At 41.8% G+C, this 126,611-nt stretch overlaps 1 protein-coding gene across 4 annotated transcripts; it reads left to right on the forward strand.

The window, feature by feature from the left end:
• Positions 1-28,169: 28,169 nt before the first annotated feature.
• On the forward strand, positions 28,170-121,349 carry LOC310861069 (neural cell adhesion molecule L1-like protein). 4 transcript variants are annotated; one of them, XM_083768361.1, is made up of 25 exons: positions 28,170-28,269; positions 41,736-41,928; positions 43,602-43,710; positions 43,953-44,140; positions 45,891-46,013; positions 49,538-49,708; positions 50,445-50,556; positions 50,648-50,829; positions 51,079-51,213; positions 52,773-52,913; positions 53,965-54,076; positions 61,865-62,019; positions 64,788-64,953; positions 65,871-65,995; positions 66,191-66,292; positions 66,986-67,183; positions 67,566-67,636; positions 68,096-68,318; positions 70,239-70,360; positions 70,777-70,981; positions 76,273-76,395; positions 82,819-83,001; positions 89,847-90,029; positions 92,247-92,319; positions 120,346-121,349. In XM_083768361.1, exons 2-25 carry the CDS (start codon positions 41,853-41,855, stop codon positions 120,557-120,559), a joined length of 3,492 nt encoding a protein of 1,163 aa, XP_083624487.1. In that variant the 5' UTR covers positions 28,170-28,269; positions 41,736-41,852; the 3' UTR covers positions 120,560-121,349. The 4 variants fall into 4 exon arrangements, with proteins under 4 accessions (XP_083624487.1, XP_083624486.1, XP_083624485.1 ...); XM_083768360.1 differs by lacking the exon at positions 28,170-28,269 and adding an exon at positions 32,324-32,419; XM_083768359.1 differs by lacking the exon at positions 28,170-28,269 and adding an exon at positions 39,266-39,408.
• Positions 121,350-126,611: the final 5,262 nt, after the last annotated feature.

The following is a 126,611-nucleotide window of genomic DNA, read 5'->3' on the forward strand; positions in this document are numbered from 1 at the left end:
CCCGGCCTCCCCCAGAGTTACTGTCAAAGTGTCCTTGAGCAAGACACTGAACCCCTAATTGCTCCCGATGTGCTAGTTGGTGCCTTGCATGGTTTCCGCTGCCATCGGTGTATGAATGTGTGTGTGAATGGGTGAATGTAATGCACAATCTCTGTAAAGCGCCTTGGATAAAGGCGCTATATAAATGCACCATTTACCATTTACCATTTACACCATGATGCACTGTAGACTAATGTAGAGCGTGACCAGTTTAGAGGCTCAGAAAGCACATAACTGAGGACTTTTCATGGACATTGCACACAACACTGTGGTAGACTAAGGAAGGCTATGCAGCCTCTTTACCACCTCAGACACTTGAGAAAATTCAAGGTCTTACAAAACGTCCTGAAATCCTTCTACTCAGCTACCACTCAGCATTCTGACAGGGGCCATCACCGTCTGGTACAGGAATAGCTCCTCACAGGGCCAGCGAGCCCTGCAGAGGGTAGTGTGCTTGGCTGCATGAGCAGACCCCTCTCCCCTCCATGCAGGTCGCATTCACTGTCAGGCGTTTGAGCAGAGCTGAAAGATTTCTGAAGAACAATTACCACACCATCCCAATGGACTGCCTGTGCCAAGATCTGGTCATCCAAAAAACAGTGCTACAAAGTAAAAAAAAAGTTTTCCACTGCCTCTATGCCGTGAGACAAAGCGCAAGGCAACCAGAAGCGTGCTGTGATCTGAAATAGGCATGTACACAAATCTGATGTGGCTGTTTGAGACGTTTTGTACGCAGATATACCAGCCATAGCAGAAAAGCGGTTTGAGGAAAATTGCTACTGCTGCTAGTGGGAATTCGGCATGAGCGTTTCTTCCCTCAGGCAATCAGGGCCATGAACAAGGACCTAGCTGCCAGGGAAAATGTTCAACCTTCATCTCTTGCTCACAATTAAGAGTACAAGGAGCTCCTTTTCCTTCTTTTTATTTTTTGGGTCAAACTTGCACATGGACTTTGCACATTGTACATTGCACTAGTTTCAATGTACAGAATGCTATTTACATATTAACATGTTGTTATGTTACACAAACCTGTCACTCTTAGGATGTGTGGGAGTGGTGGAGCAGAAGATACAAGTCTTTCTCTGTCACTGTGTTGAACTTGAGCTTCAGAAAGATGTATTATTGTACCAATTCGACTTTAAAGAAGAGGAAAAAACATCCGCACACTAGTTTCTAGAGAAGTGCCTTCAATAAAGTAAGTCTCATGGAGCTCTAGAAACAAGTGTGTGGATGTTTTTTCCTCTTCTTTGATGTTTGCCGTGATGCCTGACATCCAACACCTGGCCTAAATATAGGCATTGAGATGTGCATACAATCCTCTCTGTGAACCAATTCTACTTTACCATAGGCTACAGCCCCTGGCTGTAATGTGAAAAAGACGTGCTTGATATAGGCAGGCCAAAGCGGAGGTGACCATAGGTGACCACCCCAATTGGTTTGTTGGCCTCATCATACAGGGAGTGTATATTGATTTTTATTTAGAACTATGGGAGTGACTTCAACAGACATGTTAGTAGTATTATAATGGATAACAAATTGAACTGGAAACCATACATAAATAACATAAGAACAAAAGTATCCAAAACAATTGCTATACTGTATAAAATGAATTTTAGACCAGAATAACTCACTCTACACTTTATTGCTCTCTCGTACTCCCACACATCAGTTATTGTGGTGGATTCGGAACAATATCAAATGTCAATCCAACATTTCTACTCCAGAAGAAAGCTATCAGAATTGTCAACCAACCATGCAGACTACTACGCACCAACAAATCCACCTGTCATTCAATTCAACACCCTAAAACTGCATTATCTTGTTGACCTTAATCTTCTTCTTCTTGTTCGTCCATCAGAGTTGATGACCATGGCATGTCTCAATTTGTTGACTTTTGGTGAGTGCGCAAATGACTGAAAAGACCAATTTGAGCCTGGAATACTCTGTAGCTTCTTATAGCTTCTTCTACGCAACGGTGGAGTCTGTTCTCCTACCATACAGCTGGAGTAGACAAGTTTATAGAATGGTGTGATCTACATCACCTGAAAATAAATGTAAACAAAACAGACAAGGTCATAGTTGACCCCAGGTCCATAGGAGACCACAGTATGATTAGTGTTCACGACCATAACATCAAACAGGTCTCCTCCTCCTATAAATACCTGGGAGTGCAGATCGATGAGGACCCGGGCTGGCACACGCATGTTACAACACTGTGTTCAAAGATACACCAGCGTCTACACTTTTCGGAGTCAGTGTAAATATTATGTTAACCTTTTACAGGGCTAGTATAGAATCTATCTTGAGATATGGTATATGTCCAGCTGGTTTGGCAATCTAAATGTAAAATACAAATCTCAAATTAATAGGCTAGCGAATGTGGCTGGGAAGATCATGGGCATGTCCAGACCGTCCAGCCCCCCCCCCATCACTCCCCATGCCATTTTTGAACAAGCAGTAATAAGACAAGCTCGGAATATTGTATCTGACCCTTTGCACGTATTGAACCGAGAGTACGAGCTAATGCCATCCGGTAGGAGATATTGAACGTGTATATTCATATATTGTGTGTATAATAGATTTAAACACTCATTTGTTCCTCTGTCAATCAAAATGCTCAATCAGAGATTGCTAACTGGCAGCAACCATAACTGACTAGATGCACTGTATTGACTAGTTGCACTTTATCAAGGGAATGTGTGCAATATCTCTGTTTTTTATGTTGGTGTGTTTCATGGTGTTTTTATTTTTATTTTCCTTCTGTGAATGTTTATTTGTATGCAGCTGTGACTCTGTCTCCAATATAAATTTCTCCTAAGGGAGACAAATAAATACAACCTTGAACCTATACGGCAGTGAATGCTGGACCCTTAATCCAACCCTGCAGAAGTACCTTGACGGGTGCTACATCAGAATGCTGCGTGCAGTACTTTTAACATCAGCAAGAGTGTACATGTTAATAACAAGACTCTGTATGGGGAATACCAAGGGAATACCAAGGGTGAGCCAGAAAATAGCAGCCAGGAGAATGAGACTAGCAGGACACTGCCAAAGACATCAAGAACTGCCAGCCAGCATACTGGTCCCCTGGGAACCAACCCACGGACCTCGATCACGAGGACGTCCCACACTAACATACATGGATGTACTGAAGAACGATGCAGGAGCGCAAAGTACCAACGAACTGGCCAGATGTATGGAGAACCGGGATGACTGGAAGCGATGATGGAGGGCTCGTCTGAGGACGACCTAGAGAGAGAGAGAGAGAGAGAATACTCTGTGGCACATGGGACAGGCCAGAGAGGATGTAGAGCCCTGAGGGGAAGGCATAGTTTCTTCCTTGGCTTTGCGTTGTTGTCTCTTCGACATGGCACAGGATCTTCTGCTGTTCTCACAGAGAACGGCACCCTCCTGGACCTTTCTTCTCCAGGACGGTTCGTCCTTGGGTACTAGTGCTCCCACTGGTTCAGGTCCATCAGTTTTAACTAGAACTAAGATGAGAGAACATATTACCCCAGTTTTGGCATCACTGCACTGGCTTCCGGTTGTTTTTAGGATTGATTTTTTTTTTTTTTTACTTGTCTATAAAGCTCTCAATGGTCTCGCACCTTCCTACCTACATGACTGCCTGCCTAAATATGTCCCAAACCGGCCCCTAAGGTCTTCCACTGCTGGCCTGCTCGCTTTGCCTAAAAAAATGGCAACTAAAAAATACGGGGAAGCAGCTTTTTGCTTCTACGGGCCGTCGGCATGGAACAAGCTCCCACTGTACCTTCGTCAGGCAGCCTCTGTAGACATTTTTAAAGCTCAGCTCAAGACCCACATACAACATTGCTTTTAAGTGATCTTTTATTTATTTTTTATTATTCATGTTCTCACTGTATTTTATTACTGCTTGTTTCTTTTAATGTCGTTGCCTTGCTTTATCTGTTCTTATCTTTGTACCACTGCCTTCTCCTGATTTGACACTGCGCTATTGTATTTTAACTGCATGCCTGTTTTAACGTTGTTTTGTTTTGCTTTTGTTTTTATTATCTTTTCTGCCCTGTAAAGCACTTTGAGCTACATTTATGTATGAAAGGTGCTATATAAATAAAGTTTATTATTATTATTATATTATTATTATTATCTTAAAGCTCTTCAAGGCCTCATTTCAGAGTGTCCTTGTAGAGCTTTTTGGGGCCATCTTGTGCTCGTTTGCCACTTCCCAGTTCACTAAAGAAGACTTTTGGCAATCTTGTGCAGGGCATTCTGGTCACATGGCCAGTCCATCTCAGCTGGGCTGCTGCAAGGTGGGGATGCTGGGCAAATTCAAATTGGCCTTGACTGCATGTCAAGACTCATGTACAGTATATGGTACAACTATCTGCTTCCATGTTGCTCTTGTCCATTATCCACCAAAAAAACCTACATACTGTATTATGATTCATTACAGAGTGAGTGTGGTGTGGGAACGGATTTTATAAGCTCCCTCACAGCTCTGGTTCATATAGTAAAAAGAGAACTAGGACAGGACATTCCCAAGACAACACTATGCAGCCCATGACTGTAGGCTTTTCTCTCTGTCTCGATGCATAGACTATTATGCTGCAGCAATCTCCACAGTGACATTGCCCTCGGTATCAACCCCTCTCCCCCTACCCCCCCACATTCTCTCACACACACACACACACACACACACACACACACACACACACACACACACACACACACACACACACACACACATAAACATACTCTGACACACAGGTCAATATCTATGTGTGGTACCTGCAGGTAAAACCCAGGTCTGTTACCAGCAGTGCTGTAGTCCTTCAGTCTACCCAGCACCCCATTAATCCCACATTGATCATCCTCACTTCAGGCCCAGGATCCTTTAACATGGCTGGAGCGTCGTTAATAATGCTCCATACAGAAGCCATTTGACATTTCCTTTAATTATGCCCTTCATTTATTCATGCACTTGATCCCAGGAGCTTGTTGTGAAAAGCTGCCTTCAGGAATATTTTATTCCACCCCTTGGGGCCTACGGATTAACCATCTTAATAGCAAGCCCCGGAAGGTATTACATCCTCTGGTGTGTGTACAATATGTGGGTATGTGTATGTGTATGTGTGTGTGCGTGCGTGTGTGTGTGTGCCGTGTGTGTGTGTGTGTGCGCGCACGTGCGTGCGTGAGTACGTGTTTGCGCATGCATATGGCATGTGTCCGTGAGAGTGACTGCATTGGTATTGTGCCTATGTATGTGTTAAGCTTTAGAAGCTATCAGGTCTTATTTCTCAAGCATTCGCAATCGCAGGACTATAGTGTAATATGAATTCTCCTGTATGACTGGCTTGTCTCATTCGAGGGAGGCACAAAGAAAAGTGCAAATGGTTGCAAGATCTGCACTTATCACACAAAGCAGCGAGCGACCCCCATATTTCCCAGTTTTACAGAGGAAAACATCCCTGTTTAATTTGCTCACTCTGCATGTCGTTTCCAAGCCAGACAGCAAAGCAGCACTTTTTTTACACAAAATATGAGAAATAACATCTGTGCACACCTGAAAAGGGATTTGAGATCTTAATTATGATGATGCTTGATCATGGAATACAACTCAAAATCCTGGCTTCCCATCTCAAATAATTTCTACAGGTTGTGTGAAGAAAAATGCACCAATTCAAAGATTGAGATCAGGAAGCTTGAGTAAAAATTACGCGCACGCACACACGTGCATATGCGCGCACACGCGCACGCACACACGCACACACACACACACACACACACACACACACACACACACACACACACACACACACACACACACACACACACACACACACACACACACACACACACACACACACACACACACACACACACACACACACACACACACACACACACACACACACACACACACACACACACACACACACACACACACACAGGTAATTCATCATAAATGGAAAGTCATTTGTCAATTTGTCAATTTGTCAGAACTGGAGGAAGCAATATGTAGTCTACCATATTATTCTATAAAAAATTTAACAAGAATTGCACATGTAAAGCCACAACATTTTCCTTCATTATAATCACATTCCACAAACACAATAAATCCCTGGCAATTCTTCCATAACCTTTTGCCCTGTTATACAATAATACACTGAAGCGCGCCAACATGGTTTTTAATCTAAAAAGCTCTTGGTGTTGTTTGCAGTTTGCTCATTTAAGAATAATACAGAGACTATACTCTTGGGGGTATGCAGTCTCACCCTCTGCTATTCCTCTCTCTCTCTCTCGTACTTTCTTCTGTTGTTTCTTACTCCAATTTATACTTAGTTGTATGTGGGTGTCACGCACTGAAAATAACAGATCTATAAACTCACAATGCAGCACACTGCAACATGCGGTGAGCTTGTATATCTGCTATTTTAGGTGCACGACACCCATGTGCAACCAAATATAACTCAGCCTTCAGTAGCTTTAGTTCATTAGCCAGACTGCTTTCAACATCTTGCATAGAAGACTAATGGGCCAGCATACCTTTTATTGCACACTGCAGCTCCATGGCAGTGGAGCTCCATTTGGAGGATGTAGAATTTACTCTCTTGCTGATAGCAAGTCCATGGTAGGGGCTAATGAATGTAGAGATCCAGTTTGAGATAAATCCTCCTGTAGGTCAATAAAAATTCACTTGGTGAAAAAAAAGGGAAGACCTGCAATTAGAAACCTGCTTGTGAGGGCTGGCCTGGGGCGAGTCCAGTAAATTCTGTAGAGAGATGTATTCAATCAAGCCTGGCAGCCCATGTGTCCTGGGACTGTCAGTTGAGAATTGATAACGCCCATTAACGGCGGTCTGTTGCTGCTGATAAATGTGTGATATCTATATACTGTATGTAAGAGAGGAAAATGCATGTGACAATAATGGTCTTTTATCAATCTCGTAAGCTTACAGATTCATTATGGTTGATCATATCTGCCTTCTTAACAATTTCATAATTTACTTCAAATGAGCTCAGTAAGCATGTGTGATATGATATCAGATCATATTGTGCCTTGCACAGGTTAAATTGTTTAAAGCATTAAGGTTACTTTCTTTTTTTGTCTTGTTCCACAATGTAAATGTTTTTTTCTGCATATGCCCCTGGCTTAGATACACACATGCATCTAATTCTGCACAATATTTCTGCAGATGTCAGAGCATCCCTGAAGCTATTTGGTGTTTAGTGCCCTTTGTTTTCTTTTTTTTTTACTTCGGCTCAATCTCACAGGTGGAACACACTTTTACTGTATATCATTACCAGTGATTGAACCACATAACGTATAGCTAAGACTCCCTCGAGTAGAGGTATGATAAACTCTAAAATTTATATATTCATTTTCTCCATTTCATTCACTTCCTATCATGTTAGAAAAGGTTCCTTACTCCTAAAACCAAATGAGATTGTCTGCACCTCCTGCTCTTGTGCAGAAACAGAGAACAGGTGGCCGCGAGCACCATGCACTGCCCACGTACGTCCTCATGCCAATCAGAACTGACATTTTCAGCACCATCCTTTTGGCTGCAATAAATTCTGGTAATGGAGTTGCATAAAGCAATAATCAAATAAGAAATGTGTCTCCATTTCAGCTAGGAGACAGAGGACGTCACTATTAGGATATTGATAAATGTTATGTGCAGAAATAACAACCCAATGTGGGTCATGGCTTTTGAGACAAACATTTTAATATTTAAACAACATTGGGGATACTGGATAGGCGTTGCACTTTCAAATCAAAGTACAAAATCACATTCTCAGATAACAACCAATTATGCAGCTCATCCTAGGACTAGTGGAAGTGAAACTGTAATTCATATTGCCTTGGGAGGCGACTATGTTCTGATATCTTATTGTAGTTCACGTTACCCAACCAGACATCCCTTGTGGTTAAGGTGCAATGCTTTTTCTATTTATTTAAGCTGTGATAAATATTTAAACTGCAAAAGTGTTGCAGAAGATGATACAAAAGTACCAACTGAATATGCATTAGGCCTACCTATAAATATTTTAATTCTCATCTCACCAGTAGCCTTCCATTGGCTTGCGTGTGTATGTGCGTGTGTGTGTGTGTGTGTGTGTGTGTGTGTGTGTGTGTGTGTGTGTGTGTGTGTGTGTGTGTGTGTGTGTGTGTGTGTGTGTGTGTGTTTTCCCCGATGTTCAATTTTACTGCCCAGTATTAGGTACTCAGACATCTGCGATCAATAAAGCCAGTGAACAGCGAAGGTCAGCCTATACTTTATGTGGGATCGTGCACTTTTGCTCTGGTTCTAAAAAACAGAATGAAAGTATAGTACACGTATGATCTTATATTGGCTATATGAAGTTATTTTCACATTTATCATGTCAGACTCAAGCACTTAGAGAAATCTTCAATATCTTCCCATGATAATACCTCTCATGATCACTGATCAGATGGAAACATCTGAGCCAATTTATTTGGTGTATGTTTCATTGTTCTTAGTTTTCCTCAACAGTGAACAGAAATTAACCTCAAGACCAAATTTCAATAGAAATGCATGAGTGCAATCATATGATGGGAAAATAGACTCCATTAACTAATTTGGTAGAAAAGGCATATTTCAAGTAGGCTACAACCTCTGGAAGTATTTTATTCACCAGGTTGTTTAACTGAATAAATGCTGTCTTGGTCCTTTAGTAGCAATCTTTAAATGAAATGTTTACCTCCTCCATGAGAACATGATGAAGCCTGGCCTGTGTTTACTTTCATTTTGAGAGCATTAGAGTCTTATTCTTGAGGGCACCATGTGGCATTATGGAACAAATAATGAGAATACCATCCAAGTTGGTTATCTGCCATGGCTTTCTTCTCCAAAGAAACACATTCTGCAAAAACACACCCATATGTTTGATATAGGGTTTTCAAACATTCTTCTAAAATAGCTCAGTGAAAAAAGATCTATCCCTCGATTCCGCTTGATAGTGTGTTGTCTGCAAAGTGCAGACAATTGTATAGATTATCAATAGTCTTGTCCTAATGATTGTTTTCACTTTCCAGTTGTCAATTTCTCTTTGCATATATTAAAAGCTGCGGTTAACATATGATCAGCACTGAGTGGTTTGCAAGCAGATGTTGACTTCTTGAATACTGGTTCAAGTTCGCCAACAGACAACCAACATATAGGCCTATAAGTAGCAACACAACACAATAACACGCTCAGCAGCAGCATAAATACAATCATCCAAGGCTCCCAAAAATAGCTTGAACCAAATGGATACTCTGCATTTATCTAAATATGATTTCTTGAGTATGAGTTTTTTTGTGAACAAAATGATGCAGGAATAATGTGGAAAAAGCAGGCTTTTCTCATTAAGGTCACCAAGGTCTGTGGCAGACCTCCGATTCCATGAATGATGATTAGCTAGTTAAGAGCTAGCACATCTGTTTCCCAACGCCTCTGTGACTAGCATAGCAGTTGTGGTGTGGAAATCATGAATTATTCACTGTTTTTAATTAACATAAAGTGTGCCGTATGTATTGGTCGACTCAACATGCTGACTTTTGATTGCACATGAAACAGAAAATACATACAGAAGATACATGCTTTGCTGGTACACTGCAGAGAAGCTTTAATGGACATTGGGATGTAAGTTTCTCGCAATTCTCTGCAAGTAGTAGTGATTGAAAAACTAATTTTCATTTTAAGAGAATACTTTGACATTTACAGCATTAACCATAAATGCACATTTGGTACTCCAGTTTAGCCTTCACTTTGAACAATATAGAGTGCATAGGCTATTAGGCAAAGAAAGCTGGATGATGAGATTTCAAACCACCAATTCCAGCTGTCTGGTATGGGAATATCTTGTAATTAAAAGTGAATGAAAGCTTTTAATTTAAAATAACTCTGAAATTTAAAGAGCACATGAAAGCAATTCCAGCTGATGCAGACACACCTTCACTGGCTGAGTGTCACACTGGTCAACTATCACTTTTAATTTGCTTCTCCAGCACAAAGATTTACTGAATTTGCTTTTACGTGGTTGTTTTCTGTATCACTGTGGAGCAAAAGATGTCAAGACTCACACAAACGCATGCATATGCAGCAAGAAAGTATATATGGACTCAGATTCTGTGTGCATGCAGATTTGCACGAGCACACACACACACACACACACACACACACACACACACACACACACACACACACACACACACACACACACACACACACACACACACACACGCACAGTCACACACAGTCACACAGACACACATACAGAAGTCAGACAGAACACATAGAGAACACACATGTATTCAGAAACCAGTTGTGTATTAAGAACATTTAACATTTTGAACTTTGTAATTTCTCCCTTGGGCACAGCAAGTCTTGTGAGACGCTTGTAATACGTTAAGTGGTGATGATGTAACCATCTGTACTACGCTGCAACAGTGAAATTACACACACAATGTGCACTCACACATTCACACCCCATAGGTCTTGAGAGACGAAATCAAGACCACTAGCTTTGATTGCTCTCATCGGTCAAGGTTTACTCCCAATCCATCTCCATTTACTGCCAATTGTAATGTTGACATCTCTCTTGGGCAGCAGATATGAAATAATCAATAGTTCCTGGATGCTTTGCGTGGGGGGTTTCATAGTCAAAGAGTAAAGTATTTATGCGATGCGCTTTCATCATTGAAAAAATAACCCACAGTAGATCCACCTGTCCTCCTTGCATAGGAGGCAGCCAGTGATACTGTATTCTCAAAGGATTTTATCTGCAGGAAGGGGAATACTTTGGACAGGATTGACTCCTTTCGAATATTGCAAGGTAAAGGCAACACCTGGGTACTTCAATTAGTCTGCCTGGAAGGGAGATATTGGAGATTTGACAAAGAGAATGGATGCAGGGAAAGAGCTCCGACAGGATCAGGTCAATGTGTCAACACCCTCGGCTTCAATACAAAGAAACTAATAATTGGAAGAACCATTACAAGCAAGCAATGGCTCATTGTAGAGCTGGGGTTAATATTAACAGTCCCCAAAATAGCCACTGAACTGACAAAAAGTACAATGTGTCACTGCTGTCAAAACTCTCAGACAAAAACAAGGCATTGATAATATTGCTGCTTGTTTGGCTTTATTAAAGATCCAGCCGATAACTTTATAATCTATAGCCTATGTTGTAATATTCAGATTTCACATGGAAACCACTGAAATGATCACATTTTGCATTTCAGAGATAACATCTAGTGTCATTACCCCCTTTCAAATCCCTGTAATGATTACTGAAGAAGGTTGAAACTAAAATATTTTAATAATCTGGATGTAGTATACAGTGTTCATTGCATGCAGGTTGAAAATAATAATGTCAGCTGAAAGACACAAACAACAAAAGATCAAATGGTATGGTAGGTCTAGATCTATTATAGTGAAATGAGATACCACATTTAGCTCTCTGTTCTTTTAGAGAAAATGACAGCAAGAAAGGCCTTTTCTTTGCACATTCAAACCGATTCCGGCCAATCACTTTTGGCGTCTTTACATTTCTGCCCTCACATTTATCTTTAATATGTACTTTGCTCAGCCAATCAAATCATCGCTATGGTATGGGGTGATCAGCCAATCGCAAGCCAATGTTTGTGTTCACACAGATCCACAAAGCTGGGCATAGGAGGGGCTAGCACCCCTAAAAACATTAATCAATATAGAGGCCAAAGAAGGTGGATGTAATTTGCTTCAAAGTGTAATATGAAACTGCTTTTATTTCAACCGTAGAAATAGTCAATCATGATATATTTAGTAACTCTTTCTCAAACCTTGAGTAGCCTATATGCAGGAGCAGGCAATCAAGTGATGTCACTAGGGGGCACAATACCACAGGAGAAGAGGCTCTTGTAGAAAACAATGATTATATGCTTCCATTACCATGGCAACCCTGTATTGTATATACTCTCTCCTTGTGCCAATAGGAAATACTCAATTGTAGCTATAGGACTGGGCAGAGGTCAAAATAAAAACCTATATGACTTGCACTGCTCATGTGACAGAATAAATTGCAAGAAAGTATTTGTCTCCACGCTTCAATTGAGTTTTCCATTTGGATTAAACAGACATTTTCCATACCACCATCTTCTTCTATCAACAAGGTATTTGTCACCTGACCCCATCTATTGCTTGCAAGTGCAAACCTGAAGTGTTTCATTCCACACAAAAAAACATAACCCAAGGTCAAGTTTACAGGTCACTGCAGAGCAGAGCTATGGTGTAAGGGTGACAATGAGCTTTCTCCTATAGTTCCAACCTGTCTCAGAGTGAGTTTTTTGGTCCATTGTTCACTGCTGGTTCTTGAGATGCTGCTGCTAGTGTTTACCATGTGTATCCAGCCTACTATTAAAATTATTGCCAATTATTTTCTTAGAATCTAATGGGTCCTGTGAACAAGCAAGGCAGTACAATTTGAGTGTGAAATTGTGTTTATAATACTAACTGTTACTGTTGACTGAGTAGCATTACTTCTGTATAGAATTGACTTATTAGCCATTGTGTCTGGCAAGTGCTATATAAAATCACACATCTGGGGGTTTTCAGACAGAAATGGTGCAATGAAGTTCTTGAAAGACCATGAATGTTTGAATATACAGCACAGCAGTGAGAGAACAGTCATATACTGTACACATAGTACAGTAGGAGGGACTTCAGTATAACTCGTCTGAAATTAATACATGTATAAGCACTTGAATCTAGAGTCTAGACATTGCACAGTTACTCTTCATAACAGACATTATGCAGTACATCCCCACTGTGCAGTATGTTAATGTAGTGGTTTTTAAAATGTCATTTAATTTCACTATAGAAAACTACAGTCTACAGATTACAACTGGAAGGCTTTCAGGCATTAGCTCCTTGAACTTCTACTTCTGCACTGAATTATAGTATATCCTCAAGCTCATCACCACACCTTCTCTGTCTTCATCAGTGGATCAGGATGGTCTGCTGCTTTCCAACGAGTACAACGTCTGTTGGGTGGGGATTGGGGTCAAAGACCCTGATTGAAATGATCACAGACTTGTTAAATGCCTTGCAGAGTCGAACGTAATCGACCGCAGTAGAAGCAGTAGTTTGTACAATGATTCAAAATCTGTCATAGCTGCCATCTAGTGGACGAGTAGATGCTTGCACATTAATAGTGATTATAAACCGACGCAAACCTACACTAGCGACGGAAGGACTATAAGATTATAAGGATTAAAATAAACTTTTGTGTGCTTTTGACTCCCCCACGCAAGGCATAAAATATACTCTGTCCAGGCCTTTATACTCTTCTGAGGCATCCATACTCATCAATGATGGATGCAGACAGTCATGCAGACCTTTGCAGGGACAGGTGTAACAGCCCAAAATATACCCCATGGCTAGCCTGCTTTATACGCGAGCCGGGGTATATTCCCAGTTTCCAGTTTTCCATTTACCTGTCCTTATTCATGAATAACACAAGGGGGGATTCAGTACTAGAGTAAAAATCCAGTACACTATTCATTATGGTTTTCTTATTAAAAATCACACCCGTGAAATGAGGGGCGCTCTTGTCATCGTACATCAATTTATGTTAGTGGACATTTGACATTGCTACAAGGTACATAAGGTACGGAGTAGAGTCGCTGCTTCTTCGCCTGGAAAGGAGCCAGCTTAGGTGGTTCGGGCATCAGGTTAGGATGCCTCTCGGGCGTCTCCCTAGGGAGGTCCTTGAGGCACGTCCCACTGGGAGGAGACCCCGGGGCAGACCAAGGCGCAGTTGGAGGAAACACATCGACTCACTGGCATTGGAACGTCTCGGGATTCCCCAGGAGGAAGTCACTAATGTTGCTCTGGAGAGGGGAGGCTGGAACACTCTGGTGGAGCTGTTGCCCTTGCGACCTGACTACGGATAAGCGGTTGAAGATGGATGGATGGACATAAGGTACATAAGGTGGTCTCACACACACACTCACACTCACACTCACACTCACACACACACACACACACACACACACACACACACACACACATTGAGGTGCCCAGGTGTCCCTATAGCTTCCAAAATTGGCTATTTTGTCCAAAATGAAAAAAATAAAAATAAAGTAAAGTAATGTAGGCTACGTATCTGATTAACATGCTTAAACATATTCGACAATTAAGGTTGTTTCTACAATTGCAACAATATAGGCTAGATATGTAAGTCTAGGAAGGAAACAATATTGAAGATTTTACGCACAGAAGAGTAGCCTAGGCTAGGACCGAAATCAATCAATCAATGTAGAGCTACATTATTGCTACAATCAATGTAGACTCATTTATATCAATGAAATGATGAATCTGTGATAGATGAATGAACACGGTCCCACTGACTGAACTATTTAGAATCGTCTTCGAGTTCAAAGTCGTCGCACTTGGATTGACCTCTGTTGACAGCTTATAAATACAGGGACGAACCCTCTCTCGAGACTTGACTTGCCATAGTTGTTAACGTGCAGTATTTGCTGTCAGTCAAAATAGTTTCAGGCATTTCTGCAGAGGCGCCGGGAGAACCGAGACACATGCCAGCATACTTAGTCACTGTGACTAGTCTGTAGTAGGCTAGCCTACAACTACGTTATCGCAATGTGCCATAGGGCCCATATGCTCAATTTATGACGCATCACAAATCAATAGTTTGGTCTGTGCAATAGGCCAACTTCAATTCAAGTTCCACACGGCGAACATCGAGAGAAAAGATAGAATAACTTTTGAATCGATGATACCTTTTTATGCCAACGGCTCTGTACGGTAAGAGAGACATTTAAACAAAATTATAAACAAAATAATTGAATTGTTGTTGTATTTTTAAAAGCAGACAATAGGCAAGAAAAGCAAAAAAACAATAGTCTACCATATTCCTTTTTTCCGGTGGAAACAAAATCCCCTTTTGTCCAAAAAGTACAGATACAATTGATTATTTGCATTGCAAAATGATTCGATTCTGATTATTTGCATTTCAAAACAATACGATCCAAAAACAAACGATATGATAGGTTGAGTTACCAGTATATTGCTGAACTAGAACTAGTTAGCCTTCCCCTAACCTTCCACCACATAAATGCTATAGTATAGGTCTATATCAATGCTATACCGTTAAATTAATTTACTTACATTTAATGAGTCTTTGAAAGGTCCACTATAAACTTGAACAAGACCATGGTGAAACCTAGATATGGCTGGACAAAATGGCAAAATAGTTGGGAATTTACTTGAAGGATTGTTGTTATAGGCCTAAATGTAAATTCCTGCATAATATATGAAATATTCATCTGCTATTTTCTTTAGTGGTCCTAGTAATTTGTTGTAGGCTAATTTTAGTTGTATACACATGACATGGCTAAACTAATCTAAATCTACACAGGTGTTTGGATTGCCTTTGTTGGGACAACTGGACAGTCAACCAGCGATGTAACATCTTCATCATGAGAGTGAGTGACTGACTCAAATGCTTTTTCCTTGGAGACTATAGTATCAGTATATTGCTGAACTAGAATAGTCACAATTTTGGAAAAATTACAAAGTGTGGTTGCCGTAATTGCTTATATAGGCCCCTCCCACTAATCTAATGTCACCCTTGTGACCATTTGTAAGTAATTTGGAGGGATTTATCCCCCCAAAAATATTTTTTCTGCAACAAACGGTTACATTTTTGAGTGATGTAACCATTCCTATAGAGTATACTGTAGTGTAGACAGCTATGTGTGTCCCTGGGTCTGTCCCTGCATGGCTGGGTCTGTCCGAGCACGAAAATAGCGTTATAGAGTTTATTCACCACCAAGTGTCACTGTTGCACAGCCTAACACACACACACACACACACACACACACACACACACACACACACACACACACACACACACACACACACACACACACACACACACACACACACACACACACACACACACAGGCCAGGGATTAGGGCTTTTACAGTACGTACATCACAAGTACAGTACAGCACCACTCACTTCAGACGGGTCTGATTTTTGCATTTGCAGCGCCCCCTATGGATGTAATTGCTTTTGGCTCTGTGTTGATGCCATCACCCATGACATGTGATTCAAATTTGGGGTGGATTGGACATTTGGTTCGTGATTTGTGGCATTCTTTGTATAATAGGCCCCTCCCACTAACTTCGGAAGACGATTACGGCCGAACGATACGCACAATAAAAATTCTGCCTATGGCGTTTTAATCGGATAGGTCCGGAGATCATGTGTACCGATTTGGACAAAATGTGTAGGAGGAGGAGCAAAAGTGTGTTTTGAAGAAAATTCTAAATGGCGGAAAATCTATCCTGACAGAAATGGCCGTAGCCTATATGGGGAGATGCGTCATCATGACCCACGAAATCAAGGATTTTTCTTTTTCATTTTACGACCTACGGTTCAAGAGTTATAAGCCATAAAGCGGACTGTTATAGCGCCACCATGAGGCCGACCGATATAATTATAAGTTCATTAATTTTGGAAATTATTATGAACCTCCCCTCTAAGTTTTGTAACTATAGCACTTACAGTCTCAGAGGAAAAAATACTTGAATGTGAGTTTTTGCATTTTCTAATTCATGTAATGCATAATTATATAATGAATAAATTAATATCAATTAAATTATACAACATTTCTCTTAGCAAAATACGAGCACACGATTCCCGATGAAGCCGGTCGATTTGACATATGGCTCAAAGTAAAATAAAGTGTTACATGTTCTAACTAGAGTCTGGTTAGGGCAGCCACACTAATAAGAAATGTACATTATTGCCAGCATAGGCATGGGGAGTGTCATTCCCACATTACCCTAATGGTTAAGTAGCCTACCATCACAGTAGATGAATGAAAGGGTTACTGTACTTAATGCTAATGCGAGAGGTGTCTATAAGCATTTGGGAACGATAAAATATGTATTTGGAACAAACGGATTGACTATCCATATGCAGGCTTGACAGACCGGCTAATTGAACTCTGCTCCGACACTTGTCAGTCACACTCATGAGGCGGGAAGACAGGTAATTTGGCATGGTATATTACAGGAGATTTGAGATTGATGGTACAAAAAAGACCTGCATTTTAGATCGGCATCTATTTCCACAGGATGCCAAAATGAAAAATACTAGTAAATGAAGTGTGAAGAGATTTCAATCAGGCAGTCAAGTCTGTCAGTCAATAATCAAGGAGGTTTTATTTTTCACTAATGTATGCAAGTACGAGCAGCAAAATGTTGTTGGGCAAGTCAAGAACATGCTCTTCTATAGGGCCGGTCCGCAGCCAAAAAGTATATATATATATATATATATATCTCTGTCTCTGTCTCTCTCTGTCTGTCTGTCTGTCTGTCTGTCTCTCTCTCTCTCTCTCTCTCTCTCTCTCTCTCTCTCTCTCTCTCTCTCTCTCTCTCTCTCTCTCTCTCTGCCACTCAGAGTGTGAGGGACTGGGCTGTTGCTGGTTGAGTAGCCCAGAGCAATTGACTATGGTTGGTTCTTTATTCTATAGAGCGGCGCAGTCCCTCCCCCTTTCAGAACAACGAATGGCCCAGGAAATGAAATGCAATGCATTCTGACCATAGGATTTCCTTTAAGTATTTATTTAAAGACGGTTACGCCGCAGACAAAGCCAACTCGGATCGTGACAAATCATGACAATGAACACAATGTTTTGGGCCGATCAAATAATTTATAAGAAGAAAAACAAAAAAAATAGTGTTGTCTCCTGCCTTTATTTTCTTCTTTCTAATGATTTGATCGGCCCAAAATATTGTGTTCATTGTCATGATTTGTCACGATCCGAGTTGGCTTTGTCCGCGGCGTAACCGTCTTTAAATAAATACTTTAAGAAAATCCTATGGTCAGAATGCATTGCATTTCATTTCCTGGGCCGTTCGTTGTTCTGAAAGGGGGAGGGACTGCGCCGCTCTATAGCCTCTGCAGTGTTAATACAGGGAAAGGGGTCGAACCTCTTTCATTGTACAGCTCAGCTTGACTGAGATGTAGTAGCTGGTGAATCCAGGGATATTCACTCCCCGTTGTGATGTTTCAGCCAAATACTCATTAAGCATTCATCGACAGCACCACAACTTCCTGCATGGAATAGAACAGGATTTCTTTTCTCCCAAATTTTGTGTACATTTTGGTGTGCTCAGGAAGCACATTTTGGTGTGCTTCCTGAAACCAGATCAGATTCCCGATCAGACTGGAAATAATATACAGCAAAGATCTAGATATTCAAGTGTGTATGTGAGCATGCAACATTGCAACAATCATGTCGTGATTACAATTTAGGCATTTAGCAGACGCTCTTAATCCAGAGCGATTTACAGTAAGCAAGAACAAAACATTGTAATACATCATAAAAAGTCATCATGAATCATACGTAAGCTAAGAACAGTGGAATATCTAGATAATGAAACTATGCATAGGTAGGCTACTATATAGTGCTATGTCTACATACCATGCTATCTAAGTTACATAAATTGAGCCTTTGCATTATGCCTGTAGGGACGTCGGGGCTATAGGGCAAGTGCTACGGGCTACGGCAAGTGCTACGAGGTGGGTTTTCAGACTACGGCGGAACATTGGGAGTGAGTCTGCAGTTCTGATTGCAATGGGAAGTGCATAAGTGCATTCTGCATTCCATAGTTTTGGAGCCAGAAGGGAGAAGAGTTTGGGACATGTGGAGCAAAATTGTCCCTGTGTTTTTAGTGAAGGTACTTCCAGCTTCCCTGTGTTGGCTCTGGCTGATCAGAGCGCGCGTTTGTAGGGTTCGATCAGACTTGCAAGATATGGGGGTGCCATACCTTTGGTTGCTTTGAATGCCAGGATCAGAGTTTTTGGCAGCAACCGGGAGCCAATGGAGGGAGCGGAGAAGCTCTAGCTGGCTGAGCTGCAGCATTTTGGATCAATTGGAGAGGCTTAAGTGTGCATGCTGGTAGGCCAGTAAGGAGGGTGTTACAATAGTCATGTTTTGACATGACTGACATTGTCTGGATAAGGAGCTGGGCTGACTCCTGGGTGAGGAAGGGTTGAATTCGTCAAATGTTATAGAAGAGTGTAAACCTACAGGATTGTGTGGGGTGGGAAATTTGGTATAGTCTTTTTCATTGGCAAGTGCATTCATGAATGTATGTATATAGACAATATTTTCAACCAATAAAAAAGACTATATACCAAATTTCCCACTTTAAACAAAAGAAGCCTGTCAGCTGCCGGACTATGACGGCTGTAATGTGTGTTTTGAACGAGAGCTGACAACACCAAGGGCTGTATTTTGCGTGTCTTAAGTACCACGTCTTATTACTTAACTTATGACCTGGTCAATGCTCTTTGGCCTCTCAGAATAGCCAAATGGCATTGATCACACCTCCAGGTCTTAAGTTAAGTAATAAGACCTGGTACTTAAGACACGCAAAATGCAGCCCTTGCAAGGGTCTTGGCTGTTGGGACAAAGGTTACCAAGGTGTTGTCTATGGAAAAAGTTAGCTCCCGCATGGACTTAGCTGGGAAGAAGAGAAGCTCAGTCTTGTCTGGGTGATAAGTTGGCCAGGACCAGTTCATGATTTAGACTTGAAAATGTTGGACCAGCAGACTGACCGACAGACCGACTGAGTGGCTAGTGTAGCAGAGTGGCTCAGAGCCTCAGCCTGATGGCCTCAAAAGTCAATGGTGCCGTGACCCGGATCGGGAGGAGGTCAAAATGGGGGTGAGTGTAGCAGAGTGGCTCAGACTAGATATTAAAACAAGAATTGATGAACATCAATTAATTACCAGCTGCGTTATTATATCTGCAGATATATCAGATGTGCTATGAAATGGAAATATCTGTGTTTATCTGTATTTGGGTGTGTGTGGAAATAACAACAGGATCTGTCCAGGTGGCTGCTGTACGACGTGTTGCGTGCTGAAAGTAGCTGATCTGCAAGCTCAGAACGTGTCGCTTCCGCAATACGTTGTGAGCTTGTAGATCGGCTATTTTCAGCACGTGGAAATATGCAGGCACACACACACACACACACACACGTGTCTGCTTCACATTACTTTACATGGGTTAGCTTGCGTGTTGTACTTGACATAAGAATCCCTTGGTGAAATAACATTGGCGTGCAACGTATTAAAAACTAGTGAGTTGTTGTTGCAACTTTCTGCCTGCAATGCAATACTATCCCATTGCAATACTATCCCGATAGGTAACTACGGCAGCAACTAAGTTGCCACTACCAACCTATAGAAAGTAGACCAGCCTGCTTCGCAGCTGGTAAAAATAAATATACATGTAGATTAGATGCCTCATTGGCCACTGCAGTTCGTTGGAGAGACCTGTCTCCAACCGGAGGAGGAAGTCAAGTGGAATCTTGAAGGCAAGTGCTGCTGGGAAAGAGGGAGTCGCACCTCTGATTGGCCTACCGAACATCCCAACGTCCCCTTCCGTTCTTCCGCTATGCTTCGCAAGGAAAAGCTTGCCAATGCAAGCACGCATCGGCATTGCCTCCCGTTGAGATACAGACGCCCCAGAGCCAGAACAGGCGTCTGTCTACCTTTATATGTCCATTGGCTCAGAGCCTGAGCCTGATGGCCTCAAAAGTCTAATATCATCCCCTGGTCATTATGGATATCCCTTTGGTCTAGTGTTTAAGATAATGGACTTTCACACGTGTTCGAATTCCAGGCATTACACTTATACTAGCTCTGTGGTCACAGCTGAAAATGGACTGTCACTTATAGCTGAATTAGCACTTTTACTGTGTATGAATGAATGCATTAACTTACACTTACACCATTGCACTCATTTAATCTCACTGATGATTGGTGCATCTGAGCCAGCATGAGCAGTGAGAACACACAACTCCACCCCCAAATACTAACACAACACATCCATGCGCACACACATTAACTGTAACACACAACAGTTTTCCCTCCCTTGCTGCTCATTTAGATGAGAGCACTCTCTTCACATGTGAATTTAACTTTTCACACCCACTGTTCAATGGCATTTTTGTTTTTCACAGGTTTATTCCAGATAAACTGAAGGCCAGATGGTGAGTGGTTTGTCTGCGTACAGCTCTTATGAAAATAGCCTGAAACCCATTAGCGGGAATCACTGTTGAAATGGCATAATGCCATTGCTTTGACACCGGTGGCGTGGGATGCACTTTTCAAGGAAAATGATTCCCTATTCAGATGAGAGACTAAATACATATCCTTTCTGTCCAGAGGAAACCTCATAACTCCAAAATGTTAATTTGTCAGGAAATGAAAAATATACATTTTTAAGGAAATTAAGAAATGCCATTAAATGTGAGTTCGTATATACTGATGCATGTCAAACTGGGGGTCCTTGAAATTAAATGGGTTGAGAATCATTGCTTAGAGCCGTAAAAATCTTCTCATATGGGGTCCCTGGCATGTATTTTCTAATGGGGGTCCGCAGGCTAATGAGTGTCAATTTGGGGGTCCTTGACATGAAAAGGTTTAGGGACCACTGTAGCCTACTAGCCCACATTTCACTGATCTGGACCTTTGTAGGCCTGACATTTAGACAAGTACACACTGTATACACACACATCTTTTGACTAAATGATAAACTGATTCAATTTATTCCACAACTTGAAATTCAAGGCCATAAATAATGTCCAGGCAATACATGACTAATCACGCATTGAGAGTATTTGAAATTGTGCCAAGCGTGTAGCGACACAGAAGTTAGAGAATGCATTTTGCTGCTGTCAGCACTTCAACCGTTCCACTCTTACCCATCAGGAACAGCCAGTACTGTACCTTGTAAATATTACTGTTGTTTAGGAGGGTGGGGTTGACAATGAATCAACCTGGGGACCATTGTTGTTTAATGGGTGACAATACGCACTAAGTTATTTAAAAAAGAATCCTGCACAGATTCTGTCTATTCTGGCTAGTGGTGGACAGGCTGCAGGCACAGAGTCTCATGTCATATTCTGGGCCCTGTATTGTATTCGTCAGGTATGCATGCCAGATTGCCAGTGTGGAATAAACACTTTCGCAGAGATACGCACTTGCAAAATGTACAACATACTTCATTGCTTTTACTGTAAGCTCTGGGAACTCATCCAGTACTTCACAAGGGAATGTCTTTCATACATGCAGAGTCTGTGGATCTTAATGAGCGGTTCCTTTTCTGTGGTAGTTGAGCTTGAAATACTTTTGGAATTGAAGCACTGAAGCATGAGGTACTACCAAGTAAACACTAAGTAAATTGAGAAATGTATTGCTTTCCCAGAGCAGTCCAACAATCACAGATTTTTACATATCAATACATTTAATAGTCCTAGAGAAAGCATTGAACCATATCAGCTATTCAGAAGTACTGTTTAAGCAGATAATCCAGATAATGCATAAATGCATAAATTAGGCAATCTCCATGGTGAGCATTGATGAATTTGCTCATGAAGGCCCATGCTAGACAAAATGAGAAATAATGTTCAATGGCAGTCTAGAGTTGTCAGTATTTAAACTTCAATGTGTTCTCAAGTTCTAAATTTACATTGGCTTAAGAGCTCCACTTTCCAAATTGACATCACTCCAGTGCGGCACAATACGTTCCATTCCTTGCACTCTTGCCCAGCACAAACAAACATAACACACATCAAGGAGACCCATTTTACAGTTAATTAAGCTGATTGATCAGCTAAGCTGTTTCAACAAACTTTGCTGCTGTGTGTGTGTGTGTGTGTGTGTGTGTGTGTGTGTGTGTGTGTGTGTGTGTGTGTGTGTGTGTGTGATTGTGTGTGTGTGTGTGTGTGTGTGTGTGTGTGTGTGTGTGTGTGTGTGTGTGTGTGTGTGTGTGTGTGTGTGTGTGTGTGTGTGTGTGTCAGTTTGCAGTCATGTACTGCCTGCTTCTATACAACAAGTGGCTGGACTTCTATTCACTGTAGTTCAAGTTCAAGCCATGCTTTGGGGTTTTTCCTGTTTCGAAAATGCATGGAAGAGAGAATCTGAACTGGTTGTGTGTGTGTGTGTGTGTGTGTGTGTGTGTGTGTGTGTGTGTGTGTGTGTGTGTGTGTGTGTGTGTGTGTGTGTGCGAGGGGGGGGGGGTAACTAGTTTTCTTGGAAGGCTTTTCCTCTTGTGAAATGCTTACTATCTCTGTCATAATCCGAAATAGAAGGCTCATTGTTAGAATTTCACTATCTTCTCTGGCTGTGTGGCATGTTTGCTGATACTGTAGCATCATAAATAATAAAACGGCACGTAGAGTACAACATTGTGCAGTTTCCACCAAACTTTCACCTGCCATTACATCAGCAAGGCTTCACTATTGCTAAAAAGGTATGCGTCTCCGTAAGCATCCTTGGTCTAACCTCTTGCTCAGACACCAGTTACCATGGTTTCGCGCTCTCTGCCTCTGAACCCTGCCAGCTCCTCGCAAACAAAGAGCAAAGGTCGTGACTGCTCCAGCCGTCAACTGTTTGGTGAAATCACCCCTTTACACATAACAGATAACTTTTCAACCCGTCTGAATTGGGGCAACCATTATTCTCTCCCACGACCACCTAGTGAAACAGGAACTATGGTAATCTAGAAGTAAGGAAGGACACACACTCACATACTGTCCTTAACGTCCTTACTGACCCTTTCCTTGAAAGCCCCATCATGCTGCACGTTCAGGGGTGTTAACACAAGCTTGATGGACAAAAGGCTGCATTCCTATATGCGCACGAGGAGCATGGTTTGCTGGCACTTGAAATCCTCTTCACTCCTTTCAGACTGAACTCTTTGCTTTTGAACAGTGCCCTCTCTGTTAGGAGCCACTCTTTTGGAGACAACTCCCATTTTGAGACAGAAATACAGAATTACTGTGTGGCACACAACCCAAAGGGACAATGTGCCATAGTCGTCATACTGAGAAGTAAACATCTCTTGTGGTCCCACTCCAGCAGATTTATTAATGAGTCATCATCGGAAACTCTCTCATAGTTTGGTCCCAGAGAGCCTGAAACCCAGAATGACTGGTTAGAAATAAGGCTGGGCGATATGGACAAAATCAAATACCACAATATTTTTGACAATATACCTCAATATCAATATTGTGATGATTGTGTGGGGATGACTATTGGGGCTTTCACAATGATATTTTCTTTGATTAAAAGAGTGTATATAACAAAGTGTTATTAAACATTGTAAGTCTAGTAAGTAATGCAGCTTACAAAAAACTACAACAAGACAACGTGTATGCCACATGCATATATATATATTTATCAGCTCTAGTTAGAAATAACAGCATACTACACAATCCAGCACAATTTAACAACACCACATCAGACAAATATCAGACTGAGGTGATGCCACACTTCCTTTTGTGGTTGCGTGGACTTTGAAGAATTATAACCGGTCCTCACCACCACTCAGAAATGTCATACCTGGCATGTAATTCAATAGTAATTCAATCTTGTTTTGTTTTGTATTTGTCTTTTCTTTCTTGCGTATCTCTTCATGCTCAATATGAGACATTGTGTGGCACTTTGTTTGTGAGCTCGAGTTGCGGAGCATTAAAATATGTGAGGTCACAAACTAGTATTAAAGTATTGGCAGGTAAATAATTTACATATAGTCATTGCTTCATAACAGTCATCAGACAACGTGAGCCCATTGTACCGGTTATTTTGAATTGATGCATTCTGCTATTGTTTGATCCATATTTCCCTCCATGGGCCTGTGTGAAATCCTTGGCTCCACTTTTGGAACACACCATGGGAGGATTAACTTTGACCCCTGCACACAGCATAATGATTCTGCTCATCTACCAGTGGCATTCGTAACAACAGGCCCTGCATTGAATGTCTGTCTTTTTCCTGCACTGCTGGAATCTGATTCAAATGTTAATGAGCTCCATTCCCATGGTTGGCTCTCCTGTGCTGTAGATATCACCACCACCACCCCCCAAATAACTCATCCTTCCCCCTAACGTCTCGGCCTCACATAAACTAATGGTTGCATATGCACATACACGAGCGTGCAAACACTTTCACACACATGCATGCAGCAGAGCACACATGCATGCATACACACAATTAAGTATAGCTATACACTGTGTAAAACTGTGTATACACTGTGTAAAACAAACGCATATGTATGTATGTACGTGTACTGTATGCATGCTACATAGTTATGTAAGAAATAAACGAATTTACACATAACACACACACACACACACACACACACACACCCTCACACACACACACACACACACACACACACACACACACACACACACACACACACACACACACACACACACACACACACACACACACACACACACACACACACACACACACACACACACACACACACACACATGCACACACACAGCTAGCTCAGGGGAATTTTTCACAGGATTCACAGCCGTCTTTGAGGCCGTGGTACCTTTTGCGCAGATTAAATCTGTCTAAGTACCATTTGGGAGCACCTTTTCTTTAAAGGTGTACTTTGAAAATATGGAAATAAAATCAATAAGGGTGCAAGTACAATATGATATAATCTACATTACCAGGAACACCTCATTCTAATGAAAGAGATTGATTTCAGGCAGATAGAAAATGCCCTCAGCTAAATGTTCCACAGACCTTGTGTGTTGCCAGGGGTTTAACTGTCATGTTACTTTACCTCAATACTGCAAAAAAACAAACTCTGGGCCTGTTCAGACTTGTCAGTAAAATCTGCACCGAAAAGACTCCAAAAAGTAATTTCACCCACAACGCTTGTCACCGTTCCAAATCTGGTGCTGACCATACATTTGTACATGAGAATCAGAATCATCTTTATTATCACATCACAGGTTTAACTTTACAGGTGTACAGCAGTGGGTGTCATTAATTTGTTGTGCTTGTTTCCAGAAAGAAAAATTGAATAAAAGAAGAGGGGGGAGGAGGGACAGCTAGGGGGAAAGAAAGAGTAAAAAACAAGCAAGGTATACGTGCGCATGTACGTGCACTGCCGATTATTTGATTGTACAATAGTGCACATGAATGCGGTGATTCCACACACCTCTATAATGACTTAATTCCGAACATTGCTGGTCCACAATAACCTACCTGGCCTACAGTATATCTTGTTTTGTTTTCACTATATATTGTCAACAGAGGGGTCTATCAAACATGGCACACCAGCATTTCACTGCACATACTTGTATGAGGGAGGTACAAATAAACCTTCTTGAATGTCACTCACAACAGTTGAAACCGCAAACCCGCAATTTAGCACAGTAGCAACTTGAATGTAGGCGTGTCTGTTGATTTACTGAATTTAATTATCATTGAGAATGCCTTATAGCCTTCTGTTGGCAGCCTTCTTTTTGTTGCACAAACAACAAAAATTGGCAAAAATGGACGTGCCAGACTTAACGACAACGATTCCGTTCTTTGTAAGACCAGTTCTTAGTAATGACAGCAATTATATATTCTTTTCAACATGCTGTCACTTGAACAGATACGCTTGAAACAATTCCTACGTATCCCATAATTACAAGTACCCACCCATATCCTTTAGGGCAGTGGTTCTCAACATGTGGGTCAGGACCCCCAGGGGATCCCTAGATGCTTTGCTTAATGTGCAACATTGTTTTCTAAACAAAACAACACACATTTCGAAGTTATGATTTCAGGACCTTTAAGACCTTTTCATACCAATAAAAAAAAAGACCATAACTGCATCAAAAGGAAACTATACTATAAAAACTGGTCAAACATTGGACAACAAATTATCAAATATTACTACCTGAGAAAGAGGCAAAAAATAAATAAAATAGCCGATCTACATGCGCATAAGTAACAAGCGTGTAGATCAGCTATTTTCACAATTTGCATCTGTGGAATCAAGTGAAACAAAATGTTTTGCACCAACTCCTACAATTCCAAGTTCTTGTGTCAGAGTAGGGGATCCCCAATTAAAATATCATTAATTTGGGGGGCACAACTGGTGGACGACTAAACAAGGTGTTTGAGTGATAATTGGCAGTCAGCAAAGTCAGTTGCCATAGGGCAGGGGCATAGGGGATGTAGTAGGCTAATCTCACTGAGGGTAAACAGGCTGGGAGTTAATACTTGGCTCTGAATACGGAACCAGCCTATGGCAGTTTAAATGCAACCTGCCACAGTGTTTCATGTCTCTGTTAACCCCTGTTTCATCTTGTCACATTTAATTCGATGCACCTGCTCGCAGGTTGAAAAACGCAGAGTAGGGTGACAGCTGTATATCAGCGTTATGATACGGGATGGAGGCGTTCTTTACAACCACTTTCTTTGCGGTGTCACTGCCTCACCCATCAACTCGCCCCAAACTTCCGACTGCACACTATAGAACTCGTAAAACACTCCGTAATGGACTCTTTGAACTGGGCGCGCAGAACAAACACATTCATTCATGGTGTTCCAAAATGCTAATGCAGCAAGTCTCTGACACTTTTTAAAGGGGAACTCCTGTCATGGGTGTAAGACAGCAGGGATCGAGGCCATCATTTGTAAAGGAGACACAAATAATTTGTCCCAAGATCTTCCAGGCCCTTAGGTGCAGTGAACTCAATCGTTAGTGGCACCGACCTCGACCTGTTCCATCACATTTATGTTAATACAGTAGGCTATGTGATAAGAACACACCAGGTTAAATTGACCTGATAGGTGAATGGAAAAAATAGTGAATTGATAAGGCTGCAGGAAAATACTGACCTGATAAAAGTGCCAAGCTGCATTTAGCAATGCCACATCATATTTTATCCACCATTAGTCACCTTACAGGAGGATGGTGATGCCATTTTGGAAGGAGTATCAATTGGTGACTTTTTTATGGTAGGCTATCGTGATAAATTGCAGTTACATTATTACCTCCAACGCCTTGTGTGTCAATAGTTGCTTGATTGTGTTGCATATCACAGACACGAAAGCCAGTGGAGACCTTATTTGTTTTAGTGCTGGTTTTTCGGGCAGCCCTTGTCACAGCTTGCATTAGATTTAATGATATTTGAGGAATGTGTGTGAGGTACACTTTAAAGTGGGGATGACTCATAAGCTCAGGTTGTTAGAGTATAGGTGGTTTGGAACTCAGCGGTGCCTCTCTCAGCTGCTTATGGGAGGGGAAGGTATAGGTGTCATCCACCTGATGAATTCAAAATGATATAGGACCGGTGGGCAATTTGTAACAATTTTACTGGAGGGCGATGGCTGCAAGGTAAATAGTTTTCCCTCACTTTCTTTCCACCTAAAATCTCTCTATTAATGTTGGAGGAGCATTGGGAGAAATATAGCCTAACATTCACCATGTATACTGTGTTATTGCGTATAAAACAGTACAGTGTTATAAAGAATTGCATTATGTAATGCTCAGGATCTTTCATTGCTGTCCCATATGTCAATCATTTAACCATTTAAGAGATACTTTGTCGAATGACAAATGGTGAAAATAGACCATCTACAGCACATGTAGTATGATGCGTTGTGGGCTTGTAGAGGAAAGTGGTAATTGTGACACTTGCTTTGGCAATGTAAACATATGTTTTCTCATGCCAATAATGCTCCTTTGAATTGAATTGAATATTGTGATTAGAAGATGTTGCACTGTGTTTTATATCTGCATGATTATGCATGACGATAGTGCCTTTTATGTCAAAAACATTTATAGGATTGTGATTTATTGGCTTAGGCCATTTTCATCAAGGTGAACAATTGTTAAAGTTGCGAAAATATAGTCTTTGCAAAGTATATTTTTACGCCATGTTTGAGAAGAAAGCAAGACTCCAGGTGTGTCCCTTTTGAAGAAAGAAACCAACGTGTCTTTTCAGAATGACAGGAAGATCACTCCATTATTTTCCCTCTTTTCTTTTAGTCCGCCTTAACTTTGATGAATGTCAACTCCAGAGCAAGACTCAGCCGTGTAAACACGGGGGTGGAGCGAACACGTGGAGGGGTTTAGAGTGAAAGCACAGTGTTTGTGTATGCCACAAGACTGGACAAGTCTCACTCCATAGACATGCTTGTCTTTTCAAATGGCTAATTTATGCTCTGTGCCTGTGGTCACGCACCGAAAATAGCAGATCTACAAGCTAACGTGAAATATCATCATCACTCTTTAGTGATGAATTTGAATCCACACGATAAGGGTATAGGTAGAGCAGACGCTGATTCTATACCTGATAAAGTGCAGTCTGCCACAACTTGTCACAAAATATGCCAGGATTTCTCTGGGACATTGAAGTGCATATCTCTATCATCTCTTTCCTTCCTACCCACAAGAGCAGATGAAAGCAGGTGCTGTCAGTGTGTCAACAGGTGTATTCATGCCAGGCAACAGTCACTCACCCCCCAACCCCCCGCCCCCTCCCAATGTTTCTCTGCTGGAGAAGACAAACAACAACTGTACATTTGACATTTTAGATATCTCTATACTTTTCTTTGTTGTTGTATTCACATGTAATGCTTCATATTTATAGTTTATCCAGCAGTACAATGTATATTTAGCCTACAGTTTAGTAATTTACCAGATACTCTTATACACAGAGCGACTTTACGAGTGCTAAATCAGAGTAAAGGTGCGGTCACACATATTCATCTCAATGGGAGTGGCCAACGCATGCCAAGGCATCGGACATGTCAATTACCCATGTTGTTTTGCAGTGCCGGAAATGAAGATCAATGGAAATCAAATTTTGACTTACATTGGAGAAGAAAATTACAAGCAAAAAGCCTGACACATAGGGTCAACCACGTGCTTCTTTCCTATTGGTTGTTGCCTGGTCAAGTGGATGGGACACATCTGTTTCAAACGAGTATGTGTGATCATGCCCAATGCTGTGTTCACAGTCACACAAGCGGTGACAAAGCAACAAGTAATTTTCAATGGAAAGCTGATGCCTGTCACTTGTCACTGTGTGTGAGTTGAGCCATGGCTTTTGATTCACCACTCGCCTCTCCCCACAATTCATGCTCCATTCTGTAAATGGAAGAAAAACGTTCTCTGTGCTATTTAACCCTACCCTTTTCAATTACGCAGTGTGGCTTGAGCAACATCTCAACAGCGACTCGGCACCATGGTCACACTTGGTAGTGGGAATGCCGCATGACGCCTGACACTTGTTTCTGCGTCACGTGTGTTACGTGCTACAAAAATACATAGTGCTCCAATGACGCAGTGAAGCGTCAATCAATCAATCAGATGTTTTTGTTTCACCATTTCCACTCCCTTCTCTTTTTCCACAATTCCTGCTCCGTTCTAGAGCAGGAATGAGAAAAACTCATTCTGTGTTATGTAACCCAATACCCATTTCATTTAGTGTGGCTTAAAGCAAGACTTCAATGGCCACTTAGCAGCAGTGTACTGTAAATGGCCACGCTTGGTTGTTTTATAGATTTGGTCGTCACTATAGTCCACTTGCCAGAATGTGAACCCAGGCATGTTGAGTACAAAGTTTTATGTTAGAAATGTTGTCCCTAGCATGTCCTGGGGGGGGGGGGGTGGAATCTAAATTTCATCATGCTTTAAGTATCATGTGATGTGTCAAACTAGGGGGTTTTCATGATGCTGAATCCATTCCAAGCATTAGTTTTGCACAAAACACTCCTTGGGATAAAAACAATAAGCCGTCATCACAAATGTGATGATGTCAGCACATGTCTGGGTTCACAATGGGGCTCTATGGGCTGGCAAGTAGACTAGCTAGTGTGTGAAGTGTGAACGTGGTATAAATGACATGTACCCTAGTCAACAAACAGGGCAAATCGACACATAGCTACGCATGCAAAAAATAACAATGTAAACATGTTATCTGGAAATATTCAAAGCAAACCAAATCTAAATAACAAACATATGTGAACAAGGAACCAACACCGTATATGCTCTCAAAATAAGAGCTCATTTATGCCAATTAACTTAGTCAATGAAAACATTAATGAATAACTAAATTAATATATATCACAATATAATATATCACATAATCTTGTTGTAATGTTTTATAACGTTTTATTATTGAGCTAATGCCACTTTAGATCTTCAAACTCTTTCCATAATATAATTTGACAACCGTATCTGTCTCTCTCACTCTCTGCAACACCAACGATGAAGTATGTGTCAGGGTCAACTAAGGCGTGAAGAGCTGGAGCCCTACTTGAAGAGAGGAAGCTGGGAGTTGTCTGTCTCTCTCTATGATGCCCCTTTGCTAAGCGGTGGCACACTGATTTAGCTCTTGAATGCCACGCATTGTCTCTCTTAAGTTGTGCCAAAGCATGTGCTTTTAAACAGGCCCACCAAGGAGCAGGCATGTTGTTTCTGTAGTTGTGTGTGCCAGTCTGTTAAGTTGTTGCAGGCCACAGGGTTTGGTTTTTGACGTATTGACATTATGAGAATCTTTGGTGTGGCTGCAGATCAGTAGGGCATACTGCAATTAGTGCCATGATTCTGTGGACAGGAAATATATATTGAGAGGTTAATGAGCGGTTGGTGATGGATATTTTCCCTTTCCCCAGGAAATACCTAATCCTCAGGGAGGGACTGTGTTTTAGTGTAGGGTAGTAAAATGTAATGGCTCACCAACTCGCCAGACTCTTATTTAGAGGCCTGCTTCTTCACAGGTCCTCACACAGTGTGCGTGCCAGTGCTCTAACGGTCTAACCACTTAACCCTTGACTGAGAAAGCTCGCCTGCACTCTAATGAATGACACTCCTTTTTAAAATAGAGTCTGCGTACGTGCAGTCGACAACAATAACATTCATATCGCGGGTCAGATTTAAGCAGTGGAAGCCTGTGAAATTCAGCCAATTCCCACTATGGCATAATTGTCAGCAGCATTATAGGCCAGGGTAATCCTCTGGTGAACAGTCACTGGGTTTTGATGACCTCAGAATCTTTCACGCTGTGGTGCGCATTCCGATCAAGTTGCCAAAACCAATCAGCTGTGAAGAATGGCCACATGCACCAACTTCAAGCAAATCAATACTTTCATCAACCGCAGGTCATGTCAACCCCTGGAACCTGGCCAAATGCATGGGGAAATGAAAAGTTTGAATATCTTTAGCCATGACTTTCCTTCCTTGCACCTACTTTTTTGCAATGCTTTTGCTGGAGCCCTTCAATGGTCTTTGAAAAATGCTTCGTCTCTGAACTTGCAGCCAAGTTAGTCACCTATGTCTTTTTTTTTTCTTTTTACATAATACTGGAAGTACAGGTTTGAAGTGTGATGCATTCGACGTGTGTGTTGGCTGTTTGTGTGAATTCCTGCCTCAGTTGATTACTACGTTCTGAAGGGGTGCTTAGGCAGCCTCATACAGAACAACAAGTTGACATGTTACAGCTGTGACTGACGACGAGCAATGAAACACTGTCCTGAAGGTAAGGAGAGGGCTTGTTTTACTACCTTACCTGGGCTTGCTTCTGAAACTGAAGGGATAATCAGCACAACAGCTGGACATTAAGGATGTTTGGGCTTCTGCCATTTCCTCACTTTCACATAACGGATACATTAAATATAGGGATTGTAATGCAACTTGGCATGCTACTTGTTTTTTTTGTTTTGTATTTTAACCGGTATTTGGTAGTATAATAAAGACATTTGTATGCTAAACTACAGGCAGAGATTGTTTAATATCAAAGGCAGTCACACATTTATTTGGCATGCTACTTGCTACATTACAGGCAGAAATCTTTTAATATGAAGGTAGACTAGGTAGACACACATTCGCTACACAATTCTCAGTGTTAATTTATCCATTTCTAACTGGTCCATTTGGGTGGTTAGACGTGTTGTCCATTTGGTTACACTTGTACACCCTCTGAGTTAAATTATCACGATTCACTGAGGATTTTACTAGTTAAAAACTAGTTAAAAATAAAGAGGGGTGGAATATGCAGTTCAAAAGGCAATCCGTTAACAACATATCTACATTGCATGAAGTGATGTCATGATACTGATCACAGCTGATTCACAGATTATGTTTTTTTCTTCCTTAAACATTGAATTGTGTTTACTTTGAGATACTCATCTACAGTTACTTTGAGATATTCATCTACATTTACACACAACAACTAGTATGCAGGCAGACAGTCATGCACACACAAACACATACCTGGCTACATTCATGCGAAACATCCATACGCTAATGTTTCCTCTAGAACCGTTTCTCAACCATTAGGTGAGTTATAGGGATGCAAAACACTAATTGAACTACTCGATTTAATATACTATAAACCAGTAAGACGCCTTAAAGCCAAGGCGAGAAGCGGCCGCAGGGCTGAGACACTCTACCGGAATAATGTCACTTCATTATGTCAGCACTACAGCGGAGCGGACAGACGGTGAAATCTCTACCGAAGTCCTGATGTCACTCGCTCATCCCCTGGTCCAGGGCCGTAGAAGTTTCATTTTAAACCAAGTCTTAGCCCTACAATAGGGCTAAGACTTTGTTGATCATGAGACTAATCGATTTAGTTTGTTATAAAAAATTTATACACATTTCTTTCCTATTGATAAGTTGAAAGTCAAAAAATAAATCAAAAGAATTATCACTAGTTGCAGCCCTAGTGAGTTATGGTGTTTGATAAAGTCATTAAAAAAGAACCTCTTGGGGCACGGTGGCACAGTTGGTAGTGCTGTCGCCTCACAGCTAGAAGGTCCTGGGTTTGATTCCCGCTGGGGACACTGTGGGCACTGGCGGCGTGTTCCCTCCTCCGCGTCATCAGTGCCCATACCCGAGGCGGGGGTTGGCGATAGGGCCTTTCTGTGTGGAGTTTGCATGTTCTCCCTGTGTCCCCTAGGGTAGATACCCTCACAAAAACATGCAGTAATCCTGGTCTCTAAAACTATCTCCCCCTGGCCAGCCGGGGCGCCTGATGGAGGGGAAAGGAACTGGTCAGAATAACGTGTCCCTTCCACGCGCTACGTCCGGCCGGGGAAATTCCCCTCTGTCAGGTGAAAAGAAGCAGCTTGGACTCCTCATGCATAGAAGGAGGCATGAGGTCAGTCCGCTGCCCCCCCAGGTTGGCAGAGGAAGTGTAGCGCCCAGGATTACATTAGATAATTGGCACTGGGTGAAAAGAAAACTGGGTTACAAAATCGTGGGATAAAAAAAGAAAAAAAAAGAACCTCTTGAATGAGAGGAATATCATTGTGAAATCAAACTATTCATTTGGCTACTACAATACTACTGCCTCCAAGTATGCCCCACACACACACACACACACACGCATGCACACACACACACACACACACACACACACACACACACACACACACACACGAGAGAGCAAAACATACAATAGAGGTACTGTAGCACTACTCATCCACGACTGGTTTTGATGAGCATTTCTTCACCTGACTCAGTCGACCAAACTAAAACCCTTTGGTTGGATTAGGAACTAGTTGTAAAGACCTGCCCAGCATCTCTCAGCAGGATGGAACTAATGCTTAAGAGCTTTACTTGAACACACCAAGAATTGGCTTAATTACAAATGTGCTCCTCATCATAATTTCCTTTAAGTTTTCAGAACTATTAAGTAGTTGGACGTATTTGACAGTGACACAGCGACATTGCTTGTGTACGTCTTATAAAGTAAACTAGGAAAGAGAAAGTGTTTGAGAAGATCCAGTCATGTTTGTTCAAGATTGGATTGTGTTTGTTGGCTTCATCTGTCAGCAGTGACATGTTTGAGGAACTATGAAACATCCTCCTCCTATCATTGTTGCATTAACTATGTGCACAATGTACTTTTTTGCCCTCTGAAAACATTTAGTAAATCATCCCTGTCATAGCTCTACACATACAGTAGATATAGATGACAATAGCCATCACTAGAACTTGCCTTGCTGTCTCTCTCGCCTTTCTTTCATTACATTTATTGTCCACAAGTATGTGCTTTTTAATCTATCTGATCCTATACGTTGCTGTATATCAAGTTTGTTAACAGGTTTGATCTGATGCATGCATGCATTTTGTAATTATGTAGTGCGTGACCTGTGCTCAAAGTCAAAGGTAACAGCCTAGTAATTACCAGAAAATGCCAAAGGCTACAACTGTGGTTATGGAGGAAATGCATCATAACAAAAGTCATAGGGAAGGGACAAGGGTTGTTATTTAGTTATTACAGCATGTCAAGATGTTGATGAGGCATCAAACAGGAATTCACATTGATGAACAGCACTGGCTCCCGCAGTAGAGTGGAATTAACAAGGACCTAATGTCGCGGCCGGGTCACAAGCTCTGACTATACAAAAAATACAGTCAAGCCAGCATAACGTTTCTGAATACATTTTGTGAGTATCTTGCTGGCATAATGATGGTAAACAGTTATCATACGCATAGAATAGAATTGCATTTACAATTTACATGGCATTATCCAGAGTGGCTTGCAAGTGTGAGATCCATGTAAATGTTATTAACGCTAGTCAACAAACAGGGTAAAAGGCTGGGTCACATAAATAAAACAATTTAGCCTACCAGGTAAACATCACATCCATCTGAACATTATATTTAAAAAAGATCCTTAGCATTTGTGGTCAAGCAAGAAAATAAGTAAACAGACTCACAGGAGCTAAAACATAATCCCTCGCCTTCGGCCGTTCCGGCCTCCAGGCAGGGATAAACGTAATTATGTGAACAGGTAACTTAATCATAAGCATAGTATAACTAGCATACCAGAACAAACTAGACAAAGTGCTCCTCTGAGCACAGTCCCTGCATGGTCAGGTAGGTTATTTTCGCTATAACAGGCCAATGTGTAAAGAGTGGCATTTCTTCCTCGGCCTAGTGGGAATGTGCGTGCAAAGTTTCACTGCAATCGCAGAAAGATCGGACAGATCCGTCTTGATCACATGACTATAGAGAGACTTTGTAGCGATGTGGGTGATGTTTGCACAAAATCTGTAGGAGTAACATCCAAAAATGTGTTTTGCAAAAGTCAGCCTATAATAGGCCGATCTGAAAAATAATAAATAAATAAACTGTGATTGTGTGTGCACAGTTTCACTGCGATCGGGCCAAAGGTATTAAAGATTAGCTGCTCACAGACACACACACACACACACACACACACACACACACACACACACACACACACGGACAGACGGACACGGTTGAAAACAGTCAGTCTGTCTCGGCCCGGTGGAGACAATAAAGTGGACATGAGAGTACTAACGGTTGTGGTACAGGCTGAAGAGGTGAGTTTTCAGACTGTAACAGAAAATGGGGAGTGAGTCGAGGGGGTAGGGGGGGCCGGGTGTTATTCCATAGCTTGGAAGCCAGGGATACCAGGTCAGTGGCCTTGTGGTTAGAGTGTCCGCCCTGAGTATGTGAGGTCAAGGTTCAGATCCCTGGCCTTGTCAATACCAAAGACTATAAATGATGCTTACCAATGTCTCCCCGCTTGGCTCTCACCATAAAGGGTTGGATAGGGGGTTACAGTACCCGCAACACACTGGTGTCATGTCCAGCAGGTGTACTTGTAAATCAAGCTGCCTAAAGGAAACAGGAGATAGGCTCCTGAAATATTGACCTCAAGGCCTTGGAAATCGTTGGTTCTCAAGGCTACTTTAGGCTACTTTATGCAGTGCTTACTTGAAATCCAGGAGGGTGAAGATTCTAGAATGCTATAGCGTTGACCAGGGTGTTTTATGGAAGGGATGAACATACTTCCATGTGTTTAGCTAAGTGAGCGGTAATGTGTGTGGGATTGGTAATGAAGGTGAGGGGATGCCATGCCCTTAATTACTTTGCAGGCCATCACCAGTGGTTTGTACTCTGTGTGACAGTAACCAGAGGTTTGTACTCGGTGTGACAGTAACCAGAGGTTTGTACTCTGTGTGACAGTAACCAGAGGTTTATACTCTGTGTGACAGTAACCAGAGGTTTGTACTCTGTGTGACAGTAACCAGAGGTTTGTACTCTGTGTGACAGTAACCAGAGGTTTGTACTCTGTGTGACAGTAACCACAGGTTTGTACTCTGTGTGACAGTAACCAGAGGTTTGTACTCTGTGTGACAGTAACCACAGGTTTGTACTCTGTGTGACAGTAACCAGAGGTTTATACTCTGTGTGACAGTAACCACAGGTTTGTACTCTGTGTGACAGTAACCAGAGGTTTGTACTCTGTGTGACAGTAACCACAGGTTTGTACTCTGTGTGACAGTAACCAGAGGTTTATACTCTGTGTGACAGTAACCACAGGTTTGTACTCTGTGTGACAGTAACCAGAGGTTTGTACTCTGTGTGACAGTAACCAGAGGTTTGTACTCTGTGTGACAGTAACCAGAGGTTTGTGAAGGGAATGCTAAAGAGCTGAGAAATGTTTCTGGGAGCTAGAAGACCTAGGTGTGTCGCAGTATGGAGGTCAGCATGCTTCTTAAAGATTAGGATGTATTCTGTTCAAACAAACAAACAAACATATTGTCTGACGTCTACTACAGTATATGAGGGTCTATATATGCTGTGTGGAATATGGGAATCAATAATTCTATACAATATCTCAGGTTTGAACAAATGTAAACTGTTGTAGCCTATTCAGTAGGTCTGTCTGGCTTCCAAGGCCTGCCTTTGTTATTCAAAGTCAGGGTGTCGTTGTTTTAGTTCAGATCCTGGGTCACACCTAAGGATTTTACATGCTAGAAGATGAACAATGGATCAAAGCTACAGTGATTTACCTTCCAGGGAGTGGCCAAATGCCAGTCTGGCTCAATGTGTATCGTGACTCTGTTTAAAGCAGTTCGATTTCAATGTAAACCTGGTCAGTTTGGCTGGTCACGACCTGTGGCCAGCTCGTTCCTGTGTGAGCCTATATGCTGTATGCTCTGCTGTGCTGTGTATACTTTGAATAAACAACATCGTGGAACTTCATCTCGTCTGTCTGCCGTGCAATATTTTCTCTCCTGTATGGTATTTTAATATACTACACTGCATTGTGATTGTCTAGTAAAAAGACAATCACATGCATCTCATTTAACTAATTTGTAAGCAGGTCTGCTTTCTGTCCTCAGCCTCAAAACTAAACATGGAGAAGCAGCCTTCAGTTTTTATGCACCGCATATCTGAGTCAAAATCCCATCAAATTGCAGGTCTGCTACAACCCTTTAAAATCCAAGACTGACGGATATTTTTTATGTTTTCTGTCCATTTTTATGAAATCATATTTATATTCTCATATTCATACTTCTATTGCACTTTGTCTTAATGCTTCTAATTATTTTGTGTAAGGCACTATGATTGATCTTGTTGTTGAAATTATACAGCTGTCATCCTTTTGTGTTTAGTTTTAGTTTTGTGTACATATGGTCTACACACCGCCTGTCAACCTTTGTGTGAATATATAAGTGCTCATTTGCTTAGGTGTGTCTGTGTGTGTGTGTGTGTGTCTAGACTTCACCTTTGAGCCTCTTTCTGTGGGTTTTTAAATGTGACTCTTCCTTAGCCATGGACACGATCCATTTGGAGTGATGACAGATGCCCTCTCTTAAATAGACGCCCTAATTAAGTTTAGTCTTCTAGGTTGACAGTGCCGTTTAGTCTTAAAGGCAAGCACTGAAATGTTAACAAACACATCTCAGTGAAAATAAATGATATGTGGCCTAAGTATTATTCACCTACAAAGATCATGTCTATTTCAGGCATCTGCTTCTCCAGTCTTACACTGCACAAAGTGCAGATAGTGAAATCCAGGGTGTTAATTTAACTCTTGACATGTATCAGTACCCTCAAGCCCCGTACTGTATACATTATGGTGGGGGTGAGGGTGGGCGATGACATTGTACCACCATGGTCTTGTGTGAAAGAATGATGACTCCCTTCCATTTTCAATGGGGCGCATTGAAGTCATTCAGATGGAACGGGGCCTGAATGGGTGTGCATGTTTAGTGGAGGAGGGGAAGGATGGAGGGATAGTGGAAAAAGTGGGAGATAGAGAGAGAGAAAAAGAGTAAGGGGGAGAAAGGCAGGCCTGTACTTCCTCCCTTCCTCTAATGTTCCCTGAATAGCCCCACGGCGTGGTGGAGGCTTTGTCTCTAGACATTGTCACAAGCTTAGAGGACCCTCCTCTTCCACGGGAGAATCTATGGCGACATATGTCACTTCAGTGAATCTCCCATCGCTCCGTTAGCCACTTGAGTGGAGGGGCGGTCGGAGAGGCGTTTCCCCGTACCAGAGGAGAGGCGCAATGTGAGCTCTCTGGGGGTTGAAAGACAGTCCCAAGAAGTCAGGGATGTCGGTCAGACAGAGTTTGTTGGAATGTTGCCCAGCCACTTCTGTCCTGAATGTTTTTATTTTATTTTCATGGATTTGCAGTGTGGCTGCTTGCTTGTGCTAGAGATGGACTAAAGATTTAGAATGATTCAGATGCCAGTAAGTATTGTATATTATTTAATAAATAATAAGTGTTCTTGTTAGCCCCGGGGGGGGGGGGGGGGGGGGCTGTGTGTCTGTGCACGTGTGTACGGGTGACTGTGTCAGCATGGATTGCGTGCCAAACACACGTACTGGAGATGTCGCACGTGTGTGGGACATTTGGGTATAATTCAGTGCATTCATCTGCAATCGTGCAGTCACACATGCACACAGTCTGTGGGAGTCAAGCTGTAATGTATACAGTGCATCCTGGCAAGGATTAGTGGTGTAGTTAGTAGACAGACAGTGCGTGTCCTGGCCAACGATCGGCTTAGCAGACACAATCCCTTGGGATTTATGGGTATGCCATACCATGTGTTCAGGTAATACATCCTTTTGGTTTCCCCAAACAATTGTTTTCTGTTTACACTGGCAATACACCCAGTTTTACACTCAAAGGATTTCACTTTCCAGGTATAATCTGAATGATTTATGATGTGTCAACTGTGATTGTTTGAAGTAACATAAAAGCCACAGGTTGCATGTTAACACACGTGTGTAAGGCAATACATGGCCTAATCCACAAGGTTCTTTGGGGGCGTGCACCGATACGACTTTTCTAGGGTTCAATCCAGCCATATGTTGTCTCCCAATTGTCAGGATCAACTCTGATCTGGATACTGACAGCAGTGTAGAGTACACTCCCTCCTGCTTGACTCTGTTGGCCTATCTGGGTTAAGTGGCTTTCTGCATTCAGAGAATGTTGATTTAAATCACAGCACTTTTCTATCATCAGCCCTCTTTTGTTACAATGGTAGAATGATTGTCCAAAGTGCTCTCTAGTGTCTCCTTCTGTGTGTGTGTGTGTGTGTGTGTGTGTGTGTGTGTGTGTGTGCAGTGTGTGTGTAACATATTTTGAGTTTCAAGCAGTTGATTACACAGTGTGTTGGCCACTTTGTATTTGTTTGGGTCTGTGGGAGTGTGTGAATGTGTGTGTGAATGTGTGTGTGCGTGCGTGCATGCGTGCATGCGTGCGTGCGTGCACGATCATAGAGATCGTGCTATGACTTCAATAATATAGACTTACTGTATAGAATATATAATTAGAGGTAAAGCAGCTCTGTAATTCATAAATACAAATGTATAATCTATAAACATACATATGTTTTGACTCCACTCCACTATCTAACCAGCTTGGCTGGAGATTCAGACCACCAAAAGATAATCACATAAATCATTGAGAAAAAGAAAACCTTGTTTTCATTTACTCTGATTTGGAGTAGCTTAATCCCAAATCTAGTGTAAAACAATTACCACATTAACCTCTATTACTACGGAAGGACAACACAGTGCCATATTATGTCCTCAGAGGGTAGTTTCATGTCATTGTGATGGTGGAATGTGATTGGTTTAGCACCCCCATTCTTTCTCTTGGTAGCAGGATTAGAATGGACCATTTACCACTACTAGCACTAATATACAACCTCAGTATGGGCAAACTGGGAGAACTAAGCTGTGGAATACCAACATATACCACCGCAGACCAACCACGGCACATCACCGCCAGCAGCTTAGCTGTTGTGCCAACGAGGGTTTATACTGCAAGCATGCCATTTGATGGCAGCAACAGCCAACCTATACGGTTCACAAGGAAATCCCAGTCTCTGTTGTGTGTTGTAATACAAGCCCAGAACAATGAGTAGACAGCCATCACCAGAGGATGGATTGGCCTGTCTGAATGAGGACTTTTCTACCATCTAAGGACACAGTCTACATACAAAGGGGGGGGAAAGAAATAAGCAAAAGCCAAAATGCTATTACATACCAAGTTGACATTGCAAAACCAAGCTCAAATGAAAAAGAACAAGTAAACATACAGTATGATATATGACAGACTTCAAGGGTTCAAGGACTCGACAACGTTGTCATTTCAGACATGTAGGTACATGACACGGACAGACTGTGATACTCGGTCACTGCTGCATACAATCTGATCTAAAAAATAAACACCAAATCTGTCTATGGTGTGCTTTCTTTTCTTTCTTTCTTTCCTTTTTTAGAGGTACACTATAGCCCCTGTCTGGCTTTTGGAATTAGGTCATATGGCAGCCAAGTCTATGGACTTTTAGAGCACTTTGAACAAACACTACCAGTCGCCCCTCACTTCACACAAGTGTGATTCCCCCCCCTTTTTTTCTGTAGCCTAGTAAACCACGGAAATGACATTTAAGGCCAATGAAGTACTGTATATGGGGTATAAAGTGTTTAAAACTGTGATAAAAATCAATCATGACTTTTTCCAAGATGATTGACTGACTCCTTTTGTTCCCGTTTGTCTTTGTCAGATGCTCTGTGCCTTGAGAGGCCTACGTGACACAAGCTGATCAGAAGCACCTCTAAGTCCCAAGCCCACCCGGACAGTATTATTCTCTCTGCTGTGTCCGTTCACCAGAGGAGGGGTCATGATGTCATTGTGGACGCTAGGCCTCGCCCTCGTGTTGACCTCAGGAGCCTCAACCCTGAACATTCCCATGGAAGGTATTACCGTACTTCTATCTATCCTGAAATGATAAATGAAGAGATACCATGGATTTGTTTGTGATGTCACAACTACTGTAACTATCATCTAGCTGCGCAGTGATTCTTAACTTGTGGGTCAGGTTCCCCAGGGGGGTCCCCAGATGACAGGGGAGGGGGGGTCCCCAGATGACAGGGGGGGGGGGTCCCCAGATGACAGGGGAGGGGGGTCCCCAGATGACAGGGGAGGGGGGTCCCCAGATGACAGGGGAGGGGGGGTCCCCAGATGACAGGGGAGGGGGGTCCCCAGATGACAGGGGAGGGGGGTCCCCAGATGACAGGGGAGGGGGGGTCCCCAGATGACAGGGGAGGGGGGTCCCCAGATGACAGGGGAGGGGGGGTCCCCAGATGACAGGGGAGGGGGGTCCCCAGATGACAGGGGAGGGGGGTCCCCAGATGACAGGGGGGTGGGGGGTCCCCAGATGACAGGGGAGGGGGGTCCCCAGATGACAGGGGAGGGGGGTCCCCAGATGACAGGGGGGTGGGGGGTCCCCAGATGACAGGGGAGGGGGGTCCCCAGATGACAGGGGGGTGGGGGGTCCCCAGATGACAGGGGAGGGGGGTCCCCAGATGACAGGGGAGGGGGGTCCCCAGATGACAGGGGGGTGGGGGGCAGCACAAGTGAGACTTCAAGGCAGCAACACATCACTCTCCCATAGGCTATAGATAGACCGTAAGGCTATGAAGCAATATAGAACTGAGCATAACGGGCAGTGGATAATCTCTTAAAGGCAATGGCATGTGGCCCGGTGATTGGTTTAATTATTGTAACGCCCAAACCACACCTATGCATAATGTAACGGATAACGGAGGTGTTTTAGGTATTTAGACCAAAATACAAACTTTAGTGGGGAAACACCCCTTCCCCACTGATAAATCCCCAAATTGTGTATTTAGAATGCTCGAACGAAAATGGAGCCCTCAGAGTATAAATATAAGTGATAGTAGCTCATTTGTGGAGTGGATTATTTTCATAGACCTGGTTGCTTATTTCTCTCACACACTCTGGCAACACCGTTTGTTACCGTTTGCTGCTTAGAGTATATATTAATAGAGACGGCACCCGGAGGAAACCCTGAGGCGAAATGGACATATTGGCCGAATATGGTATTGCAGCTCGAGCCAGCGCTGGTCCGTTGATTAACATTGCGCACGTTCACGTTATGGGGCAATGACACGTGAACGCTGTTTCATACGCGTGCAATGATAGTCAACGGCCAGCGCGTTCACGAATTGGCCCAATCCATCCCAGAATGCACTCTGTTCCTACCCGGAAAGGGGAGTGAAATCGCCTCATGCACTTTTGAGCAACTTAATGCAAGTGGATGGGAGGAGAAATCCGGTGCCGTCTCTATTAATATATACTCTAAGGTTTGCTGTGTATAACAGCTGGAGAGATGCTTCACAGAGGAAAAAGTCTGTCAGCCCAGGACATGGCAGCGTATATATACATATATTTGTGATCGTATTGAACTGTATTGTATTTTCACTGAGGTTCTATAAATGTATTTAATAGGTTGATTTGGCATAGTGACAAGGACTTAATCTTCCATAGTCTTTCATTTGTTATTCATGAAATATTTGTTTTGTTTTGTTGTTGTTGTAACATTTGCATGTGGGTGTTCATCATACAGTGGAGCAGCCTCCCACCATACTGTCTCACACATCCAGTCCTGTTATCGCCCTCCCCCTCGATGACAGCATTACTATGCAGTGTAAAGCCAAAGGCAACCCTCATCCAGAGTAAGTGAAATCCATCTACTGTGCTCTGTTCTGTCTCTGTTGCTCTCCTCAATCGGTTTCGGAGAAATCCTGGCCCACATTGATTTACACATTTTAAATATACCAAAGAATATCAGTGACTCGTTCCCATGGCAGCCTAAGCTATGTACTGTAGGCTAGGTGTAGCATATATAACATCATCCTGGATTGCTATAAACTGTGTTGTTTATTCAACAATTTTGATGAATAATTGCTTCCAACAGATATAGGTGGACAAGGGATGGCAAAGACTTTATCATTACCCACAACTCAGCGATGGATGCCGAGCACAACGTAGGCAGTTTTAGGCTGAACAACAGCCGCCTCTCGGAGTTCCAGGGGAAATATCGATGCTACGCCTCTAACAAACTGGGAACGGCAATGACACAGGAGATTGCAGTTCTTGTTCCCAGTGAGTAATAGTTTATTGAGTTTCATTGTGTTTTAAGTTGAAGTTAGATTTTAAGCTTGATCTGTGATCTTTTATATTCTGTCTATAATCCGTCTTCTTGCCCCAACTATAGGCCTCTGAGTAGCACCTGTGGAACAGCCTTAGCTCTAAAGGCCAGTGCTTGGCAGGAGAATGTCCTTAACATGAATGTCATTTTGTGCAGGAAGAAACCAGTGCAACTGTGAACACAGGCACTACGTGCAAAGTTTGCAAACTCAACTCAGTACGTCCGCAATTGGGCTCGAACCCAAGATAGAAGCCTATAGATATTCTTGATTGATTGATTTAAATGTAAATAGCACGAGATACAGTCAGACATATTAAGGCTAAAAGCATAACACAAAAATACTTGTTTCCATTGTGGTCTTATGTATTTCATTAATCAACATATAAACATAACTAAATCATCAACAAATAACGCTATGGGCCCTATCTTGCGTCAGAGCCATTAAATCCGTAATTTGGGGATTTAGCATTGCGTAATAGGCGTTCCCCCGTAAAAATTGCTATCTTGTACCCCAGCCTAAATCCTTAAAACACCTAACCGTTACATTATGCATAGGTGTGGTTTGTGCGTTACAATAATGAAACCAATCACCATGCCACATGCCATTACCCCAAGTGCAATGTTGCCTTACACTATGGCCCATGGAAGAGCCGCACGTCACATCCTTGGAATACATTTATATTTGATACAGAGGGTTGTTTTGTGTGTCCAGTAGCTGCTCTCATCACAGTCTCATTGTATTGTCTCTCTATGAAACGGTAAAAAGACAAAAAGCTAAGTTTGGATGAATTAAACTTATTAAACAGACTTGCACTAAGGCGAAATAGCATTGAAAGTGACACCCGTTGCTTCCTTACCATCTAGCCTTTAATTGCCTTTCAATAAAACCACATTTGGTTGACGCAAGTATCATCTACGTGTTACTGATTATGGGGAATTTTATATAATTGTAATCCATTAAATATTTGCTGCGTGCACAATGGAGTGATGAAACTGAACGAGCGAATGCAAGCACGCACAATGCACAGCACAATTAAAATAACTACTTTAAATAGACAATTATATAAACACAATCACAGAGATTTTATTTGTAGAAAATTAAGACAGAACGAGACCTCTGAGCTGTGAATGTTCTGCAACATTGTGTGTCGAGGCAGCTCCAAGTTAGGAGCGCCTTCTTCTATCTAACGGAATTCGCATTGTGGGTGGTTTGAGGAGGCGCTCTCCGCTGTCCTAAAACTGTGTGGGCAAGATAGCAATTTCAAGGAAAGCGCATCAACACTCCCACAAATACACCCCCACCCGCAAATATAGGAGTCGGCAAAATGTATAGTGGGTTGCGTGGCCGCAAGATACCGTTTACGGATAGTGGAAGGTTCTAAACCCGCTATATGCAGGTAAGGCATGGCATACGTTAGAGCCCTATATGTAAAAGGAGAAAACAATTCAGCAACTGCCGACGATGCAAATCGGGAAAGATGCCTGCCCCACTCAAAACTATAGTTGTACCCGTTGTACCCATCTATCCTGCCTGTATATGAGCGTATCATGTTTTTTTATGGTTATGTCTGAGTCAGAGTGACGTGGCCACCTTTAGCCAATTTTAATGACGACATTTTGGCCTTTTTCTTTCCTATTCTTTACTTATAATGGGAAGAAAGTCTATCAGATTATATATACCGGTACTATGTCCTTTTTTCACAGAGGTCCCCAAGTTTCCAAAGGAGAAGTCTAAGCCTATTGTTGTTGACGAGGGCCAGCCCATCGTATTACGCTGTAATCCACCAGAGGGTGTGCCCCCACGCTTGATCTACTGGATGAATATTGGTAAGTCAACTGAGACTCTACTGAGAATCATAATCGAGTTTGTACCATTAATGTTGGGGGCTTTTTTCCTTGGCATTATTTTAGATATACTGTATACAATACAAATACACACACTTTATAGTTTGGCCAAGTGTGTCAAGTGTCTCTATGTTTCCTTCCACCAACAGAGATTTTTTTTTTTTTTTTTTTTAATGGCCATCTTAACTCTGTCTGAAGTGACGTTTCAATAGGAATTGGGAGTTTTGCTGCCAGCCTTAACGACTGGTGATACTTCTTTTGTGTATAGCAGTTCTGATAGTTATTCCAATTCTAGTCTACAGTGAAGAGACTTTGAAGATTGCCACTCAGATGTAATATTTAAAAGACAATTTCCCAGTAAAATGTGAATCACAACGTCATTAAAGATGTATGAAGGAGAATATTCCCTAGGTACGGCTTGATTTATTTTCATTCTAATCTTATAACCCAAAATCAATTTCTATTTTCTACCTCACAAGACCTTTACAAATTCCATTTTAAGAGTTGTATTTGCAATTATATTTTTGGCATCCATTTCATGGCTTGGCACCGTTTAAATGACATAATTAGTTTGTTTGATTCCAGACAGTCAATGAAAGTGAAACGGCATGCGACAACATGCTAAACATGCAGGCCACTCTGTGTATTTGTGCATCCACATGCACAGCAGCGCGCGCACAATTTGTGAATTATTTTATTTGGTCCACACAAACAGTATGGGTGCAGTTATGTTACAATCACAAGCCTATGACACTGTATCATGATACAGCATGCAAGAATGTCACTCAGCAGCGTCTCTGATAGCCATATTCGTTCACACGACGGTGCTCAGGACTAGGCTTAGTCTCATATGGCATAGACAGTACAACAGGGACAGTACAACACCTCGCAAGTCGTTCTGCCTCATCCTATGGACACTCCAAGCTGTCGAGAGTTCGAAACTCTCCCACAAACGCTCCCACGCTGTGGGCATGTCCTAGCCCAAACATTTAGGGCGCGTTCGGAAATGCGCACCGGGAATGTGGTCAGTTTGTTGAGTGTGGTGGGCGGTGACGTCACAGAGTGCGTTCAGTGTGCCTTATTTACAAATGACCAGTTACAACACACCATTCACAATTTCACACTGAGCAACCCTACCCTGAGGGTAGGGTTGCTCAGTGTGTGCACTCGGCACACCCGGTGCGTAGCGCACTGGATTTTCGAACGACAACGCACTGAGTGCACTGAATAAACGAACGACAAGAGAGCACACCAGTGCGTTCAGGGTGCATTTCCGAACGCGCCCTTAGATTCTCATAGAGGTTTTTTTCGATTCTGACGAATCTCTCTACGAGAGTCTAAAAGATAACCCCGCCCCTAACGTCGAAAAGGAACGTTTGTGCCTCAAAATCACTCTTACCTTGTACAAATGCAAAATCTAAGCTGCTTTAAATGTTGCCCCACTTGTTTGTGATCTGTGCGCACCCATATTAAACACAGCACATGCTTATTTTTCAATAAAAAAGGTATTTTAATCCACTCTGTCTCGGAATCTGGCAGCCATCTTGGTTTTCTCTCCATTGTAGATGCGCAAGAGAACCCTGGCCGCTAGGGGCGCGGGCAATGTTCTGTTGCGCATTTACAATGGAGGATTCCGAAACAGAGTGGATTAAAATACCTTTTTTATTGAAAAATAAGCATGTGCAGTGTTTAATATGGTGCGCACAGATCACAAACAAGTGGGGCAACATTTAAAGCAGCTTAGATTTTGCATTTGTACAAGGTAAACTTTGAGGCACAAATGTTCCTTTTCGACGTTAGGGGCGGGGTTATCTTTTACTCTCGTAGAGAGATTCGTCAGAATCGAAAAAAACCTCTACGAGAATCTAAATGTTTGGGCTAGGCATGTCCCAGGCTGGACCATCAGAGAGAACGGAGCCGTCTCACACCGCCGCCCGGTGACAACACGCGGCGTCCGCTTGCCGTAGGGAAGTTGCCGACTCACCGGGTCTCTCCCGGTGACGCTGCACCCTCCATACTCCCTAGCCGCTCTCATGGGCCTGGAAGTCTAGCCTGGCTAATAAGCCAGACTCAAATCACACTGTCGTGTGGTATTTGAGTCTGGAGAGGCTGTGTATGGATCCCGCCCATATTGCATACCGTGTCCCGATTGGCCGCCCCATTTCTCTGGTGTAGGAAATGGGCGTACAATTGAGCCTCTCCAGACCGTAATCCGCCGGCAGGCAAATTGTTTTTGCCAACGGCTGATTCGGTCTGGTTTATTAACCAGGCTACTGGAAGTCCACACACCGCTGCCCCGATGGCGGACCGACACACCGCGGGGTAGTCACCGGGTCCACTGCCTCTCCTCCCGGCACCTGTTGTTCACGGGAGGGACCAACAGGCAGCGTGGCGCCGGTAGTAGACTACGTCGCTGGGTACATCTTGACGTGATATCCTGACACACAGCCACCGCCACAGGAGTTGCAAAATTTCCAAAAGCTGTACCCACTACATTAACGATCGTAGTTAGAACGGGTGCGGTTGTTAGATGTTAAAGAACAAGCAAAGTTGGCGTCCACCGGCGTTTCCACCGTGCCGCCATTGCTGCGCGTGCGCACACACACACACACACACACAATATATAATAATATATACATAGGTGCAGAAACCTTGTATCTTCTTTTCACAAATGAATGCCCTATATTTTATAGGGTGTTGTGCAAGTGTTGTGCAAGAGTATTGAAAATAGCCGATGACACCACAGTGCGCCATGATGCGATGTGTTACGAACTTAAGTGTTATATGTACGCTTTTAAAAAAAGAAAGAAAGAAAAAGTGGCAAATTCAGTTTTATAGGCCTACATACGAAAAGAAGACCTTACCATTTTCTCAAAAACAAGATGTTAAATACTGGCAATGGGTTGTCGAATGAATGGCACAGTCAGTGACCCGAGACTTGCATAATGGCTCTATCCATGTTATATATGGCTCCATACAGCTGAATACACTGCCATGGTGTGCTCATGGAGACCACTGGGGATCTATAAAGGAAAGCTCTCAAGGGCACATCTATTTGTGTCCTCTCTACTGTATATGAAGCTAAGCTGAATTGGAATACTGATGTCATGTAAATTCACCTGAGTGCCACCCACTTCTATTCGTCTGGCTACGCGAGGCTAACCCACTTCCTGACTGTCAACTGTCATTGAAATACAATGAACGTCTTTGTGTGCTTTGTCATGTTGGCGTATCAGGTGGGCTTTCATTTGGTGTCATATACAATCAATTAATCACAGAGAAGCTATCGATTTGACCCTTGAAGAGCAAGCGACCATGACTCCTGGTCCAGAGGTCACAATCATTCCATGCCATCAAATATTGTACCCTAATGAGAGATCAAACAGCATGTTGTCATTATTTCTCTGTTGCTTCTGTACAACTATACTTGTGGGACACAAGTTATTTTCTTCAGCATCCTTACACATGCCGTTACCCAGTATGACTGATGTCCTCTTATCTTCTAGGCCTCGAGCACATTGAGCAGGATGAGAGGGTATCTATGGGCAACGATGGCAACCTATACTTTTCCAATGCCTTAGAGATGGACAGTCGTCAAGACTATTGCTGCTTCGCCCATTTCGCCAAGATACGAACCATCGTTCAGAAGAGCCCCATGGCTGTGGTGGTCAACAACTGTAGGTTCTCAGAAATGAATCCATGTTGCTTTATCTAATACATGTGCTTCAAAATTTCTAAACAAACAAAAAACTAAGATCTCAACAGAAACTACGCTTAATAAACACGAAAGTGACTCATAGTAAATAAGCTGGATCCCAATTGTTCTCCTTACATGGAGCTCGTTGCATTACCACTTCTTCATGATGACTCAATGAAAACCACAGGACCTTGTAACATAGCCTACCTACTGTAGTAGTTGTATGTTCTTAATACTGTACTGTATACTGTAGCTGTTTTATCCAAACAGCTACTCTTTTCTCAAATTAGCAGATCAAGAAGATATTGCTATGTTTTGTCATAGATTGATAGGCTTAAAATGTTCCTTACAAATACCACATACCAAGGACTGATCGAGGCATGCCTTGTCATCCTTGAGTTTATTTCCATGTACAGTCATTCATGTAAGTCAGTTATGGCACATGGCAATGAACACAAGCCCTTGTTAGATCAGTTGAAATAAAACGCCTGACTTTCTCAGACTAGACCAGTATTAATCCTGCTGAACGCAAAGTGGATAACATCAAATATGAATGTTCAGATTTCATTCGAGCCAGAGATTACAGACAAAGCCTTTTGATATTTGTTCAAAGATATATCACAGTCTGCCTAATTTAACAGACATAAATGCCTGTGTTGATGAAATGTGCATTGATTAAGAAATACATCCAAGTGACCAAGCTTTTCTGTTGGCAGCCAGTGGCACCCCGGAGAGAATACCTAGCCTCTTGGTGCCCTCTGGTGTTCAGACAGAGGTAGTGCTTGTGAAGGGAGAGGAACTGAAGCTGGAGTGCATAGCAGAGGGATTGTAAGTTTATAATGATCATCTGAGGATCAATATTATATCCCCATTGTACTATGATATATCATCAAGATCATCAATACATTGTGTTATGCAGCCCGACTCCTACGCTGGATTGGATCAAAATGGGAGAGAAACTTCCTGGACGCACAAATATAAAGAATTTTGGGAAGCTGCTGACCATATCTAATGTAAACGAGAAGGACAATGGAAAGTACATGTGTAAGGCCAAGAACTCTGTTGGAGAAGATGCCCACTACTTTGATGTAATGGTGGAAGGTAAGTCAACACAAATGATAGGTATACAATATACATTAATAGATTGTATTATGATGAAAATACAATTAATCTATCTATATAGACACGGTAAAGTGTAGAGAAATGGATTTTAAGAAATTATTTAAGGTGTCATGTTTGGTCCCTGTATTTGACTTATCTTTTCAAACAGGAGTCAATTGATATTAAAAGTACCACATTCACAGCTGCCTAACTTCACACAAACACGTTCTTTTCATCGACACGTTTTAGAGCCCCCAAAATGGTTGTCAGAGCCTCCTGAGGACCAGCTGGCTCTGATCAAGACAGATGTTCACATCATGTGTGCAGTTGTCGGGAAACCACGGGTGGAGATCACATGGCGAAGGAATGGACAGATTTTAAATGGTAAGTGAGTCACCTCACCCCACTCATTTTGTCTTTCCCCCAAATTTGATTGTGTGTGTGTGTGTGTGTGTGTGTGTGTGTGCTTAATTTACTTAGAAAACCCTTTCCGTTTTGGTTATTATTATTAATTTTTTTAGTCTGCATGCCTGCAAAATATCCCTATGTTGATGTCCATTGCCAATAGGTTGCTGTGGAACTGTTCCCAGATACCACAGCTTCATTTATGACCCCATAAAACCACATTAGGCCTACTGTAGCCTATAGAGCGTCGCAGTCCCGCCTCCTACCAGGGCCCAGGAAATGATTCTCCGTTCATTTTCCTCATAGACATTTCAAAAAGTATTTATTTAAAGACGCTTACGCCGCGGACAAAGCCAACTCTTGTCGTGACAAAACATGACAACAAACACATTTTTTTGGGCCGAACAAATAATTAGAAAGAAGAAAAAAACGGCAGGTTACAACACTTTTTTTGTTGTTTTTCTTCTATTTGTTTGGTCCAAAATATTGTGTTTGTTGTCATGAGTTGTCACGACTCGAGTTGGCTTTGTCCGCAGCTTAACTGTCTTTAAATAAATACCTTTTGAAATGTCTATGGGAAAACTGCATTGGGAATCATTTCCTGGGCCTGGCGTCATCATGAAAGGGGGTGGGACTGCGACGCTCTATACTGGTTCATTGCGGCAATCATTGGGCCTCAAGACAGGGCCTTTAATTGGGTTGCTCAGCAGGCTAAAGTGAATACCGTGTTCTTTCACGGGCACATCAGTACCCATCAAACTCTCTTGCTTACTATTTGATTAAACAAAAAATAACTCGCTCATTGTGATCCTAAGATTTAAATAAAGGTGGATGGCAGTAACTCCACATAACAGAGGTTGGTCCAACTGGAGTACATTATTGGAGTGTGGACTGACTGGTGGCTGGAGAGGTGTCAGTTCACCTCTTGGGCACTGCTCCCCAGTGCCGCTATGTGGCAGCCCACCACCACTCCACACATTTATGACTATAGGCCCTGTGTGTGTATATGTCCGTATGTCAAGTTTATTTGTGTGTGTAAAACACACAGAGGGGGAAAAACATCCCCATGGGATTAATAAAGGTAATCCTTTTAAAAGAACAACAGGGGGCTGGTGTAAGCATCATGTGGCCCTCTGGTGGCTGCCTTTATAGTTCAGGGAAAAAGGCTTGATTTTGATGAAAAGGAATGCATCACATTCATTAAATAGTAATTCAGTCTCCATATTAAACAATGCAACTTCACAGACTGTCTACTGTAATGACAAACAGCAGTTGAGAAATAGAAAGTGATTTGTGAACTGCAAAATTCTTACATCTTATTCATTTTAAAAGAAATCCAACTATGAAACACACATTAGAATCAGCATGTGCGCATTCTCAGCGGTATCTGACCACAACATGATCCCCATGGTTTGGTTGACATGTATGTATGTGTATGTATATGTATATATATGTATATATATATATATATATATATATATATATATATATATATATATATATATATATATATATATATTCTTTTTTTTCTGTTTCAGATGACGCTTCAAGTGACCTGCGTGTGTTTGACGACACCCTGGTGATACACAACGGCAGGTCCGAAGACAGCGGTGTTTATCAATGTGAAGCTTCCAACAGACATGGCAGCCTCATGGCCAATGTTATGATCATGATCATGAGTCAGTACTCTAGCTTTTACATTACATACTCCTACATATACGCTTTTTATAGACTAGCAAGTCGTGAGAAAATGAAAAGGAAGTGTCTTCATAGCTGTTTGACAGTTTGTTCCTCTTTATCTCACACACATTCATGCACTCACACGCGCATCTCTCGCGCACGCACACGCACACGCACACACACACACACACACACACACACACACACACACACACACACACACACACACACACACACACACACACACACACACACACACACACACACACACACACACACACACACACACACACACAAACCTCTATGAGCTAGAAGACTAGGGTCTTTCATGTAGTAAGACGGTTCACAGCATTGCAGAGCCTCAAGCAATTCCTTCGCACTTTTCACTGCCATTCTCCTCACTGACAGTCGCTGTACATATTCCATGTCCGACGGATGTTCTTGGACTAACTTCAAGCAAACACTGCTTTGTGCATGACATACTGTAACTCATGGAAGTGAAGCTGGTTTACAAAACACCACCTGTTTAATGACGACAGTTCACGTCTTTTATAACAGCACAGAGTGTTCTGTGTGCTTTGCCAGCTGAAAAAACAACCCTGTGAATTTCTTGTCAGATACAGCATGCACATAGTATAGTATTGTTGCTGCACCCCAATTTGCCAAAATACAAAATACACCCATGGTGATTTACAAATTCTTATTGAAGGTGAGAGTACAGAGTATACTATGTTTGATACAAAAAAGGGTAGTGTAGTTTGCCTGCCTTATATACAATATAGCTCCTATAATGGTTCTAGATTGAACCACTTAATATGGTTTATGTGGATCCATGTCGGGTGCCATATAGAACCGTTTTAGATACTTTATTAGACCGTTCAGTTACGTAAAAGAGTGCCACATTGGGTTATTCTTTACAGAACCATATTAGGATTTAGTGTCTTTAAATAAAGCCAGATATAAAACCGTGTTACAGTTACGTACGGAATTTCAAGAGCGTCGTTTGTTATAAGAGTGTAGGTTGCTGAATCTTCTTCTCTCTGTCAATAGACATGGCTCCTATGATGCTGACCAGGGACAACCACGTGTATTCTGTGGTGCAAGGACAAACTGTGATGATGAACTGTAGTGCCTTCAGCTCTCCACCACCACACTTCAAATGGTGAGGTCTTAAAGCACTTTAACTACTTGGTAACATAGCTCCCTTCTTCCGGGGCAAACATTCTGCAAAACAGCCAATCTACAAGATCACTACGCATTGACGTGTTGCGTCATGTATAGTAGGGTTTAAGTGGTTCAAATGTACACTACGTAGTACGTACAGGTATTATTGTACTGTATGTGTTGCTGAGTTTGGTTTGGTGCACAGGAAATAACCACTTACACCATACCATATACAGTTACTAGAGCTGGGACTCGATTAAAAAAAATAATCTAATTAATCAGAGGCTTTGCGATTAATTAATCTAGATTAATCGCATTTTAATCGCATATCAATATTCAACCCGAGAACAGCGAGAAACCTTTTTTTTAAATGTTTTTTGGTATCCCAGTGAATCAACGAATAGTGACTACAGGATACCACTCATTTTCAACATTTTACTGTCATTAATATACCTGTTGTGGAAATAATAATAAAAAGTCACCCCATTCTGTGTTGCCTGGAACTGGAGGTCTGAAAAAAAAATAGTAACAGTAACAAGTACATCTCAGTGACATCACAAAGCTGTACTTAGGCCTACTTCATATTGTTACTGTTTTTTGTCAGACCTCCAGTTCTAGGCAACACAAAATGGGGTGACTTTTTATTATTTCCAGTTTTCAGTACTATAGAAAAGCGCCCAGTGAGAAACGTTCCGCGGTGAAAAAAAAGGTGCGATTAATTTATCTGTAGTTAATCGCGATTAATTTTTCTGTAGTTAATTAATCTAAATTAATCGCAATTAGTCCCGGCCCTAACAGTTACACATAGTACAGAGGGAGAGCATATGGGGGAAAATCCATGCCAATATTATCTGTGTGTTCGTAAAAGAAAATACGTAAAAAAACAATCTGTAAAAGAAAGATGCGTAAAAAAACTGAAAATGCGTAAAAAAACAATCTGTAAAAGAAAAATGCGTAAAAAAACAATCTGTAAAAGAAAAATGTGTAATAAAACAATCTGTAAAAAGAAAATGCGTAAAATATACGGATAGTGTTTTTTTGTGTTTGGACTTACGAACAGAAAAAATGCCAACCTCAGTTACAGATGCTTTTTTTGGTTCCCCAGTGATATCACTGCCAAAAATCACATGACGGCTGAGAGCCAATCACGTGAGGTCTTTTCCTCTACCCAATCAAAAAGCTCCATAAGTCTGCCTGGCAACTGAGATTGCCATTGCCGTTTGTTAAGTATAAGTATAAGTTTATGAATTACGTTTAGCTATATATCCATGTCTTGTCTTAAAACTACCACTCAATAGCCAATTGACTAATTAATTATTTTAGTAGCCTATATTAAATAGGGGGGTCTCAAGGTTCGGGGACCCCAGGGACCCCCCGGGGACCCCAGGGACCCACCAGGCCCCCCCCGGGACCCCCCAGGGACCCCCAAATGGTAACTCTGTCATTTCTCAAACGTTTTGGACGGGGGTGGGCTTGTTGGAATCGTGTCACCCCCCTGGGGGCGTTCTCAGGGTTGTGTAGGTTCGGGGACCCCCCGTGACCCCCCAGGGACCCCCAAATGGTAACTCTGTCATTTCTCAACCGTTTTGGACGGGGGTGGGCTTGTTGGAATCGTGTTGCCTCTCTGGGCACATCTACATTACCCTGTTGAATGAATATTCCTCCTTCATCATACACTTAAATATAAATCCCAACAGCTATAGCCTATGTACACCCACACCAATAAATCACACCTGCATATACATATTACCCGTCATGTTACAGAGCTCTAACTCAGGTGTCAGTCAGTGCAGTATTTTTCAGTTATTTATTTAGATAGGAACCAAAGTTATCTAGGGCGGAACCTTTGTGTTTTGTCGCTCTTTTCCGCCTGACATTTATTAGCGTTACATCTACCCGAGGAAGTCTGCTGTTTTCGCCGTGTTTCAGTGTTGACAGTTTGTGTATCTGCAAGGTGGCTCATAGCGTCATACCAAGAAATACCAAGCAAACAAACAATTTCCTCTTACAAGTACTGTGCAGCTACTAATGTACAGTTTTGTGTTGTTTTTGTCCATTGATTTGTGTGTGAGTTTCACTTGCATGTTAAACAGCTAAGGACTACAAATGTTTGGCTGCAGTCAATTATGAGTATTATTGTGGGATTGTTAGATGTGGCATTGGAGTTGATGTCATGTTACTTTCATTACTGTATATACAAATAAACTTTGGTACATAATTCACATTAAACATCAGATCAGAAGCAAGAGGCTACCGTTTCGTCCATTGCCGAGAAGTGACAGGTCGGCGACGACAACGAGGAAGGACGTCGACGCTAACACTGCAGCCTCGAGTGAAGAACCTCGTGACACAGTGGAGCGTCGCGTGCAACCGCACCACACATTATTGTTTGAGAGGGTCGGACGTTGTCATGAGCCTAGCCCTGTAGTAACTGTGTTGTGTTCATTGACTGTGCTTTGCATTGTTGAGATAACATTGTTCATTTCTGGCTAACATCAAGGGGAACTATAATTGCTAAATGCTAACATTGCTAACAGCTAAAGTGCATTCATTTGCCGTTGCAAAGTGTTGTTTCTAACGTTAACGTAAACAAGAAGATCTGACGTAATGCCTTATGGTGCCGTCCACTCACAGTTAACAGTTGTATTGAGTTGTACTTGAAATGTACTGTATTTCTGCAAACGTAATAAACCAATCAATCAATCATGACTTGAAAAAGAAGCGTGCAAATGCACAGAGACTTTAGTCGCTTGTATATCTGCTGTTAATGGTGTGTTTTGCCTATTTTTGTGTTTACAGTAAAATGTACCTGCTTTGCACTAATGCATGCTTCAACGAGGAATGCTAACAATCGAACCATGCTAGTTTATTGTAACCACAGTTTACATTAGTGTATCTGTTTATTTTTTATTTTTATATAAAAGCAACAAAATACATTTTCGTTGTGGCTTGAGTGTTTATTGCACAGTAATTGAGAAATTGCACAGTTTTGTCGGGAAACGGCGAGCCTTGTCAGAGGGAAATCGCTTGGTTAAATGTCCATATCAAGTGATATCTGAAGTGTGTGAGAGAGAGAGAGAGCTATAGTAAGAAGAATATGCAGATGAATATAAATGGTTCTCTCTGTCTCTCCCTCCCATCAATAAAGATCTATGATAAAAATGTCAAGAGTTACCATGTGGGAGTCCCCAGGGGTCCCCGAACCTCCAAAACCCTGATAATGCGCCCAGAGAGGCAACACGATTCTAACGAGCCCACCCCCGTCCAAAACGGTTGAGAAATGACAGAGTTACCATTTGGGGGTCCCTGGGGGGTCACGGGGGGTCCCCGAACTTACAAAACCCTGAGAACGCCCCCATGGGGTGACACGATTCCAACGAGCCCACCCCCGTCCAATACAGTTGAGAAATGACAGAGTTACCATTTGGTGGTCCCTGGGGGGTCCCTGGGGGTCCTTGAACCTTGAGACCCCCAAAGACGCCCCCAGGGGGGCGACACGATTCCAACGAGCCCACCCCCGTCCAAAACAGTTGAGAAATGACAGAGTTACCATTTGGGGGTCCCGGGGGGTCCCCGAACCTCCAAAACCCTGAGAACACCCCCAGGGGGCGACACGATTCCACCCCCGTCCAAAACAGTTGAGAAATGACAGAGTTACCATTTGGGGGTCCCTGGGGGGTCCCGGGGGGTCCCTGGGGGTCCCTGAACCTTGAGACCCCCAAAGACGCCCCCAGGGGGGCGACACAATCACAACGAGACCACCCCCATCAAAAACGGTTGAGAAATGACAGAGTTACCATTTGGGGGTCCCGGGGGGTCCCTGGGGACCCCGGGGGGTCCCTGGGGTCCCCGAACCTTGAGACCCCCCTATTTAATATAGGCTACTAAAATAATTAATTAGTCAATTTGCTATTGAGTGGTAGTTTTAAGACAAGACATGGATATATAGCTAAACGTAATTCATAAACTTATACTTAACAAACATGGCAATCTCAGTTGCCAGGCAGACTTATGGAGCTTTTTGATTGGGTAGAGGAAAAGGCCTCACGTGATTGGCTCTCAGCCGTCATGTGATTTTTGGCAGTGATATCACTGGGGAACCAAAAAAAGCATCTGTAACTGAGGTTGGCATTTTTTCTGTTCGTAAGTCCAAACACAAAAAAACACTATCCGTATATTTTACGCATTTTCTTTTTACAGATTGTTTTATTACACATTTTTCTTTTACAGATAGTTTTTTTACACATTTTTCTTTTACAGATTGTTTTTCACGCATTTTTTTTACAGATTGTATTTTTACGCATTTTCTTTTTACAGATTGTTTTTTTACGCATTTTTCTTTTACAGATTGTTTTTTTACGGATTGTTTTTTTACGCATTTTTCTTTTACAGATTGTTTTTTTACGTATTTTCTTTTACGAACACACAGATAATATTGGCATGGATTTTCCCCCATAAGATCAAAACAATGGGAGCTTTTATCCACATATTATCCGATGCTTTCCTGCATCTTGCACCTTCCTTCTCATAGTTTACACCTGAGGCCATAATGTATGACCATTCGAATAGTCCTAGTCAAGAACTAAAATTAAAAGAGAGTGGGAGAAATTGGCTTCTACTGGTTCAGAGCAGTGCATTGTGGAAGAAATAACAAGTGGTGGGACTTCAAAGAAAAGACTGGAGTCAAACTGGCATGGCTGCTGTCAGTGGCATCGTCAAGTCACCCATGTCTAGGCCATGGGACACAGTGATGCCCAGACTTGTTGAGAATTGAATTAGCCCAATCATTCATGATTTGTCCCAGCTGGGTAAAAGTGCACTGAACCAGAGAAATTAAAATGTAATCTAAATATAATGGAGAATCATTCTTCTCCGATCTTGAATACACCATGAGTGCACAACTGTTAATTTAGCTTTGAAATATTATTGGACTCATAACACAGCATATTGTTACTGCATCTCATTGGTGTCAAAACACTCTCTGAAAATCTACGTATAGGACCTGCAGAGTATATAGAGTGCTACACATGCACCCGCGTAACACTCTGGTGTTTCTTTTGCGTTCAGCATCCTTTTCATGCATAGGCACCCTTCATACATATAGCCCTGTAGTTCATTCTGACCACATGTGAATTTACACTCGTTTCACATCATCTAGTTCTGTCCTGTTTTTCACCACCCTGTTGTCTGTGGTACTGTAAAGTAAAATGTGCAGTAGTGCACAGAATTGCTTTCAGCCCACACAATCAGACTCTCATCTAGTCATTCTATTAATTCTAAACCTATTCATCATGTTTGCGTGCCGTGGTGTTATGTTGACACTGGTCTTTGAAGAGATAATCATCATCTTTTGGAGCAGAACTGCCCTTATTTAATCCCAGAAACAGCTGCAAAGAGGAGAGATGAGATTTGCAATTCATTTGCTATTCGACGTTTTTCAGATTTTGCCCCAGACAGGTAAACTAGGAAAAGTAGCTCTCTATCGGCTAGATCTTGTTAAATTCTATTATCATCACGATAGCGTTGCTTTAGTCAGATATGTTTTCAACATGATGTACTTACCACTTACCTTATCTCATTTCCCTTTTCTTAAGGATTGGGATGAAATCTCTTTAATTAAAGTTCCATTCAGTTCCGATATCTACATTTCTTATCAAAGCAATTTTCTTATCGTGGATGATCCATCATTTTATCAGAGCAATTAACTCATGAATCAGTTAAGAAAACTAGGTTATTTTAGCAATACGTTTTATTTTGAAATATTGAGGAAAATCCACTCTGAATTGATTGAACTGGAGATGAAATAACTATAAGCATAAACATAGCCTAAAGCCTATCATACTCTGATTTTCAAGACGTGACTAATGCTCGTGAGATCATCATAACCGGAAGTTATGCGGGAACGCCTACTGAGTGTAAAAATAAAAACCTACTTTCTGGCCTTAACAGTCCATACATCCAAACAGAAAAGTCCTACCTGATTGTATAGAACAATTAAACTCACCAACATTGCAACTGTACGGAAAGCTTGAATTATCCTTTCTATCTGTTTTTTTTTTCTTTTTTGATAAAAATTCACCGGAGTGTCAGAGTTGGGAAGCGCTCGTTTAAAAAAATGCAACGTCCTGCTGCCTCATGCATTATGTGCAATTTAGAAACAGGTGGTACGGAGGACCCTTGAGTGATTTCCAACGAGTGCTTCTAAAGTCCAATGCTCCATGCTGCTTAATGTTTTGCCACTCAGTCTAGATGAGGGGGGCGTGTCCTAGTGGAAAAGTAATGCATGTGCATACTCTCCATTGAGTATGCACATGCATATTGTGATCCACACAGCGAGCCACACACGAGCCACACAGCGAGCCACACAGTCGTACGGTGAAATTCTGCCTAAACCTGACTTGACACAAACGTTCATCCCAAATGCAGCCTGAGTGCAGTCAGTGGCTTGTGGCCCAGTTAGGCTTTGGATAAATGCGCTATATAAATGCACCATTTACACAATAAAGTTTTCTGCACAAACTACAAAATTCCCTTGGCCTAAAACACTGTTTATCAGACATTCTAAAGATGATGACTTATAGGTGATTTATGATAGCACCAGGATGTGTGTGTTTTGAGTAGACCCAATATCTACTTTATTATGGCTCAAGAGGAACAGCGGCCGTCTTGGAATCGGAAGATTGATTCCCGGCTCCTCCTAGCTGCCTGTCGAAGTGTCCTTGAGCAAGAGACACTGTACTTCTAACTGCTCCCGATGAGCAGGTTGGTGCATTGCATTGTTTCCTCAGCCGTCGGTGTGTGTGTGAATGGATGAACACAGAGCCGAAGAGTTTGATCAATCCTCAAGGGGGCCCGTCCCGTCCCCCCGCAGCCCCGCCTCCCCGCACCCCCGTCCCCCGTCCCCCGCCGCAGCGCGGAAAAAAATAAGTTGTTGTTTTCGCTGGTACTTTTAAATCAGCTTCTACAGGCCAATGTCCAAGCCAAGGTGAGGACTTTCAGGACTATATTATTATTATTATGAGAGAGAGAGAGAGAGAGAGAGAGGGAGGGAGGGAGATATAGAGAGATACGGAGGGAGTTTTACCTTTGGGTAGGCTACAGAATTGCGTTGGGGGGGGGGACTGTTGCCGCCGCGGATTTATTTATTTATTTCCCAAATGGTCTAAAAATGAGTTATCTTAGCATACTTTTACCAATGAATTAGCCTATACACAGACAACGACTGATCAGCCTATTTTGGACGATATGGGTCTTTTCTCGAGTCAGTGTGTAGTCTCACTAGTCTGTGTAGGGTTAGGTCTCTTTGGTGAATTCTTGATCAGTGTTATTATGTCACGACTCAAGAACAACTACCATGAAATTCTGACACGCTTTGATGTTGTGGACATCTGGCAGGTGAAAACAAAAGAAACCCGATTAGCATTTGAGTACTTTTTAACACCTCTTGGACGGCCGGCGGAGTAGTCTCTCAAGACAGACTGTTGCCTCGCAACAATTGAGGAACAACAGGGGAGGCGCTGTTTTCCCGAATATTTGACGATGGGATTCTCATATTGCCGGCGGAGAGGTCCAAAATGTTTGGAATTCCCAGAAAATATGTAATGTAAATGTAAAATGTCCACGAAAATCTTCATGGGGGCCTAAAGGGGCCCTGGGAGTCTTCATGGGGGCTGTGGCCCCGTGGCCCCCACAGACTCTACGTGGTTGGATGAACGTAATGCACATTGTAAAGCGCTTTGTTGCACCATTTTTCTTTTAACAGCATTTATGATCTTTTTCTCTCTAGGTCCCAAAAAACGGTTGAGGGGGAAAGAGTCATCCATTACCCGAATGGGTCACTACAAATATCTGGAGCAGCGAAAGAGGATAGTGGGGAGTACGTCTGTTTAGCCAAGAACTCAGAGGGGGAGTCAAAGGTCACCGCTATGCTAGACGTGAAAGGTATTTCAGCAACATGGACAGTCCATTGCTTTGCATTTACATGTTCAGTGTACATCATTACATTATTGTTATTTGCTGTCTGTTGTTTTTTGTGGAAGACAACACCGGCAGTTATAGTTAGTACAGTAACTGGTTATTACATCTATATAACTTGAGGTAGGGTAAGTGATACTGTATGTGTGTTTGTTCAAATAACTGTTAAATAGCTCTACTGTATATTCTACTATCGTGTGTTTGTTCATGAACGGGAGTCTCTCCGTCTCCCTCCAGCTCTTTAGCAAACAGAAAATGCATTTACAGGTCAGGATGCCAATTTTGATCAAATATGAAAATCTGTTAATGGCTTTAAAAGTCCATAAGAATAACCAGAAATATAGTAAAAAAGTAGTGATTCAGGCTTTCAAGCCAACACGGACTGTGGAAAGTTGAAAGCTGAAAGATGCATGGGGTCTAGACCTTTGACAGTTTCCCACACCTGTATCATCATACTATAATTCAGTCAATGTCTGAGTGAATGAATGTCAGAAACACCGGCGTATCTCCTCATTGCCTGCACCAATCGCTCCCACTTTTCACACAGGCATTGACCATAATAATATGGAGGTCTTAACGAAGCCATTTTTTCAATAAGATTAATAATGAATTTATTAGTGAATAAAAACCCGTTTATTTGTCCGTGGTCTATCTCCGACCGAGCCACACTATTAGCACACATCTCTCCATGCCAAAAAAAATCTGCACGCTCCCAGAATCCAGCTAGGCTACATTTTACCGACGCAACTGTCATATTTACTGTACAGATATTGTTTTTACATCACCACACGATCCCACGGGCAAAGTTGCGCTGATCTGCTCCACAGTACACCACCTCAGGCCCCTCCCCCTTTGCACAGACAGGCGATTGACGATTCAAACCACACACGGGTAAAAACAGCGCAGGCACCATTGTGGCAGACAGGCAGCTGTTACACACGGCGCATAGCCTACTAAGGTTATTTAACCACTTTTTGAAATGCAATGTTTGAACGTCACTTCATATTATAACTTCAAACCAAACGCGGGTGACACGCCTGGTCACTGACGACGCGCGTCGCGCAGTTACAGATCTCATCTTTCCTGCACCTAATGTGAAACATTGAACAGCACGGCCACGATCACAACGGAATGATTATCTATCAGGGTGCCTCTGTTGGATCACTTGATATAACTTTTAACCAAACGTGGGTGAAACAGCGTGCAGCCGCGCACGTAAAGAGTGCACGTGCGCACGCACATGGAGTGGACGGATTGATTGATATACCAAAACAACCCTTGCTTAGCACCTCGCTAAAAGCGTGTGCGCAGGCTACTCTGAGGTGGGCACCCACTGTCGTTATAATAGGAACCTTCTGCCCTAGCCATGATTCATGACTCTCGTATTCATACGAGAGTCATGACGAAACTTCACCCTGGTTTTTGCGAACGCTACATTTACAAATAATTAAAATATATAAACATTCGCATTTCAAATATAAAGTACTCACAAAGTGTCCCACGGGTGTTAGTTAGTAGCAGCGCCAGCGATTAGAATTTCTGCATCCCGCGTTGTTTAATAAAAAGCATTTTTATCCAAGGTGTTATTTTATTTTGCCATTGGCTTTCAACTACGCGCCCCTATCGGTCGGGAGGAGGGTGGCACTCGGTGTGTTCGATATAGGTACGCTGACCGCCCTGCCAATACAGACTAATAGGCGAGTGCGCTCCCGGTGTGCAACTGTACGCACGTGCGTATGTGTGCGCGTGCGTCATCGCGTGGCCGTTTTCAGTTCGCTATAAACACAACACGAGATACAACTGTCTTGAACATAAGCCACACACACACACACAGCGTGAAGTGGCTACAGCGCACGCTCCGGTGAAAACAGCTAATCTACAAGCTCACAACATCACAGGTTGCAAAAGCCATGAGTTCTCGCAAGCCAAAGCTCACAATTGAGACCGTTTTGGACGCAAATCCACCTGCAAATTGGATCTGTGCGACTGTCCATATATAGGTGCATGTCAAACTGGGGGTCCTTGATACTTTTCAAATGGGGCTCTGTGGGCTAATAAGTGTAAATGTTGCGGTCCTTGCTCTTGCCATGAAAACGTTTCCCTACCATGCATTTGTAAGAATACTTTCATGTTATACTGCTGTTTTTATTCATAAAAACACACACACACACACACACACACACACACACACACACACACACACACACACACACACACACACACACACACACACACACACACATACATATATGGCCATATCTGTGCATATAGTTTGGTATTATTTGGACAAACTTTCTTTGATTAGATTTTTTTAATAATAATAATAATCGAGAATAGTTATTCGTCCAATCATTGGTGAAACGCTTAAGTCTCTAGCTAGCATTTACCTTCTCACAGCAGTTGAAAAACTGCAGCAGGAGTCTGCTGCAAGTCCAAGGGTCTTGGGCTTGAACCCCTAAATAGTCAATAGCCAGTAGGCTATATATAATATATTTTAGTATCTTGCATAATAAGTGCAAATCTTTAAATTTGTATTCATCGAGCAAACTAGGAAGTTCTTTCTAAGTTATATTCACTTCACATGGAAAGTAGTTACTTCACCAAAAAACAATATAAACAAATGAAAGAATGAAAGAATATACAAACTCTGTGATGCTCCTCATATGCTCCAGTCAAAGACAATGTATTAAATTGCTTATTTCCGTCTTTCTATTTCTTGGTTGTTTTGTTTACAGATCCCACTAGAATCGTGGATCCACCCAAGGACTTGCACATTGTCAGTGGAAACACAGCCCAGCTGAAATGCAGTGCTGCTTATGACAAGACCCTGGGGACCAGCTTTCAGGTTTTATGGACTAAGGACGGGGAGGACATCACTATAGGCTCCCCACAACATTCCAGGTGCAGTCTGCCTCTTATTTCCAGATTTTATGTAAAATAATAACAACTAGAAATGTACTCTGTCGAGGTGCCAACTTGCTCCTTGCACACAAGTAGGCCATACATGGCCTACTTGTGTGCATGTGCATCTAAATCCTTTAGACCTGTTATTGACCTTATACCAAACTTGAAACGTTACGTCACCATCAACAACCAATAAGGGACCACCATTCTTACCCCGACAAACACAAACTTGCAGAGTGACGCATTACTTTACGTGGGTTACATTATCTTCTGATAATTAAATGTTTTGACGTGTAGAGGTTTGTTTCATTAGCACGAACGTGATAAAATGCGAGCGTGCATGCGTGTGGGTGTGTCCTCCCCCGCACAATCAGAAGCACTAAAGTTTCAAAGAGACATACTATATAGTATATACCTGCCAGACGACTAGGCTACAATACAAAGGCCGAAAGGCATGCATTAGCATTCCAATGGGTGATTGAGGGTCGCGCTCCATGCGCAACGGCAAATCCACTGTCCACTAATACCGGACCGCTGTCAGGTCTGGTGTGGGTCCCCTCTTTTTTCTCAGTCATGCTTTCAAATGGATTTGTAGATACAACGGGAAAACTTTGGATTCCTTTCTCGTGTACCAGTGGCACATGTCCCGCGGACAGGCGGCCGGGCCACGGACCGGTGGTTGGGAACCTCTACACTAGAGGTTCGGGCCGCTACACGGCAGTCACATCTAGAGTTCGTGCCGCTATCACACCTACAGTACATTGAAACGCCAATCTCACCGATATGCCCTGTCAGTCCATATACAGTGTAGCCATTTTTAACATAGGATATTGTTGGTTGGTTGGCTGGCTGAATCGTTCATAATATGCCAATAACTTGTATAATAACTTGTTTTATCTGTTTTAATATTGTAGACACTTTGCGAATGACGTCATGCTGCAGATCAAGAACGTCAACCAAAGCGACCAGGGAACATACACATGTTTTGCCAGGACTAACCTAGATGAAGACACTGCCTCAGCAGTGCTCACAGTGCTCGGTAAGAGAGGCCACTGCATAATGCTGACATTCATCATGGCATATTGTTATCGTAACACATCCTTGGAATTAAGTACAATGTTGAAAATAACGCCACTCTCTTGCTTAAATCTGTGTTGATTCTTCATGTTTAGATTGTATTTGATTGATGGCAACTAAAGGTATTTCAAATTTTGCGGTGCATTATCTGCCTCAGATGTGCCGGATGCACCAAGGAATTTGAAGTTGTCTGAACGGCAGTGGCGGAGTGTTCATCTGTCCTGGGTACCTGGCAGAGACCACAACAGTTCTGTAACAGGTAAAGAGATAGAAGTATCAGTTGCACCTCTCAGAGAATTAAGTGATTGGAATATTTGAATTGGATATGCTCAAAACAAAATCACACATAATCTGATTTACCTTTAGTTTTTGAGGGGCAGCTATAGTGTTTAATGTTTGTGTTTTCTGAACATCCAGACGGGAAGCATGCACATCTTTTTTTTTTACGGGTGCTGGACAAAAATATACATACAGAAAGAAGGTAGGATGTCCGCACACTGTTGTTAAGCTCCCAGTAGTTTATTGTACAACGTTTCGACCCCTCCGGGTCTTCATCAGGAGGTTTTTAATATTAGTGATTAGATTACAATTATGAGAAGTTCATATTCATTTCACGCAAGGCACAATTTCCTTTTGTGAGAATATTAAATATATTTCCAAGCTCCTTTGAGTATTGCAAGTGTTGGTTAGTGGTCTAATTTACTGTTTTTTAAATGATTGTACAATGGCACATCACTAAGTGCAAATACCATTATGATTCTCTGAAGTGTCTCTTCATATTCATTTATTCATATAAGCTCCCATAACCCAATTGCCTCTCTGAAATATCCCCTCTTGACGTGTAATATGTTGACGAGCGCAGATGCACGGCATTTGTAACTCTGAGCATGTCCAAATGGACCCGGAAGGGTTTCATTTCACGCTCAGAGTTACATTATTTGACTGTGTATAGACTTCGTGGTGGAGTATGAAGAGGACCAGTGGGAGCCCGGCCGGTGGAGGGAGCTGAAGACAGTGCCTGGTAACCAGGCAACAGCAGAGCTGCTACTGAATGGACATCTCAACTACCAGTTCAGAGTCTATGCTGTCAACGGCATTGGAACAGGGCCCCCCAGTGAGCCTACACAGAGATATAAAACCATCCCCGCAGGTGGGACTCATTCCCTGTAATCATTCCCTTTTTTTGGTCCATTGTCATGGTCAGCTATCGTTGGGTGTGCATGTTCACGTTACATTTTGAAATAGCTGCACAACTGATACTGTGGGTTATAGAGGATTTGCAGCAGGGAATGGAGTGATGATTATATTTTCAGTCTTTTTCTGCCTTTTATTGAGAGTAGAGTTCATAACGCCCAGCCCAGAAGTCGAACAGGGGACTCACTGTGAGGTATCAAAGCCCATGAGCTATGCGCCAGTTTATTGTAGCTTATTTTAATCTGAGAAATAAGACTATGCACAGAACCTTTTAATGCCATGTCAGAATTATGATTGTGAGGGAAATCATTCAATATTTACAACAAATTTCTCCAAAGCACCCGATAGGAACCCAGGCAACATCAAAATCCAGGGCCATCTTCCTCATCAAATGGACATTAGCTGGGAGGTGAGCAGGAAAGAATATGTTTTAGCCTGATTAAAGCAATCAATCATACAGTATGAATTACAGTGGTGTAAAGTAACTACGTACATTTACTCAAATGCTGCAGTAAGTAATTTTCAGGTTTACATTTACTGAGTATTTCCTAAAATTAGTACCAATTTTAATGTTACTAGTTACTTTGTAGATTTTGATTATTATCACAAAACATACACTAACCACTTCAGCCCTATATATATTTGTGCTATTTTCAAATATGGTATATATAATGTTATAGATGAAATGGGACATTCTGCTAAATGAGCACTGCCTTTGGTATATATTATGATGCCAGTACACTTTTTAAGTACATTTTGCATTCCCGGACTTTTACTATATTGCAGTATTGCTACTTTTACTTAAGACTTAAGTAAAAGAGGAGTACTTTTTCCACCACTGCATGTCTGCACTTTGATCCTGTTCTAGCCTCTGTTGCCAGTTGAACACAACGGCCCCGGCTTGGAGTACAAGTTGAGCTACAGGAGACTTTCTGCTGAGGATGACTGGAAAGAGCACCTGGTCAAAAGGCACTCCTTTGTGGTGAAGAACACGCCTACGTTTGTCCCCTACGAGATAAAGATTCAGAGTAGGAACAGCCATGGTTGGGGACCAGAGCCCAAAGTTGTCACAGGCTACTCCGGGGAAGACGGTGAGTCCTGAACAGATTCTAGAAAATGTCTTCCAAATCATGACAGTTTTCTGAAAAGCCTATGTTTCTATGTCTGTGGTTCTCAAACTAAGTTTAAAATAATGGTTAAAGTGGTACAACGCTAAAGCGACACAGATGCTTTCCTGTCCCAAATGGCTCAAACTGCAACAAGTGATTCTAATCTAATGCTTTATTAACACCTAAACATATTCATCATCAATGAACCGAAATGCACTTTAACATTCAGTATTTCCTCTTAAGAACGCCTGTTAATTTATTTTCACACACAACCGTGCATGAGGTTATGCCATTTCTGGTAACATACATTTAACCTGAATTAAAACGTGTACTGTTACACTGTACATTATATACGCACTGTTTTCCACTGTAACTCACTGCAATTCTTCATATTTTGCCTGCCTACAGTTATCAGTTGGCATTGTCTGTGGGAAAATGTGTCAGGTTAAGTTTGTCCTTGCTCTTCTTTTCTTCCTTTTCTCGCATCGAGTTACCCATGTGTAGGCGTACAATATGGTGTTAAACCCTGTGTACAGTAGGTGTGCTACAGGGAGTCAACCCCTGTGTAGGTGTACTTAATGGAGTTATAAGCCCTGTGTAGGTGTACTACATTGAGTTAACCCATCATGTGTGTGTGTGTGTGTGTGTGTAATTGTTAACCCATGTGTATTGTAGGTGTGTGTGTGTGTGTGTGTGTGTGTGTGTGTGTGTGTGTGTGTGTGTGTGTGTGTGTGTGTGTGTGTGTGTGTGTGTGTGCAGTAGTAGTGACGTTGTTGGACCTCCTCTGAGAGAAGCAGGTGGCAGATAACCTTTGTACTAGTGAGGAGGGAGAACAAATTTACACTTCCGTCTCAGAACCAGTGGGAAGTTTGACAGATTGTGACACACACTGCGCTGTAGGCCTTCTGAGACATATTGTTTCTGTTCCACTGTGCCTCGCTTCTACCACTGTCTTCCCCCACCACACTAGCAGTAGCGCTAGAAAGTCATGTGCAAAGGAGAGAAAGAGAGGGTATCTTTTTTCCTATTCCTTATTCGTCGTCTCATACTGTACATAACATAATGACGGGTGAGGAATTAAAGGAAAGACCTGCCTAGTGCCTACACAAGTGGACAAACATAACGACTTCAGATGCTTCCTTATATACGTGTACTGGAGCAATTAACATCCAATTATGCATGTATAACATCTAAGTAAAAGTGCAGTGATCCTTCCCCTTAGAGGGTAACATCACTGCAAATCAATTCTTAATAGTGAATGATCTATCCTGATGGCAGTCATCTCTTCCAGGATGACATTTCTACCATCCCCAGGGTCCACTGAATGATTTGAGTATGGATGGAAATGTTATGAATCATGTCATCTGCTATGACCTTCACATTTACCAGATCTCAACCCAGTTCAATACCTCCGGCCCTGTCTTGCGTGTCGCCTTACCCCTTATGCCTAACGTATTATTTTTAAATAGTTCAAATCGCCGAGCTATATCACGTTGTGAGCTTGCAGATCGGGTAATTGAACCATTAAAAATGTTTTTCAAAATAGTAAAACATGGCATACAGTAATAACTAAGGTGTAAGGTGGCGTGCAAAATAGAGCCCTTGCAATATAGGGCCAGCGTGTTAGAGTTAAACAATGCTCTATCCCCACCCAAACGATTTAAACACCAAATGAGGGAATATCTATTGTTAGAATGTTGTTCCATCACTACAGTAGAGTCCCAGAGACATGAATCTTTACCAAGGCGCATTGTAGCGGTTCTGGCGACTTGTGGTAGGCCTAACAGTTTCTGTTAATTGGTTTTACCTTTAATTTGTCACCTGTGTCCTTGTGCAAGTGTAAGTGCAAGTGAATGTGCGTCTAACTTTTACTAACCCCCAACCCCACCACCTGATCTGCAGTTCCTACTGCAGCCCCAAGTGATGTAACAGTGGAGGACTGGAGGATGAACACCACCCTTCTGAGGGTCAACTGGACTCTGGTCCCCCCAGCCACTGTACGAGGCCATTTGGGAGGCTACAAAGTAAGCTGACGTAGCTCTTCATCAGACTTAATTGAAATGTATACTGTACTTTGTTCTTGTTGTATGACCGTCCATGTCACTCAATGAAAATAACCATCTTGAAAAACTATGTCATCATTTAAATAAAACTTTACGAGTACTTTGGGATGCTATAGCAGTTGCCAGATGCGCACACACAAGCTTGCGCACGCACAAACACAAGCGCACGAAAGCGCGCACACGCGCACACACACACACACACACACACACACACACACACACACACACACACACACACACACACACACACACACACACACACACACACACACACACACACGCACATTTATTTTTTGTGCATGAAATTATTTTACCATGAATTTATGAACTGTTGCACCCCAAATTTCATCTCTCACACAACCCTTTTCACACAACAGGTGCACTGGGTGCGGAATCGCAGTTTATCAACCCATAACAAGGTCAAGGATATACGCCAGTCCATGGCATTCCCTGGCAACAGAAGCTCTGCCGTGGTGCCAGGCATCAAGCCCTACACGGAGTACACTCTCTATGTCAACGTCTACAACAGGAAGGGCAATGGACCCAACAGTGACCCTGTCACCTTTCAGACACCTGAGGGAGGTGAGAGGAGCAGACCTTGGTTATCCTCTGTTACATACTCAATGTGGCTGTGCAAATGTATGAGTGTACAGTATGTGTGTACAGTGCACACACAGATAACACAAATTATCAGAGTTATAAATGGATAAATTAACAGTAAATTAATTAACACAACTCTGACGTCTGGCATTTTGTTTTAAAATACAAAATATAGTTGGTAATGGCCGACTCCAAACAAAATTATATTTTGTTAAGTTAAAGCTCTATATTATGATAGCAAGCATTGCTTGTGTTTGTTCAGTATGTTCAGTATGTTCAGTCGCTCCAGCTTTTTTAATAAACATAAAATACATTTTTAGGTGGGTGACCAATTTCATCATGACTTCCAATTTCACCTGTTTATCTGTGCAATTCGATCAAATTGGTATCCTGATCTGAAAAGGTATTTTCAGGTCAGGTATTCAAGAGCTGGAGAGATGGGGATACTAACACAAACACTCTATAGCAGAGATGGGGATACCAACACAAACACTCTATAGCAGAGATGGGGATACCAACACAAACACTCTATAGCAGAGATGGGGATACCAACACAAACACTCTATAGCAGAGATGGGGATACCAACACAAACACTATATAGCAGAGATGGGGATACCAACACAAACACTATATAGCAGAGATGGGGATACCAACACAAACACTCTATAGCAGAGATGGGGATACTAACACAAACACTCTATAGCAGAGATGGGGATACTAACACAAACACTATATAGCAGAGATGGGGATACCAACACAAACACTCTATAGCAGAGATGGGGATACCAACACAAACACTATATAGCAGAGATGGGGATACTAACACAAACACTCTATAGCAGAGATGGGGATACCAACACAAACACTCTATAGCAGAGATGGGGATACCAACACAAACACTCTATAGCAGAGATGGAGATACCAACACAAACACTCTATAGCAGAGATGGGGATACCAACACAAACACTCTATAGCAGAGATGGGGATACTAACACAAACACTCTATAGCAGAGATGGAGATACCAACACAAACACTCTATAGCAGAGATGGGGATACCAACACAAACACTCTATAGCAGAGATGGGGATACCAACACAAACACTCTATAGCAGAGATGGAGATACCAACACAAACACTCTATAGCAGAGATGGAGATACCAACACAAACACTCTATAGCAGAGATGGGGATACCAACACAAACACTATATAGCAGAGATGGGGATACTAACACAAACACTCTATAGCAGAGATGGGGATACCAACACAAACACTCTATAGCAGAGATGGGGATACTAACACAAACACTCTATAGCAGAGATGGGGATGGGGATACCAACACAAACACTCTATAGCAGAGATGGGGATACAAACACAAACACTCTATAGCAGAGATGGGGATACTAACACAAACACTCTATAGCAGAGATGGGGATACCAACACAAACACTCTATAGCAGAGATGGGGATACCAACACAAACACTCTATAGCAGAGATGGGGATACCAACACAAACACTCTATAGCAGAGATGGGGATAATAACACAAACACTATATAGCAGAGATGGGGATACCAACACAAACACTCTATAGCAGAGATGGGGATACTAACACAAACACTCTATAGCAGAGATGGGGATAACAACACAAACACTCTATAGCAGAGATGGGGATACCAACACAAACACTCTATAGCAGGGGTTTTCAGCCAGCTGGAGAGATGGGGATACCAACACAAACACTCTATAGCAGGGGTTTTAATATGATAATATGGAGAGATGGGGATACCAACACAAACACTCTATAGCAGAGATGGGGATACCAACACAAACACTCTATAGCAGAGATGGGGATACCAACACAAACACTCTATAGCAGGGGTTTTCAGCCAGCTGGAGAGATGGGGATACCAACACAAACACTATATAGCAGAGATGGGGATACCAACACAAACACTCTATAGCAGAGATGGGGATACCAACACAAACACTCTATAGCAGAGATGGGGATGGGGATACCAACACAAACACTCTATAGCAGAGATGGGGATACCAACACAAACACTCTATAGCAGAGATGGGGATACCAACACAAACACTCTATAGCAGAGATGGGGATACCAACACAAACACTCTATAGCAGAGATGGGGATAACAACACAAACACTCTATAGCAGAGATGGGGATACCAACACAAACACTCTATAGCAGAGATGGGGATACCAACACAAACACTCTATAGCAGAGATGGGGATACCAACACAAACACTCTATAGCAGAGATGGGGATACCAACACAAACACTCTATAGCAGAGATGGGGATAACAACACAAACACTCTATAGCAGAGATGGGGATACCAACACAAACACTCTATAGCAGAGATGGGGATACCAACACAAACACTCTATAGCAGAGATGGGGATACCAACACAAACACTCTATAGCAGAGATGGGGATAACAACACAAACACTCTATAGCAGAGATGGGGATACCAACACAAACACTCTATAGCAGGGGTTTTAATATGATAATATGGAGAGATGGGGATACCAACACAAACACTCTATAGCAGGCGGTTTCAGCCAGTGGTCCGGGACCACCAGTGGTCCTTGAGGGGGTTCCAGGTGGTCTCCAGCTAAAGATTTTTAGATAGAGTTTTAACTCTTGAGAGCTTGAAATGAAACCGAATGGTTTACGGGTCAATTTGGTTTCATTTTATACTCTCAAAAGTTAAATTATCTGTAAAATTCTGCATTCTGCATTTAATTTGAGTCTACACAATTAGAGAATGTAGAATAATTGTTATTTTGATCCTGTGGTACCAACATTAATACAGCATGGAATTGTGGACAACATCTTATCCAACAATGACAATGAAAATGTTCTACATTTTGCGTCTGAGAGGCTAAATCTCATCAAATGGTGGTCCAGCGCCCCTGTTGGTACCCTAAACAGACAGACAGACAGACAGACAGACAGACAGACAGACAGACAGACAGACTGACGGTCGAACATTGCTGGTTGTAGGAGTGGTTGCACCACTCAAAAAGAAAGAAAGAAAGAAAGAAAGAAAGAAAGACCTTAACAGTAAATTAAACCCTGACCATGGCAACATCTCTTTCTATGCAACACCTTGGTTGACGTTGACTATATCTTAATTATTTTGTTCCTGAGACATGATCGATTATGTCATGTTGATGTTATATTTGAGTTATGGCCTTTAGAATGGCATTTTGACATTTATATTGAAAACTTTTACTTTTTTACCTCATTTGACGGCACACTGTGACATGATGGATGGCACCAGATTACAGGATTACATCATGTAATTTTGAGCGTGACCTTGACTGTGACCCTGACCTTTTCGATCTAAAAATGAATTTTACTCGTCAGTAATTCAAAACAGGCAGACCATATAAAAAGATAAACAATTTTGTTCATATATCAACCATTTAGGATTATAATTAGCATTTTTGTTTGAAGGTTTAGGGCTTAGGTGTTTGTTTGGTTTATTTTGAATCAAAGCTGCTGTGTAATTATTTATCTGATGACTTAAGACGCCTAACCACACAGCACTTCAAATGCTATATTAATTTATTAATTCATGAATAATCTTAGCATATATTATCAAGTGTCCATTCTAGGTACAGTACAGTATATGCAGCATTAACCCTGACACTGTCTTTTTCTGTGGGGCAGAAATCTTGTATGTGTCAAACATTTCAGGAAAAATAACTTATTTACCAGTAGTCACAAGCTCTTGTTATTACTGTATGTTTCATTGGTTAAAACCAACAGACAGTCTTAACCACTTTCACTTACCCTATGTTAGGCATGTCAACGTGTCACATTGTGATGCCTTGTGAGCTTGCAGCTCAGCTATGCATGAAAAACATGAAAAACCTAAAAAGATTCAATATGAAGATACGTTTCTGCCCAACGAGGCAACGACGACGACATTATGAAATTCACAACAGAATTCTTCACCTCTCCCTACACCACTCAACAGTTCTAGCAGATACAAACTTAAAACGAAACCTCCAACACAGCACAGCTCTGTGTACATACTACATACAGAACCGCATGATACATAACCTGCAACATTTATACAGTAGTAACACCTACTGTAGATAACAGAGAGAAAAAGAAAAAGGCATACTTCAGCCAACTCGCACACTGGATGCATAAGATACTGAATACCAACAGATACAATAACAGATGCTGTTATTCCACACCTCATATTGATAGTAGACACTGTTATTCCACACCTCATATTGATAGTAAAGGCCACGATCGGAGCACTCAAAAAAGTTATATCGGATCGACGCCTATTTTCTAGTATTCCAGTCCCACTGATCTTTGAAGCATTTTAAGCATATTTTACTTTTAAACTTATATTGCACCTCCATCGAGCACCTGGTTGATTCTCTTTTTGTGTTTGTTTATGTGGTCAAAATCTTTCTTTCTACAAGACACAAGTCCAAAGTTGGCAATTTCTCTTTATCTCTCAGTTATCTCTCAGTTATCTCTCACCTCATACCAAGCATTTAACGTATGAGGTATAAAGTAAGGCAGCCTTGTGTTCATAAAACAGAAAGATTGGGTATTGGGCAAGACTGACGTTATGTATGTTTCAGGACCTTTCACGGCTTCGGCACTGGTCTCAGCTACCGCGGTGGATATTTTGACATTCCGTTTTTTTATTTATGTTGCCACTACTGTTGGCGCAGCCATAAACTACACAGGTTCATCTCGATGTTCTGGGCATCTTTGTAATGTTAGTGTTAGTGTTAGTGTAAAAAGCAGGTAAAAGTGTAACGTTTGAGGCAGACTAACATCAGTCACTCTACCGTTCACTGTAGTAGAAGAGATGCGCCTGGTGAGGGTTTAAACCCCGCAGCTACGTCGAGTCCGCCTACAGGAAATACGTAAGCTGCGACCATGAGACCCGTTTTTGAATTCGTCACTCTATACACATGCACGCTCTCTGTCTCTCTCTCTCATGGCAGGGATCAGAAGGCACATGAGGCCTTGAGTTGTTGCTGGAAGAACATAACCAATCAACTGTCTGTCTGACTGACAAGCTGAATCACTGACTTTGTCTATGCCTTCAATTATTAGCACTCCTCAGGCCATGCATTGGTTTTCTATTTATTCCCACAGAAGCAATTTGGCTGTGTAAACTCTCCATTTCCCCTTGGATAAAGTACAAGCTGAAAGACAGCACTCTATCCAGAAATGCACTAACGATGATGTTATTGTTTCCACAGTTCCTGAACAAGTCCCCATCCTGACTGCATCCAACGCACAGAAAGACTCCATTTCACTTGTATGGGGTCCTCCCCTGGAAGCAAACGGCATCCTCACTGGATATTTTCTTCAATACCAAATAAGTATGCACGCACGCACGCACGCACACACACACACACACACACACACACACACACACACACACACACACACACACACACACACACACACACACACACACACACACACACACACACACACACACACACACACACACACACACACACACACACACACACACACACACACACACACACACACACTATGGCGCTCCATTAGTGCCACTACAAACGCTGCTCGCGTCGCGTGGACCCGTTGGATTTTTTAATGCGTGCGTGCATACGTCCGTTCAGCGCAGGCCATACAAAAAACATACTGCATTGGTACTGCACATGGCCGCGTTGAGTTTTTTTGCATACGTCCGTTCCGCGCAGAAAGCACCGCTGCTTTGACGTATGCTTTGACGCATGCTTTGTGGCTTGTTGGGCTGACCTCTCAGTCGACTGAGCAAAAAAAAAGAAAAAAAGAATTGTATATAAAAATACAATATTTACAAAAATATTGTATTATTCCACTAGGTCTGTGGGGGACATAAACACATTTGAACATTCTGACTGTTCAAATCTCCAATGTGCATGTGGAGTGTGTCTGCTTGTGTGGCAATGTGCCACTGCCTGTGACTTGAATCGCACAGTGCGCTGGCCTGATAGACTGTTCAAATGTGTTTATGTCCCCCACAGTCCTAGTGGAATAATACAATATTTTTGTATATTTTTGTAAATATTGTATTTTTATATTAGTCTGGGTCACTTTCCCAAATATATGAACTCCGAAGGCAAATCGTGTTAATTTATGGCATACATGTTTTCTAGGGGTATTAAGGTCGGCTGAATCCAAATCTGCTGTATGCCAAGCTCAAAAATGGATGCTAAGCCCTCAAAATGGACCATTTAAAGATGGCGGCCACCACTATGCTGAAACATAATAAAACACATTATGTTTGACTAAACATGGTAGAAAATAGACTGAAATGTCCTCTTTAATGTTTTCATATATGGGGAATACAATGAAATATTCAGATTTAAGCTCAATTGTGAAGAAACCAGTTTTATATAATTTATAAAACGCATAAACGTGTTGAGGCACGCGTTGATTGATGCGTGCGCATGCGGGACGCTCCGCATGCGCGCGTTGCGCGTTCCCATTGGAAATGAATGGGGGAAAAAATAACACGTTCAGACGGTGCAGTGCAGAGCAGCGCAAATCCAACGCGTGACGCGACGCGAGCAGCGTCGGGCGTGGCACTAATGGAGCGCCATACACACACACACACACACACACACACACACACACGCACACACACACACACACCTCTATGAGCTAGAAGACTAGGGTCTTTCATGTAGTAAGACGGTTCACAGCATTGCAGAGCCTCTCAAGCAATTCCTTCGCACTTTTCACTGCCATTCTCCTCACTGACAGTCGCTGTACATATTCCATGTCCGACACACACACACACACACACACACACACACACACACACACACACACACACACACACACACACACACACACACACACACACACACACACACACACTCTCTCTCTCTAATGGCTGATTATGGATGTACTGAACTTAACATTCAAAATAGTAACTGAAATATTAATTCACTCATTCATTTATTATTTCATTCACGCATATGGTGCGTCTCAGTGTGAATGACACAGCTGGTAAAGTTACATGTCATCAGTGTACATTCATAACTTTCAATTAAAAGTAATAACTTACAATATTTACAATATTGTTGTGAATTAACCACTTAAGCACTATTTTATACTTAAAATTAAATAAAAATAGAATCCAATCTGCGAAGATCTGCTATTTTTGCTATTAAAAAACAATTTAAGTGTTTGAAATTAGTTTGAAAAAATGTCCGCCTATAATGACATGCCCATAATAGGGATGCTAATACTGATCCTAAAGGTTGAAGGATGACTTTGCCTTCAAGTTTATTGTCACACAGTAAAAGAGTGGGTTAAATTATATTCTTGCTCAATTCCACTGGTCATTCAGCTGAATTGCACTTCTTTAAGTGCACTTCTTTAAGCCCATTCATGAATGGGTGCAGAGAACAAGATGACAGCTGCCGTGTTCTGAAGTTTATTAACCCATTCTGAACGGGAACCCATTTTGGTGTTAGCATCATGTTATGCTTTAGCCACCGAGTGGCGTGCTACGAGCTTGTAGGTCTGCTATTTTTGAAAAATCGAAGAACAACCGACATTTTTAGAATCTGATCTCAGGTCAGAATGGGTTAAACACATAAATAGAATAGTTTGCAGAGGTCATATACGTACGAGATATGAGTCATGATGACTGATGGAGGTGAGCAGAGGGATATGAATAAACATCATGTTCCAAGTCTAACAAGGTGATGAGTTGTACTCACAACATTAACACGCCATTTGCAAAGTAGGGAACAGACAGCTCTGCCTATGCCTACGCAACGTTAAGAGTTATGAGGTATTGTACAGATACTGGGGTGTGAGTCATTTTATAAGCTACGTTCACGCAAAGCTCTGACGTCACTCTGCACACGCATGCACATGCTTGGTGCAGCATGTACAGTGCAGGCACCATGCAGTGACCTCATGCTGGATCTTCCCAGATGTGTTATGTGCAATTATTCTGTGAAATTCATGCATTTCAGTGTAGCCCTGGGGGTTAGGGTCTCACTCTGCAGTCTTGTGATTGAGATGTTGTGGGGTAAGGAGAGTAAAGCACGTCAGTGTCAGTGTGTAGTGTAGGTGTAGTGTACTGTGTGTACTGTAGCCGAGTACAGGTCTGTCAAACACTGACAGAGGCTGTGTAGAGGACTACTGTCAACACCTCGGGAGGTGATTTGAGTCACACATCAGAGTCTATACACCCCTTCTCAACAGACAAAGGCCAGCAAGGTCAATTATCCAACATGCAATTACGTCAGATGCTAGATGTCTGTCATTAAGTTTACCACTGTATCTAGAGTTACAGTTACTATAGAGATGCACAGACATTAGATGTGTTTGTGCACATGATGCCATATTAGCACTGCTGCTGCATAACCACCACAACTATTTTTGCACATACATTACTTATTAAACATGCCAATGTGAGCCAATCATTTGCAACGCTTATTTTGTAATTGTAGAGCAACAACATTATGTCTGACAACGTCTCAGTGCACATTTTGCTTGCAGGCACTAGGTGGCACTGTGCAATTCTGAAAGCCTCTGCATGAGCCACTAGTTTGGAGACCAGCAGTTTGATACTAGCAGGTAGTCTTATCTTCTGGCCTCTTGGATGAGTTATTTTGCAAACAAAAAGATAACACAGTTCTGTTTGTACCTATACTTGTGTATATAAAAAAAATAGGCGACGAATTCTATTCTTCTCTATAAAACCTCCTTTATGCAGAGAAACAATTAGGGTGAAAGAGTGAGTGAATGTGTGAGAGAGAGAGAGAGAGAGAGAGGAGGCTTTCATTACGTTTACTACACTTTTCTTAGCGCCTGCTCTTTATGGCTGACATTTCTGAAGCCTTTTGTGTGAAATGTGAAATGTGAAGGGAAAGACACTCCCCGCTGTCTTCACAAGCACGCACTGAGCCGAGTCTGCCCAGCTCCGTAAACCCTATTTTTCCCTGCCCCTTCCTCTCTCTTGGTTTTTCATAACTCACAGCCCTATTCATTGATATTACTGCACTGTGGGTGGAGCTGCAAGGGGATAACAACCTCTCGTTCAATGTGACCTGCTAGAGAAATATTAATAAGATAATTCCTATATGAATGTGGCAAACTCCACATCACACCATGTCACCAATCTGCCTTTGTTGTGGAATTACTGTAGGATTAGTTGTTGAGAGCGCTCAGATCCTCTATATGCCATGAAACAAATGTTATCATAACAAGTTCTGTGATTTGATGCAATAGGGATTACTTATTCTGCAACCTAGTACTAACCACGGGCATGACTATGACACCTCCAAAAACAAGAAAGAAAGAAAGAAAGAAAGAAAGAGTTGCTTTGAACAGATTCCTCTCATGCTGGGATAGATAATGCGGTGTCGTTTCCTCTATGCCTGTTTTCCTTCTTGCTTCACCTCACTCTTTTGTTCCTTTTCCCTTCCTTTTAATTCCTCCTCTTCATCTCTATTTAACGTCCTTCTTCTAATTCTCCTTCCTTCTTCTGCTTTGCACCCTTCTTCTTCCTGCTCTTGCTCTTTTGCCCTTCCTCTTCGTCTAGCACTGTGTGGTTCTCATTCTGCTTGCTTAATGGCGTCCTCCTCCACTTATACCTGTCACGATTTGGTGTCCATGGCATTCATGGGCTGCGTGAGCAGCATGACATCTCAACACCTACGTATACCTCCATTCCTCCACAGTCGGGTCTGCAAGTTCACTTGTCATTAACATGCCAGATGCCACCAACGGAAAATAAATAAATTCTCACCCTCCGGTCTATGTTATCACAAGCAGTATTGTAATGGCCATGTCAACCTATACAGTAAAATATAACTAACTACATACTACTACACTACAGACTACACTTTCTGTGTTAGGGGGAAAAAAAACATTTTTGCACTCACACTTAAGGAACGATTTGCCTTTATCTCCATAGAGGAGTCCTCTAATCCTCACTAGGGGACAGTGCCATTTCTGTCTACACACAGAGCTGCACTGTGAATGTTTTATCTACCAATGACTTGGTCATTTTTTCAAGATTTCATTTATCTTTTTATTTTTTTTTACTTTGCTTAAACTTTCCAGGAAGAGAAAGGCTGTAGTTTCTAATTAGCTTTGAATCCCCACCGATGATGTCATTGGTTTCTGAACTGTCCACAGCCCACCTCTGAGCGATTCGATGCAAATACCTTAATCAGCATTATTGAAGACCGATTATACGAAGATAAGATGGAAAAGTGTTCCTTTAATGAATATGTGTCTGGTGAGACTTAGTACATTACTTTGAGGCCGGAGAGTAGCCTTGCCTAGCACTGCTTTGTGATGTTTTCATTCCCAGAATGAAACCCTCCCTCCATCACCTGTCATGACATGTGTCCACCATATTGATTGTCTGCGTGACATGACCTCTCTCATCTTCCTCCGCTCTCCTCAGCCTTCATGACATGCTCTTGCAGTGCGTGCTTGTACTCCAAGTCACTGTTCCTCAACATGGGGTTGAGGGACCCCCAGGGGTCCTGGAGGGTGTTCCAAGGGGCCCCCACCTAAATAATAGTTAGGAACCAAATGTACCTTTTATGGGTCCATCTGGTCCCATTTGTACACTCTCAGAGTTAATTTAACTGAGGATTTTACAGTGTAGATTGGGATCCCAGAGACGATGATGATAACAACAACAACAATAAATTCAAACATATCAGTTTAGTAGGCCTAGAATACAATGTGGCAGCAGCAAAACAGCAAAAGAAGATTAATTCATATACATCCAAAATTCGTCCCATGTCTCTTTCATTTTGCTTTCCCCGTTCACCCTGCCCAACATATTCATATGATGGGATTTTAATCATTTCTTCATTCCATTCTTTAAGCCCAGGTGTTCTAGGGACCTTCCAATTACACAGCTGTAACAAGTCCAACCTTTATAATATCACACCAGAATGTTATACTGCGATTAAAACAAATCCTGCTGCGTATTGTCAGAAAGTGCGCTTCGTTTGGCAGGTGTCCAGTCCACGACAAGTCGAATGAGTTGAACACATTGATAACGATCCCTGCTGCATTTCCTTGGTGCGGTTTATATTACACAGCTATAGTGTGAAGGCAAACGCAGCTAAATAAATATGCAAGAATGATGCAACTTCTCCGCCTATTTGCATCCATTCTACCGAAGTAGAGGTGAGAATGCGACCTTGGTAACATGAGCCAAAAAGATTTACGCCTCCACCTGCACCTCCTCCTCACGCCTCTACCACTGACCTCCGAGGCATCCAGTCCCCTCCATATCAACTCTCCTTCTAGCATGCATGCAGTGGTGGAAAGTAACTAAGTACATTTACTTAAGTACATTGTGTACTTGAGTAACATTTTTAGTTATTTGTATTTGGTAATACTTTTACTTCTACTCCACTACATCTCAGAGGCAAATATTGTACTTTTACTGCTACATTTATTTGAAAACGAGTTACTTTGTAGATTTGGATTATTGTTACAAAACACATTTCGGCCATTTGAAAATAGCCGATCTACAAGCTCACAATGCGTCACACTGGGAGCTTGTAGATCTGCTATTTTCAAACGATGTTTAAACATTTGAAAACTTAAAACGGGACATTCGGCATAGTGAGTATTTTCTACTTATATACAGGTTTAATGTTTGTTTTAAATACGTCATTGACACTTTTACTTAAAAAAATATGAGTACTCCTTCCACCACTGCATGCATGCCACCATCACATTGAACCGAGCTAAACTGACATGACATCTTTTACTGCTCTGCTCCATAGTTAATGAGTCCTCCAAGGAGGTGGCTTATCCTCGAGAGGTGAACATCAGCGGGGCCGACACCACCCAGTGGCTGCTCCAGGGCCTGGGGGAGGGCAGCCTCTACCGCTTCCACCTCAGCGGCTGCACCAGGGCGGGCTGCGGACCCCCACGGGTACAGGAAGGCAGCACGGAGGTCAACCCACGTAAGTGGATAGAGATGCGGGGTGCCACGACCTTTGGGGTGGGCTGTGGGTTGTGGAACTTAATTTGCGGGGGTGGATGGTGTTGTTTGTATATATACGTTATGGGAAGCATTGGCTTGAATTTAGAATTGGCTTCTTTTTTGGGGGGGGGGGGGGTTGCTACGATCATGATTTCTTTTTCAATAATATTTGTATTGATTTTTACATTTTATGACAAAAACGATCATGAAACATTTAATTGTGATTATTAACGATTGAATTGATTGATTGTGTATTTGTTTTTTTTGCATTGGACATTGGAAACCAAGCGTTTTGTGCACAGACAAATGGCATTGAACATTTCTGTTTAGCCTTTTAGGCTTTGTAGACAAATATTGCACAGGGAAGATATTTTAAATGTACTGTATAACATTTTTGAGCGGTGCACACCGCTCCAATGACTGGCCGCGTGCGTACCTATGTCCCTATGTATGTCTGTTTGGAGTAGGAACAGCTGCTGCTGCTGGGTGACCTACCTTCAAGTGGCGCTGTTGAGCTTCTCACTGTGCACTATAATATAATTATATATATAACTATATACAGTACAGAACACCGTACGGTACAGTACAGTAACTACCACAATACAAGTATAGTTGCACCGCGCAGTTCACACAGGTGTGATTTTCAAATGGAAACGATTATAACGATGCAAGATAATTGCGATTATCTCAAATAATTAAATAATAAAGTATAAATATTTGAGTAGTGATAATTCATACTAAGTAGAGAGCTTGCGTTAATGATTTTCAATATAAAACACATTGAAAGTAATGATTGATTTTCATGGTTGTAGATCAACTATATGAATGCGGTTGTTGGCATAAAATTACATCTATACATATTTTTCCCCTACTGCAAAACAAAACATTTAACAGCGCAGATTCCTTCATCGATTGAGGAAGCGAAGACCATCTCTTGAGCGTCTTAATGAAACCTATGCCTTCAGTCCTTTATATTTCCTCTGGGAAACTCTACATCTTGCAGATGGTTCTTGTATGGCCATTAAAACTATTGTTAGTGAATGTGGTTGAGTACAAGGCTTGGTGTAGAGATAAAATGGACCTATTATGAAGCTCTGCCTGCGGGGCATGTTAGTCACAAATGCAGCCTATTGGATTTATGAAACCAAATAACAGGGAAGTGGAACGCCATGGGTGTGGAGAGACATTAATGGGGAATGATGGAGTGACAATGGAAGAGGAACAGCTAAATGCATATGCAGGTCACGGGTTCAGATCAGCCGGGGGATAGAGATTGCGGAGTACAAAGAGCTGCTACTGTTAGATGTTAACCACTTTCAACCTAGCATCTCTATTTTGGGCATGCCATTACGGTCGAAAATGTTCCAAAAATGTTTTAAAAAAAATTGGAGAATAATATAGAAGATCTACAACTACTGTACCGCACGTCGCAGTGTGGCCCTTTGTGAGATTATAGATTGGCAGTTTTTGCTGCCAGTTAGTTATTAGTGTAGGACTTACAGCAAGTGGTTAATTGAATGTTATTAATTAATGCTTTTCAAAGCTCAGTTTGTTTGGAATGTTGATGCTTCATCATCCTAACTTCAGTGAGATAGATGAAGAATGTTTTCTACTGGCTCTATTGGAAATTGGCTTTGACAAATTCCACTGACTGAAGGGCAATGAGATGACAAATGTCTGCCATAGGTTTGCCAGCAGACAGTAAACTGTGTGTGCATGCCAGTGTGTGTGTGCAACTGTGCGTGCTTGGATAGATAGTAAAGCAAAGGCAGAGGGTGTGGAGTGGGAAGACAGAGACCGGAAGAGAGAGAGAGAGAAAGGGAACATCAGTTAGAGAGAAGGGAAAAAAACTAGCAGCAGCCATGGCAGAACAATGTGCCAGGCACAGAAAAACCATCTATTTTTCTCCAGCAGGTCTCAGGAGATAACAAAGCCGCAGAGATAAAGCGCACTGCAAACTAGACAAAAAAAGCATAAAGGAACATATCCCGCCAAAAAGTCACACAGAAAATAACCAGCTCCTCGAGAGATAAAATTATTGACTCTCTTGTTCAACGCTGTGAACACCCAAGTTGTTACTCCCAACTTATTTCTTAATGGCTTAAACTACAACTTAAGCTAACGCCATTAATAAACAATCATATGAATAAATGTTTATGCATGCATCCATATGTATAATGTCAGGTGTGTGTGCGGGTGACACGTGTGAGTGTTTACGTGCGTGTGTGTGCGCGCGTGTGTGTGCAATATTTATTTCTGTGTGTGTGTGTATCTGTAATCTTCTGCTTTATTTCAATTCCTTTTTTCCCCCTTGCAAGATCTGTCCTCAACTCCAGCAGTACGTACTATATCACTATACAGGGACGGGCACAGTAATACATGAAAGGGGGCCCTAGCCCCTGCCGTTTTGCCCTCTCCGTCCTGAACTGAAATGTAGCATTTTATGGTGAAATAATTCCTCTCTCACTCGCTGCCCCGCTACGCAAACTACGCAGCAGTTGATTTTTCCCCCCAATAGTATAAGTAGACAGTCGTTTTGAGGGGGCCTCCGATGGGCAGGCGTCGCTTCCTCCTCCCATCAGTGACGGGAGGAGCCGAGGAGGAAGCGACGGTCGTCCGTCGGAGGCCCCCGACGGACGACCGTCTATAATAAGTGTATAATAAGTGTGTATAATAAACACACTTTGGGGAAAAACTTCATATTTACCAATTCCTGTTCCATTTTCTCATACCTTATCTAAATTATTATTATTGCTTTAAAGAATAATATAATTTTTCTTTGATCTATCTCATCATGGAATTAATGTCAATATCTTTCTCAATACTATAGGCCTATAGAGCGTCGCAGTCCCGCCCCCTTTCATGACGACGCCAGGCCCAGGAAATAGTTTCCAAATGCATTTTTTCCCATAGACATTTCAAAACGTATTTATTTAAAGACCTTATAAGCGTCGTACAAAGCCAACTCTTGTCGTGACAAATCATGACAACAAACACAATATTTTGGACCAAACAAATAATTACAAAGAAAAGAAGGAAAAAAAAGTGTTGTAACCTGCCGTTTTCTTCTTCTGTCTAATTATTTGTTCAGCCCGAACTTTTTTGTTTGTTGTCATGATTTGACACGACAAGAGTTGGCTTTGTCCACGGCGTAAACGTCTTTAAATAAATACTTTCTGAAAAGTCTATGAGGAAAATGAACGGGGATTTATTTTCCGGGTCTCTCGAGGGGGCGGGACTGCGAAGCTCTATACTGTAGCTTTGTACTGATTGAGTAAATACGCATCTATCATATTTACTTGCGCAAGCAGAGCGCGCAAGTAATAGTTTCGCCCGGTCCGTATGCACCGTCCCAGCCAACCCGCCACTTTTGATGCGTATGCAAATAAAACAACATGCCTGATTTGCTGGGACCAGATTACATACATGACATTATATTTCTTACGTCATCATTGAGAGCTAGTCATACATATACTATATATATGTAATTTGTAAAATAAAATAGCAAATTGTGCCTTATTTGCTGGGACCAGAGTACATGGTGTGTATAACTAGCTCTCAATGATGACGTAAGAAATATGTGGATTAAAGGACCCAATGCCAGAGTGTAATTGGTCTTCGATTGTGACGTAATGACGATATGTTTTAGTGTTGGGAGGATTAAAGGTAATGTTCCTGTGTATACATGTATGTAACCTGGTCCCAGCAATGGTCACAACAATTTGCTGTTTTATTTGCATACGCATCAAAAGTGGCGGGTTGGCTGGGACCACAGTATACCGCTAATCAATTTACAAATTACATATATTTAGTATATGTATGACTAGCTCTCAATGATGACGTAAGAAATATGGTCATGTATGTAATCTGGTCCCAGCAAATCAGGCGCAATTTGCTGTTTTATTTGCATACGCATCAAAAGTGGCGGGTTGGCTGGGACGGTTTTTGGCGCAAAGTAACCACAGTATACCACTAATCAACTTACAAATTACATATAGTATATGTATGACTAGCTCTCAATGATGACGTAAGAAATATGGTCATGTATGTAATCTGTTCCCAGCATATATATATAGTATATAACTAGCTCTCAATGATGACGTAAGAAATATGTGGATTAAAGGACCCAATGCCAGAGTGTAATTGGTTTTCGATGATGACGTAATGACGATATGTTTTAGTGTTGGGAGGATTAAAGGTAATGCTCCTGTGTATACATGTATGTAATCTGGCACCACTGCCGTATCAGGCACAATTTGCTGGGACGGTGCATACGCATCAAAAGTGACAGTTTATAACGGTCGAAAGTACTTGCGCTCTCTGCTTGCGCACTAGTTGGCCATTTATGGCCTACTAGTGTGCAACAAGCAATTATGCACTCAACAGAGTGCAGTTCTAGTTTCTTCTATGATCTTATCAATGTCCATATCTTGCTCAATACTGAGAGTGTAGATTTGTACTGATTGACTCAAGTATAACCTTGTGTCCCCATCCCCCGCAAAATGGTGTCTGGCACCCCTAAATAAAACCCAAATATCTGTGTGCACGCGCGCCGCAAGTGCCCTTTTCAAATTTCAGCCCCTGCCCCTCCAAATCCCTGTCATTATAGTTAATGCAACCTTTCAAACCTGAATGCACATAACTAGAGGTAGCGATACTAATATTCTGGTCTATAATTGTTGTAGCAAGCTGTAGCTATGTCATTGTATTTGGTCCTATATGCAGAGTTAGGGAAATACCTTTTTTTTTATAATTATTCCTAGCAATTCCTAGATTCATTCATATATGTTTTGGTTACAACAGCAGCTGCATAGTTAGAGTTGATGTGCGACTAACAGCATCACTTTCAGACAGAGCTAAGGTCAAAGCAAAGCAGATGGTCTGTAGTATTGAAATTGTGCAAACACAGAGTAGTAGCCTCCCCTAGACAATATAGTAAGTCTAACATCTTAGGCTCATTTAGGTCCAGCACACGCTCACACATACTGTAGTAGTACATGAGAGCCAGGTCATCTTATCTCCATGCATCCGAATCCTCGTAGAACAATTGGATTCTAGATGTGTGGTTCAATCTATTTCTGATTTCCACGCATGGTGGGTGTCATAAAATGCCAGATTTAGTTTAGAAGAAGGGAAGCTTGGATGTGACTCCCACAGTCCCACCCACCATCTTTTTATCTATCCGCTATCCTCCCCATAATCCAAATCCAACTTCACTCAATTAAGGCTCGGCCCTGGTACTGGCTTTTGAACTGTCTTCTTGAAGGGTGCCTGCAAGCTGTGCTCTTCTCTTGGGCTGCGGGGGGATCCTATTTGCCTGTGCTAATCCTCTTTTCTTGCCATTTCCCACTCCCTTTCCCCTCTCTGCCTGTCTGTCTTTCCTGTCCTCCCTCCTTCCCCTTTCTTCTTTCTTTATCAGTTCCAGCCCTGTTGAACATAAGCTCTTATGTGAGTGACACCTTTGCCAAAATCAGCTGGGCTGCCAGAGAGGAGCAACAGCATTCGCAGCTTTATGTGGCTTATATGAATAACCGTAAGCTACTTCACCCTTCCCCTGCCTTGCTTAGCATTGATAAGGATTTTAAAAGTGGTAGCATCATGCTTAAGTGCCAGTGGGAAGGTTTTATGATAATGTTGAAATTCATGGTAACCCACATAGACATTGAAGTCTGTATGGATATTTCCATCATAGTCGTTAAGGTTGCTTGCTCCACATTAAAATGTCAGTCTCTAGAAATAGCGTAACTACAAATATGCATAACTACAAACATGGAATGTCACAATTTACAAAGTAGGCGAACGTTTTAAGCTTCTCTAGCTGTTAGCATGGGTTTTAACATTCAAGGTGCACCTCTTGTGCTGTGCTGTATAGGCGAGGGTAACTGGAGGAATTCAGAAGCTGTAAACACTTCACAAAGTTTCCACATCATTGACGGGCTTGAACCTGGATCGGTGTACACAGTGCGCCTCGTGGCCATGGGGTTGCTCAGTAACACTAGCATTTTTGAAGATGTTATCCAGACCAAAGTCAAAGGTGAGAGGAGAGGTACGCCGTTGTGGTCATTAGTGTGGTAGTAATCCATCAACGTCCTGCCTCCCACTGCAGTACTAGTACAGTACTATTGATGAACTGTCAATGTCTCTACGGTACCTACCATCTGTGCTTTTTGTTTGTGTCTTTCTTTCATCGTCTATGTTTGCTTCTTTACCAAGTAATAATTTGAAGAATAAGAACAGGATTAACATTTCAATCTTGATTCTTGTGATGATCTGTTTCCAGTCGAAATAAAGGTAAATGAGATTCTTTTGGTTAAAACAAAAAGGTTTTTGTTTAAAGTCAAATCACTAGTATATTCTAATAGTAATCATCGCAAAGAGTGTTTGTTCAATAACAGGGGTCTCCCTGTCTCTCCAGCTCTTTAATAAACAGAAAATACATTTTCAGGTAGGTGACAAAATTTCAACCAAAAGTACCGTAGCCATTTATCAGCTTAATTTTTACAGTGTTCCAGTTCCAATTTTGTCTGCTCATTTCTTTGTGTTATCACTTACAATTTAAAATCTGTATCCTGACTGCATTCTCTGTCCTGATTGGATAAAATTGGTAGCCCGACCTGAACATGCATTTTTTGTTTAATAAAAAGCTGGAGAGACATGGAGACTCCTGTTACTGAACAAACACTCTATAGCAATGAGTACTATCACAATATAGAGCTTTTTAATTTTAACCAAAGAAAATCACTTACCCTACCTTTAATGTAGGCTACTGTATACAGTATGTGGAGTGCTTTGGGGGTAAACTGAGTCTGGGTATGTGATTCCTAGATGTGGCCGGTCTGCAGAGCAGCATATCGACTCAGGGCTGGTTCATTGGAACCATGTGCACCGGGGTGCTCCTCACCCTCATCGTGCTCGTCGCCTGCTTCGTGCGGAGAAACAAAGGTGGTAAATACGCAGGTACGCCACCGCCAACCCAGCGACCACCAGACATGTCTTCCATCGATCAAGGTCAGTCAGCTTTTGACCAGGGTTGGGGAAGCCTCCATGTACCATTTTTCACCACAGAAAGTGAACCACTGCTCAGTTCATGAATTATTGTAGATGCAGGTTCATATGGACTTTAGATGAGGATCATCACAGCGTGATCCAATTTGAGATTAGACCAGTGGTGGAAAGTAACTAAGTACATGTACTGTTCATAAGTACAATTTTGAGGTATACTGGAGTATTTCAAATTTCAGTACTTTTAGTTCTACTCTACTACAGCTCGGATACAAATATTGTGCTTTTACTCCACTACATTTATTTGAAAACAGAGTATTTCTATATTGCAGTATTGCTACTTTTACTTAAGTAAAACATTTGAGTACTTTTTCCACCACTGAATTTGACCATGCTGAGGGGTAATATATGCACAGTGCATTGACACGATTAACGTACAATCATTCATGACACTTTGGTTCACTTCCAGAATAAGTGAAACTGGGATGGACCCCAACCCTGCACAAGCAGCACGCGCTTGGAAATGCAACTTGCATGCATTACTGCATGTGGAATGCGCCTGCTGCATGCCAACCCATCATACCCCAATTAATTTGCCCAAATTTGTCCAAAACTGTCACGACCTATACATACTATTTGGCCCAGTTTTCCTCGTGACTCTCATTACGCTCTGTGGCCCTTCTGTGTTCCGCTCTGTTCCTCTGATTACGTGGCTTGTCAAGACAGGCAAGTGGGAATCAGATGGCTTTGTTCCGCACCTCTCTGTCCCTCATGTGCCACGGGGCCCTGGTTCCCCCCTCTGCCGCCCCTCATGTGCACGGGGCCCTGGTTCCCCCCTCTGCCGCCCCTCATGTGCACGGGGGCCTGGTTCCCGCCTCCACCGCAAGTGCCTTTGTGCTCGCTACCTCATATCACAGCCTGTCTCGGGGCTCACAAAGGTGCCTAGCTTCCTCGTGTCTCCTCACTTGCTTTTCTTTCCCTTGCACTGCTCCTTTCTTCTCATCCCCGCCGCTTCACTTCTTCGCCCGCAGTAGCTTTTGACATGAAGCACTGAATATTTCATCAGCCCCTTCTGAGAAACCCCCCCCCCCCCATCCAACGCTTTTCATGAAACCCCTCTTTTGTCTCCCACGCAAGCCAACTCTTATTTTATTTAAAGCATATTTACACAAGGAGCTGTTGGGTAGCACTTTGTGCAGACAAACAAAAGGGAGGTGTAGACTATGGACATGCTAAGTAGAGTTCAGACGCTATTACGGCTCCTTTTGGTGTGACACACACATGAACACAGGTGTTGTAAAAGTTTAAATCTAATGTTTACCACACACTCACTCAGTCTCAGAATAAGCCTCGCTTTTGTTGTTATATTCCAAAGGAAATGCGTGTTGCGGTGCAGAAGTATAGAACGAAACTTTTTTATGTAGCTCCTTAGAGGGAGATGCTGTAATATTTCTACCAGCAACAGCAATACAGATCTCAAGGAATAAGGGGTGTATGACTCTGTTAAAGGGGGTGAAAGTTATACATTTTCTTTATTTTGTTAAAAGATCCTGACGGGCGGCCTTCGCTGCGTGCCACTCCCCATATCTCTCTCCCCATTTCCTGTCTACCTACTGTACTATCAAAGGCATAAAAAGCCCAAAAATCTAAAAAGTTAAAGCTCTATCCTGACATTAATCATTGCTATAGTATGGAGTGTTAACAGGGGGAGTTTCCAGTCTCTCCAGCAGCTTGTTAGTAAACGGAACATATATTTTCTGGCCGGGATACCAATTTTATCCAACAGATCATTCATCATCTTAAATTCAGTTCCAATGTTGTCACAATTTATTGATTTATTTTTGTCATCACTTCCAATTTCACCTTTTTTTAATCCTGCATGATTTCTCTCTTCTGATGGGATACAATTGGTATCATAACCTGAGAGCTAGAGAGATAGGAGACTTAATTAATAAACAATGATTATCATAACCTGAGAGCTAGAGAGATAGGAGACTCTGTTAATAAACATAACCTGAGAGCTAGAGAGATAGGAGACTGTTAATAAACAATGATTATCACAATATAGGAGGAAACTAACCCCCCCCCCCCCCCCCTTTTTCATTATAATGATCATTTGAATTGGAACTGCTATTAATTTGTGGCACGACAAGTAAATGAACCATTGTGCATTGAAGCACTGGCGCTTTATTTCCCGTTTTTTACGCTTTCCCTCCTCTGCAGTGAAGGAGAAGGAGGATCTGCACCCTGACGAGGAGTCTCCGGGTATGAATGATGACACCTTCTGTGAATACAGGTGAGACATACTGTACACTTGCTCCTCAAGGACAAGCTGGCATGCCAAAGTGTGATGAAAATAACACATTGCACGGTTCGGTTGATGGTTGGTTTTCCGGCGATAAATTGCGTAGCTTAAAGCTATTTAACAACCATATGTTAATGTTTCACGACGTATACAGTAGGGTTATTTGTTACAGTATAATGCTGTTCATTCATGTATTTGTTTTTGTTCCAAAAGCAAGCCTTGCATGACTGCACTTTGCGAGGATGGGCCCACAAACCAGGTTTCTGAACTCTTAATGGGCTAGGTAAACATATACGATCGCCTTAACAGTTAAGTCTGTTTGTTCCTCCTTAGTTGTGATACCTTGTATTTACTTAGATGCTGTTCCGCTTTGTTCCTCCTTTAGTTGTTGTGTTTGATTCTTAATATATACTGTATTTACTTTAGATCAGATTATTATGTCTGCGTCCAAGTGTGTGTATTCTAATGAGAATCTGTCAGCTCCTGCCTGCAAGCATGTGTATGTGACATGTGTGTATGTGTGCGCACACATGCCCAGGAGTCTTTAAACATAGCCATGGCTATGTCTAAAGAACTGACTTTTTTGCAGCCTGTCTGTGATGTGATTATAGTGGACAGATGTAGGCTCCCTAAAAAGCACAGACATCTAAACTGACAGTCACCCTTGCTTATAAACCTTTTTTTGCATACACATACATCCCTGTATAACATGGATGGAACATAATTCCCATAATATAACTATTGAATTGGTCCAATAACCAAATGCTGTTAGCTTGTTACAAATAAAGAGCCAACTACCGTATTAAAAAAATATATATAGCAAACTATTAGAATAACAAATTTGTGAGAGTCACCTACTGTATATTGATATACAAAAATACCAATTGAGCCAAATTATTCTAAATATTCTTACAGCATGGCTCTGCAGGCTATCCGTACATAAGATAAGAGGGTTGGTCTGTCTGTGTTTCCAGGAGTGGTAGAAAGTAACTAAGTACATGATATTTGTACTTTATTTGAGTATTTCCTATTTCCAATACTTTTACTTCTACGGCCACTACACATCTCAGAGGCAAATATTGTACTTTTACTCCACTACATTTAGTGACTATAGTTACTATAGCTCACAATGCGACGCATTGTGAGTTTGTAGATCTGCAAAAGATGTTTATACATTTGAAAACTTGAAATGAGACATTCATGCATAATGAGTTCTTTATACTTTTGGTACTTAAAGTACATTTTGATACCAATTACCAATACTTTTACTCAAGTACATTTTGAATTCTGCTGTATTAATACTTTTACTTAAGTAAAACATGTGAGTAGATTTTTTTTTTTTTTTTTTGCTGTTGCCGTGTTGTACAGAAAACCTGTAGCTCATGCTTTATTTATGTAGGACAGTCAAGAAACAACTATGGGGACACATGAAGTAAGAAACTCTTAAGGGGCTAGGTAAATTGCCTTAACAGTTAAGACTGTGTGGTGCTCTGTTTGAGTTCGCTCCTTAGAGTGTTGTCTTGTGCATTTCTTGCACTTTACTGTGTTTCTGTTTTATCTATCAAGGTTACTTACCAGAATCTCTCATTTGAGACAAATTTGAAGGCAGGAAGTTAACTTAAAATGAATGGTCACACGTTAAAGGAGAATTTTACGAGGTGTATTTCTGTAGGATTTTTTTGCTAAAAGTGATTTTTTTGCTTTTTTGGCTTTCATAGGGACCAAACTGTCAGAAAATGATGGGGTTCCAATTTTCCCGACCCCCACCCCTTATTTGGGGGGTCATATCTTTTGGGACCTCCCATAATAGTATGCCAGACAATTAATGTCCAATTTTCATAATATTAGGGTTGTTTTATAGGTTTTAAAATATTCTGAGTTGATTTCTTACACTTTGAAAGTAGCCAGAATAATCTTTTCTGACTTTTGGTTGGGGTCTTTCTTCACCCGGGCCCCCCGGACTTATCTCAGTAGGCTACTCAATACATTCCTCGCTCTGCTCCTGTTCCAGAACAATGTCAAATTAGATAATAATTTAAGCATTAAAAGTTTTTGTAGCTGGGCACTGATTACAAAAATGAGTAGGGACTAGTTTTCCCCCTATTCTTGCACCCATACATGTGATTTGCAAGTATTTCGAATAGTATTAGAATATCTTTCGTTTATGTAAAGTACTTTGATAGTTTATTAGTATTCTACCATTATTGTTGACACTGCAGGGAATAAAGGTATTGCAACTTCTCACTTTGGGCACGCAGAACGTGTCCATTTATTTCACACACTGCACTCACACTAACACAACACACACACACACACACACACACACACACACACACACACACACACACACACACACACACACCTATCCTCTTAAAGAGCCCATGGTCAATTATGCCTACAATACATTATTTGTAGGATCTATTCATCTTCGTCATCATCATCTTGAATGTCCTCCCTGATAGTTTTGACACAGTCTCCACCATAGCATTTGCAGAGAGGAGTGCAAGGCAGGTTATTGTTTGAGCAGCTGCACCGTCCCTTGCAACCGACTTTGCAACCACATTTGATGAGCTCAAGTACTACCTTTGGAGCAGAATGACACCTGACTGGAACATACCCTCCACTATCTGAATTCCATCCATTTTGTTCGATTGGTGGAAGCTCAGGGCAATTTGCCAGGTATGAATGACTTAGTAGTTGGCACAGAGGATATGTGGTAGCAGTGCAGCACGAGTTGGAGGTAGCATCTCACCCTCAAGTTCTTTGACCGAAATAGTTCCCATCTAGTAATGGCAAGGTTGTTGGACCTCCATGCTCCAATGACTCCAATGGTGATGGAAGCTTGCCGTTAACAAGCTCAGGAGCAGGGCCGGATTAACACCTCTGAGGGCCCCTGGGCACTGAAGCTAGAAGGGCCCCCCCTTCACGCGCACGCAACATTTTTGCTCCCCAGTCAGCACCAGAAAAAATGTGTAGGCCCAGGAAAATTGTGTAGGCCCAGGAAGAATGTCATTTTTTGCCCCATCTGACACAAGCGCTGATGAAACCAGACTCTTCAATGGTGTGTTCTCTTTGAACAGATTGCCTCCACAGTGCAACTCAATCAATGTACATTGCTTGAGAGCATTTTCTCTTAACCTCAATGCAATCTATCCTGAGAGCTGATAATGTTCTTTCCTTGAAGACCTGGAAGCTTTTGGGAAGATGTTGAGGTACAGATTCACTAGACCAGAAAGATGAGGTGTGGTAGTGACTAGTCGGTCCAGAGCTGCTTATTCTCTACTGATTCCAACCATCCCACCATGTCCCTTTAGCTTCTTGATTTCCTTCTCAAGGGCTTGATCTGTGAAGAGATGAGTGAACGGTATCTCTGACTTTGCCACCACAAATTCACCTGACTTCAGTGCGTTCCATGTTTCTGGGTCATCCTGTTCAAGAGCGTTCATTTGGGCAAGATAGACTGGCATCAGTCGAGCATATTTAAGGAGATCACGAGCAAAGCAATACTTGATGAGTTCCTCTAAGGATGACAAGTAGCACTCCCAGTCACCTGACCGACAACAGAAAGACAAATAGAAAAGAGAAAGACAGCAGCAGCCTGGCTGATCTTGGCTGATCTTTATTTAGCAGCAATATTTGCTACACTTGGGTCTGAGGCACCTTACTTTGAAAATAGCTCAAACTACAACCTTGTAGATCAGCTATTGTTGGCTAAAGTTCTCCTTGGAAAAGGGATGCTATGGTGTGCTAAGTGGTTTAATGTAAAAAAAGAATAAAAGTTCCTATCCCACAATCATTTGGTGGGCCCCTGTATAGTAACTCTGAGGACCCCCTAGGGGTCATGGGCCCCCTGTGGAAGACCCCTGGTATTGGCTACTACTATTTTTTTATATTAGAGCCCAGCTATAAATACATTTATGCTTCATTTATGATCTAATTTTTTTTTTTTTTTTGATATTTTTTTGCGGCTTACGCCTTTTATTGATTTTTGAAGGGACAGACAGTAGGCTGACAGGAAACGGGAGAGAGATGGGGGAAGACATGCAGTAAAGGCCGTGTCGGGTCCGGGAGTCGAACCCGCGGCACACTGCGACTGGATTACCAGTCCGGTGCCCAGACCGTTACGCTACGGCCTGGGCCCATTTATGATCTAATTTGACGTTATTCTGGAACAGGAGCAGAGCGAGAAATGTAATGAGAACTTATAGGCCCAGGGGTCAGTCCGGGAGGTCCCAGGTGAGGAAACACCCCTACCAAAAGTCAAAAAAGATTCTTCTGACCACTTTAAAAGTTTAAGAAATCAACTCAGAATGTTTTAAAACATATAAAACAATTCTAATATTATGAAAATCGGACATTAACTGGCTGGCATACTGTTCTGGGAGGTCCCAAATAGATGACCCCCCCAGAAACGGGGTGTGGGTCGGGAAAATTTGAACCCCATCAAACAAATAAATTTTAGCACAAAAATCCTACGGGAGCTGTTTTTTTGACGCCTCGTACCACACTATAGAAGGCTTTTTTATTTTTATTTGTAGTTGTTACGTCCCCACCAAAGAGTCCAGGTGTTATTTTGTGCAAAAGTGCATTATTGGCTATTTCCCCAAAGGCCTCATTGAATTGCATTGAATTGAATGGGGCTATGGGGTGTTGTGCTAATTCGCATATTTTCATCGCTCAATTTTTTTTTGGTATATACTGTATCCTCTCTTCATAATGTAAATAGTATCCCAAGCGCCACACTTTACTACATATTTCGATGGAAATAAGCGAATTAGCACAAAAACCCAACCCCCATTGAGGGCTTATGGTAGGGGAAATAAATAGCCAATAATGCACTTTTGCACAAAATAACAGTAAGAAAGCCTTCTAGTATGGAATTCTCCTTTAACTGTTTGAGTCAATATGGTGTCACGATGGTGCTCCAAGTGTTATTGTAATACCAATGTATGTAAATATCCCAGCTAGCAGCCCCTAGAGGCCGCCTTGCTCGGAGAAGTGACTTACGGTATATTAATTGGAATGCCTTCTTTCTTTGGTTCTCCAGCTCAGTGAGAGAGTCGCATACTGCTCCTCAGAATCTGAATCAGCTACAGTATTGTCACATCACAGTAAAAAAGTAAAAAAAAAAAATGAATAGTTAAAATAGCGGTCGATGTAGATCGGCTAGTTGAACTATTCAAAATGTATTTTCAAAATAGTTTAAAAAAAAGGCAAAGGAGTTTAGGGATAAGGGGTTTAGCATGGGCGACAATAGAGCCCAAGGAGATCAAGGCAGGAAAAATAAAGTTAGAGCAAAGCTTTTAACACAAACTGTACAATTAAAGGGTTTCCCCTGTTTCCCCTTGTGTGCTTTTTCACAAGCCTTTACCACAACTGTACAAGTAAAGGTATTTCCAGTACAACTCACTAGCAGGGCTACAAATCAAGAAAAGTGGAACACTATGTATATATTCACTGAGCGATTAATGGCCCCTACACACTGTAGGAGTTTTAAAGTTGTCGGCGAGTCATCAGATCGTTGTGCATTTCACACTGCAGGAGTCTTTTAATTAAATCGGCTGTCATTATATCTTTGTGGCTTTCACACTAAACTATTGATCACCGACCAGGGATCACACACTGCAAGAGTTCACCAAGATGCGATCCAGACCCGATACATATAGGCAGCGGCTACATCAATTGTTTTTTTATTCCAATTCATTTTGATATGCACGTGCAGGATGCCGTGATACAAGCGCGAGACCCACACATGGCGCATCTCTCTCTCTCTCTGTCTGTCTGCGGGAATAGCTGCCAGGCTACACAGGGCGACATGTTTGTGATAGCGCTATAGCGAGACAGGACGTCATAATCTTGAGTTTCATTAAATAACTCCGCGCGCACGCACGCGTGCATTATTCAAGTGAAATGCGTAACGCAATATTGGGCTAATATAGGCTACCAATATGTACACAGGGATTTACAGACGGAATGAAGGTTAGCCTATGATCATCTATACAGTCGACAGACAGACAGATAGACAGCAGTGCTGTGAGCAGTGTGCTCTCATTGACTGTAATACAGGCCTTATCGGGGCACAGTCGCAACCCAGCTCATACTGTATGATATCCAGTCAGCGACAGAGTCAAATATCAAACGTGCTAGATGTTCAGAAATGGTCGGGGAGGCGTCGGCGAGTGCTTTTATCGCTGCTGGATCTTGTCGCAGCTCCTTTCACACACAGCGAGCAAAACCTCGCCGATCAAAGCCCGATTTTACGTCAGATCGGGGGTTTTGTTGGCGAGCGCCAAAAATGCTCCCCGACAGCATAATCGGAGCAAATATCGAGCAGTGTGTACGAGCCATAACACACATACATGAACAGCAAAAGTTTTATACTTAAACAAAAATAGTGCTTTTAAAGTGGAAAGGTTGGCCTGAGGATGGCACTAGAGAAATGGTCTTGGGGTCACTTCAGTTAAATGCCTACTTTGCCTAGGGTCACCAAAGTGCTGATGACAAAAGCACAAGGGACCAAATATACCTGATCTACAAGTTGTCAAGGCATTACAATGCAAAACCTCGTGCTTTCACTGTGGTGAAGTTGGTTTCACGTTGGATATTCATTCGGTTGCCTTTTATGGTGTATGGAACAATGCAAATAATAATTTGATTTAATGATAGATGGAATTCAATCAAGCCTACCCAGTTCACTCTTTCATACATTTGATGTTTGTCTTTGCTTAGGATCAAACCGACACTAAAATATAGTAGACATAAGACCTTTGTGAATGAGGCCAACCTATAGCAATCAGAACTGTGGAGAAACTATACTTGCTGAGCTAAACAATTATACATCAGCCAGTATGGATAACCTGGATGGACGTTAATTAAAGTTGTTTCGAATATAATTTCACTGGAGTTATTCCCCCAGGTTTGGAAATCTGTCAAGGTTGTAATAGTTCCCCAAAACAAATGAGAGATTTTCTCAGCTGCCAATAACAGATTCGTTAGTATTCTTCCAGTGTTGAGCAAGCTAATGGAAAAAGTTGTTCTTGAACAGATACTAAACTATTTTTCACTTCATGAATTAAACAGCATGCCTATAAGGCAGATCACTCTACATGCACCTCGCTCACAGAGATGACTGACAATGGTTATCTTATACTGACAGTAAAAAGATGGTCTGTGCTACTTAACTTTGGTTCAGTCTGATACTCTTATGACATGGACGGATAGGCTAATGAACAGCTATCATGGGCGAAACATATAGAAAATATTGTTAAAGATGGAAGGCCATAATTTCTCCCCCCCCTAATTATTATCAGGTACTATGATTATACTAGTAGAAAGATGTTAAAGTGTTAAAAAACACCCACCAGTTCATTAAGGGCGCGTTCGGAAATACCGCACTGGAGCGCACTCGCCTATTAGTTTGCATTGCACAGTGAGCTATTTCCGAACGCGACCTACGTATGCCTGGTTTTCAGGTGGGTGGTGATCCACCTGAACTGAAGTCGCACCCACAGCTGTTGCTGTATGATAAAGGGGGAGGGGTTAGGGGAGAGTAATGCTAAAGACACATAAAAAACAGAAAAAGTACAAAAATCACATCTTTAAGAAAACAGGTAGAGTAATATCATGCATCAGAAGATGTTCCTCTTTTTTTTAATCCCTGCCTCTAGAGTGCTAGTGGCACAGACAATAGTTCTATCTCACCTTGATTGCTGCTCGACAGTCTGGTCAGGTGCAGCCAAAATGATCTGTCTATAAGCTCCAAATAGCTCACAATAAAGCTGCAAGGCTCGCGAGTCGCACTGCCCTATCCGTTACGCGAGGTAGACAACAGAGAATGCATGTCAGTCTCTCATTGCTCAGAGCAGTGGTGTAAAGTAACATTTACTTAAGTACAATTCTGAGGTACTTTAACACAATCAGCGCCGGGATTTCTTTCAAAATAACAGCTCGGATGCCGCGCAGATATGGCCGCTTTTACTCTGTAAGCCCCCTTCTTCCGTTCTGGACAAAAACGGGAGAAATACTTTATATTTCCAATATACCGTTACTTCTACTCCACTACACCTCAGACCCCAAATATTGTACTTTTACTCCACTACATTTATTTGAAATGATTAGTTACTTTGTGGATTTTGATCATTATTACAAAACACATTAACCACTTCAGCCCTATATACATTTTCAGGCAGCCATTTGAAAATAGCCAATCTACAAGATCACAATGCATTGCGATGCAACACAGTGTGAGCTTGTAGATCTGCGATTTTCAAATGATTTTTATACATTTGAAAGCTTGTGAAATTGGACATTCTGCACTACTTTTGGTACTTCGTTTTGATACCAATACTTTTGTACTTTTACTGACGTAGTTTTTGAATTCCGGATTTGTAACAGAGTATTTCTACATTGCAATATTTATACTTTTACTTAATTCTTTCAGCGCCACCTGGTGGTCACCAGTTTAGGCTTTGAGTGCCAATTCTCCCATTATAAAGAAAGAAAGAATTTGTAATTATATTATGCATGTAATGTGCATGTCATCACCTGTACACCAGATTAGAGGAATCTTCAAAAAAAAAAAAATGTTTTAATTCCCAAGGGAAGACCATGGCATCCGGTACTTAATTGGCAATTAGACGTCTAGATGTTTATGGCTTCCAAACAGTTTACTTAAGTAAAACATATGAGTACTTTTTACACCACTGGCTCAGAGTAGACTAGAAGTTGACTTAAAATTCAAAGGGTTGCCTTAGGAATATCTGTTATACCTGGGCCCTCATCAAACCCTGTACATTCAAGACAATGCCCCCGCTGCCACCCTTAGATCTCCATGGAGCTGACCTGTTCTGACATTCCATATGTTGTTCTGACCTCATCACACCCTGTACACTCAAGACACGCTCCATATATGGCCTATATATGCCCTTTAGGGCGACGTCAGGCTTCTCGCCCTCAGGCTTCTTACTGGTAGTAAACAAGCAAATAACAATCTGTCAGTGAGAGATTGAAATAGTCACACTACCAGGAAGGCTAAATGTTATATACAGTGATTAACCATTTTTAAACCCTACAGTATTTGTTCATCAAAAAAGAAAACAACGCATCTACAAGATCACAATGCATCACAGCGCGCCACATTGTGAGCTTGAAACAATACTCATAAGCCAGAAGTACATCGATCTCATGTACTGGAAATAATACATAACATTGTTTTTCCATTGTTGAGCAGCTCTGGTGACAGTTTAGAGAAATTGACGGAATCCTCTTTAACATTATACTTCCACAGCAACTGCCTTACAATGAAGCACTTGTTTGTCCAGACATGCAGCAAGAATCACCCTGAAATAGCCCATTCTGTCTGCTTTCCCATCATCCTCTTATTCCGAGCATTAATATTAATCAAATTTCTTGGGTTGTTACCAAGGCTATAATTCTGTTTGCACAGGAAAATGTCTCGTGCTTGAAACATCCACCAGACCTAATCAAAAGTGGTTACAGTAATAGGCCTACAACTAACACAAGCAATACTAGTAATAAACTTAATATAGAGGGTATGCGCGTGACATCATCATCATTACCCGGAAGTTATGCAGGAACGCCTACTGAGTGGCAAAAAACTACTTTCTGACCATGACAGCCCATACTGTACATCCAAACAGAAGTCCATTCTGATTGTATATTATACAACGTTAAACTGACTTTGCCACTCACTTTGTCACTCGATTTGCTTTATGCATGCAATAGCAGCAATACCTTCTATACATTATAGCGAAAGGATTACGCTAGAAAGTTCTCCACAAATAGGTGTAACAGACTGTAAATAGATGTGTGTCGGTTTCTTTTGTGTGTGAACAGTATTTATTTAAGTATATTTACAGAAGTAACGTGAGTTTTAGGGGCTCCAGTTCGATTCCTGGCTGGCAGGACTCATTTTGTTGCTGTTGGGTGGAAATCTCCAAAACCTTGTGTAAAAATTGTGAAATCTACAAACTCAACTCAAGTAGGGCAGTCATTTCCGAAAAACATAAACATTTTAAACATGTAAATTCAAAGTTTCTGAACATTTGGCTAACGCATAGAACATTCGGTGAAATTGGCAGAAGTAGTCGCATTGTGAACTTGTAGATCGGATATTTCCGGTGAGGAAACTGTGAAAAGAAAATGGGAGGGGACAAATATAGAGCCCTGGTGAACCTCTGTTCAATGCAAGCTTTAGACTCTAGTGTCTCTGTGGGGCTTAACATAGATGTAGAAGACATGTAGCGTGATATATTAATTCTCAGAGCACAGACTAAATTGTGACACTATACTGCTAGTCATTGTAGAGGTGCCCTTTCATACATTTATCCTGCAATTACATGAATATTAATCGGGCAACTACAGTATCTTGCACTAGCGCTGCACATAGAACATTATTACACTTTAAATCTCAGCTCTGTCTCCGTCTGACTTACATTAGTAATTGTCTCCACCAGGCCGAAGGCATGTGGGGAGAGTATGTTTTGCACTCCGTCCGTCCGTCCGTCCGTCCGTCCGTCCGTCCGTGTGTCCGTGTGTCCGTGAACAGCTAATCTCGGCCACCGTTAACCCGGTCGATGCCATATTTTGCACACACACTCCCTGGATGCCAACGATGAACCTCTGCCCCAAACTTTCCAGAACAGCCTGTTATAGCGCCACCAGGAGGCCGCTTTGTGCAAAACAAGTTTTTGCACAGTACACCTACAGATTTTGTCCAAACATCACGCAAATTGGTACACAGTCTCTCTAGAGCCATTCAACGAAAAGGGTCTTTCAGATTTATCAGACTCCATCCTGATTGGTTAAGATTGGCTTCCAAAGTTCACAGGAGTGCTCAGTTTCAAACAAAATGCCGCAAATCATGAACACATCGCGTGATTTCCGTGAAATTGTGCACCCACATTCCCACTAGGCCGAGGACGAAATGCCACATGAACAATTTCAACTCAGCCTCAAGGTGGCGCTATAACTGGCCGAAAAGTGTTTTTACCTCTAACTGCACGGATCTGTGGATAACTCTGTATGCCAACTCCCTAGAGGCCAAGGAAAAACCTTTGTCTGGAATTTTTCACATCTGCTCTTTATAGCGCCACCAGGAGGCCGACATATGTAAAACACATTTTCTATTATTACTCCTTCAGATTTTATCCAAATTTCACGCAAATCGGTACACATGATCTCCATAGTCATGTGATCAAGACAGTTTTTTTTTATTTCTCATATTCCATCCTGATTGGCCACGATTGGCTCCTACACTTTTCAGGAGTAGCCCGCTTTGTACAAATCGTCACAACTCCTCAACGCAGCGTCCGATTGCGATGAAACTGTGCACGCATATTCCCACTAGGCTGAGGAAGAAATGCCACTTGACAGTTTTCAACAGCCTGATGGTGGCGCTACAACAAGCCAAGTCGCGTCATGCACTCGCACACACACACACACACACACACACACACACACACACACACACACACACACACACACACACACACACACACACACACACACGCCAGGGAGCAGGGCTAACTAGACCCCCCACTGGTCAAAAACTGTGCTTGAACAACCTTTGGCAATTCTCATTTTAAATCTATACATTTACACTTAATACAATATTTGTTTTGATTTCTTTAGCACAATAGCCTATAAAAAAATACAACAAGGGGACATATAGAAAATAACATGGAATGCCTCTCTGCCTGCTTTGCACTCAGCATCAAGGGTTGGATTGGGGTATTGTCCAGGGGGCTTCTTCTACTCAACAGCCAGGAGAGTGGGTGTGTCAACTCTCACCCAGCAGGAGATTGGCTATTGTAAAGTTGAGCAGGAATGTGTATTTACCCAAACAGAAGACTTCACAGCTGTTTCTTGACCACAGTGCCTTTGCAAGGAGCTGCCAGCAAGAGGTTAGTTTGAGTGGCTCTGCTTCTATTTTATTTCTATTGGGTATTTTCTTTTATTCATTCCCTGTTTGTACGTTTAACTGCATGCCATTATCTCTTCCATGCTCTCTCCCTCTTTTCTTTGTTGCAAGCATATACTCCAGATTATTTGCATTTATAGTTACAGTATCACCCAGCATGACAACGGGTTATGAAATACACAATGATTATTATTTAGGCCCCTTTACAGCAACTGACTGCAAATGATGCAATTTATTTCATAGACATTTTAGACAAAGGTTAGTTGACCTTGTGTAGGCCTGTAATTGTAACGACTCATGGACTTTTGTTGTTGTTTTTTAAAAGTTGCAATGTAGGACAACACTGTGACACATTTCAAAAATAGGCACAATTCTCAAAATGTAATTCTGATTTAAGTAGCATGTGATTTGAGCCCAGGGGTGGAGAGGGAGAGAGGGAGATATCCCCTTCTTTTGCCAGTATGACCCAAGATTGGGCCAAAGCATAATATGCTAATATGTCTTGTCTTGCTGCCTCTTGATCTCTCCCTCTGTCTTTCTCCACCTCCCTCCACCCCAGATAGCCTATGGCATTCACTGAGATGGCCAATCCATCCAAACAGCACAGGAACCATCTCAATGCAGAACTGGATCAGCTGGCCAGTCTGCTGCCCTTCACCCCAGATGTGATCGAAAAAGCTGGACAAGATGTCTGTCCACCTAGCTGCTTCCTACCTCCGCCGTATCAACAGCTTCTTCCAAGGTGGGCAGTGACATTATCATCATCATCATATCATCATACTATAATTAAGCAAATGTCTGTCTGAATGTGTGTCTGTCAGAAACACTGCCTTATCTCCTCACCACCTGCACCAACGGGTAAACACAACCGTAAAATCTGCGCGTGCACACACACACACACACACACACACACACACACACACACACACACACACACACACACACACACTACCTCCACCCCCCCCTCCCCACATCTCTCTCTCTCCTCTCTCTCTCATGCACACACGCACACACACACACACGCGCACACACACACACACACACACACACACACACACACACACACACACACACACACACACACACACACACACACACACACACACACACACACACACACACACACACACACACACACACACACACCCCCACACACACGCACACACACACACACAGGGTCAGGAAAGGGCCAGCACATGTTGAGTGTCGACCCCCACAGCAGGACACCAGGGGTGTCGACCTACTCGACCCCCACCTCAGCAGCAAAACACACGCACACACACACACACACACACACACACACACACACACACACACACATTCCCTCCACCCCCTCCCCACATCTCTCTCTCTCCTCTCTCTCACACACACACACACACACACACACACACACACACACACACACACACACACACATGCTTTCTGTCGAACCTGTTCTTCAGTAAAAATCACACCCATGTGAAGTAAGTGGTGCAGCTCCGTGTGTGTGTGTGTGTGTGTGTGTGTGTGTGTGTGTGTGTGTGTGTGTGCGCGTGCGGCTGTGCTGTGCTGTGCTGTTGTGCTGTGCAAGGTGTCACACACCCAAGCCATTGTGGTTAGAGAGTGTGTGTGTGTGTGTGTGTGTGTGATTGCAAATTTAATTTCACAGTGTGTTGAGTCCTTTCAAACGAAAGCACAAGTCAATAACAAAAACTGTTACTTTGTGGAAGAAACCATAATAAAGCACTAGCAGATCTGAGCTTGTAGAACTGCTATTTTCCTAATCTAAAAATCACACCCGTGTGAACTGAGTGGTGCAGCTCCCCCCCCCCCCCCCATGACATATAAACACATAAGGGATTACAGACTTGTAAATGCTATATCTACATGCACACGTCACTTCATTCATGCATAGGCTGCAGTACAATGTCTTTCAGTATGGTGAAATTGGTGTGAAAGGTTGAGGTAAAGCAGGGGTAACCAACCAGGGGCTCGCGAGCTACCAGTAGCTCGCGGGAACCTTTCAAGTCGATCCCGAAGTGTCAGACTGACGGGCAGCAATACACAGCAGAATGTCGTTCGCAAAAAAAGAGCAGATCTACAAGCTAACAACGTGTAGAGGCTCGATGCATTTCAGCTTGAAGATCTGTTCCCCTTGCTTCCACCGCACCGCCCTCGGCCCTCCCCCTTTTAGCACTCTGTGCTCATGTGCTGTGTGTCTGTTGTTCCCCTCGCAGGCAGCACAAAGAGCAATGAGCATCAGAGTGAACGCAGCATGATAGCGTCCCCGACACGTTGAATATTATTCAATATTATTATTTGTAAAGTTCGAACGCCAACTTTTAACACTGCACGGCTGCACGCACAAATAAAGAGTGCACTCGGCACTCGCACATGACGGATTATTATCGATCAAAACAATCCTTAGCGTGTTGCACAGCATGAATGATAAGTAATCACCGACCTGGCTGGATAAATATCACTGTGACAAAGTGTCAAAATGTTTAGTGCCGCTGTCAAAACATGACACAGTGAGAGTTGAAGATTCTAACTATTGAACAAGAAAGCCACAGTTTTGAAGGAAGTGGGTCCTAGAGAGGGCTTGACGTATAGCTCATGGATGTATGGATGATAGACAGACTATCCGTTTTATCCTGCTGTTCTATCATGTGATATTCGATGCAGGGCAAGATGCTCGATTGTGAATTAAATTGTAACATTCTCCTTGGCTTTGACTGCTTCAGACAGAACATCTGACACACAGCTACGGTAGACTATTAATTTACTAAGCTGTTAACTTACTCGGCTGCCTACCGTTGCTCGTTAATCAGGTCACACAATGGATGGACCACTGATATTTATCCATCCAGGTCGGTGATTTTGTAACACATGCTTTTGTAAGCGACGCTAAGGATTGTTTTGATCGATAATAATCCGTCATGTGTGTGCGCGAGTGCACTCTTTATTTGTGTGTGCAGCCGTGCACAGTGTTTCTCCCACGTTTGGTTAAAAGTTGGCGTTCAAACTTTACAAATATGTGAATATTCATTGAAATGAGAAACAAAATATTGTGCTGTAAAAGCAATTCATGTCCTTTGCATTTTGTTTTATTAAAAAAAAAACTCAACAAAGAAGTTTATTTGTATTTTTGTCCTAATATTTTTTATTTCTAATACATTTGTCTTAAAGCGCAAATAACATACTTTCTAAAATGGCTTTTAATATTTAATATCATATTGTCTATGTCCCTCAAAGTTATTTCTAATGGTTTTGAGCCTCAATCACCACTGATATAACCAGGCCTTGTCATTTCTTTCTGGACTTTGAAAGCAGTTTTAGCTGCAGTACCACAATGTCCTGAGGTGGTGGGGGTGCAGATGCAGATTATTTCATATTTGAGTCATTATAATACTGATGCTAGATAAAACCAGGTTGTTTCCATTCCATGCCAGCTTGGAAAATCGACAATGGTGGACATTGTAAACAAAGTGGAAATGCAAATTTGGAACTGAATACTTAAGAAGAGGAGGAATTATACAAAGTAGGGTGACATCACGATGGGGCCAAAATCAGTTGAGCTGTTCCTGAGAGCAATTTCTATTAAAGCACCTGATATGAGTGATTGTTCAAAATTGGTTATTTGTGGGGATAGAAAACACATATGGGAGCTCCAAAAACAGAAAAGAAATGGAAAAAGTTGAATTCTATGTTATAGGTCCTTTAATATTATTTGACATTGATAATATAACTTACTATAAGTTTTTATTCTTATTTAAGCTTTAGTCTTTGTGTGGATGTGTGCACATGCATTGAGCCTGTCAGAAATAGCAAAAAAACAAGTGTTTTTTCTAACACGTTTTAGTGGTAGATCTTGGCTTACAATTGGGAATAAAATGGGCTCTTGGGCTTGAAAAGGTTGGTTACCACTGAGGTAAAGACATATGCCACCAGGAGGAAGATTTAAACTCCTACACATTTTGTCCAAACATCCACAATCAAAGTCTAAAGTCATGTGACCAAGACAGATCGTTTAAAAAGTGGCCCATTTTGAATAAAATGCCTCAAACCACAGGTTTGCACCCATATTTATACTTGCCACCATAATTGTTCTAATAGCCTAGCAAATCAATGCTGCCAGCTTGATTCATGTTTTAGCCCCAACACTTACATTGTTTGCCTGGTAAACTCCTGGTCACATGCATTCACAGTCTTTTACAGACACTTCACATCATACATTTTGTCAAACCTAATAAATCTAAACATATTGTGTCCATATAACTTCATTAATGTTCTTTCAATGTTTTACAGATTTTCTGCTGGCACTGATCGGAAGGCCGAAGGTCGAGGTCACTACAGTTACTGCTCAACTACAAGGATATGTGGTATGTGTCATAACTGCTCGTATTAAACAGCCAATTTAGCACATGCTTATCTGTTAACCATTCTGTAATTTAAAAACATCCTACATCTACATGTACATTCATTGACCACTTTTACTACATGTGTTTCAGGCTTTTTTTAGGGATAATCTGCAACATCTAACTCCTTTCAGAAAAACAATTTCTTCACAATGCCTCGCCATAAATCCAATCCTGCAGCATGCAGGAAAAAACGAAAACAAATCATGCAACAAACTCGCATCACGCAAACTGAAGAAGCAGCAAATGCACAGCGTGCAAAGGAGACCAAAGCAAAGAGACAGCAAAGATCCTTTCAATCCCCAGAGGACAAAAAACGACAGTGTGCTAAAAACGCTGCCAACATGGAAAAACAAAGATCATTTAAATCCCCAGAGGACAAAAAAATAAAGCGTTCTGAAAACACTGACAACAAGAGACAGCAACGATCCTTTCAATCCCCAGAGGACAAAAAACGACAGTGTGCTAAAAATGCTGCCAACATGGAAAAACAAAGATCATTTCAATCCCCAGAAGACAAAAAAAGAAAGCGTTCTGAAAACACTGACAACAAGAGACAGCAACGATCCTTTCAATCCCCAGACGACAAAAAAAGAAAGCGTTCTGAAAACACTGACAACAAGAGACAGCAACGATCCTTTCAATCCCCAGACGCCAAAACACGAAAGCGTTCTGAAAACACTGACAACAAGAGACAGCAAAGATCATTTCAATCCCCAGACGCCAAAAAACGAAAGCGTGCTGAAAACACTGACAACAAGAGACAGCAACGATCCTTTCAATCCCCAGAGGACAAAAAACGAAAGTGTGCTGAAAACACTGACAACAAGAGACAGCAAAGATCATTTCAATCCCCAAACGCCAAAAAACAAAAACGTACTGAAAACACTGACAACAAGAGACAGCACAGATCATTGGAGTCCCCTATTAAAAAACAACTTCAAGTTAAAAAGGAAACACAGTCAAAAACACAAGCCAGAGCACAGAAAAAACAACACGTGCCAACAGTTGATGAAGCTGGTGCTTTATTCTTAAAAAAAATTTCAGAAAGTGGACCCAATTATGTCTGCTATTCATGTGAACGCTTGCTTTACAGAGAGACAGTGTTGGAGTTAAAACTTGAAAAATACACAGCTACAATGGATACTGCAAATCTCCTTGACAAAGAGCCAACTGTCACAAATCAAAACAAAACTTGGATCTGCCACACATGTCACCACTCCCTTAAAGTAGGTAAACTCCCCACACAAGCTTGGGCCAACAATTTATTACTGGATGATATTCCCCCAGAACTGCAGGATTTGCACCCTTTAGAAGAAAGGTTAATTAGTCAACGGATTGCCTTTATGAAACTTGTGGGCTTGCCAAGAGGCAGACAAAAGGCAATCCACGGTAATGCAGTCAATGTGCCATCTGACTTACACACCATTATAAAGTTACTGCCAAGACTTCCTGACACTGCTGAAGTTGTTCCCCTGAAACTTAAACGAAAACTTGCCTACACTGGACACTACATGCATGAGTATGTGCGTCCAAAGAAAGTCTTTGATGCCCTATTCTGGCTAAAGCAACACAATCCTCTATACCATGACATTGACATCTGCAATGATTGGGAGGACCGCTGGGTCCAAGACAATAATGAATTGTGGGAAGCCATGACAACACCACAACATCATTACCCAAAGAACAATGCAACCACCTTTACAACTGGATCTACACCCAATTCAGAAGATTTGTACAAGAAATTAGCAGATTATGTTAAGTGCGATGACTTGACCATCTATGATGTGCCTGGAGATGGGAACTGTTTTTACCATGCTGTAGCAACCACCCTTGAGACCGCAGGCATACAAAGGATCACAGGTCCTGACATACGTACAAAATTGGTTACCTTTCTAGAAGACCCAGACGTCCAGCAACATTACATGCAATTCCTTGCATTGCCCAATCCTCAAGCACATCAAATTGATTCACCTGACTTTACAGTCCAACAGCAGCATGAAATGAACATGGTCATTGATAACATACGCAAAGGCGATTGGGCTGACAACCTTGCAATAAATGGTGTGGCAAACATGTTGAATATCAACATACTCATCTACAACAGTGACACAGAACATGACTATACAGTTGAATTGACCCCACAACAAGGCCACAGTGTTAATACTGTAACAATTGGCCACATTTCACAAATACATTATGTAGCACTGGAAAGAATTAACACAGATCACACACACCAATCAACTGCTGAAACTGTTCATGACAAAGAAGATGAAGAAGACAGACAAGCATTTGAACAAACCAGTCAACTACGAGGACTCCCATATGACACTTTGCTTCAAGAAGAACATTTTTTAGATGCAGAGACTACATATTCAGTTGCCCCTGCAGAACAACAAAAACCACGCCCTTTCTACCAAGATGACAAGTTTGAAGAGTTGGCAAACCCATCAAAGTACCCTTATGGCCGTGGTGGCTTAGAAACAGAAAGACCAAAAAACATCACCATCAGAAAATATTTTCAAAAACGCATTTTGGGTTGTGATGGCCGCTTTGCTAAAGATATAGACTATCTTCTGACAGCTCAATACATAGTGGAAGCACAACAAGTCAAAGATCAACTTCAAATATTCCTACGACAAAGCCGTGGTCAGACGTTCCAAAATCAAAGGGTTAATGCTGGCATACTGAAATTAAAACACAATGTACATGCCATGTTGCGCACAGACATGGCCTTCAAATTTCTGAAAAACACAAGAGGTTCACCAGCCTACTGGCAAAACGTGCTTTTGGAATTACTAGCTATAGTCAGACAATTAGGAATTCCAACCTTCTTTTTAACTTTGAGTGCTGCAGACATGCAATGGCCAGAAGTGATTCAAAGTGTTGCGCGTCAGTATGGAACCATCCTAACAGCAGATGATGTCAAAAACATGGGCTATGAAGAGAAATGCAAATGGCTGCGCAACAACCCAGTAACAGCTGCACGCCAATTTGAATATCGCCTACGCACATATTTCACACAATACATTGGTGGCAAGTCCAATCCCCTTGATAAACTTGTAGATTTCTTCATACGCATCGAATTTCAGCAAAGAGGGTCACCGCATGCGCACACATTATTGTGGATAAAGGACGCTCCCAAAGTTGGCGTGAACACAGATGCTGAGGTTGCTGCCTTCATTGATAGACATCAAACATGTGCAATCCCAGAAGAAGATGGTGTACTCAAAACATTAGTGCTATCAGTACAACAGCACAAACATTCTACTACATGCAAAAAAAAAGGCTTCTGCAGATTCAACTTCCCACACCTTCCAAGTAGTGAAACCTTAATCGCAACAGAACCTGAAGAAGCAGACTCAGAAGCTACACAAAAACTCCTTGAAGCAAGCCGCACATTACTAAACAAAGTAGCTACCTCCATGCTTAACAAGGACAATCCTGAGGATATCTCACTAGAAGACTTGCTACAACATGCATGTGTGGATCAAGAAGCTTACCAATGGGCTCTATCAATAATGAAGTCTGGCAAAAAAATTGTGCTAAAACGGCAACCAGCAGAACGTTGGATCAATTACTACAATGCAAGAATCCTGGAAACATGGCAAGCCAACATGGACATTCAATTTGTATTGGATGCATACTCCTGTGTCATGTACATGACCAGCTACATGTTAAAATCTGAAAGGGCAATGAGTGAACTGCTGAAGAAGGTTGCCGATGACAACAGAGGAGAAGATGTAACCACGCAACTAAAGAAAGTTGGCTCTGCATTTCTCAACAACAGAGAAGTAAGTGCACAAGAAGCAGCCTACAGATTGCTATCCCTGCCCTTAAAAAGGGCCAGCAGAAAGGTGGTATTTGTCAACACAGCACCCAGACACAAAAGAGTTTCGCTACTTAAGCCACTGAGTATGTTACAAAACATGGCTGATGATGAAGAAAACATATTCTGCACCTCACTTCTCGACAGGTATGAAGCTCGCCCAAACTCCCTTGAAACGATGTGTCTGGCAGAGTTTGCTGCCACATATGTAACAGCATACAAAGAAACAACTTCTGATGCCATTGACCACATCGCAAACACTAGTGAGGATGATGGACTTCAAGATACTGACAATGGAAACATAAATCCATCTCCGATCACCCTGCATAACAACCTTGGCCAAATGACAGCCCGCAAGCGCCACTGTGTCATTCGCTTCCACAAGGAAAAATCGGAGGGAGAAGAAAAATACAGAATCCTTCTAATGTTGTACTTACCCTGGCGTCAAGAGGACAGAGACCTGCTTGCAAATTACCCCTCTTTCAAGGAGCACTATGATCATGTTCAGCAATTAATCCGCCACAATGAAAACAAGTTCAGTACAAACACAAATGAGCTTGACCAAGCAATACAAGACCTGGAAGAAATGGGACCACCACAGCATGCCTGGGATTTGATTGCAGCCAACATTGAACATGAAAGAGCCATACAACAAAACGAAGGCAATGTCATAGAGAGGGACATCCAACAGGATGCAGACTTGTCAAATGTTGATCTCAATCCCCCACCTATACAGTCAGAACTGCAAGCACGTTTCACTGCAGAGCACAACAAAACTATGATGAATCGTGAACAATACTTAAACATGATGCGATCACTAACTCCAAAACAGAAGGAAATGGTGACCTTTCATAGAAAATGGTGCAAAGACACAATTATTGCACTGAAAACTCATCAACCACATCCAACCTACCAAATCTTTCTAAGTGGGCCAGGAGGAGTGGGTAAAAGTCACATCATCAAACTGATCCACTATGAAACCATGCACCTACTTCATCCACTGTCTCGCCACTTTGAACCAAACGAGCTTGCTGTGCTGTTGACTGCATTCACCGGAATAGCAGCATTTGCCATCGACGGCATAACAATTCATTCAGCCCTCAACTTCACACCTACAACAAAATCAAAAGGATACCAGCCTCCAAAACAGGAATCATTAAACACATTACGCTCACGTCTGGGGAAGCTAAAGCTGCTGATTATTGACGAAGTCTCCATGGTCAGTGCAGATCTTCTATATCACATTCACAAACGACTTCAAGACATCACAGGCATAAACAACCCAGACTCTCGTTTTGGCAATGTCAGTATCCTTGCGGTTGGTGACCTGTACCAACTACCACCAGTCATGGCAAAACAGATATTTGTCACTCCCTCGGATGCCTATGCAAAACTACATGGATCATTGTGGCAAGAAAATTTCCAACTGTTTGAACTCACAGAAACAATGCGCCAAAAAGACGACCAACCCTATGCAGAGCTGCTTATGAGAGTTCGTACAAACACATGCACTGAAGAAGACATTGCACTGTTAAAAACCAGAATTGTCTCCAAAACGGATCCCTCATACCCAAGTGAAGCACTGCATGTCTTCAGAACAAATGCTGCCACAGATTCACACAATGACGACAAGATAATAAACCTACCAACACAAATATTCAACATCAGGGCAATTGATTCACAAAAAGACTGTAAGACAGGACTGGTTAACGTTACAATATCAAGCAACCCATCGCAAACAGGAGGCTTACGAGAGATTGTGTCTGTAGCACTTGGTGCCAGAGTCATGTTGACAAACAACATCAATGTCTCTGATGGACTGTCCAATGGAGTATGCGGCACAATTGTTCACATCCAGCTCACAGACACAACAGTCCAAACCGTCTTGGTGAACTTTGACAGTGATCGAGTAGGACAAGCAGCCAAAGCAGCCAGTCAGTACAAAGAACACTTTCGTGAAGCAGTACCAATACAAAGGCACACTGTGCAATTCTACACTGGTACCAAAAACACTGTAGAAGCAATACGAGTACAATTCCCTCTTACTCTGGCATGGGCATGCACAATTCATAAAGTCCAAGGGAAAACATTGGACAACATCGTAGTCACCATAGAAGAAAAGGGCTACTTCAACCCAGGCCAGGTCTATGTTGCACTCAGCAGAGTAACATCCCTACAAGGCCTGTACCTCCTCAGCTTTCATGCCAAACAAATCAAAACTCACCCTGAAGTACACAAAGAAATGATTCGACTACGCAACACACAGCTACAAATATCCCAACAGATGCCACTTGCTGCAAAAGACTCCACCCTAACTATCGCCATGCTGAATATCCGATCATACTTGCCACATTTACCTGACCTAAAAAAAGATGCAACACTGACAGAACTTGACGTACTATGTTTTGTGGAAACATTTCTGAAACCAAATCAAAACCTTGATCAAGATGCCCTCATCTTACCAAACTCCACCTGCTTCCGAACTGACAGACAAGCACAAAGGGGAGGCGGCATCATGACCATAGCATCAAATAACCTTTCTCCAATACAACTGAACAAGTCACTTAACGACGTGGAGCACACAGCACTGGCAATATCCAAATGTGCAACTACAATCAACCTGATCACACTGTATAAACCACCAAAAATGAACTCCTCAAGCTTCACTGACAACCTTCGTGAATTCCTCCAATCACTCGAAAGCAACACCTTGACAATAATTTTAGGTGACTTCAACTACAACCTCAGCACTGACCCACAACACCCAATTCTAAATATCATGCTACAGTATGGCTTCCATCAATTTGTTTCAACACCAACCACAGATGATGGCTCACTCCTAGACCATGTGTATGTCAACAGACCCGACAAAGTCTCCACACATGTTGTAGACACCTACTACTCAGACCATGATCTAATCCACATAACATTGGATTTACCTTAAATGCTGATGATGACCACAGAGACGAAGTTACAAGAAAAAACAGAAACACAACATTACATGGAACAGAAGACAAGGAGAAAATATGAAAAAATTGAATAGGAGGTACAAGGACAAAATCCAGCCAATAAAGAGACAAATACAGAAGACAACACAAGCAAGAAACAACAATGAACACAGTAAGCACAAAACTCAAACTACATAAGCAAACAACACTAAATATAATCCTTTTCAAAACTTTCTTAGAACTTCCTAAAACAACACTAACAATTATTATTCTACAACATACTTAAACAATTATTTTCTACATTCTACATCCCACAAACTATGGTATATACCAAATTCATCCCCAACACCACATACCATTACCATGTTTATGACTATAAGCTCTTACTATTATGTACAACTCCAGCATACATCTCATCCACATACAAGTCTCATTTCCTCATCTTACCAACATAACACATTCACAGATATGTAATAACACAACTGTATTGAACATTTATGTCCCTTTTATAGAAAATCAAAATCCTGTGATACCATTACAAAATACAACGGCAAAGATGTTACATCAATATAATCAAACATCAACCTGTGAAATACTACGGTAAGATCATTATTCTCCATATCAAATATACACATGTGTAGCCAGTCAAAGTAGAGCCATCAGTATTGATTACTTAAATGCCCTGCATCTACCAAACAATAAGCTGCATTGTCATTTCTAGCCATGGGTCTCACAACCTGCCACTCAAGCTTATTGTAACTTGGGTTGATACTGAGGTGAACTCATGTAGCAAGACAAAGTACAGTGTAAAACACACATTGATAATCTGGCTACTGCTGCTTAGTTCACATTGATTTCACTATTTGATTACTATTATATTTCAGCATTTTCTGATTCTGAATAAAACAATATTCTTCTTCCCCCACAATCTGTGTGTACAGTTCACCCAAAATCTGAAGGAGCCAAGTGGTGCAGCCAACCAATGACAATGGGTTTCACTACGTCTCACGTTCTGCAGACCACAGCCCTAAAAGGTTTGTGTGACACACACACATACCGAACAAACGCTGCCTATCCCACAAACTATGTGACATACGTACATACCAAATTCAATCCTGCCACCAAACAATATTACCATGCAATATTACCATTACCAGGCTGAAGAATGCACTCTCCTATTGTATACAAGTCAAGTCGTCTATGTAACATATTCACCAAATACATTCTCACTACCCACAAAACATTACTATGCTAATGACTATAAGCAATAAGCATACACTCTCACAATTATGTACAACTCCAGCATATGGCGTGATTTCTTTCAACTCTGACTTCCTCATCTTACCAACATCATAGTCCTTCACAAATATTTGTAATAATAAAACTGTATAACACGTTTAACTCCCTTCTATAGGAAATCAGAAATCCTGTGCTACCATTCCAAAGTACAACATTGAAGATGTCACATCAATAAAACCAAGCAACAACCTGTGAAATACTACAGCAAGATCAATATCAAATATACACATGTGAACATGTGCCAGTCAAAATAATCAAGTCAAAGTGTTGAATATTGAAATCACCTGCGATCTACCAAACGATAAGCTGAATGGTAATTGCTGTGTATGGCTTATTTTTATTCTGATGCTTGATGTTGCTTCTTGAAAAATAATTATTTGTGTAAATAACACAATTAAAGATATTGCCTCTGCTCCTCTGTTTAAATACATTTTGGTGTTATATATTCCTTTTATATTTCAGCAATTACTTATTGTGTATATATTGTTTTCTCTCTTCCAGACGTGTCCATGCACAACCTTTGATCAAGTATCATCGCAAATATTTACTTCAATAAAATAATTGTATACAAACTTTTCATTGACTTGCCATTGCCTTTTGTAACTGTTGGGAGTTTCAATCTTTATACTCATGTATATTGTGTTATTGACACAATAATAAGGCAATGTTCCTATCCTAATATGAATGCCTTTAATATAAAACAGCAAACAGTTTATTTGTATCCGAAACTTTCATGGACTAATTGTGAATAGACTATGTAGCAAGGTCACTGTCATCCTGGTGGAGACCTGTGCCCAGTAGGGCACTTTTTCTAGTTCAGTTTGTTCTTGGATGTTTTAGTGTACTGTAAATCAAATGAAGAATTATAAATTATGTTTAAACCATGAATTTTCAGACTGGCTGAAACAGGAAGAGAAGGAGCAGTCCAGCCTCTGTCCGTGTAGGATATCATGAGACTGTGTTCAAAGAAGAGAAAGAACATCCGCACACTAGTTTGTAAAGCTCAGAGACTTACTTTATTTAGAGGCAACAAATTGCAACGTTTCGACCTAATAGGTCTTCATCAGGCAAATCATGAAGCTGTGTTGTCTGTATTTTCCCCCCAGGGTGACTTTCCCTCTAGCTTTACTGCAGGTTTTAGGGCAGGGGTTCCCAACCCAATTCACACCAAGGGCCCCCAAATAGCCATATCAAAAAGCCGATCGACAGACAAGGTCACACTTAACGCATCACAGTTTGTAAACTGCGTATTTTTGCCATTTCCAGAAAAAATATAAATTGAAGTTTGAAAATGACGAAAATTGGGTTGCCAGGTTGAAAGTCATTAAACTTGCTCAATAATGTTATGAATTGAAATTAGATAGATATTTTGAGGATTACCTTCTGCGACCCTATAGCTGCTTGGCTCTTGGCAAGTGATTCAATTCAGTAAACTTCATATTGTTATTTCCTCATAGAGAATGTGTGCAGGCTTAGAAACATAGCAAATCACCACACTTTATACCATGCAGTTAAACAAACAGATGAAAGGTAGTTGAAGAAAGTTTCTCATCAGTCCAATATACAAAGTTCTCATACGCACATGAGCTATCATTTCTTGTGCAAGTTAAGCAATCTAAATGCAGTGCGGATAAATGGGCCCTTTGCTTTTTTTACTGTTGAGTTCAGGCACTATAAAATGATGCCCGGAGGCCATTGTCTCAAACTGCCCTCTAAGGCGAGGACCATGACACTGAGGAATATTCTCAATTAATTTCCCTGCTTTACTTTTATTTTTATTTCCTCCTAACTTTTAAATTTATTTTAGTGGGTTTAGAGAGATGACACAAGTTGAATTTTCTCTGGGACACTTAAAATAATAGCTTAAATTTCCAGGTGGTGCCGGTAGTAAAAAGCTAAAAAAAATAACTCTTTGCCTCTTTAGCTGGCCATTTTCCGTGCAGCAGTCCCAAAATGGAGCCAGCACGGGTCAAAGCCAAGACAAATGTAATTACCTCCTGCCCAGTGATGCGTCTCCCTCACTCGCATCCTTCTCTCAACTGAGGGAGAGCCTACTGCACCAGCTTAGAGCGAGAGCAGTTGTGGCTGAGGCTGCCTGAGACACACATGGGTTCTGATCAAGGCCTCAAATGCGCTGGGTCTCTAGTACTCTCTAAAGCACTCAGCCTCCGTTTTATCACTGCATTCCAAGTCACACACACAGTAGCAGAGTCTTGGGGGGGGGGCGGTGTGTGTGTGTGGGGGGGGGGGGGGGGGGGGGGGGGGCATTCAACCATTGTGGCATTCAGCGGCACTAAGATAAGGACCACTTATCTCTGTCGCTCTAGGGTCGTCACTCGTCAGAGAGAAAGAGTTTGATAACGCTGGAAATGGGGACCGTATGTGGCTTGCATGGCAAAGAGGTTCTATGAAATCGGGACGATAATATCGGTTATTAAAAGGAAATCCACCAGAAGAGCCAGATGCCATGATGTATGAGTTCTAAAACTGTATCGCTGTGCTGGAAATCCTATCTAAAAATGTGGCGGTCATATGTGACACATCGATCACCTGTGCTAAGTTTCTAACCTATGCTGTGAAACGCTCTATCACACACACACACACACACACACACACACACACACACACACCCCTCCCCGCACACACACACACCCCCCCCTCCTCCCCACGCCCACACACACACACACACACACACACACACACACACACACAGAGTATGTTTTGAATATTAAATTTAGGAGGGGAAAGAAGCGAATTATCAACCGTGGTCAAGGTTGGCTATTAGAAAGGGAGGACGAAGGGGGAGGGGTCCGTGGTGTTTTGAGGTGACCCTGCATCTTGTACCGAGACGACACCTGTGCGCTGGCCGGGTGCCCAGTCTTAAATTGGCATCTAATCTCCCTGGCCCCGTGTGTGGGGCCTCTTGGGGATACTGGTAACGACAGGCTGTTTGTCTGGGATTGCATACGGCTCCCCTCGCTCTCCCTTCTCTCTCTCTCTCTCTCTCTTCCTCCATTCCTCTTCCTCGATCTCTCACTCTCTCTCCCAGGCTCTCGTGGCGCCCCCACCTCCAACACCCCCTCTTCTCTCACGGTTCGGAATGAGCTGCACTCAGGCAATTTCCATCGCTAGCTCTAAAGAGATTTGAAATTGCCTTCAGTCCTAAAGCCTTGGCAATTAGCAATTAGTGAAGTGATTGTAGCAGGCCACCCCGCCTCCCTTTTGCTCCTGTCCCCTGCTGTGAGGCCACTGTGAATCCATTTCCAGCTAGCACTCATAGTGATGTATTGGAGCCGTGTGCACGGGTATCTGTAGGAGCAGCCGAGCATTTAATAGTGTCTTGGAGTTCATGCATTTAAGTGTTTGTGTGCAAGTTTATTTCTATGTTTATTTCTATGTGTTTTGATAAGTTTGCCGATTTGTGTGCGTGTGCGCATGTGTGGCCATTCACCGCAGTATGTACAGTACAGTATGTGTAATTTGCCGGCTGCTGCTATGTGCTTATGGACATCTGCCTGCTGCGCTGTACAATATGTTTGTGTTTGCCTCTGTACCACTCAGCACTCATCCATCCCCAATCCCTCTCTTGTTGTTGGATGGCAGTGACAGTGACGAGAAGCCACTGAAGGGGGGCAGTTTGTGCTCCCTGAATGGCACCAACGTGGGAGGGGACAGCATCAGTAGAGACAGCCTGGTGGACTACACCGACGGGGGAGGAGAATTCAATGAGGACGGCTCATTTATCGGAGAATATTCCGGATGCAAGCACCGAGGCTCTTTGGGCGAGGCCAATGGACTCGGCCCAGTGACTGCATAAAAAAAGCAGCAAGACTCAGGGCTGGAAAATGTAGTTACAGACATTATTAATTACCCGATATTAGAGTTGGATGAATGAAATTGTCTCAAATATATGCAGAAGCCAGCCTGCCCTACCGGTGTGTCAAGAGGCACGCAAAGCAAATAATTAAATTTGATTTCAGGTTCCATTTTGCCCAAGGGCATGCATGCATGGACTAATGCATCCACAATGGACTTCACTGAGGGAGCAGTGGGAGGCAGTGTGTATGAGAGAATGAATGGTATCATTTGAGAGATGCATGATTCTAATAAGTAGTGTTTTCTACCGATCAGTCACAAGTCCCCACAATGCAAATTGATTTTGTACCTCGACACAATGTGATGGATTTTAGAATGACCTTTAGTACTAGGCTACTACAAAAAAAGAAAGAAAAATGAACTTGCCACCGTTCCAGTATGTAGTTACCGATATACGTTTTACAGTGGATGAAAAACAAATACACTATACGTGCAAGGCATTGCCTTGTCTTTGCACCCTTGTTGATATATAAAGGTTATAAATCAATGCAATTACGCTGCATTTCATTAACACATGGTATATTAAAGTTGTATAAATCATGAAAAGGAATCAATTTTCAGGCATAATCATAGTGTGTGCCTACTTTTGTATAATTTCTGTATATACTGTATGTAAAGTAGAGAATTGTTTTGATGTTTGTATGGACCAGTTTGAATGTTGTCCTGTTTTATGATGACTGTTAATGTCTCATGTGATTTTGCATCATGATGTCCAAGATATTAAAACACATTTGGATATATTGAAATTGTTTATATCACAAACTCTCTGGCGGTGATGTTATTGTGGGATTGTTAAAGCAAAAGGTTATAATTATTCCCAATTAAAAAGGTGGGGAAATATTTATCTTGAAATACCCAGTCATCTCACAAAAACACAAAATAATTGAGTAGCGTATGAGACTGCTTTAGTGGAATGCGAAGAGTTCTTTAACCAAATGGAGAACAAGTCGATTATCTCCCATCTTTGTTTGTTGGGATTTCTGTCTCATCAAAGGTGCTATATTTTCCCTTCAGTAAGTGCATGGGAGAGGGGCGACTGCTTTGGGTGGGATAATTGGAGCCGGGGGACTAGTACAGTAAAGAGAGCGCAATGTTGACTATACTAAACTTTCTACCATATGAGTATTTCTGTTCGTTTTGTTTTGAAGTGGAACTATTTTTGGTCAGCATTTTCTTTCTTCTTTTCTTTACTATAGTCTATATGTGTGGTAAGTTTTTGTCTTACCGTTACTTGAAAGCAAGCCTTCGTGCACTATGCACTATAGTTAATTTCTGTATTCTGAGACCTACAGTATTTATGACTGTAGACCAGGGATTTTCAACTGATTGTGAACTAGGGACCACCACCCTGACTTAGAATCAACCTGGGGACCACTGTTGCATTGGGTGGGGAATCTGGGGATATGGGCTAAGATTAATGCTTTTGTAACACTTGCTATGCATCCCGTGTGTAATATACATTCCACTGTTTCTCAAGCAATGGTCCATTGACTACTAATAATTTCCTAATGATAATAATGACTCAACCAGACAATCCGCTGCACTTCCCCCTCTCTTGAGATTCTAACTCCTTTTTTCTGTTGAATTTCTTGACCTCCAATTTGGTCAGGGACCACATGCAATACTTCCAGGGACCACCAGTGGTCCACGGACCACCTGTTGAAAACCCCTGCTGTAGACCACACATCCTCTTGTTTCATCAGAAAACTACAATTTGTTGTACTAGACAAAAAAATGTGTTCTCTTTGGTTTTCAAGGTTACTCTCCTTTTTTAAAGTGGACATTGGTACTGTACACATAGCAGCCTTTAACATTAAAAAAAGGTTGTACTTCCCACTAAAACCCATCCAATATGCAGTTAAATAGGCCCGGTTTAAGTAGAATTGTTGAATAGGTCAAATCTGAACTTTATTTGCGTTTATTCTTTATTTATTTTTCCCAGATGAATATTTTATCACTATGCATTATGCATGCATGACTTCGCCGCATGCGTAGCAGAGATAACAGCAAAATATTTGGAGGCTTCACAATATATTTGACCTTTGCGAGTATTGGGTTTAATTCTGCCATGTTTATAGCATCTGAGCATATACTGTATAGCGTTGTGCTTAATTCACCAGCAAAATATGCTGTGGAAACTGCAGTTAAGCCTTCATGGGAATTTTGCTTACGAGGCATTCCTACCTGCATATCCTTTGAGTTGAAGGATAGCTTGACTTTGCTCGCGCTGAACTGAGCTTGCCAGATTTGACCACACTGTAAAATCCTGAGTGTTCATCTAATTCTAATTAAGAGTGTATCAAATTGACCTGTATGTAAGAGTTAATTTGGTTCCATTTGTTCACGCTCATAGATACATGAACACCAAAGATTTTACTGTGTACTGTGTGTGTCATAATGGCGTGGTCGCCGAATGATCTCGCTTGCTTTATTATATTGAAAAAGATATCATTAAATAAAAATACACTGAAAATGGACTAACAAGCATTAACAATTTCAAGACAAAAAGAATAATGACCGAATCCTTCCGGAAATCTCACAGGGATGTTGAGTGATTTACTATAGGCTTCTCAGCAGGGAGCTGGGCAAATGGTAAGAGTATGGTAAGAAAAAAATAAAAATAAAACTAAATAAAAAACAAGTCAAACAGCTTATAAATAGGACTATGACAAATTGCTTTAGTTTCCAAACTCCCACTTAAAAGCCAAGCAGGCCCTGAGGTGAAAGCTTCACGAGTCAGGCTTTTGACAAGATCCTTTTAATATATTAATTCACAAATGCACTTAGCTGTTAAATGCTGAAATACACTTAACACTTCATCCCTCTTTGCAAATAATGTATTGCAGCTTTGTGTTTAGACGTCTTCAATTAAAATGAGAATGAAAGGACATCCGCCTGGTCTAGGTATGGTTACACTATATTCAGTCACTAGACCCTACACTGGCAGCCAAATTTAGCCTGAATCCGTGTCACATCCAGATTGGAATCTAAGGCCTGATTTACACTGGCAGCCAAATCTAGCCTGAATGTAGCCTGAATCAGATCTGTGTCACACTTCAAGATAGGAATCCGATTTGCTTAATAAGCCTAAATGCAGACAGGTCACATGGAATAAGCTAATTCAAATGTGACTTGAGTCACATCCAAAGGTGGTTTCAAATCTGATTTACTGTAAATCCGATCTGAGGAGACCTGTCTCAGTCTGAATGCAAGAACCAGATGAAGTGACCTGAGTCACATATCAAACTATCCAAAACGTCACTTGCAGCGCGACCCGAGCGCTACTGACGTGACGTCAATACAGAGCGTGAGTATTTTCATTTAAGTAACTAGCAAGAGAGAGAGAAAAACAACCAAATGAGAGCAAAAGAAAGAAAACAAGCGAGAGGACAGAAAAGAGAGAAAACAACAGTGCAACACACGTTTGTTTTATAGGGGCAGCGGTGGCTCAGGGGCGGCGGTGGCTGGATGGAAACCGCAAGGTTGCTATAGTTCGAACCCGGGTTCCCCCAGAGTTAGTGTCGAAGTGTCCTTGAGCAAGACACTGAACCCCTAATTGCTCCTGATGTGCTGGTTGGTGCCTTGCATGGTTTCCGCCGCCATCGGTGTATGAATGTGTGTGAAATGTGAATGGAATGCACTGGAATGCATCTATGTAAAGCACCTTGGGTAGAGGCTCTATATAAATGCACCATTTTACAATTTAGGAATAATGTCACTTCATTATGTCAGCACTACAGCGGATGCCGGACAGACTGTGAAATCCACTACCAACCAAAGTCCTGGCGTCACTCGCTCATGCCCTGGGCTGGGTCGCAGAAGTTTCATTTTTAAATAGTCTCAATTGTCAAAAAATAAATAAACTGTCTCAGCGATATTGTTGGGGATGTGGCTCTGTATCGTTACAACAGTCAGTCAGTCATATTTGATACAGTCTGTTTCTAGCGAAAATGTTAATAATTTGGCGGCTGTAACATTAGCGTTTTCTCTCAGTCAGTTGATTCTTTATATCCATATGTAGTAGTAGAGGACCTGGCTAAGATATGTATGCATTATATATGCAACAGTTGAGAATATCTCAACTGTTCTTGGCTAATATGACCGCCGCGAACAACTTGGGAACTATGACTAATTCTCTATCCGGGACGAAATACCCAGAAATGACCACACCCAAAAATGACCACTAGTTGAAACATGGCTCTAACTTCTAAACCGTTGGAGCTACAGATTTTCTGAGGTGCTCAAAATGTTCAGAATACTCAATAGACCATATGCACACAGCGGTCATCTTTCCACAAGTTAATGGCAGGGTGGAAACTATAGCCACAATTTGCCAATGACCGCCCATACATCCAAACCGACATAGTCCAATCTAATTAAATTATGTCAAACACACCAACATTGCAGCTGTACGAAAAACTTGAATTATCCTCTTTCTATCTGCAAAGTGTTTGTTTCAGAAAAATCCACGGTTGTTATGAGCTACTTTATGTCAAGAAATTCCTTGCAGGTGATTTTTTTATGTTAAGTATTAGAGTTTGGAAGCGCTCATTGAATAATCACTCAACGGTCCTGCGTACCACCTGTTTTGAATTTGCACATAATGCAGGAGGCAGCAGGATGCTGCGTTACTGAAAGGGAGCGCTTTCAAACTCTGACACAAATCACCTGCAAGGAATTTCTTGACATAAAGTAGCTCATAACATGTCTATGTTGGATTTTTATGAAACAAACACTTTGCAGATAGAAAGAGCTTTTTGTACAGCTGCAATGTTGGCGAGTTTGACATAATTTAATAAATTAGATTTGTCTGTTTAGTATGGGCAGTCAATGGCAAATTGCGACTAGTTTACACCCTGCCATTAACTTGTGGAAAGATGACCGCCGTGTGCATATGGTCTATTGAGTATTCAAACATGAGTATTCTGAATTTTTTTAGCATCTCAGAAAATCTGTAGCTCCAACGGTTTAGAAGTTAGAGCCATGTTTCAACTAGAGGTCATTTTAAATAGGGTGTGGTCATTTTCAGGTATCTGTCCCGGATAGAGAATTAGTCATAGTTCCCAAGTTGTTCGCGGCAGTCATATTAGCCAAGAAGAGTTGAGATATTCTCTGCTAAATGAAGTGCATATACATATCTTAGCCAGGTCCTAAACTAATGAGTCAAACCGCCGCGATCATTTGTTTTGTTTTTGTAAAGTTCAACTCTGTTCCACTCCAAAGGACATGCAACTCCAATTTCCAACTCAATCCAATCCAATTTAAATTTCCAACTTTTTTATACTGTGTTGGCTTCATTGGTGGTTGGCTGGTCTTTTATCAGTTAGGTTGAAAACCTTCGAAAACAAAGAAACAAGGTTTAACAACAATGCCAAACAATCAAATTATAATCTTTTCCAAACAACTTTTTAACCATTCTTTTAACAATAACGTGTCTAAATTAAAGGTCTTTTAAATTAACTTAAAGTCAAAATTTTGATCAAATTAATTTGAGTAAACATTAGTTAAGTAAACATCTCAGCACTTTAAATGGAATAAGCTGAACTTTGAGCTTGTAGATCAGCTCTAATTGAACGAGGCATTTAACATGGTACCTTTAACATGGTAAATTATAAATTGTCCACATTTTTAGTAGTCTTTTAAATTCTTAAGTAATGAAAATAATTTCAACTTTGTCTTACTCTTTTGTAAAGAGATACTTTTAAACGTGTCAAACAGAAATGAAGGCAATACTGCAGTGTTAATGTGTTCCTTCCCCACTTCAAACGGAAGCAGTTGAACCTACTAAACACAATAAGCCAGATTTTAACCACAACAAACAGGATTGCATGCATAAAACAAAACAGTATCACCGATCATTGGCATCTTTGGAGGTAGAACCCAGGAGTATAGTTTGCATCTTGTGTTTTGTTTGAGAGAATGACTGAAGCTCCTTTTAAGGTACTCCTAAAGAGATGTCATGCTGACCAGATTTTGGTCCATTCCCGAGTTTT

This window comes from Protomyctophum parallelum (genome assembly GCF_964188405.1).
Source record: "Protomyctophum parallelum genome assembly, chromosome: 7".
NCBI classification, from domain to species: Eukaryota; Metazoa; Chordata; class Actinopteri; order Myctophiformes; family Myctophidae; genus Protomyctophum; species Protomyctophum parallelum.

Bases quoted from the DNA above. Each gene is read 5' to 3' on its own strand.
- LOC310861069 (XM_083768361.1), top strand. From the start codon at position 41,853: ATGATGTCATTGTGGACGCTAGGCCTCGCCCTCGTGTTGACCTCAGGA. The intron at 62,020-64,787 runs GTATTTCAGCAA...TTTTGTTTACAG, and splicing joins CGCTATGCTAGACGTGAAAG to ATCCCACTAGAATCGTGGAT. The intron at 70,982-76,272 runs GTGAGAGGAGCA...TTGTTTCCACAG, and splicing joins CTTTCAGACACCTGAGGGAG to TTCCTGAACAAGTCCCCATC.